This window comes from Zalophus californianus, chromosome 7, assembly GCF_009762305.2.
Source record: "Zalophus californianus isolate mZalCal1 chromosome 7, mZalCal1.pri.v2, whole genome shotgun sequence".
NCBI lineage: Eukaryota > Metazoa > Chordata > Mammalia > Carnivora > Otariidae > Zalophus > Zalophus californianus.
Window position 1 is genome coordinate 18,794,992 of NC_045601.1, and position 144,179 is coordinate 18,939,170.

Sequence of the window (144,179 nt, forward strand, 5' to 3'; positions counted from 1 at the left end):
TTTAAACAAATGACTGAAAGAAATAGTCCAGGCCTGGCTTGATGTATGTGGTGGGATTTTCAGTTTTACCAAGCAGTCCGGCAAAGATGTGCTCATTTTTACAAATTTCCTGTGACGAGAGAAACTGACTGAAATGCGATCTGACAATGGGTCTGGTTCTCATTGCTTTGAGTGCTTACTCAGGAAGGAAACAACTGAACTGAATGTTGAGGCATCAAAGATGTTCATAAGAAAGTGTTTGGATTGGTTCTTTTTCTTCCAAAGTACTTCACTAGTCAAAATATCAGGTTTAATCTGGAAAAAAGAGCATTAAAAAAATTCAAATAATGCATCTCTCCTCCATTTCTGACAAACACTAGAGCTATATTATACTAGAATTTAGGCCTAACTTTAATAATTAAAATTGAAGTGGACAGATTAACTTCCGTTTTTATAGTTTTTGAAACCTCATTTCATTGCAAATTTTAAATTTTTTTGGCAAGTAAAACTATCTGGAACATATCACAACACGTTCAGTCTCCTCCATCTTAAAAAGTAAACCTGCCTTAACACTTCTTGCCTCCTTTATTGACTTATTCCCTTCAAACCCATGCTTCTTTCAAGAAATCTTTATTTTCTCCTTCGTCTTCACTCCCCCACCAATGGCAATTTTTGGCATTTTTTGGCATGACTCCATCAAGGTCACCGATGTCTTAGCCTTGCCCAAGCCCAGAGATACTTAGATCCATTTGTCACATTGTCCACTTGCTCCTTGGAACTCCTCCATTGTCTTCTATGACACCACCCACTGCGGCTCTTCTCCCTCTCCTGGTTCTCCTCCCATTCCACTGATCACACCTCCTCCATGTTCAGTACTGACAAACTGTCCTTCTGCTCTCCCTTTAATGGTATCTGTTCACCAGAGGTTCTTGCTCAACTCTTGTCTTTTTAATGTGCACACAATCATGTTGGTGAGTTGAAATGGGTCCACAGTCTCAACTGTTGCCCAGAGCTTTTTCTTCTCTCCCATCTTCTTCACCATCCTATGTGCTTGGAACAACTTTCAAGACATAAGTCGACACAGTGTTGGACACATAATGAAACATAGTAAGTACCAACCTGATGAGTGAATGAATGAATAAATGAATGTATACATCTGATGTACAGAAGTGTTCTTAACTCTGCTGGGAGATCCAAGGGCTGGGTTCCTGAAGGAGAAGCCTGGATTACATTCAGTCTTTCAAGTGCAGTATCTCAGAACTACTCTGTGAAGTCAATATCATCATCATCATCATCATCATCCTCTTGTTTAATCTATGTATATATTGGATTGATAAATGATTCAAATTCAGGTCTTTCTGATTGTAAAATTGATGTTGTGTTCTGCTATATTATATTGGCACATACACACACACACACACACACACACACACACACACACACACACACAAGAGTGGGGAGAGAGAATCGTTCTTCTCACTTTTCAAAAGAATACCTTGCAGCTTCGTCACCTCAAGGACTCTAATGTATCAGTGGAGTGGTGAGGCTTGGCATAATCCAGCCAAAGTAATATGGCTCCAGGAAGAAGACAGCTATCAAAAGAAGGACTGGCTAAGTAAGGCTGAAGTGCTGGGTGGCCTGCAGGGGAGAGAGAAGGTAGTTCTATGTCGGTGGTATTTAGGTGACCAGAATTCCTCCCAGAGGAGGAAATCACTTCTTAACCTATTAGACAACGACTTCCTGGGGGTTCCCAAATATCACCACAGAAGGACTTGTTCAGGGGACCTAGAGTCCCACATGAGCTTGAAGCAAGATGCAGGAAGAAAGAGTTTGCCACACAAAGTTCTGCCTTTTGAAAACAGTGGCTCTCGAACAGGTCATGAAATTTATATGACTAGAAATATTGGTATAATTTTCTTGCTGTATTGAAATAAATGAATCATGTTTTAGAAGGTGATGACTCTTCTCTTTTGAGCTGAAATGTTTAATTTTGTAAGTACACTTTCCAGAATGGTGAGAGGAAACGCATCTGAAAAGCTATTAAGATTTTATCAAACGTTATCAATTCATGACACAGAAGTGTGTCACATACGTGAGTGAGAAGGATAACCTGAAATAATTACAAATAGATTTTTGCTCACAGCAAACCCACAACAAGCTCTCTTAATAAATAGTCTCCTTTTACTGTAAAGTTGAATAAGTGAAAGGGATTAATTCATGGTCTGAAAACACATCTCAGCAGTGCTCAAGGGACAGTATCTCAACAGACATCTGGAGAAGCCACTGATTAATTAATAGATTAATTAATCAGACAGCTGTACTCTTAGGAGAGAATTTAATTGTTTGGATTAATAACCCTACTAATTAATCCTAAAAATCAACAACCTTACAGTTGAGAGAATGCTGATTTTGTAAAGAACCATCTGTATGATAAATATCCTTCTCCATTACTTACTGGCTAACTAGACGGTGGCATCCAGGACACTGAGTGACATCAGGAATCCGGGTGATCTTTTGGTTGGGTCACCCCTCTCACCCCCTCACCTCCACCCCCTCACCACCACCATCACAATCCAGCCCCACCAGCCCTTAAGGCATGAATGGGAAAGTCTTCAGATGGTATTTATTTGAAACTTGAAGCATGTGGCACCAAAAAGTAAGTTATTTCCCAGAAATAAGGCTCTTAATAAATGTAAAGAAAGATCACCACCAGCTGATATGGCTGGTCTGCATGACATTTTTCAAAATGAAATAAAGGCAGACAGACCCTTCTGCCATAGGACCTAACAGATAAAGCAGAAATGTACCAATATCAGTAAATGGCATGTTTGGCAAATAAATAAAAAATTATACTTGTAAAGAAATATTATTTTATGAAATGTAAGTGACCATAGTAAATCTAAATGATGTTTATAAATCATTCTTGTAACTTTAAGGAGTTTGGGGTAGCAGCTCATTAATAATTAGGGAAAGAGAAACAATGGAGTGTTTGATAACTCATTATTCAAATAGAATTTTTAAGTGACATTCTTAGCAGCAAATAATAATTCCATTTCTCTGGAAAATTTATGTTTAGAAAATGGACATTAGTCTCCAATTACCATTTGCATACACACACAAACCAAAATTTTGCCAGTGTAGCAATTATTACCACAATTAAATACCAGAAGTTTAAAAAAATATGCAACCAGAAAAATAAGCCTTTTAATCAACTTTTTTCAAAGCATATTAGATTTAAAAACTTGAAAATATTTTAGGGGTGTATGGGTGGCTCAGTCCCAGGGTCCTGGGATCAAGCCCCGCATCAGGCTCCCTACTCAGGGGAAAGCCTGTTTCTCCCTCTCCCACTCCCCCTGCTTGTGTTTCCTCTCTCATTGTCTCTCTCTCTCTCTGTGTCAAATAAATAAATAAATCTTTAAAAAAAATAAATAAATAAAAACTTGAAAATATTTTAGAAGAAAGTTTATAGTACCAAACATATTGAGATAAAGACACAGTCATGAATCAATAAAATCCAACTATGTGATGATGTACTGTTTGACAAAGTAGAGGGGCCACTTTAAAAAAAAAACCATACTGAGAGAAAAATCAAATACATAATCCTAGCAAGAAGGAAAAAGATTAATGAAGATACAAGAAATACTAAAATAATCTGGTTCTTTGGATAACTTTTAGTTATTTTTACATGGCCTTGAGTATCTTACCTAACTGGGAATCTGGCAAACACAGAAGGGCTCATAGCTGCACACACAGTGTACACCGGATATAGTCCAAATATATTTGCCTTCAATATCCCTGGCATCAAAAGCTATACTTCCATAAGTCTGTATCACATTCATCTGTGTCATGATGATAAAATAAATAATACTGAGCTATATAAAGGGCAGTTGTCACTTTCTGGATAAGAAATCAGAGGCATGAAGAGTACGAATGCATTGCCCACAAATTAAGATTTAGTAGTGAAGCTCACCACTACTAAAGATGGGTGGGAAGTGGGGAGCACCTAGCCCAGAGCATATTTATTCTAAGAGTGTCAGAACAGCAAGGGGATAAAGGATACCCTAGAGACCTGCTTTGGGAGTCTGGACCCCCAATGGCCAACTCTCGGGAATTAAGGGTTAAATGGGGGAAATAATAGTACCTCCCTCATGTGAGCATTAAGTTGTTTCTTGCATACAAAGCTTTTTGCACTGTGCTAATAATAGTAATACTTATTATTGTCATTATGAAAAGCAGGTTTCACGGTGTGTGTAAACATTCCAAATATATTGGGAATATTTTAAGGGGCTGCTCAAGATGGAGTGAGTCTCAGAGCTAGATCAATTCTCAGGATGACATTATGCGATGGTCTTCACAGGTAGACCAAGTTCTAAGGCAGTTAATGAAAATGATTCTACCATATAAAATTAATAGCTTCATCAGGCTTTTCTTCTTTTGGCAAGCAGAATAAGTTCTGTTTCCCTGCAGGGGGTGGAGAGCCGATGTACCCAGTTGAGTGGATATTCCAATAAACAGAACTGTCCCATTTAAGGTGCAACATCACCAACTCCTAAGGAAAGCATAGCCGGATACTTACACAAAAGGACACTGAAGTTACTTCCATTTTCCTCTGAGGCTTCAGATGGTGTTTCAAGCTTGTGAATTACCTGAACAGCTTCGGACTGAACCCCAACTTACCTTGCGTGGCCAAAGTTGGGAGACGCATCAGCTGGTGACCACTTCTGATTCACCATTCACCAATTGTTAGTGGACACTGTTTACAGTTATGTGTTCAGAGATAAGGCTGTTGTTAGGATGGGCTCAGAACTCCCCCCTGCCCACATCCACCACCTAGTATCTTTCTGCTTTCACTATTAAAAAAAAAAAAACTGGTCATCATAATAACGTTACAAAATCTATTTAATTATATACCTTAAAGTGGAAATGGCTATTTATCAAAAACCTGCTTTTGTAACATACTAGATTAGATGAAAACTTGTCAAATGAACTCAGTCTCAATGATCCCTGCTGCTCAGAACTTGGCATAATTAAAGTCAGTGGCATTATTCATAAATGTCATTATAATCTCATTTTACCTTCAATCTTCTTGGCCACCAAATTTTTTATAGGAGCTGTTAATAAAAAGGAAAGAGTCTATTGCATTCTCCTCTTTCTGCTCTTACCCTAACCTCCGATGGAGACTTAATAAGCAAAAAAAATGAGCAAACATGGTCAAAAGAGGGAAGAAAAAAGAGATCAAAGTGCCGAGACAACGTACAAACGGACTAATTAAGGATAGGAAATGGAAGCGCTCATGTTTGCGCTTTCTTTTGCTCCTATTGCTTTTTACTTTCCTTTCCTGGGAATCCGTTTGCATAAAGACCAAGTAGAGCTCCTACAATCGATGCGTTCTCTTGGACTTCAGTCTTGGAGAAAGAAAGTAAATGCAAGAGATGCTTATGGAGAAGAGAGCATAGTGGGGTCCAATGCCTATGCAGGATTTTTTTTAATTTATTTTTTTTGATGTAGTGTTCCATGATTTTGCAGTTATTTTGAAATCCATGTTCAAGTCATGTCAGTGTCTGTGAAAAGCCTTTCACATACAAGTAGCCTGAAAAATGCTGCATTTAGCCCACTGTAAATGCATGCTACCCAAACACCTCTGTGCAAAGCTGGACATTAGCTCTTAGCTAATGTCAAACACATTAACTATGAAGAATATGCCACATGAATTGACCAAACATTTTATAGTACTAATATAGACACCATTAAATCATTACTTTTTGTATACAAGGACTTTTTGGTCCCTCAGTCGAAAGGAGGTTCTCACCCCTTTCTCCTTGGTCTTCCTATGCTTTTGCTTCAGTGTTGTGATCATACATTTATTTAAATATTTATTCGTGGGGCGCCTGGGTGGCTCAGATAGTTAAGCGTCTGCCTTCGGCTCAGGGGTTGTAATCTCAGGGTCCTGGGATTGAGCCCGCATCAGACTCCCTGCTCAGTGGGGAGTCTGGTTCTCCCTCTCCCTCTCCCTCTGCCTGCCACTCCCCCTGCTTGTTCCTGTCTCTCTCTCCTCTCTCTTTCTCTCTGTCAAATAAATAAATAAAATCGTTTTTTTAAAAAAAGAAGTATTTATTCATATACAGAGCTTTCAGTCTCTGTGAGGGCAGGGGAGCCAGGTCTGTTTTGTTTGCCACTATAAATCTGGATATTTTTCAGCGTGATATTGAGTAGGGGGTCAACAGCCAATAAAATGAATGAATGAGTGAGGGACGTGAATGAATGAATGGCAAATGCATGGGTGCTAAATTCCAGTCCTGGCCACTAATGTCTGACGTGACCTAGCAAAGTCGTTCTCCTCAACCACAGCTTATTTTCCCTGGCCGTGGACACCAACACAAAACACCCCCAAATCTTTACTCACCAGATAGAATCCCAGGACTCTATTACATAATTTTTTTAAAAAATCAACTGAGCAGACCACATGATATAGAAGGTCTCATCCTGCTTCAGGAGGCTTTGGTTCTACCTCTGCCTGAAAGAGGTTCAAGATCTTAACACTGGCTTGGTGTTACAAATCCTGAATACAGCATGAGAAACATCAATCATGCTAACAGCTATTACAACCACCCCCAAATGCCCACTCAGTGCAACATACCAGGTGGGTACCTGTCACACGTTCTCTCTCTTGTTCTTCAAGGAACCTTTCAATATGGGTATTATTAGCTCTGCTTTCCAAATGAGCACTCCACTCTGCTGTGCAGAAAAGTTAAGCATTTCGCCCAGTGCTTAGCAGCTAAACTCAAGTTCATCATCAACAACCACTTTGTACCCATGGTGCTGGGTATTATTAACACATGGATCCGGTCTTCCAGGAACTTCGAGTCGATTTGAAAAAGAGCACGGAAGTGGTAAGCTGTGTTTGCTCTACGCATTGTAGATTGGCAATCTTGGACCTGAGCGAGGGCGAGGACTTTATGAGTCAGAGAAGAAGAAGGCAAGACGTCGATAGGACCCCAAAGTGTTTGGAAACCAAGGGGAATGGTGATAGTCATGGAAGGTTGGATGGGGGCAGAGTAAGAAAAAGGTCTAGAAATATGGATGGGGAATGGATTGAGTGGAGGTTTAAGTATCTGGACTTCATTCTTTAAATCACCAGGAACCAATCTCCTGGTTCTGGAGGTGCCTGCAATTTAACCTGCATGCTGCCTCCCCTGGGAGCCTTCCCTGAATGCCTGAGACCATGTCAGGGGCCTCTCTTGCATTCCCATGCAAGCCTGGACCCACTCCCTTCCTATGCCTGACCCAACCCTATTGCCGATGCATCTGCATTTGTACGGGGGTGGGTGGGGAGGAAAGTATTTTGTCTTCAAACAAGAGCGAAACGCAGCAGCAACTGGAGGAGAGGACATATTTGTATTAGCCAAGGTTGGGCTTTGTTTAGGAAATATCTGGACATCTTGGACATCTCCTTGAATAGAACAGGTGAGGCTCTCCAGGACGTAAAGAAAGGAAGGCTCTACTACTTCTCAGTCCAACATCTGAATCTGCTTTTCCCAATGGCCCTAAGGCTGACCTCCACAGAGCAGGGAGAAATCACAAGGGACCTTGTAGACAGAAGACCCCCTTCTCAGAGTTCTGGAGCATGTGTTGCCCCAGGAAGAAGAGGGGACCCATAAATGTGGGTGCTAATGCTTTGTCACAGCTTGTCATTTTCCAAAAATGTCACAGCAATCCTTATAACTTTATTCTAAGTACCGTAAGCCAAATTAGTGGTGATCTCCTATTTCTAAGTTAATGAAAATCCCCATTTCAAAGGAAAACTGAGTGGCACATGGTATATGACTGAAGTCAATGTGTGCTAGAATATTGACTCTTATGTTGCAAGCCATAAAATGTAAGCTGGCACAAAGAAAAGTTGAAAACTTTGCTTAAAGTGTCACCTAATGAGGTCAAGAAAACTTTTTTTTTTAAGATTTATTTATTTGTTGGGGGGAGTGGGCAGAGGGAGAGGTGAGAGCAAATCCTCAAGCAGACAGAGCCTGACATAGGGCTCGATCCCAGGACCCCAAGATCATGACCTGAGCTAAAATCACGAGTCAGCTCAACCAACTGGGCCACCCAGGCACCCCAAGAAAACTTACTAAACTTTGTCCCTAGTAATAAGAAGTGGAAAGAAAGGAAACTGAAATCCAGCAGTGACTGACCCCCTCTGGTGGGGTGTGACCCCCCCTTCAATTCAGCAAACACTCACTAGCGCTGACAGGTGCAGGACCTACACCGGGCAATGGGAGGGTCACAGGCCCGTCTGGTCCTTCATTCCCTGAAGGAGCTTATATTCCACTGGAGTTACACTATCTTCAAGGAATGCTAAAGAAATAAACATTTCTCCCAGTTCATATGTGTAAACAGCTAGGGGCCGTTTAAGAGATAAATACAATCGCTCTCTCCTGGAAAAACCCAGCGAAATATTTAGGACCATTAAACCATCACGATTCTGGCTCTGACTTCAAATAAACAGGATAAATAAACCCTCCCTTCTCTGCATTTCTAATTTAGCAAATCCTAAGAGCAAGTTTATTTCATATTTACATCTTATTCGAAATGTGCTGGCATTTTGCTAGATGTTTTAACTGCAGTTCGGCAGCTCTGAAACCATCTATTTGCAGATATAAAGCAATATCTGCTCAGAGTGTCTAATTCTGGGCCCCTATACACATACATATGTATACACATATTTAGAATATCTATGATGCATATATTAGTGCTGGCGTTAGGCACAGATAGAAACCAGAGACGTGCCAGGCCAGTATCAAATAATATTATGAGAACTCATTTATTGAGTGCTGACTGTGTGTTAGGTCAGACACTTGCATTGATATCATGTTTATTCTCAGAGCACTAATAACAGTTACTAACACTTACTGAGCACTTTCCATGTGCCAGGCTTTCATTTATTTATATGTATGGAATTGTTGAATCACTATATTGTGCACCTGAAAACTAATATAAACATCATATGTCAACTACACTTCAGTAATAAACATTTATTTATTTATTTATTTATTAGTAATAAACATTTTTAGAAAGATATACACTATCATCACCTCAAAAATTCCCCTCCATATCCCTTCAATTCTCCACATGCCAGGCTTTTATTTGAAGAACTTTTTTATGTGTCAGGTTGTTCAAAGCACCAATGGCCGCAAGTTGTGGCCGAGCTGGGACTCACACCCAGGTGGCTGGGCATCGAAGTGCAGACTTGCAACTGCTACACTTTACTGCCTTTTTAAGAAGAGTTATTGATAGCCCAGGTAGAGATGGGGACACTGACATAGTCAGTGGAGAGGCTTACAGAGCAGCAAGTGGCCAAAGTGGATTTGGACCGGGACATCTGGCTTGAACTCCCAATCCTTTATGGCTCACGATATAGTGGCCACGCTATATTGGTGTCTGTGGCATATATGAGAAAGGAAATCTTGGTGTTTGAGAAGCAGAGGTGGGGAAAAAGTGGGAAATGTTCAAAGTATGAGGCGGGTGTTCTGACAGTCCTTCTAGATCAACTGACCATGTGGGTTACCATCCAAACTTTTCAAAGTGAAATGGGCACATTAATAATGCCAGGACACAATGAGATACCATCTCTATACCAGTTAGAATGGCAAAAATTAACAAGACAGGAAACAACAGATGTTGGCGAAGGCTGTGAAGAAAAGGGAACCCTCTTACACTGTTGGTGGGAATGCACCAGCAGCCACTCTGGAAACCAGTATGGAGGTTCCTCAAGACATTAAGAATAGAGCTACCCTATGACCCAGCAATTGCACTGCTGGGTATTTACCCCAAAGGACACAGATGTAGTGAGAAGGGGCACGTGCACCCCAATGTTCATGGCAGCAATGTCCACAATAGCCAAACTGTGGAAGGAGCTGAGATGCCCTTCAACAGATGAATGGAATAAAGAAGATGTGGTCCGGGGGGCGGAGCAAGATGGTGGAGGAGTAGAAGACCTGGATTTCATCTGGTCTCAGGAATTCAGCTGAATAGGGAGCAAACCATTCTGAAACACCTACGAACTCAACAGGAGATCGAAGAAAAGAATAGCAACAACTCTCTGAACAGAAAAGCGACCACTTTCTGGAAGGTAGGACGTGCGGAGAAGTAAATCTGAGGCGATATTTGGGAGGATAGATGGTGGGGGAGGGGGCCTCCATCGGCCACTTCTGGCAAGTGCTAGAGCCGCGGAGCTCAAAATCAGAACTTTTAGAAGTCGGCTCCGCTGAGGGACGTCGCCTCCAGTGGCTAAGTGGGGGGTGGAACCCCTCGTGGGACAGTGTGGTCTCGGGACCCTCGGGGTCACAGAAAGTCCGGGGGTGCCTGAGTATGGCAGAACTCCCAGGTATTGGAGCGGGGAAGCCGGCTGCAGAGATGGAGCCGAGGCGCGGGCTCTCAGCTCGGGGTGGCCATAAACCATGATCCACGGCCCAGTCGGGCCACTGCTCCTCCAGCAGGGACCCAACAAGTGGCAGAGCCGGGGACACTCCCCTTACTCCCCCGGGAGGGAGCGGCGCGGGAGCACACCGCAGGGATCTGCTGGGTTTGGAGACTCCACACGGGGTCGGGTGCCAGAGATAGAACCGCTCAGTCACAGGCCGGGTGAGCACGGAGTGCGGCCGGAGACCGGGGAGACGGGAGTGATTGCTTTTCTCTGGGAGCGAACTGAGGAGCGGGGCCCCGAGTTCTTGGCTCCTCCGGGCGGAGATTGGGAAGCCACCATTTTCACTCTCGTCCTCCAAAGCTGTACCGAGAGCTTGCAGGGAACAAAAGCTCCTGAGAGCAAACCCGAGCGGCTTGCTTAGCCCGGACCGACAAGGGCGGGGCAATTCTGCCTCCGGCAAAGACATTTGGGAACCACGGCAACAGGCCCCTCGCCCAGAAGGTCAGCAAGAACAGCCAACCAAGACCAAGTTTATGGATCAATGAGAACGGGAGAACTCCAGCGCTAGGGGAATACTGCACATAGAATTCATGGCTTTTTTACCATGATTCATTAGTCTTTCAAAGTTAATTTTTTAAGTGTTTTTTAATTTTTATTTTTCCCCTTTTTCAACCAACATCTTATCAATCCCCTTTTTTAAAAAAACATTTTTATTTTTCATTTTTAGAGTCATATTCTATCCCTTCATAAGTAGTTACCCTCATTTTTGGCATATATATATATATAAGTTGTTCTCTCTTTAAAATTTTGAGATACAGGGCGCCTGGGTGGCTCAGTTGGTTAAGTGATTGCCTTCGGCTCAGGTCATGATCCTGGAGTCCTGGGATCGAGTCCCGCATCGGGCTCCCCACTCAGTGGGGAGTCTGCTTCTCCCTCTGACGCTCTTCCCTCTCGTGCTCTCTATCTCTCATTCTCTCTCTCTCTCTCTCAAATAAATAAATAAAATCTTTAAAAAAAAAATTTGAGATACAGTTTCTTCTAACAGATCAAAAGATACCCTAAATCACTAGTGTATGGCTTTGTCCTAGTCTCCTGCCTGATCACATTCTCTCCTTTTTTTTTTTAAATCTTCTCTTTCTTTTTCCAAACAACTTCTTATCTTATCAATTCCTTTTATAGAATCTTTTATAATTTTCATCTTTACAGTCATATTCCATCCCTTAATTGTATCAACCCTTATTTTGTACATATATAAGTCTTTCTTTCTTTAAAATTTTAGGAGGCACTTTCTTCTAACAGACCAAAATACACCCAAAATCTAGTCTGTGGCACTGATCTATGCACTAGCCTGATCATATTTGATCATATTCTGTTTCGTTGGTTTTGTTCTGTTTTTGTTTGTTTTTATCTTTTTCTTTTTCTTTTTTTTCCCTCTTTCTTTCCCTTTCTTTTCCCCTGCTTTCAGGTCTTTTCTGTTTGTTTAGGGTATATTTTCTGGGGACGTTGTTAACCTGTTAGTATTTTGTTCTCTCATTCATCTTTTCTCCTCTGGACAAAATGACAAGATGAAAAAAATCACCTCAGCAAAAAGAACAAGAGGTAGTACCATCTGCCCTGGACCTACTCAATACGGACATTAGTATGATGTTGGACCTAGAGTTCAGAATCATGATTTTAAAGATACTAGCTGGGGCTTGAAAAAAGCGTGGAAGTTATTAGAGAAACCCTGGAGAAATTAAAGAACTAAAATCTAACCAAGTCGAAATGAAAAAGGCTATTAATGAGGTTCAATCAAAACTGGGGGCACTAACTGCAAGGATAAACAAGGCAAGAAGAGAGAATTAGTGATATAGAAGACCAAATGATGAAAAATAAAAAAGCTGAGAAAAAGAGAGATAAACAACTACTGCATCATGAGGGCAGAATTTGAGAAATAAGTGATACGATAAGACAAAACAACATTAGAATAATTGGGATCCCAGAAGAAGAAGAAAGAAGGAGAGAGGCAGAAGGTGTATTGGAGCAAATTATAGCAGAGAACTTCCCTAATGTGGGGAAGGAAACAGGTATCAAAATCCAGGAGGCATACAGAACCTCTCTCAAAATCAATAAAAATAGGTCAACACCCTGACATCTAATAGTAAAACTTATGAGTCTCAGAGACAAAGAGAAACTCTTGAAAGCAGCTTGGGAGAAGAGATACATAACCTATAATGGTAGAAACATTAGATTGGCAACAGACCTATCCACAGAGACCTGGCAGGCCAGAAAGGACTGGCATGATATCTTCAGAGCACTAAACGAGAAAAATCTGCAGCCAAGAATACTATATCCAGCTAGGCTGTCATTGAAAATACAAGGAGAGATAAAAAAGCTTCCAGGACAAACAAAAACTAAAGGAATTTGCAAACACGAAACCAGCCCCTCCAAGAAATATTGAAAGGGGTCCTCTAAGCAAAGAGAGAGCCTAAAAGCAGCATAGACCAGAAAGGAACACAGACAATATACAGTAACGGTCACCTTACAGGCAATACAGTGGCGCTAAATTCATATCTTTCAATAGTTACCCTGAATGTAAATGGGCTAAATGCCCCAATCAAAAGACACAGGCTATCAGATTGGATTAAAAAACAAGACCCATCAATATGCTGTCTGCAAGAGGACCCATTTTAGACCCAAAGACATTCCCACATTGAAAGTGAGGGAGTGGAAAACCATTTACCATGCTAATGGACCCCAAAAGAAAGCTGGGCTGGCAATCCTTATATCAGACAAATTAGATTTTAAAACAAAGACTGTAATAAGAGATGAGGAAGGACACTATATCCTACTTAAAGGGTCTATCCAACAAGAAGATCTAACAACTGTAAATATCTATGCCCTAATATGGGAGCACCCACTTATATAAGGCAATTAATAACAAAAGCAAAGAAGCACATTGACAACAATACAATAATAGTGGGGGACTTTAACACCCCCTGACTGAAATGGACAGATCATCTAAGCAAAAGATCAACAAGGAAATAAAGACTTTAAATGACACACTGGACCAAATGGACTTCACAGACATATTCAGAACATTCCATCCCAAAGCAACGGAATACACATTCTTCTCTAGTGCCCACGGAACATTCTCCAGAATAGATCACATCCTAGGTCACAAATCAGGTCTCAAACTGGTACCAAAAGATTGGGATTATTCCCTGCATATTTTCAGACCACAATGCTTTGAAACTGGAACTCAATCACAAGAGGAAAGTCAGAAAGAACTCAAATTGATGGGGGCTAACGAGCATCCTACTAAAGAATGAATGGGTCAACCAGGACATTAAAGAAGAATTTAAAAAATTCATGGAAACCAAAGAAAATGAAAACACAAACTGTCCAAAATCTTTGGGATGCAGCAAAGGTAGTTCTAAGAGGAAAGTATATAGCAATACAAGCCTTTCTCAAGAAACAAGAAAGGTCTCAACACACAACCTAACCCTACACCTAAAGGAGCTAGAGAAAAAAACAGCAAATAAAGCCTAAACCCAGCAGGAGAAGAGAAATAATAAAGATCAGAACAGAAATCAGTGAAATAGAAACTAAAGAGCAGTAGAAAAGATCAACGAAACTAGGAGCTGGTTCTTTGAAAGAATTAACAGGATTGATAAACCCGTGGCCAGACTTATCAAAAAGAAAAGAGAAATGACCCAAATCAACAATATCATGAATGAAAGAGGAGAGATCACAACCAACACTAAAGAAATACCAACAATTATAAGAACATATTATGAGCAACTCTATGCCAGCAAATTAGATAATCTGGAAGAAATGGATGCATTCGTAGAGATGTATCAACTGCCAAAACTGAACCAGGAAGAATAGAAAACCTGAACAGATCTATATCCACTAAGGAAATTGAAGCAGTCATCAAAAATCTTGCAACGAACAAAAGCCCAGGGCCAGATGGCTTCCCAGGGGAATTCTACCAAACATTTAAAGAAGAATTAATACCTATTCTCCTGAAACGGTTCAAAAAATAGGAATGGAAGGAAAACTTCCAAAACTTATTTTATGAGGCCACCATTACCTTGATCCCAAAACCAGACAAAGACCCCATCAAAAAGGAGACTTACAGACCAATATCCTTGATGAAGATGGATGCAAAAATTCTCACCAATATACTAGCCAATAGGATCCAACAGTACATTAAAAGGATTATTCACCACGACCAAGTGGGATTTATCCCTGGGCTGCAAGGTTGTTTCAACATCCGCAAATCAATCAATGTGATACACTATATTAAAAAAGAAAGAACAAAAATCATATGATCCTCTCAATAGATGCAGAAAAAGCATTTGACAAAGTACAGCATTCTATCTTGATCAAAACTCTTCAGAGTATAGGGATAGAGGGTACATACCTCAATATCATAAAAGCCATCTATGAAAAACCTACAGCGAATATCATTCTCAATGGGGAAACGCTGAGAGCTTTTCCCCTAAGGTCAGGAACGCGGCAGGGATGTCCACTGTCACCACTGCTATTCAACATAGTGTTAGAAGTCTTAGCCACAGCAATCAAACAAGAAAAAGAAACCAAAGGCATCCGAATCGGCAAAGAAGAAGTCAAACTCTCACTCTTTGCAGATGATATGATACTTTATGTGGAAAACCCAAAAGACTCCACCCCAAAACTGCTAGAACTCATACAGGAATTCAGTAAAGTGGCAAGATATAAAATCAATGCACAGAAATCAGTGGCATTCCTACACACCAACAACAAGACAGAAGAGAGACAAATCAAGGAGTCAATCCCATTTACAATTGCACCCCAAAACCATAAGATACCTAGGAATAAATCTAACCAAAGAGGCAAAGGATCTGTACTCAGAAAAACTAGAATACTCATGAAAGAAATTGAGGAAGACACAAAGAAATGGAAAAACGTTCCCATGCTCATGGATTGGAAGAACAAACATTGTGAAGATGTCAATGCTTCCTAGAGCAATCTACACATTCAATGCAATCCCCATCAAAATACCGTCCACTTTTTTCAAAGAAATGGAACAAATAATCCTAAAATTTGTATGGAACCAGAAGAGACCCCAAATAGCCAGAGGAATGTTGAAAAAGAAAAGCAAAGCTGGCGACATCACAATTCCAGACTTCCAGCTCTATTACGAAGCTGTCATCATCAAGACAGTAGGGTACTGGCACAAAGACAGACACACAGATCAATGGAACAAAATAGAGAGCCCAGAAATGGACCCTCAACTCTATGGTCAACTAATCTTTGACAAAGCAGGAAGAATGTCCAATGGAATAAAGACAGTCTCTTCAACAAATGGTGTTGGGAAAATTGGACAACCACATGCGGCAGAATGAAACTGGACATTTCCTTACACCACAGACAAAAATAGACTCCAAATGGTTGAAAGACCTAAACATGAAACAGGAGTCCATCAAAATCCTAAAGGAGAACACAGGTAGCAACCTCTTCGACCTCAGCCGCAGCAACTTCTTCCTAGAAACATAGCCAAAGGCAAGGGAAGCAAGAGCAAAAATGAACTATTGGCATTTCATCAAGATCAAAAGCTTTTGCACAGCAAAAGAAACAGTCCACAAAACCAAAAGACAACCGACAGAATGGGAGAAAATAATTTCAAATGACAAATCAGATAAGGGCTAGTATCCAATATCTATAAAGAACTTATCAAACTCAACACCCAAAGAACAAATAATCCAATCAAGAAATGGGCAGAAGACATGAACAGACATTTTTTCCAAACAAGACATCCAAATGGCCAACAGGACACACGAAAAAGTGCTCAACATCGCTCGGCATCAGGGAAATCCAAATCAAACCTCAGTGAGATACCACCTCACACCAGTCAGAATGGCTAAAATTAACAAGTCAGGAAACGGCAGACGTTGGCGGGGATGTGGAGAAAGGGGAACCCTCCTACACTGTTGGTGGGAATGCAAGCTGGTGCAACCCCTCTGGAAAATAGTATGGAGTTTCCTCAAACAGTTGAAAATAGAGCGACCGTATGATCCAGCAATTGCACTGCTGGGTATTACCACAAAGATACAAATGTAGGGATCTGAAGGGGTACGTGCACCCCAATGTTTATAGCAGCAATGTCCACAATAGCCAAACTGTGGAAAGAGCCAAGATGTCAAATGACAGATGAATGGATAAAGAAGATGTGGTATATATATATATATATACACACACACACACACATACACACATACAATGGAATATTATGCAGCCATCGAAAGGAATGCGATCTTGCCATTTGCAACGACATGGATGGAACTGGAGGGTGTTATGCTGAGTGAAATAAGTCAATCAGAGAAAGACATGTATCATATGACCTCACTGATATGAGGAATTCTTAATCTCAGGAAACAAACTGAGGGTTGCTGGAGTGGTGGGGGGTGGGAGGGATGGGGTGGCTGGGTGATAGACATTGGGGAGGGTATGTGCTATGGTGAGTGCTGTGAATGGTGCAAGATTGATGAATCACAGACCTGTACCTCTGAAACAAATAATATATAATATGTTAAAAAAAAAAGAAGTTAGTAGGAAGGGAAAAATGAAGAGGGGGAAAACAAACCATGAGAGACGATGGACTCTGAGAAACAAGCTGAGGGTTCTAGAGGGGAGGCAGGTGAGGAGAGGGGTTAGCCCAGTGATGGATATTAAAGAGGGCACGTTCTGTGTGGAGCACTGGGTGTTATGCACCAACAATGAATCATGGAACACTACATCAAAAACTAATGATGTAATGTATGGTGATTAACATAACAATAAAAAATTTAAAGAAAATAATTAAAAAAAAGAAGATGTGGTCCATATGTACAATGGAATATTACTCAGCCATCAGAAAGGAGAAATACACACCATTTGCATCAACATGGATGGGACTGGAGGGGATTATGTTAAGTGAAGTAAGTCAAGCAGAGAAAGACAATTATCTTATGGTCTCACTCATATGTGGAACATAAGCAATAGCATGGAGGACCACAGGGGAAGGGAGGGAAATCCAAAGGGGAAGAAATCAGAGAGGGAGATGAACCATGAGAGACTATGGACCCCGAGAAACAATCTGGGGGTTTCAGAGGGGTGGTGGAACAGGGTAATGCATATCGAGGAGGGCACGAGCTGTGATGAGCACTGAGTGTTATACTTAACTAATGATTCATTGAACACTACATCAAAAACTAATTATGTATTATACAGTGGCTAACTGAACATAATAATAAAAAAAATAATAATGCCAGGACAACAAGCACAGGACAGGAGGTATGGTCATGCAACAGGGCTCTGGGAAAATCATGCCTATATGTCTGTGAATTGACTTAATAGTTGAAATGAATAAAAAGACACATGGGGGAAAAATATATACCATTTTCTTTAAGTTAAATGATCCTTATCAAACGAAAGTATAATATTACCTTGAAATATTAATAATATTACCTTGAAAAAGCTAGGTTTTAGGAATCCTCCAAAATCTATTCAAATTCACATCGCAGAGCAAGAAACATTTTATTCGGGGAACTGAAATGATTGTGTGAAACCAGGCAATATTATTCATATTGTATATTTATCCAAAATGCTTGAAACAGATTCGAGACATATCTATGTTTTCAGGCTCCTACCAAGATTTGTTAATTAGTATACAGTGATTCCTCTTAAGAATAAAAATGAGGGAAATTTAAAGCAACTTTATCCTGGTCTTTGCTCCTCATCCTTCTGCCCCTAGTACCCCACGTTATTGCTTATTTCATCTTAATTTCTTTGCTTCCGTTTTGTAAACCCGTGTAAGAATAAGTATCTCTCATTGTAAGAAGTCTATCTAGGAGGTTTAAATTCGAAGAGTAGAAACAGCAGATCCACATTCGCTTTTTGAAAAATGCAAAGCTTCAAACATAGGAAGTTTCCAGGTTGTAGAATGTCCTTCGAGGAAATGAATCCTCACAATCCAGCTCTATTTGTTATTAAAAACTTAGAAATGAAACAGAGGAGGGGGGATACATTCTAGGAGCTTAAAGAACACAAAAAGTAATCGCTCCAGCAGACTGGGAAAGGCAAACTGTCAGACAGTGGAAGGGACAGCCCAGAACTGGAGAAGTCCTACCAACTCCTGAAATGCTGCAAAAGGAAAAGTATAACTTGATGGCAAATTCAGTGGCCTGCAGGTGGATCCCTGTTGGTATACTAATATATTCATTATGACGTGAGTATAGATCTCTTAAATATTTTATAAAGTATTAGATGTGTTATACTGGATGATACTTTTTCTGAATAGCAAGCCTTAAAGAGTCACTGAAAAAATATTTTTAGAATATTTTAAGAATTTTACAGTTGTTGGAGTGCCTGGGTGGCTCAGTCGGTAAGTGGCTGACTCTTGGTTTCAGCTCAGGTCATGGTCTCGGGGTCGTGGCATCGAGCCCTGCGTCATGCTCCACACTCAACACAGTCTGCTTGAGATTTTCTCCCTCTGCCCCTCCCCCTGCTTTTGCTCTCTCTCTCTCTCTCAAATAAATAAATCTTAAAAAAAAAAAGAATTTTACTGTTATTGTAAGTGCTGGGAATATAGCAGTGAAAAGGTCATGGGCCTTACCCTTTTGAAGGTCACAATCTAGCAGGGAAGACAAGGATTAAACAAGTAAACACACAAACAGACAAATACTCTAAAACTCCGTAACCAAATCTAATAGGAAAATCACACTTGTTTTATTGGCATTCACGTTACAATCAACTTTACAGGAAAGCAGCTGTTTTCTTCAAAGCTTAGAATAACATATAAAACCATAGATGAGGAGCAACAGAATTAATGTCAACATAATTTATGTACTAATAATTATTTACTGGTTCCCATAACTTGAGAATTTTTCTTACAGCATATCAGGGAAAGAGAAAGGCGAGGAGCAAGAAAAATGGAAGAATGTTAATGTATTTCTTCATTTCAGCTTTTATTTCATTAATTGGCCTTTGTTTTATTTTTGCTGCCGTAGGTTCTTTTCCACACTCCCTGTATGGTTATATTTACCTTTACATCATTTATACCTTTATTATCTTAGCTAACACTTTAATCCCCCCTTTATCACAAAGCAGGGAGGAAACAATGATTTTTATTTTTATTTTTTTAAAGATTTTATTCATTTATTTGACAGAGAGAGACACAGCGAGAGAGGGAACACAAGCAGGGGGAGAGGGAGAGGGAGAAGCAGGCTTCCCGAGGAGCAGGGAGCCCAATGAGGGGCTCAATCCCAGGACCCTGGGATCATGACCTGAGCCGAAGGCAGACGCTTAACGACTGAGCCACCCAGGTGCCTGGAAACAATGATTTTTAAAAAAGACATGGAGGCAGTGCTCAAAGAAAGACCATGGTAATGTTGATGAATTTCAATGTGGGGTTCAGGCAGAAATATTTTAATCTTTCCATTCCACAATCCCTCTGTAAACACCCACAGAGCTATTTAACATCAACATTAACACAGGTATTTCTTCTCTAGTTTGTTTGCCTTGTGGAAGGCATAAGCATTTTTATTAAATATCTGAGAGTGAAATTTCATAAAATTTGGTATTTCTGACTGTATGTACACAGGGTTTCCCCCCACCCTTTAAAAATAAGTAAAATATTTGTTTCCAAAGCTTTCCAAATACATCCTGACAAATTGGTTTGCGATGACACGAGACTAGGCAGTTTGCCCATAATTGAAGACATTTTGCCAACAAGTCAGAGGCTGCCAAGAGAAGTAGTGACAGCGCTCTGAATATAAGCGGATGATCCCTGTGTAAATAGAGCGGCTTTCTGCCCTTTCTAAAGCAATGATTCAAGCCCATATGACTGGCAGATACCTTAATTAATCATGGCGCCATGTGATGGCCATCCTTAAGGACGACCGCTATTTCGGCTCTGAGCTAATATTCACTTCCCACCCCATTCTTTGATGTGACCCATTTCTTTTTGTCATGACCACGTCATTCTGAACTGAGACACCAAGAAAATTTGATTTAAATTACAACCCTTATCTTTTTGTAGTCTTTCCAACAGGATTTATGTCAACACTGAATTTTTTACTTTTTCCCTAGCTGTTTTTAGCATTCATGGTGTGAACATATGTATATATTTTCTCTCTCAACCTGAGATGGCATTAGGATTTAAGAAAATCAAAGTTCTTTAGAAATTCATAAAGCCCCCAATAAGAATCCTTTAAATGACAAAGAAATGGCACGTTCTTAAAACTGTACGTGGGGCCGGTTCTCCCTGCAAAGATGGGAGTAAATTGCTACTCTTTTGGAATATTCTTTTCAGGCCATTAGAGAGTGATTTCTTATGCGAGAGTAGTAATTTATTAAATGAATTCCTAGTGGCCTGAGAGACTTAATGCACCCATTGAATAGGAGTACCTCGCTGCCTCCTCATTCGCAGCTCTTGCCTGTTGCATAAAGTTTCTAAGAGGCAGTGGTGAGCCCATCACAGCCCTTAAGAGCAAAATCTTATTCTCTTTGGTGAGATTAATTATTGACTTTGGGGGCATGTTTTCTGACTTAACAATCACTGGGAAAATGTTCATGCTATAACTCCATCAGCCTTCCCCCTCCCGCCTCCATTCCCTCTGATAATATTTACAGCGGCATTTGGAGTTATCTCTAGAGCTTTTCATTTGAAACCGTCAATGTTGAAAAATCCTCTACTGGCTTCCATCCCTCTCCATTAATAGGTCCTCCATCTAGTTGCCATGACATTCTCCAGATTCTTATATCACCATCAATGGTCCTCAACCTTTTGTCTACACCAGTACACCTCCCATAAATAGGCAAGGCTCGTTCAATTGGCTGGGGCATCCGAGGTTGGGGGTGAAGCATATAGAGTGAACACGGACGGGAGCAATTTGGAGAAGCTCCTAAATCCCCCAAATACTTGTAATAGAATTAGACATTTATGTATCCTTGATATATTAAAAACCACTGATGTTATAAAACCATACATTTATATATCCTTGATATATTAAAAACCACTGATTGGTTATATCTACTTTTACCAACAGCCACTTTTGTGAAATCAACAACGATTTTGTCTCAAGCGCCTTCTTTCTGTCACGTTTTCTTTCTTTTCTTTTTTTGAAGATTTGTTTATTTTAGAGAGAGAGCATGAGGGGGTGGGAGGGGCAGAGGGAGAGGAAGAGAGAGAATCTCAGACTCTCCGCTGATTTGGAACCCATCACAGCCTAATCCCCTGACCCTGAGAACCTGACCTGAGCTGAAACCCAGAGTTGATCGCTTAACTGACTGAGCAACCCAGGCGCCCCTAGGTCACGTTTTCTAATAAAGGTTTTATAGCTGATATAAAGTCTGCCAAGGAAAACACCCAAGTTACATTTTGCTAGGCACTTGCAGAGCTAATCTAATTAGTGGCCTGAAACCCTCTAAAGCAAATTATGTGTCCTCATTCACTTGTTCCAAGAGGGTATATATTACACTAAAAAAATCATGTATATAACTATAATGTATATATTAATTCATCAATGATAAGATGTTATGTAGGATCAGGGGGACGAATGCCACCCAAAGCCATGTTCCCACACTGCCTGGCCTGATCCCTGTGCCTCATTATCCAGAAATAAGCAGAAAGGATGTAGGCCAGGAATGGGCCAGATGAGAGCAGCCTTGGCTGGGCTGCAAATGCAGGTGGAGGACATGGGCTCAGGGCAGTTTTGGTCTAAGTGAGCACTGTCCAGGACTAGCGCTAGGGTCTTTGGCATCCTAAGATGAGGAACATGATGGCAGAGAATTAAAGAAACAGTAGACCAAATTAGAGCGATTAAAGAATTCCTTTATTAATATAATGCAAAGACAAAGGACAGTTCTTTGAGAAATAAAAGGAAATCCTTTGTTAAGAATGTCTGAATGATGGTTATGAACACTCCATAAATGGGTATGAGACACTTAGGGGTTTTTTTGGTGCATTGTGTTTTAGTGATCATGGAAGCAATACATCCTCAGTGCTGCTAATCATCAATAAAAGAAAAATAATAAAAATGCCCATAACCATACCAATCAGAGATTAGAAATGTTAACATACGGCCATTTGACCTTCCAGTATGTTCCTACATGTACAGACTACATATATATTTTTACTAAAATTATATACTCTTTGAAGTATTTTTGAGTAAAGACTTTTAGAAGAATATTTAAGAGACTTATTTTTCATTTGTCAAAAGAATCAAATGGGTTTTCTTCCCCCTAATATATTTATTCTAGGTAAATGAGTATTTGTGTGTGTGTGTGTGTGTGTGTGTGTGTTTTAATTCTACTTTTTAACACAATTAGCAAGTAATTCATTCTAGAGCAAGAGAACCTTCCATAAATTTCTCCTGCTCTTCCTTTTACCACTCTATGGTGCAGAATGGCAATAGGTTATGAACTAGTTTTTGAGCACTTTTTCATTTCAGTATAGGGCTGATGGTTCCTGCATAAAAATTACCTATAACCTTCTGGATCTATCTTTCAAGTAGTTATGCATATGATTTAATATGCTGGCCCAGGCATATTAGAGTCATCTAAATATATGGATTGCGTGTGTCAGCTCTTTCTCATAAATAATAATGTTGTACTTTCTCTCTCAAAACAATTGGCTGTCACGATGACAACTGATTGTAGGACAAACAAAGAGAGTTTCTTGTCATGGATCCTTAATAGGTTTTAAATAATAAAAATTAGAACGTGGTAAGCTCCAAAGCATAGCAATTACATTTCCCTTGTTGAGATTATAATCCAAATTCTCACATTAATTCCATGCCGCATGTTTAAATTTTAGTTCACCGAGGCTTGCTGATTAGACCAGAGACATCTTGCAGTATTTCTTTCAATATCTAGCTGACTATGGTATTGGATTCAGCAACTATTCCCTCAGAGCCCTGATGTGGCATCTGGAGAAGCAGCTGCTCAGTTTCATATTGGAGGAACAGTCATGCAATGAAAGGTTTATGTTTAAAACTCGATATGGATTTTATACATCCTGGTCCCATTTAATGAATGGCTATGTTACTTTAAGAAATCATTAGGTATTTTATTGTTTAGTCCTACGTTCCTTTTGCATAACAAGATTTTCTCAGGGGCCGATGCCACCCAGATCCCAACACAACACAGCCCAAAGTCCGGAAGCGAGTATGTTTTCTAGCACCTGCAAAGATTGTGTTTCAGCTGCATACGAGGGCAGGCAGGCAGGGACTGTGGACCCTTTTCGCCCAAAGAGGTGCTGCTAACACTTCGCCTCTGGATGCAGTGCTGATCTGACCTGCATCCTCACTCCCAGGGTAGGGTTTCTGCACCTTAGAAATGCAAGGAGGTGTTTTCATAGATTCTTAAAAATTAAGACCACACGCTTGCAATGTAAACTGCAGAGCAGAAAAGCCAAAATGATTACTGTGCTTGCTTCTTGCTCTTAATTTAGTCAAGAGGGACACCTAAAGCTCCTCTCCGTTCTAGAGCTTCGAAGCTTCTCTGCTGCTGGAAGTCCTGGGGGGGACAGGGCAACTTTTCCAAAGCCTGGTACCAACTTCAGAAGCACAGCTGATTTGCACTGTGACCCTTTTTATAAGCATATTTATATTAGCTCTATCCTCACATAAAGGTCAGTTTAGAAAGATGTAGGATTTTTTAGATAAAACTAGGTTTGGCAAAGCCAGCAAGGAGCACCTGTCTCTGCCACTCAGCCACCATCTGCTTAGCCCATTAATTTAACCTGCGGGCGCACTAGTCCTTTCCACCTTAAACTGAAAGGCATCCCTCCCTCTGCCCAAGGTCCATGTCTCCCCTCCACCTGTTCTTGGACCCCAACCACCCCTTCTCAGGAGCCCCATCTCTGGACGATCTCCTCACTCTCTGTGGACTCCTCAACTTGATCCAAATCTAACCTACCTTCAAAACAAAATCCACAAACCTCTCCACCTGTCTCTCGCCTTCTCCAGCTGTGGCTACTCCAGCTCCCTCCCCTCCACAGCCAACATTTCCTAAGAGGTTGACTCTACTTACTGTCTCTTTTCCTCACCGACCGCCCAGCCCTCAAAGCCACGTCACCTTTTCTCCCCAGAGTCTGTGCTTTCCATGTCACAGGGCTTAATCTACTGGATATTCTTCATTTCTTATCTTCCCTTCACCTTTCTGCCGCATGTGACACCATCCAATATTCTTCTTCATAGGATTGTCTTTTCTTCTGTTTTTGATGAATATCTTCTCTTGGGCTTTTCCTCCTTGTTCAAAGCTCCTATTCCTCACCCATCACATAAACACTGATGCGAGGGCTATGTTGTGTCGCTCATCCTTTCCTCTTTCCTCTCTGCACATCATCCCTGAACCATCTTATCCATTCCTGCGGCTTGAATTTGCACATGCCAATTACCCCCAAATATTTATCTCCAGAACAGATCATTCTCCAAAGGTGGAGACATATAGCCCACTTCTAACCACACATCTCACCATGAGGACCTCACACTCAATGTGGCCAAAATGGAGCTCATCACCTCCCTTTCCTGGCAAACAGATTCCTTCTCCTGTGTACCATTTATGAACGAACGCACCATTCACGGAGCTGACTGCCAGGTCATAGATGATCCCTCCCTCTCATTCACCCCACATCCATTAACAACCTGGAGTCAGTGATGGGGAGCCATATTACTTTTCAGGGTACACTTCTGTCTAAACAGAGCTACCTCTTCTCTCTTGCAGTTCTTATCCTCAGGCAGCCTGTTTGGAGAGAGATGGAAAAAAACTGTTCTTTTCCTTGACTAGAGAATGGCAAGAGGTAGATTAAAATAAAAAGGCCACAGTGGAGTTTTACCCCCATGATGGCATCTCTTTCCTCCCTGCTGCTATGATTAGAAAGCCATATGGAGACCAAGGGTGATCAGTTTGCCACTTTCTTGCTCCTAGATCTAGGTGAGAATTTAAAAAAATAATAATAATCATAGATTTGTTGCAAAAAAAAGCCAGATACTTTAAAAAGTACAAAAATTAAATGTAAGAATTTGTCAGATAGATGATTTCAAGGAAAAAAAGAATACAAAATTGGGTATTTTTTATGAACATTTAGATCTGTACTATTACCACTAGCTACAAAAATCTATTTAAATTGGGGTACCTGGATGGCTCAGTCAGTTAAGCATCTGCCTTCAGCTCATGATCCCAGGGTCCTGGGATTGAGCCCCGAGTCGAGCTCCCTGCTCAGCCAGGAGTCTGCTTCTCCTTCTCCTCCCCACTCGTGCTCTCTGTCATTATCTCTGACTCTCTCTCTCAAATAAATAAATAAAATCTTTAAAAACAAATCTATTTAGATTAAAATTAATTTAATTAAATGTAATTTAAAATTGCATTCTGCAGTTGCGCTAGCCACATCCCAAATGCTCAATAGTCACATACGTAGTGGTTTTGAGTGTATGGATAATCTGCTGACAAGTATACCTAAGGAGGCAGAGTGTGTATGATTGGAAATTTTATGCATTCAGCTCTTCTATCGTAACCAGACTACCATGGATTTGCATCCTGATGTGTCTTCTTGAGTGAAAGAGAAAGTAGTAGCCAGCACTAAATGGCCCACATCTATATTTCATTAGAAATGCAATCTCCATGATGGCAGGATTGAGGTCTAGTTTTTCCTAGTACTCAGAACAGTGCCTGGCACAAGTAAGGATTCTATACATATCTGTCACATGAAAATACTTTGGGCATGAGAATGCCATCAGTCCTATACCTCAAGAAAAAAAAGTTTAATAATGCCGAGCCTATAAAATTAAGTATGTCCTCAGTATAATTAAAGAATCGGAGGCCTGTTTTCAAGCTATGAGAGATGTATCTTCCCTTTTACTCACCTACTCATCATAGACTCCAGAGCCACTGGCCCATGTCCCTTCTGCCACAAAACACCATGCAATTCTATCCCTTGAGGCCTTTGCCCATGTGGCTCCCCCATCTGGGAATCCCTCCCTCCTTCAGTCCACTCCCAGCCCCCATAATCACAATCCATCCATCTTGGAAGACTGTTCACCAATGTTCTATGCATTTTCTCTTTACTTCTGCCATGAGTACTAAGGATTTGGTTGGCACTAGCATCATCGTGTTTTGATAGAGCTTGAGTTCTCTGCACATCTGTCTCCTCCTACACATGGTAAATTTTTCGTTCATTCCTCCTTGGGTGCCCTTGGAGACCAGTACGGTACCTGCAGGGCACACTACCCAATAATTTCTTCTCAAATTGGATCATTTAGAAGTTCGTTGGGCCTTGGTCCATCACATAGTCTTAATAGCATGAAATATGAAAATGCATTATGATAACAAATGCAACCATTTATTGGGCATTTACTGTATGCAAAGCACTACACAAATAGTTCATATAAGCCTCAGATAGGTGAGGTAACTTGCCCAAGTCCACATGATTTAGGTGGTAGAAAGCAATTCAAACCCATATCCAACTCTTTCCTTTCCACTGATGCACTGTGTTATCATCTGTAGTAAGTATGGACTGGTTTATTTGTTTTCATTTTGCAAACATTATTCTTGATGCTATGTATAAGATATGAATGATTATTACCCACAAATAACTTTCAATCTCTGCCATTTGTTTTCCTATGATTATTAACTCCCAAATTTTTGGAAGCATTTTTACTACAAAATGTGGGCTACAACCTATTAATATTTTATCATTTGCCATGTGTACTATAACCAATTTTACCATCTAGGGAAAGATTAAACTAGATTTTTTTCTATACCTAGATAAATGCTTCAGAATTATTTTTGAATCACGCAAAGAATAAACTCATCTTTTATTATACATTTATTCTCATATAATTTTTTTATAACTGATATGCTTTAAAAGCTCTCTCGGCCTGTCCAAGGTGAGCAAAGAGGAATATTGCCCAGAGCAAGTTACCCTCCTAACTTAAAAGCATTCTTTGGGAAACGGGGAATGGAAATGTGTACAGTATATTTGTTGCTCAGTATTATTTACTATTTATGAAGCCACATAAATTATGTATAAATAGACCCAAAACATTATGCTAACAACACAACTAAGCTGCATAGTATCAAAATAATTAAACTGGTGGGGCACCTGGGTGGCTCAGTTGGTTAAATGTCTGTTGATTTCCACTCAGGTAATGATCTCAGAGTGATGAGATCAAGCACCGCATCCGATTCCATGTAGGTGTGGAGCCTGCTTGGAATTCTCTGTCTCTCTTTGCCCCTCCCCCACCCCCTCTCACTCTCTCTCTCTCTCTTTCTTAAAAAAAAAAAAAATTAAACCTTAAGCAACTATTAACTTGAGTCAAAAGATCCAAAGGTCCCAGGGTCCTGGGATTGAACCCCACGTCAAGCTCCCTGCTCAGTGGGGGAGTCTGCCCCTCCCCCTGCACGCACGCACTTTCTTTCTCTCTGTCAAATAAATAAATAAAATCTTCAAAAGATCCAAAGGAAAGATTTTAAAAACTTGGGGTGCCTGGCTGTCTCAGTCAGTAGAGCATGAGACTCCCGATCTCAGGGTTGTAAGTTTGAGTTCCATACTGGGTATAAAGATTACTTAAAAATAAAATCTTGGGGGGGCACCTGGGTGGCTCAGTCATTAAGTGTCCACCTTCAGCTCAGGTCATGATCCCAGGGTCCTGGGATCAAGCCCCAAGTTGGGCTCCCTGCTCCTCGGGAAGCCTGCTTCTCCCTCTCTCACTCCCCCTGCTTGTGTTCCCTCTCTCGCTGTGTCTCTCTCTGTCACATAAATAAATAAAATATTTTAAAAAATAAAAAATAAAATGAAATAAAATCTTGGGGCACCTGGGTGGCTCAGTCTGTTAAGTATCTGCCTTTGGCTCAGGTCATGATCCCAGGGTCCTGGGATCGAGCCCCGCATCGGGCTCCCTGCTCAGCAGGACGTCGGCTTCTCCCTCTCCCACTCCCCCTGCTTGTGTTCCCTCTCTTGCTGTGTCTCTCTCTGTCAAATAAACAAAAATCTTTAAAAAAAATAAAATCTTATAAAGCAATAGGGTAATAAATGCCTGACAGGCATGGCTCTTTCTTGTCTTTTCTTATTCTCTTGTTTGTATATAAATTTACTCCATGGAGCAGGCTTTGTACAGTGCTTCAACTTCACCCAACTGTATGTGACATGGTCAAAGGCTTTGCCTTATTCCTAACACTGCATTTAATAGATCTATTATTCTGGTAGATTGGCCTTCTGTAATAGTGTAGTTGATGCTAGAGCATAGCCCTCGGTTCATTTTTTTCTAATTATTAGTTGAGATTACAACGTGGTTTATGATAATAAAAACACTAACCATTAGATTTACATACACATTCAGCCGTTACACTTGTTTTCTAACTCATTCATCAAAATTACATACAACCTGGCTATTTTCTTTACTGAAAATGGCTACTTTGGTTTATATCAATGCTGTCTCTGGGGATTTTAAATGTAAGTACAGATTTAATTTTTCATTCAAAAATCACTTTTGTGCCAAACCTTTCCTCACACCTCTCAAATTCAGGAAATTGCCAAGATTTTCAGAAAATATATTTAATTATTCTTGGAATGTACTTGGAAGGAGATTAAAGCATGGAAAAATAAAAGCAGATGAATAGGACTTGTGGGCTAAAAGAGATATAGTTAATTCATTTTGTTGTCAGTTCCAAGAAAAAAGAGGGGAAAAAAGGGAAGGAAGGAAGGAAGGAAGGAAGGAAGGAAGGAAGGAAGGAAGGAAGGAAGGAAGTAAAGGAGAGAGGGAGGGAGGGAGGGAGGAAGGGCTTCATAGTCTGAGGCAGCAATTCTAATGTTTCTCAAAACTCTGCCTTAATCAATTATATCCATCAAATTATTGAATGAACTTCTTTGTCTTAATACATATAAAAGTATTACCCTATTTTGTATTTAGTGAAGGCAATGTAATAATCTTCCAAAGGGAATATGTCTAATGCAGACACTGGGATTCTATTCAGATCAGACAGTTATGGTTTGTCATGTATCCAACTGGATGATTATGATTTTTAAAAGTACAGAAGATATTAGGTTGTCTCACCCAGAGGTCCACTAAAAAATATTTGGCCACTAAATTCCTTCAGTTTAGTCATCATGGAGAATATTTCCAGGCAGTAGGAAGCATTAGGCATCAGTATGAATCTGCCTACTGCTTTTTCTACTTAAAAAAAAAAAAAAAAAAAAAAACTTTTATTTTTTTCTCTTTCATTACTTGTTTTTTTTTCTTTTTTTTATTATGTTATGTTAATCACCATACATTACATCATTAGTTTTTGATGTAGTGTTCCATGAAAAAAACAAAAACAAAAACCAAACTTTTAAACATTATCATTTAAGACAAAATAGGGAGATTCAATTTGTGTAACAGATATTGATTGGGGGTGGGGAGGGGTTTCAAAAATTCTAAAATGTTAATTTTCCTCTTGGAATCTATAAGGCAATTTCAAATGGAAATTTAATACTCATTAGAGAAGAGAAGAAGAGAAAGTAATTTAAAATAAGTGTGATAAAAATTGGTTTCCATTTCCAGCACCTGATCTATGCAATATGCTATATCTATAATTGTGCTGATACCCATGGCAAGTCTACCTCTCACAATTATAAAGACACCTAGGATAACAGAGGTGAAGTCAACTTATATGGTATTTATACTTTGAGCCTTAGTTCCTTACTTGTAAAACGGAGTGGTAACAGTAACACATGAAATTTGTACAAAACTTGCTCTGACTTGTGAATGTACTTGTTTTTTTTGTTTTGTTTTGTTTTGTTTTGTTTTTACCAAGGCCACCTAGTAGTGAGGAGTATAGAGTTTCTTTCTTACTGGTCTCAAGGGCCCACCCTCTTTCCACTATACCACACATACTCTGAGCACAAGGAATGGGAACCTCAACTCCTGAAGACGTTTAGAAACTTCAAATACCTTAACAAGGATTCCAATATTTAAAGGCCAAATAATAAATTTTTAGCTGTCCCTTGGAATTCTAATTACATTATAGAGTTTCTCTTACCCTAAAGCACTAATGACAATTCCTGCTTCCAACACTGGGCAGGTATACTGGTGCTCTGTGATCAAGCATCATTATTAAAAATTAAAATACCTAACACACGCATGCATGCACGCATGTGTGAGTGCATGTGCATGCGTGCGTGCGCACACACACACACACACACACAGGAGTATTACACAGCCATAAAAATGAGATCTTGACATTTACAACAATATGGATAGACTTAGAGGGTATTATGCTAAATGAAATAAGTCATACTGAGAAAGACAAATACCATATGATTTCACTCATATATAGAATCTAAAAAACAAATGAATAAACAAATGAAAAGCAGAATCAAGCCTATAAATACAGAGAACAAACTAACGATTGCCAGAAGGAAGGGGTTAAGGGAATGGGCAAAACAGTTGGAGGAGACTGAGATATACAGGCTTCCAACTATGGAATGAATAAGTCACAGGAATAAAGGCCCAGCATAAGGAAGATAGCCAATGATATTAACGTACCACCGTACGGTGACAGAGGGTAGCTGCACTTGTGGTGAGCACTGCACACATATAGAGAAATTGAATCACTATGTTGAATCACCTGAAACTAATGTAACACCGTGTGTCAACTATACTCAAATATAATTTTTTTAAATTAAAATACCAAAATAAATTATTATCATTTGCTGGGGCAAGGGGCTAAATTCCATAAAATAATATTTAAATCATTGTTTAAAGACTCTCCACAAGCCAGGTATCTCCATGAAAGACAGAATACAGTGAGCCAAGTATTACCAATATGTAATATGTGTCTAAGGGATAAATCATGTCAGAGACCCACTGGAGGATAATGCTAGCACAAACTCACCCACAAAAAGAAACAAAACAAATGCTTATTCTGAGTCCAAGGTGGTTGGAGACAAAATCACTACTACATAATTATCAACAAAGTAGAAGGACAGAAGGTAAAATGAGATGGGTGGCCCCAACTCCCTTGTAACTTGACAGGCAAGCATATTTCATGGATTTGAATGCACACATTTTTACATCTAAACACGTGTGAAACCAGGGTGGAGAACAAGAGGTGGAGAACTATAGTTGATTTTGACTGACAGCCAGTGATGTTGTTACCATGCGTGCACGTGTGCAAATGTGGCTGCCATTATGGTGGCAAATGTGGCTGCCATTCCTGGTGGCAGGACGGCTGAGCTGCGAGCCCACAACATTGCAGCTAACAAACCACGTCACGACCATTTGAAGAAAGAATGAGTTCCTGCCTGAAAACCTGTAGACAACTTCAGGTAAGACCCGGAAAACGCCAGCATCCAAACTCACAGAATGGTTTGGATGAGATCCAGAGATGAGGAGGTGCTCTGGGACCACTGCATTAGCAGTGCTCCTGCTGGCCAGATGGTGACACCTTGGGGACCACAGGAGCAGGGATGAGAGGGACTGGAGTCAAAAGTGATTCAGAAGACTCTACCTAAAACAAATCATAGGATTACCTCACGTTTATTTAGTGTTCTTTTATTTTTATGTATGTCTGAGTGATAAACCATAAACACCTGTATATAAATACATCTAAGATGGTTCTTTCGAGAAGTTGAAAACAAGAATCCTAATTGAAAACCACGTTGTATAAGAGTTGAATTGGAAGCATTCTTCTTGCTCACTGGTGGTCTTGCCCTCTAGGGTCTCTTAGACTTGATGGAATGGAATATATTTCATGCTCTGCTGACATCTCAAACCCTCTTTTAGGACAAACCCTACCCTTGTCAATCTGCCCTCTCCTACTTCTTTTTTAAAATTTTTTATTTAATTTTTTTTACTTTTTATTTTTTTTCTTTATTAACAAATAATGTATTATTTGTTTCAGGGGTACAGGTCTGTGATTCATCAGTCTTACACAATTCACAGGGCTCACCATAGCACACACCCTCCCCAATGTCTATCACCCAGCCACCCCATCCCTCCCACCCCCCACCACTCCGGCAACCCTCAGTTTGTTTCCTGAGATTAAAAGTTTCTTATGGTTTGTCTCCCTCTCTGGTTTCATCTTGTTTCATTTTTCCCTCCCCTCCCCTATGTTCCTCTGTCTTGTTTCTCAAATTCCTCATATCAGTGAGATTATATGATACTTGTCTTTCTCTGATTGACTTATTTCACTTAGCATAATACCTTCTAGTTCCATCCACGTTGTTGCAAATGGCAAGATTTCATTTTTTGATGGCTGCGTAATATTCCATTGTATATATATACCACATCTTCCTTATCCATTCATCTGTTAATAGACATCTAGGCTCTTCCCATAATTTGGCTACTGTGGACATTGCTGCTATAAACATTGGGGTGCCTATGCCCCTTCAGATCACTACATTTGTATCTTTGGGGTAAATACTCAGTAGTGCAATTGCTGGGTCAGGGTCATAGGGTAGCTCTATTTTCAACTGTATGAGGAACCTCCATACTGTTTTCCAGAGGGGCTGCACCAGCTTGCATTCCCACCAACAGTGTAGGAGGGTTCCCCTTTCTCTACATCCCCGCCAACATCTGTCGTTCCCTGACTTGTTAATTTTAGCCATTCTGACGGGTGTGAGGTGGTATCTCATTCAGGTTTTGATTTGTATTTCCCTGATGCCGAGCGATGTTGAGCACTTTTTCATGTGCCTGTTGGCCATTTGGATGTCTTCTTCGGAAAACTGTCTGTTCACGTCTTCTGCCCATTTCGTGATTGGATCATTTGTTCTTTGGGTGTTGAGTTTCATAAATTCTTTATAGATTTTGGATACTAGCCCTTTATCTGATATGTCATTTGCAAATATTTTCTCCCATTCTTTCGGTTGTCTTTTGGCTTTGACTGTTTCCTTTGCTGTGCAAAAGCTTTTGATCTTGATGAAGTAAGTCCCAACAGTTCATTTTTGCCCTTGCTTCCCTTGCCTTTGGCAATGTTTCTAGGAAGAAGTTGCTGCGGCTGAGGTCGAAGAGGTTGCTGCCTGTGTTCTCCTCAAGGATTTTGAAGGATTCCTGTCTCACATTTTGGTCTTTCATCCATTTTGAGTCTCTTCTTGCGTGTGGTATAAGGAAATGGTCCAGTTTCATTCTGCTGCATGTGGCTGTCCAATTTTCCCAATACCATTTGTTGAAGAGACTGTCTTTTTTCCACTGGACATTCTTTCCTGCTTTGTCGAAGATTAGTTGATCATAGAGTTGAAGGTCCATTTCTGGCTCTCTATTCCGTTCCATTGATTTATGTGTCTGTTTTTGTGCCAGTACCGTACTGTCTTGATGATGACAGCTTTGTAATAGAGCTGGAAGTCCGGAATTGTGATGCCACCAGCTTTGCTTTTCTTTTTCAACATTCCTCTGGCTATTCGGGGTCTCTTCTGGTTCCATACAAATTTTAGGATTATTTGTTCCATTTCTTTGAAAAAAGTGGATGGTATTTTGATGGGGATTGCATTAAATGTGTAGATTACTCTAGGAAGCATTGACACCTTCACAGTATTTGTTCTTCCAATCCTTGAGCATGGAACATTTTTCCATTTCTTTGTGTCTTCCTCAATTTCTTTCATGAGTATTTCATAGTTTTCTGAGTACAGATTTTTGCCTCTTTGGTTGGATTTATTCCTAGGTATCTTATGGTTTTAGGTGCAATTGTAAATGGGAGCAACTCTTTAATTTCTCTTTCTTCTATCTTGTTGTTGGTGTATAGAAATGCAACTGATTTCTGGGCATTGATTTTATATCCTGCCACTTTGCTGAATTCCTGTATGAGTTCTAGCAGTTTTAGGGTGGAGTCCTTTGGGTAGTCCACATAAAGTATCATATCATCTGCAAAGAGTGAGAGTTTGACTTCTTCTTTGCCGATTTGGATGCCTTTTACTTCTTTTTGTTGTCTGATTGCTGAGGCTAGGACTTCTAGTGCCCTCTCCTACTTCTTAATTTGTGATTCTTATGTTTGGTCCCATACTGAATGTGGCCCCATAAAACGGAAATACAAGTTAAGAGAACAGGCTTGAAGCACCTGGTTGGCTCAGTGGGTTAAGCATCTGCCTTTGGCTCAGGTCCGTGACCTCAGGGTCCTGGGGTGGAATCCCACAATGGGCTCCCTGCTCAGTGGGGAGTCTGCTTCTCCCTCTCCCTTACCCCTCCCCCCACTCCTGCTCTCTCTTTCCCTCTCTCTCTCAAATAAACAAACATCTTAAAAAAAAAAAAGAAAGAGGACAGGCTTAAAGTTATACTGTTGAGATTCAAATTCCAGCTTCCCTGATTAATGGCTGCATGGCCTTGGGTCAATCAAAAAACCCATCTTCACCTCAGCTTCCTCATCTGTAGAATGGAAAGAATGATGGCCTCTCCTTCACAGGGTTGTTTTGAAGATTAAATGAGAAAAATACATGTAAAGTGTCTTAAACGGCCCCGGGCATACATTAAATGTCTTTTTAAGCATTGGCAACTCTACTTTTTGATATTGTTGTTTTGTAATACATTCAGGAAGGTCAGCTTTTTTTCTAACATATCTTGAAAACAAATCAAGCTCATGAGTCCCAAATCTGTCCCCTCTCTCCCATCTCCCCCCTTCCAACCTGCCCATATTGCCTAGCTGATACGTGGCAAGAACTCCTGTTGCTCCAACTTATATAAGACCCTCTATGGGTTATCTTACTTGTTAGTGTGTTCAACTTCCACAAGACTTCTTCGAGGGGGTGTTATCAACCTCACTTTTCTGGTGGTGAAACAGACTGGAAAGGATTTAGTAACCTGTCTAAAGTCACTCCGCCAGGTGCTGGGGGTTGGGATTTGCATTCCAGATTCTGGGAGTTTGGATAGGGAATGCATAAAGAAAGACAAGGCATGTAATCACCGCACGCTTGCCAGTTTCCTCACGTCAAGCCATCATGGCAACACCCGGCAGCCCTGTGGGATTCCATCCCGGGTCTGAACACCTTGGACAGACACTTCTTCATTTCTCCGCTCTTTTTTTGCCCTTGTTTTGGTTAGAAAGTGGAATTATTTAAGAAGAAATAAGTATTTCCAGGGACAAAATCATGGGTTCATATATTTATGTTAAAAATATCTACAAGGGAGTGTGTCTAAAATGCAATCAAAGAGAGAAGTTAATGTTTGCGTAGGGAGTGTATCCAAATATGTTTGTATTTTGTCGGGCAGCATTACCATCTGCCAGCATGTATGCCACAAATACATTAATCACCGTTTGATTAGTTTTAATTACAGGAATTGATTGCTATTTTATTAGCTTTAATTGCAGGAATAGATGATATCCCTCTCACAATTCAGATGAGGAAAATACGGCCAAAAGAAAATTGTAATTCAAATAAGTGTATCATTTTAGTATTTTCACGTGCCTTCACACATTACAACACTTAATACAATCCTGTAAAAGAAAACCTACATGAGTATGTAAACTTTTATTTTATAAATTATTTGCATTTATAATTTTATACGAAAGACAACGGAAAATTCAGAGGACCTGACTAACAACACAACCACGTCCCAAGGTGAAATTCTGATCAAGAGAAACCTGGTTGGCAGGGTTTTGAGATGAAAAGCACAAACACAAAGGCCACAGCATTCCTCCAGGTTTTCTGAAACCAGGAAATGCCCTGCTAGAACCAACTCACACAGCTTCAGGGTTCAGCTTCCTCAGGCATGTGAGAAAGTTCATTTAGTCCTTTGCTCATTCGACAATATTATAGAGTGCCTGCAATGTGCCAGAAAATGCACCAGGAAGGTGCATTTAGGAAGGACTAAGTGGGGAACCAAATGAGTGGGGGCAAACCACATGGGCTCAGGGCCTCATGTGAGTCACAGTAAAAACCAGATCATAGCACTCTGTGACTTTCTTCGGGAGAAGGTGAAGTTACTCAGATTCGGTTGCCCAAGCCTTTCCCGGGTGTGTCTAGACAATGCTGTGCACTGGTCACTTTCACAAACAGGACAGCCCCAAAGGTTTAAAAGCTCATGACCAGACAGCTACTCACCAGGAAAGCCAAGCTTGCCTTGAGGGCTTCTGATTTATAGGTCAGACTTTAGAAAAAATTAAATGTATACTAAAAAAAAAAAAAAAAAAAAAAAAATTAAATGTATCCTCTTCACTCAAAATGGCTATTTTTATAAAAGTGGTTATGTAGATTGATTTTCAAAATGAAGTTGAAGTTAAATTGATGGAGCTCAACGGATGTGAAAGAATGCATGCTGACTATATACAGTTTGCAATCGGCGCTCATTATTCAATAGGGAAACAGATGACATTATGCAGACATCCTGTTAATGGTACATAGAGATATTTTAAAGTGGAGGAGGTTGGCCAAAAAAGTGTCCATAAGTACACGAATACACTCTGTCCTCAGGGTAACTCTTAGGAGGGGGAAAAGGTAAGTTTTTCATTTAAAATTGTTCAAGAGTCCTCTTTTAAAATTAAAAAATCCTCAGTGGAGCAGCATATGGCCTGGAATGAGACTGGAAGGTATTCATTTTCCAGATTCAGATGAAAGACTTTAAAAGCTGCCTTATGTGAAGTGATTTTATTAATGATATAAACCATCCCATTCCTTATCAAACACTCCTTTCTCTACGTCATGCGTGCAACTCCCCATTTTAAAAAATACGTTTTAGTGCTGCCTGCCAATATCATTGACTTTTCTAAATATGCTTGATAGATCAAGGAAGACATCAGATCTCCGGGCTGAAAGCTGAGGTTTTCATCGTGTGCTGTGGGCTCATGCAGAGCCCCCGGGCTGCTTGGAGTTTCAGGGTATGAATCAGCCTTCTGAGGCTGTGACTCAAAAACCATGGATCTAAGTTGAAATTAAGGCCGGACTAGAAAGATGGGTCTCTTTTGAAAAATGCCACAAATCCCGTTCGGTATACCCTCTAGAATCTGAGACAAAAAGCCAGGATTTAGAGGGTCTGTCACAATCCAGCGTGTGATTGCGGGCAGGCCACAAACTCTTGGCCGCTCAGCATCTTAACTACACAATTTCTGAATCAGATGATGTTATCCCAGAGTACCTTTTTACTTCTAAAATCCTCATTTTTACATATTTCTTCCTAATACTTACATCTTTCTTGCTTTAAATTTACGTTCTGCTCACCTTGAATTCGGTGGGAGTAAAAACAGCCTTTCGTCATCACCAAACATATCATACGGGATGCCCTTTACACAGAACCCACAACATTACTACAAAACCGTTTTGAATTAACATTTGGGGGCTGCTTAGCCTGAGCTAATTATTGTGCTAAGGTCTATATTTATTCCATTTGCTCAAGGTCCAGAAGCCAGAAAGTGGTGAGGCTTTCCACCTCTTTCCAGAGGTAGATTCCAGATCTAGTGACCCCTGAGATGCCACTTATCTGTAGACAAATCATGACCACGTTTGGGTGATGGCTATTCAAGGCTGCAGGAGCCACGGCAGAAACTCCACTTGTGACCCTGCCTATCACCTAATATATCTCCCTACCCTCCCCCCCCCCGCTCTGGCGAGCAGAAACTACTGGTACAAAATTGCAGCCTATCACCCTCGGGAGAACTTTTTAGTCAGAAGTGGGATGGGCTGGGGAGGAGAAAGCCACAACATATACACATGTAACAATCACACGAGAGCATCCAAACACACATCGTAATGATTTATTTGCATTTTGCATGGAGTATGGGGAGCCTTGCCTTCTCCTTTCTTTCAAGTTGGAACTCTGATTTCCCATGTTAACCATAATGCTCCATTACTGTAAACATTTATACACCAACCATTTAAACAACACACATACTCTATGCCATTCATCGGAATGGAAAACGATCACAAAAGAGGCCAAGGCGGAACTGCTGTGAAAGCCATAACATTTATTGAAGAGCGGACATATGTTTGTAAATCACAGCACTGCATGGGCATATGATCCATGGTTCCTAATGCTGTTCCAAGTAAGCTTTTAATAGAGCCTTCTCATATAGTCCCTTTTAAAAACAATTAATGAAAGGGGGAAAAGGTGTCAGTTGCAATTACATTTACAAAAAACCAAACTGCAGCTTTTATTTAGAATCAATCTGTGCTCGGCTACTTAGATGTACACATGTTAATTATTTGGACCTATGCACACATCTCTGTAAGGCAGAACTTTTCCATTAATGATGGCTTTAGGAACCCAAAGAGTATCTCAGAATAGTCTCAAGCTTAGAGAACAGGGCAACAACTGCAATAGAATTTCTACCATTTGCCCCAATTACTATACCACTTTGCCCTCAAGATATTCCATTCAGCATTTTATTTTTGGAGTAATAAAGGAAAATTCATCAGACAAAGCGCATGATACAGAATGCTTCTATAAAAGACATTTCTCATCTTAATGTTGAAAAGTTGACTTTCTTTTGTTCCAATGGAAGAAATGTTGGCCAAATTGTCAAAAAAATACCACGCAGCAGCTCTTAATGTGGAATTTAACCTCCCATTTTCCTCTAAAAGTTATCTTGTAACAGCAACAATAAAAAAACAAAATGTCATTGCCAGGCATTTAAACAACTTAAAGGAAAATTTCTATGTTGGTAAGCAAAAAGAAAAAAAGTTATGTTATTCATTTTTCTGAACTACTGTGGGTTTTTTGTTTTGGTTTGTTTGCCTTTCACGTACATATCTAAAACAGTGATCATGGAGTAGAAATTTGATTTTATATTCTTAGAGATTAATAATATGGAGCTAAAGAGTATTTTCCAAAGAATCTAATAGTGTAAAACATATGACGTAGGAATATCTAACCGATGACCACAGAGACTGCTAAGAGTAAAATTAGAAGATTCTAAAAGAGAAAACCTAGCTGATTTGCTTTGCTCTGCACAACTTACTTTGTTTAATACAGCATCTATTATAGCTTTATTCAAAGCACAAGTTGTCAGCTGACTTCTAAGCATCCCCTGAACTTGGCCCTTGGTCTGAACAGAGAACTGGCAATTTCGTCAGATTCTTGCTCATGTCTTGTATATGTCTCTGGACACATTATTCTATTCTTTGTCCTTTATTTACTTGAAATTCAGAAATCTTCTGCCTGCCTGAACATGACATTTTGATACCTAATTTAATATTACATGTAAAAAGTTATATGAATCAAATATTTTGTCTAAAAATGTAATTCTCTTTAACCTCTCTTTTTGTTATTCTTCAATGCCCATGCAAGGAACCTGTTTACGGTGCTCGACTCTTCACAGAGAACAATCCAGATATGTTCATCTCAGTTTTCTGGCAGGTGCTTCCTAGTCACTGGTACATCTGGTTTCTCTTCACATAGAAAAGTCTGCTGATCCACCATCATCCGCTTGGTATCTTGGCTGGGTTTATCGCAGAAGAACCTATGCGGGAATGCCGACTTGCACTCCTAATTTGTAAATCACAGTCATAAAATCCGATGAAAATGCACATATACTACTCACTAATTTGTACACCAAACTTATCAATCTAAAGCTGTAAGAAAGAAGAAAGTTGAAGAAATACCTTCATATGTATCTATGCGACTATTTCCCCAGCCTTGAAAAGTGCTGGCTTTACACATTTGTTCACTGTTTTTAAAAATCACATTCCTTTCATTCAATCAATAAACATTTAGAGAACTCCTGCTGAAAGTGGCCACTGTAACCTTTCTATCCTTTCTAAAAGAAAGCAAAGGGGCTTTATTTAGTGGGTTTAAGGCAGCAATAAGGACACATCAATTTATGCTTGAGTTTTCTAGTCAGTTTTAAGGTAATCTCTTTCACGTAGGAGGAAAGAAAGAAGGTCATGGTAAAGAAGGGAAGGGAGGAAGGTGCTCAGCACCCACTATGTGTCAAGCACCAGGCCAAGAACTCTGCAGCTGTTTGATGTAGTTTGATGCAGAACTATAGTAAGTATTCATTTTCCCCATTTAATGGGCAAGGATAAAAAGCTTTTGATGAGTTCAACAACTGTTCAAGACCATTCCCCATGCTACATTATAGCTTATGTTCTAAACAGATTCACTACCTGAAGAGGCAATTGACATGATTCCAAAATTTGGACTCAGAAAGTCAGAACTCAAGGCTTACTGTTTTTGTCGTTGATTTCATACCACCAAGATGCTGTAAATTTCTCGGGACTGAGAAACTGCTTGAGTACAGCTATTCTAATTTGCTTCAGTTCCCTTGGTGGGAAGGAGCCCTTGCATTGCCTGAACCAAGAAATATTTTATGTAAAGAAAATCTTTCTTTCCTCACCCCCAAAATTTTGTTAAAAGATGAACTGAAGAAAAATTTTGCTATACTCCTCCAAATTCCTCAGTGTTATGAAGTAAAAGTCTCTACTTAATGTCTCTTGAAGTTCTAGGAAATACAAATCAAGATACTCCTCTAGTTCTGATAACATAGTTGTCCCTTAGCTACTTCCTTTACCTTCACCTATTAAGGATATTATGAATGTTAGGTAAAATTTAAAAATACTATAAAAAAATTACTCATCCTAAGAGTAACTGTCTTCAGATACAATTCATGGTAAGACTACTTCCTTTCTCTTACATTCTAAGCTCTTACCTGACCTTGATTTAATGAAAAAGAATTAAGGGGTTCCTTTAATACCTCTCTGCTTAAAGCTTTCTCTCTCTGGCTTTAGGTAAGAAGTCTTTCAAGTCCTTTGGTTTTCTCACTGTTCTAGACTGTGACTCTTAATTTAGGTAGGATATCATTATTTTCAAATTCCAATAGCAGACACCAATAAATTTAAATTCATCAAGCTAATTGAAGTTAGACATTACACAAATAGAAAATAAAACTTGAACAGAGTCCCTTTTTTTTGGTCGCAGTAGATTGCATTATAATGCCAACGGTGAAAATAATAGATTTTTCAGACATTGGGTTCTTTCTAATAACAGTTCAACAAATGCATGGAAATGCACATCTGTGAAATAAATCTGCCTCAGATGCTGCATCTGGAAATGAGGTCTTGAACAGGAAGCCATTTATTATCACAATAAATTCGATCTGTAATCTATCCAGACCCCCCACTCCTTAAGAAAAATCTAGCTTGGAAATTTGAAAGACTCTGGTTCACTTGAAAAAAAAAATGATGAAAGGTTGATTGGAGTCTAATCCTTACTTATCTGCAAGCTACATATAGTTTAAAGGAAAATTTATACATGCTCGCAAGCTTAATTTCCTTGCATTTGCATTTAAGAGTGAGACTGATTTTACAGTATCGAAATTAATCTCTAGAAGTAGATAAACTATGTAAACCTTAGATTTTTAAAGCAGTACTGTAATAAAATTGTCCTTGGAGATCTTAACTGCTCACCTAGGGACCAGCATGCACCAGGAAGAAAATGCACGTAAACTGCTTTTCCTCTGAGAGTTTCCTACTCTTGAGCATCACAATGCTGAGGCAAACTTTAGCAGATCCTGTGTACTTCCAAGTAGTGCAAGAAAGATTCTGTAACAGGACTGACGGCCCATGGGCTCTCAGAAGCTGCCTGCCCCCAAAGCCTGTGGCAGACTTGGACCTTCTTTGATAATTTCCTTTCAATTAAATGTTTGGTCCCATCAACTTGGTTGTATTTTCTAAGCAGGAAATAAAACCACCCGCAGCCAAAGGCAAGAACAGTAAGAATTAGAAAGACTCCAGATGTGTCTTGATTTCCTTCCCCCACTCGATCCTACTCTCCTTTTGGGCTGTGGTTATGTAAGGTTTGTAATGGTCGCTGCCACTGCCAACTTCCCTGCCCCCACAGGCCTGACATCAGAATCCTGGGGTGGGCGGAGGTGGGATCCGGCACAGCACTGGTCAAGACAGTCCCCAGGGAGTGAGGAAAACTAGAGATCAAGTTACATAGCAGATCTTGCTCAGTTGTCAGTGAGAGCAAGACACCCTTCCTGGTGCTAATACTACACTTCAGCCAGGTTAAATTAAACATGAGAAGTTAGAAAAATCTCTCTCCCCTTGCTGATGTTCCTCAGATTCATCAGCTTGATGATCCTACCTATATACGAAGTAACTATGAAAAGCACCTTAAAATAAGGGAATTCCATCACCAAACTATTCTATGGAGAATTATATAAAATATTTCAGCCCATAAAAACATGGTCCCATATGAAGTGAAAAAAAAAAAAAAAGATGTATGCTAAAATATTAAATTAAAGCTCCTAATTCTCAAGTTAAAGGCTCATATGGAAAGGATGCAATGATGAGCTAATGCCATAAACCTGCTTTTTGTCTTGTATTACACTTAAAATTAGTTATCACCCAAATGCCTCGGCCAACCTCATTTATTTTCATCAAGAATTCAGAGAATGGAGGGGAGGATCCCCAAAATAGGCACGAGACCTGATCTCAAAACCAGACTCAGTATTTCTTTATGTATGATGTTTCACTGCCTCGTTTCTAGCTATTATAAGTTAGTTACCCAGTGTACTAAGTTGATTATTCCAGAATTTTTCCAAGAAAAAAGTTAAGCTGATGAGTATTTCCAGGGTCATCATCCATTTCCCTTTGTGAAAGAAGGTTCTAAATATGCCCATTTCCAGTCTTCAGGCACCTCATGAGTCCTCCACGAGTTCTCAAAAATGATATCTAGCGGTTCTGTGATGACTTCGGCCAATTCATTAAGTACTCTAGGATGCCAGCCATTGGGACCTGTGGATTTGAACATATCGGGGTTATTGAGGTTCTCCTTTACCCATTCTTCCCCTAGTCCATCATGGATTCCTGCTCCTATTTTTTTTTAAGTAAACTCAACTCCTAATGTGGGGCTCGAATTCACGACCCCAAGATCAAGAGTCACATGCTCTACCAACTGCTGCTCCTATATTTAAGTCACAATTGTCCTTTTCTGGTTACCACATGGACTTCTGAAAAAAATATCTTTTTAAAGGATTTTATTTATTTGTCAGAGAGAGAGAGAGAGAGCGAACAAGCAGGGGGAGCGGCAGGCAGAGGGAGAAGCAGGCTCCCCGCTGAGGAAGGAGCCTGATGTGGGGCTCGATCCCAGGACCCTGAGATCACGACCTGAGCCGAAGGCAGACGCTTAACCGACTGAGCCACCCAGGCGCCCCTGAAAAAATACCTTTAAGTCTCTGCTATTTATTTATCCATTTTTTTTCCGTGAAGCTACTAAATGAAAAATGTATTTTATTCTTCTCCAGGCTGTCTTGTTTAAAAACGTTCTGTTTTTCCTTTTATGTTTCTTGTAAGAACAAGTAAAAAAAAAATTAATGAAAGTATATCTTGCAACAGTTTGTCTCCCTAAATCACACCACTCCCTACCATACTTGAGCATCCTTTGTAACAGAGTAATAGTTGACACACTTGGAGACATTCTACAGGCCACCCATCTGGTGCTCAGAGGGTACAGATCTATACAACTTGTATCTGCAAGTGCTAATTCAAAAAGCACTTTCTGAAATAAAAAAGATTCACAATCATCTTTAACCAGAATCATCTGTATGCACAAACAATAACTTTCTTCACATAGGCATTTAAAAAACATAGCTGTGCCTGAGCTGGAAGAGATGAAGGATTCTCTACGAAGCAGGACCCTGGTAGAATTCATCTATTGTGGTGTGGTCATCTGTGCCAATGTTCTGGGACTGCTATTACACAAATTATCGCCGAGCTCTGATAGGTGTTGACAGTTTTAACCCCTTTGTTGTCACAGTGATGCCTCCGAAACTGAAAGCCAGCCACAGATTACAGTTTCCTGCCCATACGTCGCCGTCTGCCCCAAATCCCCTGACAGATCTACAATAGACAGAGGGGAGGAAGAAAGAGAGAGACGCAAAGGAAGAAGGAGGGTCCCCGAGTCTTCTGTGTGATTTCTGATCTGACAGACCGACTGTGCCCCTTGGATTCAACTGTTGACTTGTTTTGTTTTGTTTATCAATTCGAAAAGCTTTTGGTAAAGGTTGAATCAATTTTGTTTTCTTTCATTTTGTTTTTCTCAGTCTCTATCTCTCCAGCCTTACCCCCAGTTTCATCTCTCAAAGCTGTATTAAGTAAAAAAAAAAAAAAAAAAAAATCATGTTGCACATGTCATTAAAAGTTTTAATGTTTTAAAAAATAATTCTGCACATTTCTCTAGGGTACAACAATTTGTTTTAGCACATGCCATTTTCATCCCTGCTCAAATAGCCACCTGCTGATGGCAATATGTTAACTAATGTGTCATTATTAATTAGTTTGGGTAATATCATCCAACAATTACATCTAAATGGAGAAAAAGTGTTACTATCCTTGTTCAGGAAGTTTGTTTCTCCAGGGAATCAAGCTCTCTCTGGGCCTTTTTTTTCTATATTACTAAATAATAATATCGTACCACTAATTATTAAATGCAAATAGTCCCTCAAGTAAACTCATATCTAAGCCAATGCCTCTATTAAAATTGCCTTCTGTTACAAACTGTGGAAAAGTAATGTTCAATCTGTTTTGACAAATTAACTTTTTTTGGCGGGGAAGTTTGTAGAGGAGGGAAGTCACGCTAATATAAAGAAGGCAAGACTGTTTTTTTATGATTTATTTATTTATTTATTTATTTGAGAGAAAACAGAAAGGGCATACGAGCAGGGGGAGGGGCAGAGGAAGAGGGAGAGAGAGAGAGACTCCACACTGAGTGCAGAGCCTGATGCAGGACTCGATCCCATGACCCTGAGATCATGACCTGAGCCAAAATCAAGAGTCGGAGGTTTCACCCACTGAGCCACCCAAGCGCCCCAAGACAGTTGGTTTCTAATGCTGAAACAGGTGAATGAATGAAAAGGCATTCCACCAAAAACTATACTGACTATATAGTGCAAGAGAATGCATTTCGAACTGAAAAAGCAGAAAGTGCCTCAGGTTACAGCGTTACAGGTTTCTGAGATGGCAGGAGGACCACAGCCAGGCTCAAGGAAGAGTCACAGAGGGAAGGAGGAGGCCGCATCATGAGGACAATCTTATCAGAACGGAAGATTCTCAGATGCCTGCCTATGCTAGATACAGCTCTGCAAGTCACAGAGATGGCCTCAGCTACCTTTAAAGGTCATTTTTATTCAAGGAACCTCTGAAAGTAAAGAAAATGCCTTTGGACAGGTTATCACCTGCAAGCTCACCCTCCGTATTAAAAGCCTCCAAAGATGTGGAGCACAGAATCATTCACAAATCTAGCATCAAGCTGACAGCCTCCGAAACCTCCTGTGCCTTCGGTTCAACAAAAACAAATCACATTCATTAAACAAGCCCAGCCTTGCAGTTCTGCTATTTTCCGTTCTTTGGGGGAGAAGGTAGGAGGCAGACAAACGGGATTGCCGCCGCTGAGTCATGGAGAGTTTCCCGATGCGACAGCCGTCGCGGGGAGCGGGGATTAGCCCAGCATGGGTGGCTTCATGCTCGCAAGGAAACATCGCTGAGCTCCCCATTACAAATGCGGCTTCCTGCTCTGGCAGACGACAGGCATCGTGACATCCCTGCTCCTGCTCCTGAGAGATCCCACTCCTCGTGTCAAATAGAAATGAACAGATTTGTAAAGTTCTGGTCAGCTTTAAGGAGAAAGCGGCTGTAATACATCCAGTCACTGTATCCTCTTAAGATGAGGACAGTACACAGGCATCGCCAGTCTGGCCTCATTTCACAGAGCTGCTCTCCCCTCCACCATGCTTTTTTCATATTTCCCTTCCCCCCTAAATTGTCTGGCATATGCCTACCAAGAGAGAAGCTCTTTCTTCACTCCACCAAGAAAAAGAATAATCTGCTTATATGTATCTATCGGCTTCTTTGGATACAGGGCTAGGCTGACAAAAAAATCATTCATGGCATTGTCTCAACTCTGGTCCTTTCTCGAAAATCATGAAAGCCAACCTCAGGTACAATAAATAGCAGGTTATGTTTTTGGTTCTATTAATGCTCCTGCGGTTTTGCTATTATTATGTGAAAAATGAAGGCCAGTCGTTTGTTTGTAATGTGCCAAATCATATCCCCCTATTTCTAGGGAAACACTGCTAAAACAAACCAAAAAAAAAGGTGTCTTAGTTGGCCTAATTCTCCCCCTTCCTGCCTTTGATCAAGACCAGTCTCAATCAGAGTTCTTACATTAGAGCCACATAAACCTAATTCTTGAACTGAACTGTGACTTTCTCAGTTTTATTTGTTTTAGGCTATTATGGGGAATGGGAAGGGTAGGGGAAAAGTCTTTCATTTCACAGATATTTGGCAATTGTCGTCTATGTTAGAGTTCCAACCTGAGAAACAGAGAGGGGCAGCAAAAGTTACTGAATGAATAAAGAGACTCTTGTCCTGTGGTTAACAATGAAGATTTCTGAGATTACATTTTTTTTCTCAGTTGATTATTCTGAGTTTTAACTGATTTCAAGTCTGTTACTCTTTTTAGCTTGTGATTCCCCCCCCAATTAAAGACAATCAGAGTTATATGGAAGCTACCCCATATAAAAATTATTTCTCTGTTGTGTTATTATTCTAAAGGACATAGCTCCATTGCAGATGTAGAATCAAGAGACAGAAAATCTCTACATTTGGTTGCTGGGATAAACACACACAACTACTGAGTGTACATTAATAGCCCACATAATTCCTTACAATGGGGGGGTTGGGGACAACTGTCTCATAGGGAAAAGTTAAGATTCATGGTACAAATACTACTTTCTCTCCTTCTGGATGACACAAGGGGCACAAAGCTGAATCTATGGGTGGTCCGGTAACAAGATAAAAAGGATTTTTTAGGTCATGACTTTCTCAAGCTAAGCTTACCAACATTCAGCCACATCACATTGTCTCTCATTATGGAATGGTTAGAATTTACTTTAGAGAGAGGTTAGAATTTCCTTTAGAGAGAGGGCGCTTAAATTCAGCCTCATTTTAACTGTAAACTTCTCCAAGGGCAGAAACCACATTTCATACTTCTTTGTATCTCCAGTGGGAATACACACACACACACACACACACACACACACACACAAACACACGCATGCACACACACACACACATAGTCACATACACTACTACTGCTGATTGATTGAATCATCCACAGTATAATTTTTATGTATAATTTCTCAGTAAAATAAGTTCCTATTGGAAAATAGCAGTCTAGCAAGTCTGCTGGGAGTATATTTTCCTTTGCCTATCCAACAGAGAAAAACTTTTCAATATATATCCACTCTACCAGTATGTATCTTTAACGGTCACCTTTCAGTTCCTCAAAAGGCTTCTGAGGGTCCCTTAGGGAAGGCCAAGGCTGCCTCCCAGACCCCAATAAGCCAGAGGATGCACTCTGATGTTATTAAATTAGCTGGCATCCATGTCCTTTTTCTGCTAGAGGAGTCTTACAGGGCAGATTTCCCAGAGACTTTTGTCCAAGACAAAAAAAATGTTTGACCTACTCCAGAATGATCTACGTATACTTTCTTTTTTTGACTTTAAACACAAACACCCAAATGCTATATAAACTCTTCTGTACAGTTCTATTTGTCTTCATCTGTGGTGTGTCCTTGTGAAGAACCGATTTACCATCTAGCCCCTGGAAAAAATTCAGTGGGATACAATAAACTGCACAAGCATGCTTCTCACTCCCTCCACTGACCCACATGGGTTCTAAACTTCACTCAGGACTTATCTGCAGGTTTTCAGCAAATGGAAAGTATGCCAGAGAGGCTTGAAATTTTCTTACCTGCCTATTAGTCAGCAAACTCTCAGGAACAAACTCAGAGGTTAAAACACAAAAGTGTCTTTGTTTATCCTATCCTCAGGGCATTACCGATTTTATAAATTTTCCAAGAGAACAGCTATGTAAATTCCCAATTTCTTAAAAGCACTTTGTGAGACTCATCACTGAATGTTCTGAATATGCTAAATTCCCACACACTGAGAACAACCCACAGGGTTGTGGTCTGCAGGGTGGTAGCACGCCCCTGGAGACCAGGTTCAGAGGCTCTAGACCTCCCCACTGCTTAGAGTTAGAGCCACATCTTATCTCTACGAGGAAGAAATTAACAAGATTTAACTATTGGGAGTTCTGTATTATTCTTTCAATAATTTTATAATCATTAACAGCTATCCCAACATGCAGCTGGGGTTAGGTCACTGCACTTTGAAGAGGTTGACGAGTACAGCTAAAGAAGGAGAAATGGTAGCTAGAGGGGGACTGTTTTTAAGAACAAAGAAGGAGCTTAGGCATATTTACAGACTGAGTAGAAGGATTCCGTGGAGAGAGACCAAATGCCCCAAAACAAAAGGATATTATGGATCAAAATTATTACTTGGGATAAGAGTAGATACCCAGGGGAGGGATTAGAGGGGAGAGGGGTCACTCCTCATCAGAAATAGAGGGAAAGAACAGATGGGCAAAGATGCCAGTACATTCTGATGGGAAGGACAGCAAGGGAAGGCGCTCACGTGCAGATGGACTACTAGTTCTCAGGAAGGACCAAGCCAAGGCTATCTGAGGAGCAAGGGGTTGAGGGGGCAAGGGTAGGGCTGTAAGGAGAGGGGAGAAGTCGGAGACAGCCACCAGGGGGGACTGTGACATGAGGTCAGCATGAGAGCTGCAGGAGGGCAGACTCAGCGGGATTGGACTATATATGGAATTAGAGCAAAACAGGCTTTTAGAATTTTTCTGTTTATGCTTCAAAGTCTCCAAATATCACCTCAAATAGTGATCAAGACACAGGCCTAGAAATGAGTGATACAAATCCAGAACAGAAATAAGGATAAATGCTAGAATGTGCGGAGTATCAGCATTCTGTCCTCCAGTGCAACTCTTCCAAACACATTTGGTGGGTCTTTTCTTTTGAAGACTTTATTTATTTATTTTTATTTATTTGGCAGAGAGAGAGAAAGGGAGGGAGAGAACAAGCAGGGGGAGCAGCAGGCAGAGGGAAAAGGAGAAGCAGGCTCCCGGCTGAGCAGGGAGCCTGATGCGGGGCTGGATCCCAGGACCCCGGGATCATGACCTGAGCTGAAAGCAGACGTTTAGCTGACTGAGTCACCCAGTTGCCCCTTTGGTGGGTCTCTTGATGAAAGTCCTGTTGATGACTCTTTCAGTCCGAGTGGGCCGATAGAACAGAATACCAGAGACTGGGTAGTTCATGAACAAAAGAAATTTCTCACACTTCTGGAGGCTAGAAAGTACAAGAGCAAGGCGCCCACAGATTCAGTGTCTGGTGAAGGCCCTCTTCTTGGTTCACAGACACCATCTTCTTGCCATGGCCTCACATGGCAGAAGAGGTGAGGGAGCTTTATGGGGGACCTTTTATAAAGGCACCTGTCCCATCATAGGTGCTTTACCCTCATCACCCAACCACCTCCCAAAGGACCCCACCTCCAAATACCATCATAGCGGGTATTAGGTTTCAACACAGGAATTTTGGAGAACACATCCAGTCTACAGTAATGTCTGTCTCTAACCAAACTCACGAGCTGCTCATTTAAGGGTTTTCATCTCTCTGTCTCTCTGTCTCATCTACCATATCACAGTAAAACCATCCATGATTATGTACTGATGGTCTCCGAAGACACCATTAGCTGTAATCTGCTAACCTTTTATTACAATTATCACCAATACAGTTGCCTTTAACAGTAGGTTTATAGTAAATACTATGATTATTATTATTACCTTCCTGTCCTGGCAACAGTGAGCAGCTACTAATATTTTTTAAGTGACCTTCCTCCATGCCAGGCACTGTGCTGAGAACATTAGGCATGATCTCCATTACTTCTCACCATAAGCCAATGTGATGCCTAACATGGACCCAGTTTTACAGATGAGGAATCTGAGGCTTTAAAGTATAGATAACCTGGCAGGGTCAAAGGGATCATCGGTGGCAGATGGAGTCTGTCCAACAGCAAAGCCTACCCTTATCAAAGTATGTCTGAACTCCCCATCACTTTTGATTAGGAATGTGTAATAAATGAATAGTGTTCCCCAAAGTTCAGATCACTCAGAACGTGAACTGAGAAATATGGCCTCTGCAGAAAGTTCAGGCTCATAACATAAAATCATCCTGGATTTAGGGTGGACCCTACACCCAGTCACTGTGTCCTTTTAAGATGAGAACAGTACACAGAGTGACATCAGAGGAGAAGCTCATGTGAAGACAGAGGGAGAGAACAGAGTTCTGCAGCCATAAACCAAGTCACTCCAGGAGCCACCTGAAGCCGGAAGGGGTGAAGACGGATTCTCTCCTAGAGGCTTTGCAGGGAACATGGCCCCACTAAGACCTTGATGTCATTCTTCTGGACTCCAGAACAATGAGAGAATAAATTTCTGTTGATTTAAGCCACTCTGTTTCTGGCACTTCATAGCAGCTCTCAGAAACTAATAGAGAACCCTTTCACAGAAATACATAATTTCTCAAATCTTCTCAGGAATATTCTTAATCACTTCATTGTTTTTGGCATTACATGCAAATGTGACTCCAGGCAAAAGGTATTTTTATTCAGAATATTAAACGCTGTGCAAAATGCTTACTTAAATGTTATATTTAATGTCATTCATAACATACAAGGAAAATTTTACTTCTTCATATTAAATGATGCAAAGTAAATTAATTATGTAAGAAAAATAGGACTTATAAAAAATACATTAAAAACTATACACTGTGTTTAAACATGGACTCCATATATATTAAAAAGCAGAATGAGATTTAACCATTGTTTGCTACAGCATCAAAAAGAGAAAATAATCAGAATTTGAAATGATTGCTTTCCTTTTGCTTAATGTCCAAGACTTATTATTTATCTGAATATTTATGATTTGCTTTAAATTACAGAACAAGAGAAGGTTTCAGTGGCTATTTGCAAACACTTCTCTACTAATAACACACTACGTATGTGGATATTTGTATTTCTAGTAAGTTCAAATTGAATATAATTGCCCATGTTTTTCTGTTTTGATATCAGTTATTGATGAATGAGAATTTAATGTGCAAGGTAAGCATATTTGATCTCTACGAGGTTTTCATTTAAAGGGGAAGATATTTAAATAATTTTCATCAATACATTTTTTAAAAGATTTTATTTATTTATTTGACAGAGAGAGACAGAGAGAGAGAGGGAACACAAGCAGAGAGAGCGGGAGAGGAAGAATCAGGCTTCCAGCCAAGCATGGAGCCCGATGTGGGGCTCAATCCCAGGACTCCAGGATTATGACCTGAGCCAAAGGCAGATGCTAAATGACTGAGCCACCCAGGTGCCCCTCATCAATACATTTAAAGATATGTTTCGAAACAATCACTATTCCTAACCTACAAGACTTTTGACTCCTCTTACAGCTCAGAACTCTTTAGCTGGAAAACCCTACAATATTCTATATTAGCAGTTCTCAAAACATTTGGTTCTACGATCCATCTGCAATTTAAAAAACCATTGAGGAGGAGGAGAGCAAGATGGTGGAGGAGTAGGAGACCTAAATTTCGTCTGGTCGCAAGAATTCAGCTAGATAGGGATCAAACCATTCTGAACACCTATGAACTCAACAGGAGATCAAAGAAGAGAGTAGCAGCAACTCTCTGAACGGAAAAGTGACCACTTTCTGGAAGAGTCATATTCTATCCCTTCACTGTAGTTAACCTTATTTTTGGTATATATATAAGTTGTTCTCTCTTTAAAATTTTGGGATACAGCTTCTTCTAACATACCAAAATATACCCTAAATCTCTAGGGTGTGGCTTGGTTCTAGTCTCCTGCCGGATCACATTCTCTCTTTTTTTTTTTTTAATTTCTCTTTCTTTTTTCAACCAACTTCTTATCAATTCCTTTTATAAAATCTTTTATAATTTTCATCGTTACAGCCATATTCCATCCCTTCATCATATTTACCCTTATTTTTGTACATATATAAGCTTTTCTTTCTTTAAAATTTTGGGAGGCACTTTCTTCTAACAGACCAAAATATGCCCAAAATCTCATGTGTGGCACTGATCTATTCACCCCCTGATCACATTGATCATATCCTTTTTTTCTTTTTTCTTTCATTCTTTCTTTTCCCCCAGTTTCGGGTCTCTTCTGATTTGTTTAGTATATATTTTTCTGGGGTCGTTGTTACCCTGTTAGCATTTTGTTCTCTCTTTCATCTATTCTCCTCTGGACAAAATGACAAGACAGAAAAACTCACCCCAGAAAAAAGAACAAGAGGCAGTACTAACTGCCAGGGAACTAATCAATACGGACATTAGTAAGATGTCGGAACTAGAGTTCAGAATGACGATTATAAAGACACTAGCTGGGCTTGAAAAAAGCAAGGAAGATATTAGAGAAACCCTTTCCAGAGAAATAAAAGAGCTAAAATCTAACCAAGTCGAAATCAAAAAGGCTATTAATGAGGTGCAATAAAAAAAGGAGGCTCTAACTGCTAGGATAAATGAGGCAGAAGAGAGAATTAGTGATATAGAAGACCAAATGATGGTCTTCTATAAAGAAGCTGAGAAAAAGAGAGCTAAACAACTACTGGATCACGAGGGCAGAATTCGGGAGATAAGTGATACCATAAGACGAAACAATATTAGAAACAATATTAGAAGAATTGGGATCCCAGAAGAAGAAGAAAGAGAGAGAGGGGCAGAAGGCATATTGGAGCAAATTATAGCAGAGAACTTCCCAAATTTTGGGAAGGAAACAGGCATCAAAATCCAGGAGATACAGAGAACCCCCCCTCAAAATCAATAAAAACAGGCCAACACCCTGACATCTAATAGTAAAACTTACAAGTCTCAGAGACAAAGAGAAAATCCTGAAAGCAGCTCGGGAGAAGAGATCTGTGACCTACAATGGTAGAAATATTAGACTGGCAACAGACCTATCCACAGAGACCTGACAGGCCAGAAAGGACTGGCATGATATCTTCAGAGCACTAAATGAGAAAAATATGCAGCCAAGAATACTATATCCAGCTAGGCGGTCACTGAAAATAGAAAGAGAGATAAAAAGCTTCCAGGACAAACAAAAACTAAAGGAATTTGCAAACACAAAGCCAGCCCTACCAGAAATATTGAAAGGGGTCCTCTAAGCAAAGAGAGAGCCTAAGAGTAACATAGACCAGAAAGGAAGACAGACAATATAACAGTAACAGTCACCTTACAGGCAATACAATGGCACTAAATTCATACCTTTCAATAGTTACCCTGACGGTAAATGGGCTAAATGCCCCAATCAAAAGACACAGGGTATCAGACTGGATAAAAAAACAAGACCCATCGATATGCTGTCTGCAAGAGACCCATTTTAGACCCAAAGACATCCCCACATTGAAAGTGAGGGGGTGGAAAAGGATTTACCATGCTAACGGACACCAAAAGAAAGCTGGGCTGGCAATCCTTATATCAGACAAATTAGATTTGAAACCAAAGACTGTTGAAGAGATGAGGAAGGACACTATATCCTACTTAAAGGGTCTATCCAACAAGAAGATCTAACAATTGTAAATATCTATGCCCCTAACATGGGAGCAGCCACTTATATAAGGCAATTAATAACAAAAACAAAGAAACACATTGACAACAATACAATAATAGTGGGGGACGTTAACACCTCCCTGACTGAAATGGACAGATCATCTAAGCAAAAGATCAACAAGGAAATAAAGACTTTAAATGACTGGACCAAATGGACTTCACAGATATATTCAGAACATTCCATCCCAAGGCAACAGAATACACATTCTTCTCTACTGCCCATGGAACATTCTCCAGAATAGATCACATCCTAGGTCACAAATCAGGTCTCAACTGGTACCAAAAGATTGGGATTATTCCCTGCATATTTTCAGACCACAATGCTTTGAAACTAGAACTCAGTCACAAGAGGAAAGTTGGAAAGAACTCAAATCGATGGGGGCTAACGAGCATCCTACTAAAGAATGAATGGGTCAACCAGGACATTAAAGAAGATTTTAAAAAATTCATGGAAACCAATGAGAATGAAAACACAACTGTTCAAAATCTTTGGGATGCAGCAAAGGCAGTCCTAAGAGGAAAATATATAGCAATACAAGCCTTTTTCAAGAAACAAGAAAGGTCTCCAATACACAACCTAACCCTACACCTAAAGGAGCTGCAGAAAGAAGAGCAAATAAAGCCTAAAACCAGAAGAAGAGAAATAATAAAGATCAGAGCAGAAATCAATGAAATAGAAACCAAAAGAACAGTAGATCAATGAAACTAGGAGCTGGTTCTTTGAAAGAATTAACAAGATTGATAAACCCCTGGCCAGACTTATCATAAAGAAAAGAGAAATGACCCAAATAAAAAAAATCATGAATGAAAGAGGAACCAACAGCAAAGAAATACAAACAATTATAAGAACATATTATGAGCAACAAATGCCAGCAAATTAGATATTCTGGAAGAAATGGATGCATTCCTAGAGATGTATCAACTACCAAAACTGAACCAGGAAGAAATAGAAAACCTGAACAGACCTATAGCCACTAAAGAAATTGAAGCAGTCATCAAAAATTTCCCAACAAACAAAATCCCAGGGCCAGATGGCTTCCCAGGGGAATTCTATCAGACATTTAAAGAAGAATTAATACCTATTCTCCTGAAATGGTTCCAAAAAATAGAAATGGAAGGAAAACTTCCAAACTCGTTTTATGAGGCCACCATTACCTTGATCCCCAAACCAGACAAAGACCCCATCAAAAAGGAGGATTAGAGACCAATATCCTTGATGAACATGGATGCAAAAATTCTCACCCAAATACTAGCCAATAGGATCCAACAGTACATTAAAAGGATTATTCACCATGACCAAGTGGGATTTATCCCTGGGCTGCAAGGTTGGTTCAACATCCGCAAATCAATCATTGTGATACAGTACATTAATAAAAGAAAGAACAAGAATCATATGATCCTCTCAATAGATGCAGAAAAAGCATTTGACAAAGTAGAGCACCCTTTCTTGACCAAAACTCTTCAGAGTATAGGGATAGAGGGTACATACCTCAATATCATAAAAGCCATCTATGAAAAACCTACAGCAAATATCATTCTCAATGGGGAAAAACTGAGAGCTTTCTCCCTAAGGTCAGGAACACGAACGGGATGTCCACTATCACCAGTGCTATTCAACATAGTATTAGAAGTCCTAGCCACAGCAATCAGACAACAAAAAGAAATCAAAGGCATCCAAATCAGCAAAGAAGAAGTCAAACTCTCACTCTTTGCAGATGATATGATACTTTATGTGGAAAACCCAAAAGAACCTACCCCCAAACTGCTAGAACTCATACAGGAATTCAGTAAAGTGACAGGATATAAAATCAATGCACAGAAATCAGTGGCATTCCTATACACCAACAACAAGACAGAAGAGAGACAAATTAAGGAGTTGATCCCATTTACAGTTGCACCCAAAACCATAAGATAACTAGGAATAAATCTAACCAAAGAGGCAAAGAATCTGTACTCAAAAAACTATAAAATACTCATGAAAGAAATTGAGGAAGACACAAAGAAATGGAAAAACGTTCCATGCTCAAAGATTGGAAGAACAAATATTGTGAAGGTGTCAATGCTACCTAGAGCAATCTACACATTCAATGCAATCCCTGTCAACATACCATCCACTTTTTTCAAAGAAATGGAACAAATAATCCTAAAATTTGTATGGAACCAGAAAAGACCCCAAATAGACAGAGGAATGTTGAAAAAGAAAAGCAAAGCTGGTGGCATCACAATTCCGGACTTCAAACTCTTACAAAGCTGTCATCATCAAGACAGTATGGTACTGGCACAAGAACAGACACATAGATCAGTGGAACAGAATAGAGAGACCAGAAATGGACCTTCAACTCTATGGTCAACTAATCTTCGACAAAGTAGGAAAGAATGTCCAATGGAAGAAAGTCTCTTCAACAAATGGTGTTGGGAAAATTGGACAGCCACATGCAGCAGAATGAAACTGGACCATTTCCTTATACCACACGCAAGAAGAGACTCAAAATGGATGAAAGACCAAAATGTGAGACAGGAATCCTTCAAAATCCTTGAGGAGAACACAGGCAGCAACCTCTTTGACCTCAGCCGCAGCAACTTCTTCCTAGAAACATTGCCAAAGGCAAGGGAAGCAAGGGCAAACATGAACTGTTGGGACTTCATCAAGATAAAAAGCTTTTGCACAGCAAAGGAAACAGTCAACAAAGCCAAAAGACAACCGACAGAATGGGAGAAGATATTTGCAAATGACATATCAGATAAAGGGCTAGTATCCAAAATCTATAAAGAATTTAAGAAACTCAACACCCAAAGAACAAATAATCCAATCAAGAAATGGGCAGAAGACATGAACAGACAGTTTTCCGAAGAAGACATCCAAATGGCCAACAGACACACGAAAAAGTGCTCAACATCGCTCGGCATCAGGGAAATCCAAATCAAAACCTGAATGAGATACCACCTCACACCAGCCAGAATGGCTAAAATTAACAAGTCAGGAAATGACAGACGTTGGCGGGGATGTGGAGAAAGGCGAACCCTCCTACACTGTTGGTGGGAATGCAAGCTGGTACAGCCACTCTGGAAAACAGTACGGAGGTTCCTCAAAAAGTTGAAAATAGAGCTACCCTATGACCCTGACCCAGCAATTGCACTACTGGGTATTTACCACAAAGATACAAATGTAGGGATCCGAAGGGATACATGCACCCCAATGTTTATAGCAGCAATGTCCACAATAGCCAAAGTATGGAAAGAGCCAAGATGTCCATCGACAGATGAATGGATAAAGAAGAGGTGGTATATATACACAATGGAACATTATGCAGCCATGAAAAGGAATGAAATCTTGCCATTTGCAACGACGTGGATGGAACTGGAGGGTATTATGCTGAACGAAATATGTCAATCAGAGAAAGACATGTATCCTATGATCTCACTGATATAAGGAATTCTTAATCTCAGGAAACAAACTGAGGGTTGCTGGAGTGGTGGGGGGTGGGAGGGATGGGGTGGCTGGGTGATAGACATTGGGGAGAGTATGTGTTATGGTGAGTGCTGTGAATTGCGTAAGACTGTTGAATCACAGAACTGTACCTCTGAAACAAGTAATACATTATGTTTAAAAAAAAAAGATAGTAGGAAGGGAGAAATGAAAGGGGGGAAATTGGAGGAGGAGACGAACCATGAGAGACTATGGACTCTGAGAAATAAACTGAGGCTCTAGAGGGGAGGGGGGTGGGGGGCTGGGTTAGCCTGGTGATGGGTATTAAGGAGGGTACATATTGCAGGGAGCACTGGGTGTTATACACAAACGATGAATCATGGAACACTACATCAAAAAAAATAAATTAATTAAAAAAAAAAAAACCATTCAGGATTCCAAAGAAGTTTTGCTTATGTGGGTTATATCTACTGATGTTTATTGTATTTGAGATAACTGAGAAGTGTTCAAAATATTTAATTCATTTAAAAATGAAAATAGTAAATGCATTACATGTTAACCTCCATAAGATTTTTATGAAAAATACATTCCCCTCCCTCCAAATTAATAAGAAGCATGGCATTATTTTGCATTTTGGATACTTCTTTAATGGCTGGTTTGACAGACTACTGGATTCTCACATCTTCCACATTTGATCTGTGGCTATGTTTTTTTAGGTGAAGTATCTACACAAAATCTAGCATCACACAGATGTGTCATCAGAAAAAGGAAGATTATTTTCATAGTTTTAGAAAGACAATTGTAGGTATTATTTTTGATGACATGCCAAAACTTGACAACAGATAGTTGTCAAGCAACTTCTTAAAAGTCAGTTGCAATGTGAAATCTGAAACCACATCAATGAAATTTTGGATTCTGTCTCCTACATTAACATCCTTGGTCTATTTTCTATTGACGGATCTCTTTCCACATATGATTTCCCACATCATGCGTTGGTCATTTGGAAAATGGCGGGGAACATATTTCATGTTCTATGAATAAAGCAGCCAGCTAGTCTAGCAACTCCAACAACAGCAGATGTGGTTTGCAAAGAGACAAGGTTCACGTATACTTCCATTTGCAGAAGAAGGCTTTATGGGTATGGCGGGGAGAGAAAATAAATTTACTCCTACCTTCTAGGCTCTTGGCTGAGAAACCCCCTGTAATAAAAGAGAGACTAATGAGAGAAAAACTAATTTAACTTAATTTTGTGTGTATGAAGGCCCCAAAGATATGAGACCCAAAGAAGTGACAAAAGCAGGCAGCTTTTATACCTTTTAGACAAAGAAACAAAAAACGTGTAAAGAATTGACAAGGCAAAGAAGTTTGGGCTTAGGGTAGAAACTTAGTAAAGAAGTAACAAGGTTTGTTTATAGAGTCTCTTGGCCTTGAACTCCCAATCTCTGGTGATAAGGATGGCTCTTTTCCTCCTGGCACAGAGAGGGGACCATTCACATGGAGATTTATTTTCTGCTTTCAGAGAGACAAAGGACCCTCAGAGCATCCTTTTTTTTTAAATTTTTTATTGTTATGTTAATCACCATATATTACATCATTAGTTTTTGATGTAGTGTTCCATGATTCATTGTTTGTGCATAACACCCAGTGCTCCACGCAGAATGTGCCCTCTTTAATACCCATCACCAGGCTAACCCATTCCCCCCACCCCCCTCCCCTCTAGAACCCTCAGTTTGTTTTCCAGAGTCCATCGTCTCTCATGGTTCGTCTCCCCGTCCGACTTACTCCCCTTCATTCTTCCCCTCCTGCTATCTTCTTTTTCTTTTTTCTTAACATATGTTGCATTATTTGTTTCAGAAGTACAGATCTGTGATTCAACAGTCTTGCACAATTCACAGCGTCAGAGCATCCTTCTTGCATCAGCTGTTTCTTATGGAACTTTAATTCAGAGTAATCAATATGCCAACACGGTACTATTTTGGGGCACTTTGCCATCAAACAGTTCCCCTTTTGTTACACAGAATATTTTTTTTAAATGTACTCAGAGAGTGTGATTTAATAAACTTGTTAATTTCTATGGCTTCACCAAGGATATTTTAAGGAAAAGGGGCTTTTGGGGGGTATGTATAGTCAAGGAACACAATAAACCCTAATAATACAGTTTGGTGCCCCTGCCTTGATTGGCACTAATGTGCCAGCATTTTTACTCACTATTGCTTTTGTGCTACTGGTACAAGGTGAAAAGGACAAAGATGGTCACAGTGTTGCTTTGAAATAATTATTACCTCACAGACCCCTAAAAGGGTCTCAGAGACCCCTTGGGGTCTGTGGGCCACACTTTGAGAATCACTATCCTATACCCCTTGCAGATGCAAGAGACAAGGTAGATATCACAAAATCAGCACCGGCAAATCTCTGACCAACTCAGCCGTTGGAATCAAATTCCGCCTTTTGAAATAAAAGCTCCTTCCTAATAATTGCTCCATATTTATTCTCCTGGCTCCTCACTGGCCTCAGCCCCATGAAACTGGAAAGACCGGAGCCTTCCTGCCATGAAAGCAAGTTGACTTTCCTCTCCTGTCTGGTGAGAGAGATCGCAAAGATAGCTGGCCTGAGGGGGCCGGGGGGGCGGGGGGCATCTCTAAGGGACTGTGCCTGCCAGCTTTCACCACAAGAGCTTTTGAAGTGACTAGGGTAATTGTGAATACAGCCAGCCTGCCGCATCAAAATAGCTGCGGTCTCCTGGCATCCCATCCTGGCTTCCCGAACACTGAAGCGTGCCCTCCACTGGGCCCTGACCTCACCTGCCAAATTGGAACGGGCAGGGAAGCAAGGCAATTGTCATAATCCTCTTTAGCAATTCCTTGCAAAGCATATTTGCATGTTTAGTGGCAGCCAGAATGACGGACTATCCAGGGCATCTGTGCTGTTTGCTATTGCTCTACCTCTCCTCTGGTTTTGGCAAGGGAAAAGAGGGATGCTTTCAAATGTTTCACGAAGGCCACATGCTCTGATGCCATCATTCAGAGTCTCCATGACCATCAGCTGATTGCTTTAAAGGAACAGGACTTATAAAGTCATCGGAATAATCCTCAAGATGCTGGCCTTGTCCAAATGAACTCTGAAGACACATATAAATGGGTTACCTGACACAGCAAAATATGTCAGCAGAACTGAGTTCCATCATACACTGGAGGTCTTTTACCACAACATACTTGCTATGTGAAGTGATTGTTCCAGAAGGTTTGGGAACAAAGCCCAGATCAAAGGACCTCACAGTTATAGTACAAGGTAGCCTAATGTCACTGTGTCCAGAAAGCCCAGGTGGCTGTGTGCGTGTGTGTGTGTGTGTGTGTGTGTGTGTGTGTGTGAGGTTGAAGGTTAGGGATGGGGAATGGAGAACACATGAGGGTATCCTACCTCAAACCAAACCAGCCTGCACTTCAGGTATTCCTCAGTAGCCACCTTTCCCTTTCTTCCAGGAAAGAAGTGACATCTTTTGTGGGGGTGGGGTGGGGGTGGGGGAGGGAAATAGTGCAGGACCAGAGTCAGAACCTGAAATGAAACCCCAGGTTTGCTCCTTCCTGGATGGGTGGCCTTGGGCACAGAACCTAACCACTCTGTGCTTCAGTTTCCCATCTATAAAATGGGAACAACAGTAGTACCTACAGCTCAGAGTTTTGTTTTAAGCATTAAACAAACTAATATTTTAAGATGATTTCAGAACAGTATCTGGCACAAAGTAAGCCCATATAAGTGCCTGGGTGTTTTTTCTAACACCTACCTCATAAAAGGCATGGAATTCTATTTCTCCATTTAATCACTGAGTCATATAAACCCACCCCTAAGGGGGCACAGATACTTAGGCACATCTCCAGGAAAAAAACAGAATGGATGTGTGGTGGCATTAAGTTAGTCAACCACAAATGTTATTAGAATAAATCATGAATAGTGTGTATGCTTTAAGCACTGTCTAGCCATTAACTTTTAAATATTTCATTTAGCTTTGTGAAGCATGCCCTATAGAACATAACTACCATAGTAGTAGTTCTTAGCTTGTTCAAGCATAAAGACATCTTTAATTATTTTAAAAACATAATACCCCCCCACACAAGGCATGTGAATAAAAAAAGAGTAATCTTACTGTTATATTTTTCTTACTTTCCTACTACCTTTTGATTGAGAAAAAATATTGCTCTAAAGGTGACCAAGAATTTAAGAACACCTTCAAATACATTTAAACAAAACATACTATTTATGTAGAGATCCACTGAGTATGTTTGGTACCCAAAGAGGTCCCAAGACTCTTGTATTAATTCCTCAAGGGCCTGCATTCTTTGAATCAGGAGCCACTTAGAATCATTAGAAACTAAAATCGCATTCTTGAAAAGACTCAAATATATTAGAACGAAAATTGGCTAACCAAAGGAAAGTCAAACCCCAGAAACCCAACTTCCGTGTAACACTGGGGGTCGCCACATTCTTGCCTCAGTTACCATATGCCAGGCAAGATATAGAGCAGTATTTCAAGAAGGAAAAAGGGCAACATTTTTTATGTCTTAAATCAGAGTAGCTTGCTTTCCTCTCCACACAATCTTCCACAGTTGGGCCTTACAATTTTTCATTGTTTACTCCTTCAGGCATCCAACCCACTGCAGCAAAGACGTTCAACAGAGAAACAGATAATCCCATGTAGTTTCTGCAGGAACCATGCCTGTTTCCAGAGATAATAGAAAGGACCCAAATTTCCTGGAACTAATACAGTTCCATGGAAACATCCCCAAGCAAAAACACAGGGCTCAACGGATTGGATATTTTTCAGAAAACTCAAAACCAGGATAACAGGGGTTTTTAGTACTCCCTCTCCCCCTCTGCTGATAGGAGTTTCCCCTACATGACCCGGAATGCAAGTCCAAGAGCTGAATTTTATCCCCCAGATAAAACAGTATTTAAAATAGACATACACATCTGCTGAAATCATGTTTAGGAACAGCTTCTTTTCTTATGTGCTGCTCATTCTCTTTGAGACCAAATGGAAAATAACCTTTCACATTACTGCACTTTGCTATCACTTTAAAGGAGGAGTTGTTTTTATTTTAGGACATAATGGGCAAAATCATGCTATTTAACACGACATTATATTCACAGATCATGAAAGTTAAATAAAGACACCTTGCTGATTTCTTAATATAGATTCAGCTAAGATTAGTTATGCATCTGCCACCTTCACATTCAGATTGGGGGGGAAAAAAGCCTTAGTTAAAAATCACACTTGCATTGTAAGTGCTTGGATTTTCATGGTTCATTTAAGAGCATCACAATCAAGAATTTAATTATGTCAAAAAAAAAAGAATGGTATCTTCTTAACAGGCAAGATTATATTCCCCTCCATTTCTCCCCACCCCCCAACTAAAATGGATCATTTTCCTTAACCTCTATGGACTTGTTTTCTGACCTATTTGGTTAGATGATTTTAAGATAGCCTCTGGTTCTATCAGGCTGTAATTTTAAGATTTCTAAGGAACAGGCTGATGAGAAGGCCAAGAGGAAACAGAGCCAACATGCTATGGGAAACCCAGCCAGTTTGATTCCTAAACAAGGTGATATTTCTCCTGATGCCAGACAGATGTCCCACAGGGCACCGTCAGGGGACTGAACCCAGGCTGAAGGGCAACAAGGCCCCCCGAGAACAAGAGAGACACCCAAACCTTAACTCTGTTTTACCACTTAAACATTGCCTCACGATATGCTATTCCACAAATCACCAAATCTCAAAAAAACACGGATTCCTCCCAACCAAGACCTGCATGTTACGGCACCTGGGTGGACTGAGAACTAATAACAAGAGGTTAATCTGGGGGGAGGGGAAGGTCTTATTTTTGGATCAGCAAATCTAACAATAACTTCCAGGCTGAGTAACAAAGGGTTTGTGCCTTGCAAGTTCCTATAAATGCACAGTATAACCCTTTACACTGCCGAATTACTTAAATAATTCACTCCAGTGGTGGACAGTGTTCTGACTGGTTCGATTAAATGAAGGTCTGACGGGTGAGGAGTCCTGTTCCCCCACCAAACAGAGCCTGACACAAAGGCTTGCAAGCTGGTAGTTTATTTGGGAATGTGATTCCAGAGAGTAGAAGTAAGAGCCAGGGGAAAGGGAAATAAAGGAAGGAAAGCCAACAGGAAATTTCACCACGGAGCTGTCCACTTAGGTTCAATTCTGCAATGGAAATGCATCTCAGAACCATGCATGTTGAGAAGAAAGAGGGAAACGTTCATCCCTCAGAGTTTATTGGCCATTTGTCAAGGTTTGCCTCCTGGGTGTTCATTTCCCTGCAATTTCTGTCTCCACACGTGAGTCCTGAGTCAGCTCCCTCAGCAGTGCATGACAAAACCAGAGGAGTCCCTGGACATAAAGGAAGATGCTCAGGCTTCAGCCATTGAGCCGTCAGGCTGCACCAAAGTGCTGCTAGCAGAAGCCTGGGCATAACTGTTTGCTTAGCAGTGGCTGGAATGCAAACTCAGGCCAAGATGATGGGAACTGGCACACACAAGTATCAGGCATGTGTATCAGTCAGGTGGGGCCAGTTATGCTACAATAACAAATGACCCCACAATTTCAATGGCTTACAACCACAAAGGTTTATTTTTCAGCCATGCCACAAATCCAGTGTGGGCCTGCTATGGTTCTGTACCATGTTCTTCGCTCCAGGCCCGAAAGATTATGTTTGTGAACCATGCACGGCTTTGTAAAGCTTCTGCCTGGAAGAGATCCACCTTCTACTCACCTTTCATTGACCCAAACAGGTCATATGCCTGTGCTCAGTTCAGAGGGCTGGAGTATGTAATACTCCCGCGGGGCGGGGGGTTGGGGGGGGTGCAATGCCCCGGAGGGATGATTTAAAGTAGAGTAATACGATCTCTCATACTCTGCTTTAATTTTCATGGGAGAAAAGCCAGGGGTAGGAGGAGGAAATCACTGCAGGGAACCCTATGCAAATTCTCTTACGCACCATCTTTTCTTCGAGCATATGGCCAGCCAGTATTTAGAAAGGCTAAGTCCCAATCAAAGAAAGCACATCTTTCACCAATGAGAGAGAGAGAGGGGAAAAAGAGAATGGGTGCTTCCTCAGGGGGAAGCATTAGAAATCCTCGACTTCTTATGCCATACTTTTTTTTTTCATTTCATAGAGGCTGAGATGGGTCAGCTCTCAGAAATCACAAATGAAGTGACTTCTGAGCAGGTTAATGACAGAGCTGAGACTAGGCCTCAGTTACCCATATTCCCTTTTCAGGGCAAAGTTGGTAGAAAACATTATGGCTATAACTTTATATTCAAGTTCCCTGAAAAGCATATATATTTCACAGAAAATATCTTTTTTTTTTTCAAATTTAACAACCTAGCCAAAACAATGAGACAATTTTAAATAGCTAGGTTAGCACTACACTGACAAGACAAAGTCCAGCTTACTTTATGAAGAAGTATTACTGTGAGTTCGCAGCTACAGCCAGAGCGCTTATCTACCAGCGGGTTGACCAGAGACATCAAGTTCTTGGCAGACACTCAGGAAGCATCAGAATTGTGTCAGATGAAATGACCAAGAGGGAAAAGGTTAGACGGGCCTCACTGAAATGAAGGGAGTCCATATTTGGGAAAGAAAAAAGACCCTCCAGGCCTTCCCCTAACTTGATCCGCCTCACAGGCCAATGAGGAAAGGGGGGCAAACCACTGCATTCCTGTATTTATTCAGTCCACGCTGAGTGCCCACCATGTGCACGGCCCAGTTCTAGCCACTGGGCTGGGAAATCAGAGGCCTCCAACGTCCCCCCCTCCACCCCTCACAGAGTGTGCCCTTTAGGGAGGGGTAGGGAGAGCAGAGGCTAGACAATTAGACATGCAAATAACCAAGATGATTACAAATTGCAACATGTCTGTAAATATAATAAAGCAGTGACACGGTAGTGAGGGGTGGGGTGCCAAGCTGTTAAATCATGTTCTCTCTGAGCAGGCAATATATAAGAAAATTATGAAATCATTTACCTAAAATCACAACATGGTTTTCAGAAGGAGTTAGCAGCATTATCCCATAAGGGCTATTGTTACTCTATTAAGATCCTTGAATGAATTTTACCTTCTGTGCTTTCTCTCCACTTCCCATTCCCCACCAAAGCTCTCACTTAATTAGCCATTACTCTATTTTTTTCTTGTTCTATTTATTAAATGCAATTTTATGATTATCGTTCTTAATTTAAAAATCAAGCAAATGGGCTTTTTATATGCCCATTATCTAAATTAAGTTGCTTTTTAAGTATTTTCTGTATATCACAAAGCCTTTGAAAGAAAATTCATCTTCTCTCCTCATAAACCCCAGCCACCCCCTTCCCCAGCCCACATCTAATTCTTGTTGTAGAAAGATTTCTTACCTTTCAAAACAGTAGTTGGGCAAAAATTCAGGTTCTGCTAAACAAAAATGTCCTTTCTAACCTCCCCTGGGCAAAACACATAAGAGGACACAGAATTCTAAGGACTCCGATGACCTGTGCCTTTGTCCAGTGCCCTCCCTTCCAAGTATGGGTGGACCCTGTGCATACATGGGAGGTCACTCCCAAGATGAGGTTACATTATAAGACAAAAGGCAGATGCTTCGGGTTGGCCTAATCTAATCCTAGTGTTTTTCTGGCTGGAAGACAGGAAGTCAGAGAGATTGAGAGCCCAAGAAGGCCCCGAGCCACCACTGCTGGCTTGAAGATGGAGAGGCTACCTGAGAAGAAAAGCACTTAGCCTCTCAATGCCGAGTGGTCCCAGGCTTAATGGCCAGGAAAAAAAAAAAAATGGGGACCTTGGATCTACCGCTGCAAGGAACTGAATTCTCTCAACAACTTAATTAAGCTTAGAAACAGATTCTCCCCCAAAGAGAGGGTCCCAGGCTGGCCTTATAAGATCCTGGGCAGAGAACCCAGCCCGGCTTGCAGAACTGTTGATCTACAGAACTCTGGGATAATAAAAGCGTGTTATTTTTAGCCTTTAAGTTTGTGGTCATTGGTCACATGGCAATAGGAAACTAATTTCCAGATTTATCAGCTGAAGTGTTCTACTGATAAACAGCTGTATGACTTGTCCAGCCTTCAGGATGTGTGCAGTTCATTCGACTAAAAGGAAGGGAATTCTCTGGGAGAAAAGAGGAGAAGGGTCAGTGATGGAAAACCAGAACCGAAAGCAGAACAGACCAATGGGAAACATTGTATCATTTTATCTGCCCAGTTGCCTACACCTCTGCTGGGCCACCGACTACCCTCAAGAAAGGAAAGGTATAGAGCAACAGGATAAACTAAAATGCACCAAACCACAGGTGATAGGGATTTGGATACAACCAACTGATTTTCTTTCCAATTCTTAGCACATGGGGTGGAGGAGAGAGGGGGAGATCTTGACATCGTTTACCCTGACATCTTTGTCATGCCTTTACGGCATTTTTCCAATTATAAATTCACATGATTACATGCAAAGAGTTCAAAAGCATTTACATGATGCAGCAGGGGAAATGCTGAGTGTTCACCTAATACCCTCTTATTTTCCTTTTTCTTGGCACAAAGGAAGGCTATCATGCTCAGGGTCCCCTACAAATAGGCGGGGGGCATTTGACGGCATTCTGGCCAATGGGATGGAAGTAGAGATAACAGAAGTCATCTCCAGGCCACACTTTTAAAAAAATATCGTGAGTCAGGGCGCCTGGGTGGCTCAGTCGTTAAGCGGCTGCCTTCGGCTCAGGTCATGATCCCAAGGTCCTGGGATCGAGCCCCGCATCTGGCTACCTGCTCCGTGGGGAAGCCTGCTTCTCCCTCTCTCACTCCCCCTGCTTGTGTTCCCTCTCTCGCCGTCTCTCTGTCAGGTAGATAAATAAAATCTTTAAAAATAATATATATCATGAGTCAGTATCCAGTGCTCTTGTCCTGAAGAGGCCATGTGTTGAGGTGATAGGTCAGGAGATGGAGGGAGCCTGGATCGTGGAATCACTGGATGGAAAAAAGCCTCCACCAACATACACTGGACTTTGCAGGAGCCAGAAATAAGTATTGGTTATATTCAGGTTTTGAGATTTGGGGCGGGAGAAGGAGGGCTATTTTCTTATTACGGGCATAGCTTAATAATACAGCAGTCCTTCTATCCATTATGTGGATATGGTCTCCCCCCTCTCTCATGGGACCTTATTCTACTGTGCTCACCCGTCTTGTGATGAAGTGAGATGCTAAAATGCCTGTGTGAGGAGGCGAAGTCAGGGGAATGACACAGGCACTGTGACATAGCTGTCAAGTGGCTACTGACCTCCTGAAGCTACGTCCGAAGGAGGATCATCTGCCTCCAGACTGTGGTTAACCTCGGGTAACTGAAACCGCAAAAAGCAAAGCCACAGATGAGGGGAAAAGACTACTGTCTTAACTCATCCCAAATAATACACGTATGTTTTCTCACTTGACTCGATTTAACAGGTCTAGACAGAGTCTCTTTATCTTCGACTTTTTCTTGATTTGGTACAACACTCAAGCAGTACACAAGAATGTTAACACAGGAATTTGAATATCATATTTAATTACTGTAACAGGAGATTCATATTCTGACACATCTGATATTTACACTGGATGATTTCTGTCTTACATAGAACCATAATGAGAAGCATATAAATTCTGATCTTTTGTATATATATGTGTATATTGACATAGGTGTATACACATACATAAATTTACACATTTACAAGAATTATTAAAGATAGGAATAATGGAATAACAACAGAAACAATGATGAACTCCTTGCAATGCCAAATGAAAGTGAGCTCATCCAGGGGCGCCTGGGTGGCTCAGTCGTTAAGCATCTGCCTTCAGCTCAGGTCATGGTCCCAGGATCCTAGGATCGAGCCCCGCATCGGGCTCCCTTCTCTGAGGGAGGCCTGCTTCTCCCTCTCCCTCTCCCCCTGCTTGCGTTCCCTCTCTCCCTGTTTCTCTCTCTGTCAAATGAATTAAAAAAAAAAAAAAAAAAAAAAAAGTGCGCTCATCCTGAACTACCTCATTGTCTCCTATGGCTCCCACCTCCCAATCAGGAGAGGGGCCTAGCTCTTTGATCTTTTCAGACTAATTTCAGCAATGTAAACCAAGAACAAGGACGAGTTTAAAATGAACACGAGCATTTGTTTAGCAGGGAGGAGGACTCACAATGAGAAGTAAAAATTATCTTCCTGAACATTCAGAAAAGCGTTAACTATTTATACACCAGGAAGCAGAAGTGAATACACCAGGCTGTCCAACCCAATCGCCCATTTCTCCACTTACTTGAAATGAATTTCAAAAGACCTAGGAAGTGACAAAGGGCTAATACATATTCTTTAATGTACAAGATTATAATTAACCTAACGTCTGTTTCAAATTTACTATTATCTATTAAAGAATAAATAATTTTACAGCCCTCTAATGTAGTTCTCAAGCTTTAAATCACTGACCATAACTAATAAGCAGCTTAGTAGCAAGAATACCCTAAATAGAACCACAGACCGCAATTTCACTGAGCATAAATCATCATCATTTTTAATGCAAAGGCAACAGCAAATCTCTGTAATTACTGGGTGCATTTTGAATCACTTTTATTATTACTGTACTAGCCCCATTAAAAATCCAAAACACTGAACTGAATGGAACATAAAACAGGAATTATGATACCCTACAAACTCTAATTGAAATCCATAAATTTTCTACTAGTATTCAGAATTGCCAAAGAATTTCAGCTATTCAGAATTAACTTTGAAAGCATTTGCTTTATCTAGAGCAATAAGTAAGCACATTTTATACTGCCAAATCTGGGAAGTCGGTTCTGAAGCAAAACTCTGTGGATGCTTTCTTATTCATTCAGGATTTTACATTTCTTGAGCAAATCATAATATACCAAAAAAAAAAAAAATAGAAAAATAAAATAGAAAATACCAACCACAAAAAAATATTAATTAGTGCCACACCCACCTTCAGCCAATGAAACACTCTCCCGATGGGACGACGGGGATTATAACAGACCCTGCAACATCAGCATTAATCTCCTTACTAAAAATGACAAAGGTATGTCACTAAATTCATGAAAGGGTAATAATGGCAACATTATCTGTGTGCATATGAGAAATGAACACAGGATGGACCACTAGCCATTGTGAGGGGTGAAAATACTATGCACATAACTTTCTGTGTAAGGTTAATGGCTAATGATGTAATATCTGCCTCTTTTATGTTCCATACGTATTCGAGTTCACGTGAGTATAGGTATGCAGATATTTACATCACCTGGCTGAACACACGATGTAAACATCCTATTAACAACAAATTTTCTATATATTGACTCTTACTAATTTGCCTGATGTCCACAATAGAGGTTAAAGCCCTGCAAAACCAAAAATTTCCTTATAATAAGGTTGCGTGACCATAGGGAGTCTTTCTGTAAATTATACGTCTTATAATTTTCTATTCACAGTATGCTGGCATCTTAAGGGCCTTAATCTCCTTTAAGTATCTGAATTTTATATATTCCTCTTCTATTACTTTTTAAAAAGAGAGGATTTCACTCCTTTGAACATTCCTATCCCACTCTGCATGTGTGCTTATTATTTTATACTCTGCAGGTTGCCTCCACTGTGCCTCCCCACTCGTATCTACCTCTGACTCAAATTCCACTCTTTCTGTTATAATGCCCAGATCTCCCCAATCCTAAAAAATTCATTCTCCTTATTCTAAAGATTTTTTATTTTTTAATTATCTCCACACCCAACATGGGGCTTGAACTCACAACCCCGCGATCAAGAGCCACATGCTCTACCAACTGACAGTCAGATGACGCCTCTTCTCCTTATTCTAAACTTTTCATTTAACAACCATCCTGATCCCCCGTCTTTGCTGCCTAAGCTCTCTTTTGACTTATGCATTTAATATTTCACAAATTTCTGTCTTTCCTTGTCGATTATAAGTTCATCAACAGAGACCATATCTTTGTATCAAAATATTAAAAAAAACTGTCCATAATACTAACTACTTAACACTTGCATAATTTCAGATCTAAGTATCCTTTCTCAAGTATTTAGACCTAACTATTGTGTATTCTGGTATTAGACACAATCTGGCTTCAAAGAAATCAAACACACCAACACCAGTACAAAGATTTAGAGAGTAACTTTTAAAAATTAAAATTTTCTTGCTTACATGTAAGTTCAATTAATGTCTTTAATTCAGATTGTGCTGCATTAGAACTTTCTCCAGAACAGTCTTCTCTGCCATGAGTTCTCATTTGAAACTGTAAAAATGTTTCTAGATGTTAAAATGTATGCATGTGTTAAAGCAAAGCAATGCAAGCAAGGGCAAACTATACCATTCAATGGAGAAAAATAATTTTGCAGCCAGAAGCAATGTGACTTCAAACCTTGCTTTTGTCATTCTATGATCTTGGGACACTGGTTCATTGGCTTAAAGAACCTGGATGGGAGAGCAGGGTTAGAATCAAAATTGATGATTCTCACACATGCTGGCGGGGAGAGGGGGAGTGAAACGGGGGGAGAAGGTCGTTCCTGTTGCTTGTCCTCGCCAGTCACTCAGACAAGCTCCTTCTAACTCTGTTTTCAAGGTTGAGATTCCTTGTGAGATTCTGCCTCAAAAAACATATCTACAGGAAAAACAAAAACAAAAAACAACTGAAAACTCCAGTCTTTTCACCTCTGACATGCATGTTTCTGCAAATGCTCTCATTTTACATAGCACAAAACACAGGCTGGAAAAGTAAAAGGGCTGATCTCCCTCAGGACCCAAAATTAAAGTAGCCAATGGCAGAGCAGGGACCTGACCACCATACTCTGCCTACAGTCCTTCTCCTCCATTCTGGGTGCAGCAGGCCACCTCCACAGTGTGTCAGGAGCTGAGCTGCCCCCCCCCCCAGCCCTTTGTCATGGTCTAGGCAGAGAACTTGCCCTTGGGCTTGTGATGGTTAATTCTATGTATCAACTTGGCTTGACTATGGTACCCAGGTTTTTGGTCAAAAAACTGGAGATGTTGCTGTGAAGGTATTTTTTGCATGTGGGTGGGCCTTATCCAACCAGTTGAAGGCCTGAAGAGCAAAGAATGAAGAGGGAAAAGGGAGGGATTCTGCCTCTGGACAGCATTTGGAGACAAAACTTCAATATCACCTCTTCCCTGGGCCTCCAGCTTGCTGGCCTGCCCCACAGATTTCAGACTTGCCAGCCCCCACAGTGGTGTGAGCCTATTTCTTAAAATCAGTCAATCTCTCTTTCTACATTTCTCTCTCTCTCCATGCACCCCCATCCCCACCCTACTGGTTCTGTTTCTGTAATAAGGGCCCTCCCTCCTGCTGGATTCACTGTGACTCCCTCACAGTCTTTTGCCACCACTGATGTTCCTGAGAATCCTGCTGGTCTGTCTTCCTATCTCAGTCTGCAAGCTTGTTTGGTCTCTTAAATGCTCTGTTTCCTTGATCAAAGTCAGGTCTGCCATGAAGTTGAAGCCTCAGGGCTTCTTACCTGGGCTTTTCCCAGGCCGTTTGCCTCACTGCATACTCTGTTCCTTAAACAGGGCTCCCTCAATTTATAAGCTTCATCTCCACAGGACCTGGCTCCAACGCTGGGCTCAGTGGCTTGATGTGGGCTCTCACACTGGCGTCTGAGCTATGAATGGGACAAACTTGCCTCTGGCAGTGCTGCTGGACTCCTTGCCTGCCCAAGGCCTGACCATTCCTGGGGCCAGGCTCTACTGCAGATGCATACAGCAAGGAGAATAAAATAAGACCACTCCTTTGAATTTCAGCTCAGAAGAACGAAAGTTAACCTTTATGACCCAAAATCCTAGAAGTAACTATAATAATAAGACCTCCTCAGTGGGGCACTGCTAAATATTTGAAAACTGACTTGCTGAGGGAGGGGGTATATGCACATATACATGTTCACTTATTTATAAATTTTACTGATATAAAGGGTGTGTAACACACAATTGACAAAACATATAATAAACTATAGAATACCCTTTACTGTGAAGTCCATATCTCCAACTGATTCCCACAGAGTGCTTTTGTTGATTTGGGCTGAACTCTTGTATTAGAAGCCAACCTCTGTGACAATGAGAATAGTTGTGACATGAATATTGGTTGATATGTTTGTTCACACTAATGAGCAAGATGAAAACGGACACAAGTGTCCTCTTAGTATACATTCCACTCAGCGTGACACTCATGGGGTGTCTGCCAAGTATCAGGCACAGTGTCTGGCCTTGGAACTGAAGAGATGAAGGAGACATGGGCCTGCCTTCACATCTTAAGGAACTAAGAAGACTTAAAAAAGCAATTATCCTGCTAATAATCTAAGATTATAATTACCTGCAATTTCAGGCAGAATATTATAAATGCTTGGCCAAATTCACTCCTATAATTTACATGATCATAACTGACTATTATGACTTTAGTGTAGAACTCACATGTGGACTGAACTTTATTCACATAAACAAGTATTAAAGTATTTTTCTAAGACATTAGAAAAAAATGAATTGAGCATTTTAGAGCCTAAAGATCCTCTTTGAGTTCTAAAATGGAAGGAAGGAACGGAGGAAGGAAGGAAGGAAGGAAGGAAGGAAGGAAGGAAGGAAGGAAGGAAGGAAGGAAGGAAGGAAGGAAGGAAAGAAGGAAGGAAGGAAGGAAAGAAAAGAGAGAGAGAGAGAGAGAAAGGAAAGAAAGAAAGAAAGAAAGAAAGAAAGAAAGAAAGAAAGAAAGAAAGAAAGAAGAAAGAAAAGAAAGAAAGAAAGAAAGAAAGAAAGAAAGAAAGAAAGAAAGGAAGGAAGGAAGAAAGGAAGAAAGAAAGAAAAAGAAAGGAAGGAAGGAAGGAAGAAAGAAAATTATTTTTAAATCCCTCAAAGTTTAAATGTCTGGGATAATTGAAATATATATTCTGCTTTTCTTACATAGACTTCTCAAGCCAGAAATGATCTATAGCAGGAAAAGAAAAAAGGCCTATGTGTTATAAACAGAGCACTATTTAATGTGCCGTAGTCAAGACAGTTTACAATTTTAAATAAGACTAATTCTGGATGAAAGTAGGCCAAGTTCAGAGGTTAACTTGGATTAACTTGGATCTGTGTACCATGACTTTGTAGTTCTCAGAATAACAGGTTAAGACATCACATAGCAGAAAACTGCAAAGAAGGCTGATTATGCAAAACGCCCAGGGCTCTGAGTCCAGAACCTGATGCTTCTCCCAGTGTTTGGGAACCACTGGGCTGGCCTGCATCTCACTAAGACCTCACCTCCACCCAAACACTTGGCACGCCTACTCTCTGCCTTTCAGTTGGTCCTTCTCAGCATTTACAGCAAGGCCTTTGTCTGCAAGGTTTGCATCTCACTGGCTGTTCTGCTTATTAAATTGATTACGCGATCCTCAATAATAACCACAGGGATTTTAAAACAAAACAAAAACAAAACCACAAGCCAGTTGTGGTTGAGGAGGCGGAGGCTGGGGCTCCATGGCATGTGTGGAAGATCCCAGCTAGAGGAAGGAGTTGCCTGGCGCCACAGGGCACCGTGGGCTGCTTCACTTTGTACTTCCCTGCGGAAAGGAAATGAGAGCTGACATGCCCTATCACTTAGAAAAAGCTGTCTGCACCTGCCTCCTCCTACTGCACACAAGCTCTGCTCCCAGGTAAATGCCAACAAGTCAACTGTGCATGCGTGTGTGCGTGTGTGTGAGCGCGCGTGTGCACACGGCATGGTAGTCAGTGACTGCATCGCCAACAAACATTCCTCCACTAGTATTAATGCGATTCCTATCCATGACGCCACTATGTATAATTAAAATCCTAAGGTTAATTATGACTAGAGAGAACTCTCAAAGACAAACAACAAATATTTCCCTTCCTGCAGCAAAACTTCTTAATATGCTTGATAGGTCTGTCTGTAGTTTTTTGAACAGAACCTAAATATCGGAAAAATATCTTCCCCATATATGTAAAAACTAATCCACTTCAAAGAAAAAAAGAAAGACCACAATAAGAAAAAATGCTGAAAAATCCCAACAGTATATATTTTTAAATGTCCTCTCAACACAACTCTAACTAATAAACCTTTTTTTACTAACTTTATTCCTTTAAACAGGCAAGATAAATCATATTTCAGCTACCATGTGCATTGTATAAACTGGCAAACCTTGAAAGAATTAGTTTATGACAATATGCAAACAGCCTTATATTACAACATGTTTCTAGGTGCCCAATTTGGTTTTATTGGATACTTCAAAATATTCCAAAATGAGCATTAGTACTAGCAAAATGGTAAGGAAAGCATTAATAATAAATCGCTTTATTCAAGGTAGAGATGGAGTAGGCAGAAAGCACAAAAGGTCCAATAAAATCATTACTGATGAATTTATTCAACATTTTCTACGAATGCTACCCCTTCTTTACAGGAAACTCTTGTCAGGCTTCCTAAGAGTTATCTACAGTGAAGCCATAATGGCTTCCAAACACTCTATCTTGACACAAAGAAGTTAACTTTGATACAAAGTTAACACCTCATAAGACAGTTAAAGTTTATACCATTAAGAGAGTAAAATGTTCAATTCTAGAAGATAAATCCACCTAAATTACATTTAAATTGCTATTCATCAAACTGTTGGATTAAGGCAGAGGCAAGTATTCTTGAATATTACTGGGGTGTACACAGGAATAAAAAGTACACTTTATTTGATGAGGCTATAGAATAGCTTATGATATTTTTTAAACACCTAGAATATATGATTGACAACTTGAGAAAAACTATTTCTTCAATTTGCATCAACATAACTGCCAAAGACTAATACTTTGCTATAATTCTATAGCTAACATGATTGTGAACAGATCTACCATTTTGTCTTTAATAACCAATACTGAATACACATTAGATTAGTTAACTTACTTAGTGCTTACTATGTATTATGCACTGTGGATTTTCTCATTTAATACTCAGAACAATCCTATGAGGTAGAAAGCATTATTATCTTCGATTTAAAGATAAGTGAAGAGTGGCAGAGAAGGGTTAAGCCACCTGCCCGAGGTCATACAGATCAAAAGTGATGGAGCCAGGGGCGTCTGACTGGAGAGCCTGAGATCCCATCAACCATACCTGTTTAGTTGGTTATTCTCTAGCAGATGTCATACAACTATGCTATGGATTTGTGTTCATCATTTCCAAACTTACTTCATACTAGTATAATACAGACTGCTCCTGGATTTGGTAGAGACTGGGGTTTTCAGAAGGGACCACCTTCACTAGGCAACAATCTAGTTTCATCAACTTCTGAGCAACTAGCCCCCTTAGTCTTAGATTCAAGCTCAGATTCCAACCATATGTAACCCCCACTGGCTTAAAACCCAACCTTATGACTTCCTGCCAGGTGATACAGCATGAAATTAACTCGCTGGGTCACTGTAATGGGCTGAACTGTGTCCCCTCCAAAATTAATAGGTTGAGATCCTAAGACCTGGTGCCTCAGAATGTGACTATATTGGAGACATGGCCTTAAATAGGTACTTATGGTAAAATAAGGTCATACGGGTAGGTCCTAATACAATATGTCTAGCATCCTTATAAAAAGAAGAAATTAGGAGATTAGGACACAGACCACACAGACTGAGGGGCAACCATGTGAGTACAGAGCAAGAAAATGGTCATCCATAACTGAGGAGAGAGACCTCAAGAAACCAGATCTGCTGATACCCTGATCTCAGACTTCCAGCCTGCAGAACAGTGAGAAAATAAACTTCTGTTGCTTATGCCACCTAGACTATGGTATTTTGTTATGGCTGCCCTAGCAGACTAATACAGTCAGCAAGTAAATCCACATTCAACCTTTGCAGGATACCCTCTTCCTGAGTACATGCTCTTGACCAATAAAAACTTTGATTACCACTGGAGCCACGTACCAAACTTTTATAAACCAAAGCCAGAAGATGGTGGGTTGGGTGGGACACAATAAATGGGGTATCTGTGAAAAAAAAAAGAGATTAGGAACTCCTGAGGAGAGAACGGGAAAGAATTCAAAGAACATGAAGAGTATGAAGGAGCTTGGTAAAATAAGTAGGATGAAGTAACTCTCCAGGTCAAATATATCTGACAGGTCCCAGTGAGTGGAGTAAATTCTAAACCCCTAGCACCACAGGAACATTCCTCAATAACTCAGCCCAACCCTATGCTTCACTCTACACCATATAACCACCGGCCCCCAACCTACTACCACCCACGGTGGACCACTCACCAATCCATATCATATACTTTCTTTACTCTGAGACTTGTTTATGCTGTCTCCTGCGTTCATTCATTCAACAAATACTTGCAGCAAGGTACTGAATATACAAAAGTTTATAAAAATAGACAAGATCCTTGTAGAACTCAGTCCAGTTCCCTCAGCTTCCAGTTCCTAGGCCGCACTGTGGCTCTGCCTAGTGAAACCCCACCGATCCCTCCCTTTCTAGCTGTTCTCCAAAGTTCCTCCAAACCCCCAACCAAAACAAGTGGTTTTCTCACCGGTGCTCCCATAGAATTCTGTCTGTATCTCACTTTGGCATTCACTCCATATTGAAATGTTATGTGTACTTATTTATATATTTATTATGCATGGATCTGTGAATGTATTTGTGTGTCTGCACCCACGTGGCTCGATACAGATACTGAAACTGGTAAAGATCTCCCTCCAGATTATAAATTCCATTAGGACACAATTATACTTTAGTTATCTTTGAATTCCCTATGTAATACCTAAGCTTTGTGGTCAATAAGTATTTGCTGAATGTAATTAGTAATATTAATTAAGAATAAGCAGTAATATGCTTAGGTACAGAACTAGACAAAAATATGAAACTCCCCAAATCTAAGCCTAAACACTTCTTTTTTTTTTTTTCTTGAGTTTTTATTTATTTGAGAGAGAGAGAGAACATGAATGGGGGTAGGGGCAGAGGGAGAGGGAGAAGCAGACTCCCCACTGAGCAGGGAGCCTAACTTGGGGCTCCATCCCAGGACCCCAGGATCAGGACCTGAGCCGAAGGTAGAGGCTTAACCAACTGAGCCGCCCAAGTGCCCCTAAGCCTAAACACTTCTAAGTTTACAATGTTTTCTCTGCAAAACACTTGCGCCAAGCCTTTATCATCACACTTGACCTCTGCCCTGGGAATTCCTTTCTAGCAGGCCATTTGAAGAGTGTGGTGTGTAGGTGACACAAACGAAATGTCGAAAAGCAGCCAGGTGTGGTCTCTGTGGTATATCCAAGAATAATGGCCAGAAGGTTGGACCTGTATCTGCTTGTTGGGAACTTAAGATTGGTTTAGAGATGGATGTGTTATCACCATCATAAAACCATCTAGCTTTCCAGAAGGCATGCTGGCTTTCTCCATCGTGTTTTCATCTACCTGTAGAGAAGCATATCAACAGATGGATCCCGCCAAGAAGCAGAATTTGTGGAGCACATTCAGGGACACTGACAGTCACCAGTGCTTCTCTCTAACACAGTCTGGCAGATGTTTCTGTCTTCATCAGACTGTGACACAGGGATTGGCTGATTTTTGCCTCCATAGGAACCAACCATGGTGGTTCACACCTCAAATAAAATCTTAACGGCTCTCTTTAGGAGGCCGATGGCTGTGGTTTAAGTTTGACCTTTCCACTGTGACTAACAACAATGCCAAGTCACAAATGGGAAAAAGTTAGAGTCATATCCCTTGGAACCTCTAGCTACCTGTACTTTGTATATCAACTGAGTAAGAGATCAAATACTATTTACACAGATTCAGGGGGCTTCTTTAGGGTTTTTGGTTTTTTTCCTTTTGTTTTAATGTTCCATGGACTTTAAAAGTATTCCCACTCCCAAACAGACCAAACTGATAGCCAACTTGCCTCCAACACACACTCCTTAGGGTTCAGCCACATCATCACCTCCCCCATAAAATCTTTCCTCCAGATTAGATGCCAATTCCATAGACTCCCATAACACGCTCCCACGCCTACTCATGCTGCTTATCACAGTCTGTGCATTGTAATCCCCTACTGCTTGGTCTGTCTTCACAATAACTTCCCGAGGGCACAGACTGAGTCTTATTTAAGGTAATTCCACCACTTAACACACTGTCTGACATACAAAGAGTGCTTAATAAAAAATTTTTAAAAAACACTTTTTTTTTATTTGAACTTTGAATGATTGCAGAAGTGATTCTATGCAATGGTACAAGCAAACATCAATTTTGAAGTAAAATACTAACATTCATCCAAGTTTTTTGTTCAGGTCATCCACAACGCAGGGAGCCCTGGCATCTCACTCAGCCCGCTCATACACACAGAAGCTATAAAGCAACATCCACATCATCACAGAGGGCATCATTTGAGTACTTGCCAAATTCTGGGAATTTTTCCTAAGCCCTGTAAGTGTACTATTTAATTAATGCTCTCAAAAAAATTCAACCAAGATGTAGGACTGGTATCTCATTTTATAGATAGGAAAATAAAGCACTAATAAGTGAAGCCACTTATTCGAGGTCACTTAGAGATGACAGCATTATCCGAGATTGGCAAAGTTTTTAAAATTCCATTTTAAATCATTTTGTGAAAGCCTACTATATATTTTCATAGTATGTTTTGGATGGGCTTGTTGATATAATTTGCACATGATAATTTGCTGGTTTTATCTATACAGCTCAATGAGTTTTGACAAATGTATATATTCAAGTAACCATAATCACAATCAAGATATATAACATTTACATCTCAAAAATTTTCCACCTGCCCTTCTGCAGTCAGTCCCCTCTCTCTAGCCTAGCCCATGGCAATCAACGGATCCTTTCTGTTACTATAGTTTTGTCTTTTCTAGAATATCTTGTAACTGGACTCATACCCCATGTATTCTTTTGTGTCTAGCTTCTTTCATTTTGCACAATGCTTTTGAGGTTTATCCACATTAGGTAAATATCAGTGATTTGTTCCCTTCTTTTGCTCAATAGTGTTTCATAGTATGGCAATATGACAATCTGTTTTTCCATTCACAAGTAGATGGAGGTTTGAGTCGTTTCCAGTTTGCGGCTGTTTTAAGAAGTAAAACTGTGATGTATATACACATCAAGTCTTTGTAGCGGCATCTATTTTAGTGTCTCTTGAGTAGACAGCCCATGAGTGGGGCACCTTGGTTGCCTGGTAAGTTTATGTTCACCTTTATAAGAAGGTCCCAAACTGTTTTCCAAAGTGGTCGGATCATCCTGCAACCACACTAGAAATGTGTGAGAGTTCCACTTGCTTTATATTCTTAACAGTACTTGGTTTTAACAGGCTTTTTAATTCTAGTGATTCTAATGATATCTCTTTGTGGTTTTAATTTATGTTTCTCTAATGACTAACGATGTTGAGTGTCTTGTGCACAACTGAAATCCATGAATCTTCTTTGATGAAGGTCCAAATGTTTGTCCATTTTCCTGTCGACCGGGTTTTTCTTATTAGTAAACTGTAAGAGTTCTTCATATCTTTTAATTACCAACCCTTATCAGATATGTGCTTTAGCAAATTCTTTCTCCAGGTCTCTGGCTTGACCTTTTATTTCCTTAACCATATATTTTAAATGTATCCCTTAACAATATACTTTTAAAATAAACTTTATTTTTCAAAACAGTTTTAGATTTAGTTGAAAAGATAGTACAGAGGATTCCCTTATAATCCCTCACCCAGTTTCTCCCATTATTAACATCTCACATTAGTAGGGTATACTTCTTTATAATTCATAGCCATCGTTTAAGTTTCTGTCTGGCAGTTTCAACATCCTCGCCATTCCTGGGTCTAGTTCTATCGACTGCTTTTTCTCTTGGTAGGTCAACTTTTTTTTTTTTTCCCCCTTTTTCTTTTGCATGTCTTGTAATTTTTTTATTAAATACAAAACACCATATGTAAATGGACAGCCAAGACTGAGGTAAACTGAATTTACTTCTGGAATGGGCATATCCCTTCTGCTGTCAGGCTATTTTTGCGAATGGTTGAGTCAAAATAAAAGTAGTTGAGGTAGCTTTGGATTTCGTGGTTGCTATAGTAATCTTCAGTTCAGCAAAGGCCATGAATTCATCTAGCAGTGGATACCAGCCACCTTGTGTTTCATGTGAAGCCTGGAGTGACACAGGGTTTTTCTTAGTGTTCCTCCTCCACACTTATAGCACAGAGGGGGCCTCTGCCAGTGCCCATGTCCTTCCTTCGGCTTTAGATTGTTACTCCATGCAAGTCTCATAGTTGGGTCAGAGAGGTTTTCTTTATTCTGCTGCAGCCTCTGTCTTTGATAGACCTCATGGACCTGAGCTTCAGCAGTAAGGCTTTCTCAGCATTCTTACCTCATTCAAGCATGAATGACAGCCAGTGTCTACCTAGTATTGTTGGTGGGTGTTGGGCTCAAACCCGCTCTTCCCCAGTTATGGCAGATCACTGGGTATATCAGTTCAGATCCCAGGCATAAGTGATTTCCCACCCCTCCCCTGGTACAGATGGGATTTATCTAGTGTCAGTGAAGGGTGCAAGAGCATGTTTTCTATTGTTATCCCAACAGCTGCCAACCTTTGCCTGGATCCAGGTGTCTGGGTAGGTTTCTTGCCCACCCCCTGTCTGTGACAGCCTCTGTGTCCTATAATAGAAGTTCTGGGACACTAGCAGCCTCTGTGCCTACCTCCCAAAGGTAGCTGTCATCATGAGTCAGTCTGTGCCACCGAGGGACTCTCTCTGGCTTCCTACTCCACTTCTAATCTCTTTCGTGAGCATCTAATGGAGGCCTGTGGTCAAGAGCTGACAAGTGGATACAGACCCTCTTTGTGTCTGGGGTTCCTGAAAATTTGAAATGATCATGCCAGCCCATACTTGGCTTTAAAAATTCACAGAAATTTTTAGTTGTTTTCTTTATATTTGTTTTAATGGTTGCCAACCCTCCCTCACCTGGGCTCTGCCAAAGACAAAACAATGATGTGTCCCCTTCTCTTCTTGGAATTTGGATCACCTGCCCCCTTTTAGACCTCAGGTCTTTGATGGGATGAGAAAAGGCAACATATTGTAGATTAAAGTGGGAACAATGTCTTCTTATGGCTTCCTACCCCCTATGCGAAAGGAGAATTATAGTGTTCAAGATCATTTAAAACAAGGATCCTATAGGAATTATTGATTCTACAGAACATTACAGTATAACCAAACACTTTCTCATTATTTTGAAACTCTCCTTTCCTTTCTTCCCAACACAATGAAGCCACTATTCAGCGTGTGACCTTTTTGTTCACACTCGATGATCTAAAGATATCCTAGACACAGTTCCACTAAAACCCCGCACGATGTTCATAGATGTAGCATGGGCCTCCGTCTTATTGGAACTGTACAATATGGCAACTAATTCTTCAGAACAGGGCTACTCCCCCTCTCACAATTAAGGCCTAGAAGGGAACGTGTGTCCCAGGTTTATATTTGCTAGCCACTGAATTTCAAATATTTATTCTTAATTTTAATAGCAAAATAAGACCATTCAAAGGGGATACTTATCACAAAAGGTTAAGTAGTTTTTTTAAGCAAACAAATCAAGACTTATTTGCCAAAAAAGTATCTCTAAAAGTACTTTTTGTTGGGAGACTATGCTTATTACAACAGTGAAACCACCTACATGATCAAGATATTAATGAACCACCTCCCCCTGGAAATGCCCACTTCTAAGAAAACCAGCCTTATCACTTTGTAACCATATTTTTGTTTTATTTTTATTTGCTCGTTTGGGATGTGGCACTAAAAACAGGACTACACACAAGTTATCATCTACCAAAATAACTTTCAACTGTTTCCAAATCTTACCTCAAACACCAAATATGCCATTATGGATACTGAAAAACTGCTGGAGGCTAAGGAAGCAACTCCAATTAGCTTCTAGAAGTATTCTGTGTAAGAAAATAACCACTCAGTTAAATGCCTGGTTCCCATATTATTCTCCTTTCCATCTAAAAGATAGAAAGCTTTAGATCTTAAGAAGTTATCTTAAACTAAAATTGCAAGGTATGGATTTAGCAAAGACACTAAAATGGTAAAACTCCTGAAGAGCTGAACCAAAGAGAACCAGTATTTGTTTGCACTTTGCAACACAAGCAGCAATCACACACAGTTGATGGTTGCTAATCACTTTGTCATCCTATAACAGAATACAGGACAAGACACTGGATACCCAAGTTTAACAGGAACTTTTTTCACCAAATTGGCGTGACTTAATCTACATATGACCTTCTTTCCAGTCTCCTTCTGTTGATGATTATTTGTGATACATGTTGAAAGAATGAAGGAATTCTCTTTGACTTAAATCAAATATAAAACATGGATTCATTTTAGCATAACGTCTTTGAAATCTACACTAATCGGTATGCTATTAAGTTTAAAAAATAAAATCTCAGGACATACCCACTCCCTACCCCACAGCTGTTCTTCACCAACTGAAAAGACAGCTGCCAAATCCCCAAGCAAGGTTTGAGGCAGAATGGCACAGTGATAATGATCATGGGCACCGGAAGTCAGTACACCTGGTTTCCAGATAAGATGTGCTAGCTGTGACTTTGGACAGTTACATAAGCTCTTTAGGCCTCATTTTCCGCATATGTAAATTGAAGATGCCAAAAACATGACCCACAGAGGGTTGCAATGAGGACTGAATGAAATGCTATGGTAAAGCACTCAACAAAAATAATAAATAGCGACCATGATCAGTTATTATTATTAGTCTGTGTATTTCAAAGCTGTTTCCTTATGTTCTATCTGAAAGAGTTACCAACAGCAAGAAGCTTATCCTAAGTTGGGGAAGTCTGACTGAACAAGTACGGTAGGATGGAAGATTATGTTTTGGCTTTCTAACTCCACGGGGAGAATGAGGGAGGAGGTTTAAGTAAGAGTCTCCTCCAGATGTGAAGAGTAAAATCAAAATATCCGTAACTAATGACCATATGGTTGGATTAAGAATAAATCTAATTTCACTATTATGAAATCAAAGCGCAAAGAAAAGTTTTTCAGAGTATGGACTGAATTCTCATACCTTAGGACCTCTTGCTTCTTTTCCATTTTCCTGCCTTCAGAGGAACAACATCACTCCCCCCTCTTTCCTCACAGATCATTTTTAATATAATTTAGCATGTTCTTCCCACAATACTGGGGTGTGCAAAGATGCCTGTACTTCCCATCAGAGAGAGGGACTGAGAGGGTTCAGTAGGAAAAGTTTGTTACTGTCCTCGTGTTTTAATAAATGATCAGAGACAAGATCACAGGATTCGGCTCACCACCATTTTCAAGATAAGTATATCAATATAAGGAGTCATATTAACAGAGATAATACACACTGGTACAAACTGCTGTGCCAAGGAAGTGGCAGTAAAAACTCTGATTGAAAATGACACAGCAATAAAACTCAAAGTTAATGCCACCGACCTAACTCCCAACTCTCTACCACCTCTCTGTAATGAAGCAGATCTCAATGGGAGTAAAATTACTTTGCATACCCTTTGGCACAACTCTAATCTATAATGGATGCAATACGCATTTCTTGAATTTTCTCCCACTATAGAAACCTAATCAAGCCAGAGATACAGTGGATTTGTGTGATCCCAGATAGCACCTTAATATCATCTTTTCTTGAGATGACTTATAAATGTAACGGACTAGAACACAACCTTGGATGCAATTAACTTTTCATAATTACCAGTTTTTTTCTTTCATATTTAGGTAGAGCTACTTTTCGCCTGAAAGGATACCACAGGAAGCAAGTCTTGAGATTGTGTGGCAGTTTCTTTATGTAAAATATTTTCTCTTCATAAAGATTATCTATAGCTTTATTACTTTCTGGTCATGAAAATATTGCTATTACTTAATGCAGCACTACTTTTGTCAATCAAGAATTTCCCAGAGGATCGGTTTCATCACATAGCAGTGTTCCATTCTGTGTTGCTACATGGTTACTTTAAAGTGGCTCTATCTTTATTGCGAGATTGATGGCTAGCTTGGGAAGCACTGGGTGCATCCATTTCTGCAAACCCAGCTGAATTCAGCACCTGATAGAGGTATTTTCTCCAGAAACATAACATTCCTGTACCCCACTGTTAATTCTTGCTTCAATAACCTTTTAAAAAAATCCTTCTATTTGACCTGTCAAGGAATGTTTAAATGTAAATCAAGGACTTGTTACAATATTTCTTATTGCATCTTCCATTGTATCTTTGTTACACATGGGGCTGTTGTTTCTATGCAAAGTCAAAGACTCAAATTAAAATGAATGCCTCATCAATTTCTTTTATAAGGGTTTTCACTTTAGCATGGCATCTGGCAAGCAGCCTTCATTTGTATTTTCCACTAAAAGGCCTGGTGTTGGGGGGGTGGGGCGCGCTGGGGGAGGGAGCAGGTGCCTTGTGTCGGGGTGGGGGGGGGGCGGTGAGTAGACAAGGGGGAGAACTCTTCAAAAACGGTAAAATCAATAAGGATTTGAGTTAAACCCCACCCCCCCCACCCTCCTCAGAGTCTCTACCACTGTGGTTCAAACATAAAATGTCTATGCAAACCAGAAGATGGAGTAGATCTAGTCTTCACAGCTATGTGGCTGCAACCTACTGAGCCACAAGCCTGCTCTGCTTGTCCCACGTCTCCCCACTGTGGCCGCCTCCTGTGCTTATGTAGCCAGAGACCACGACTCCCACAAAGCTACGGGCACAAAGTCAATGCAAAAATGTCATGACGATAACCGTCGGAGGGGTTACCAGACTGAAGGTAAACGTCAACCGTTGTTCATGAGAGAAAAGATATGGAATGTAAAAGAATGTCATAATACGCCGGGAGTAAGATGACATGATCCCTCCTCTCAAACTCTGGTTGCTTCGGAAGACATCGCTTCACAATTTCCTGCATCTCAGCGACGTAAGGATGGTGCACCGTTGGGCAGTCTCTTAACGCAATACTGCACCGTTAAGCCCAGGAAGAAAAGCGCTCTCAGTTAACTTTTAAGTTGTTGAAAAGATATTTACTAGAATCAGATATCCATTCCCAGTAAAAAATTCCCACAAAATTAGAAAAACGAAGGTGATTTTTTAACATCATGTGGACTATCTTAGACTGATAGCCAGTGGCAGAGTAACAGCAAAATACTTGCAGCATTTCCGTTAAATTTTAGAATAAGACAAGAACACAGAAATAGAAGCTGGGGAATTCCTGTAAAGCATATAACTGTCATGTATGATTACGTAGAGCATTAGAGCTCTACCATCTGCCAAAATAAATTTTCAGGTGGGTGAGAGAGCAAAATCCAGAAATGAAACAAACAAGAAAAGATAATGGGAGATATAGGTAAAATATGAACTGATTTTGGACTCAAGAAAGGGATTTATAAGGATAAAAGTGATCACAAAAATAGAGACTAACTCTATTTCTCTATTTAAAAAAAAAAGGAAAACCTAAAAAGCAAATGATAAATTGAGCAAAATATTCTTGATGGTGATAGCAGGCAAACAAATTACATCTGTTGTGGTGATTTCAAGAGCTTTTTGAAATTAAAAAAGAACATTTAGCCTCAACAGAATGGTAAGGATGTGAACTAACAATCTAAGATAAGATCTTCATCCTGACAAGAATGTAGTAATTATAAGGTTAAGAAGTAGGTAATATTACACTCATTTTATAGATGAGACAACTCAGGTTTAGAATGATTAAATAACTTATCAAGTAAATGGTAAAAAATAATTCAAACTCAATTCTGAGTTTGTACCTTTTTATTCCTCCAGTCTGAAAGAAATTGCTAAAATTATTGATAAGATAGATATATAAAAGTTTTAAAAATTCGGTGCATACATGGGGCACCTGCGTGGCTCAGTCGTTTAAGCGTCTGCCTTCGGCTCAGGTCATGATCCAGGGTCCTGGGATCGAGCCCCACATCGGGCTCCCTGCTCAGTGGGAAGCCTGCTTCTCCCTCTCCCACTCCGCTTGCTTGTGTTCCCTCTCTCGCTGTCCCTCTCTCTCTGTCAAATAAATAAATAAAATCTTTAAAAAATAAATAAAATTCGGTGCACACACAAAAAAACAAAACAAAATTCTAAGATTCAATCTATAAAGAGCTCTTGCAAAGCAACTGGCAGTAGACTGAGACCACAGAAAAAAACAGGCAAACATCATGAACAGGCAATACATAATTATAAATATTAAAAGCCACAAATATGAAATTATGTAAACTGGTAATCTAAGAAATCTAATTCAAAGAATGATGAAATACTATTTCTCAAACATGACATTTTCAAATGATAAAAAATTATAATAATCAATAATCATATGGGTAAAGTTTCAACCCAATAAGAAATGATTAGAAGTTAAATTGTGGTGCTAAACTAAGATAGACTATGTCTTAGTATTTTTTTTAAAGATTTTTTTTATTTATTTGAGAGAGAGAGAATGAGAGATAGAGAGCACGAGAGGGAAGACTGAAGGCAGTCACTTAACCAACTGAGCCACCCTAGGCGCCCTTGTTTTGTTTTTTAAAGATTTTATTTATTTATTTGACAGAGGGAGACACAGCGAGAGAGGGAACACAAGCAGGGGGTGTGGGAGAGGAGAAGTAGGCCTCCCAAGGAGCAAGGAGCCCAGTGCGCTTCTCCATCCGAGGACCCTGGGATCATGACCCAAGCCAAAGGCAGACGCTTAACCACTGAGCCCACCCAGGCGCCCCTAAAATCATTTTTCAAGTGATACTTGAGACTTAGGAACAGGCTTCCCCTTATTCACTAACAGTGTACTATGAGATTTGTGCACAAATATTCTTACATATAAATTATTTTTATGGGCGCCTGGGTGGCCTCAGTTGGTTAAGCGACTGCCTTCAGCTCAGGTCATGGTCCTGGAGTCCGGGATCGAGTCCCATATCGGGCTCCCTGCTCGGCAGGGAGTCTGCTTCTCCCTCTGACCCTCTTCCCTCTCGTGCTATCTTCATTCTCTCTCTCTCAAATAAATAAATAAAATCTTTAAAAATTATTTTTAAAGAAATACATTGTAGCATTAGAAATTGTAATGTAGACCATTTTCAATTTCTTCTAGATCTGCTTCAGTGTCTCCAAATTTGCTCAATTCAGTATGATTGATTTTCAGTCAGAAATATTTTCAAAGTTTTATGATAAACATAATGACTTATCCACTATCAATAAGAATACCTTAAATCTATAAAGTTGTTTTAGAACTTACGAAACCATTTGATAAATATTATCCCATTTCATTCATTCTACAACCCTGTGAGAGAGATGTCAGCACCACTTTACAGAAGAAATAGCTTCTCTTAAACTAAAATGATCGATCACATTTCTTTATGTCTTCCAGGGCAGGGCAGAGGAAATGTTTCACCCCAGTTGCAGGCAATAAAAAGGCCCCTAAAAACAAAATAAACCTTTTAATTATAAACATGCCCTACAGACAATTCTAAAGAATATGACTGGTAAAACACTCCTCCCTAAAAAAATCGTTGGTCTAAATTGTGGATGCTGTAGTTACTTACTGCTGAGTTTTAATGGTATGTGTATTCACTTCTAATTATCTTGTTATTACCTGTCCTTTTAATAAGCACTGTGTTCTGCACAAGAGTTAATTCAGAGAACTCCTGGTTATACAGCTAGCACCAACCCACAGACCTGGTTTATAAGAGTCCTTTCCTAGAATAAGTTTGTGAAAGTTGTCACATCTTTCTTGTAGTATGATAATATATTCCTAGTAAACAGTAGGTTTGAAATAAACAATGACAGAACCATGATTTTGCAAAAACAAAGAAACAAAACTTGAAGTACTTTAGTTTTATTATTCTTTTGTGACCACTTTGAGTTTTCATTTGTGTTGAAAATTCAAAACAGTGAGACAGCACAAAACTGCAAAGTATGATACTTTAGTTTGGTAACGTGCAAATTCTATTTCATAGATAAAATTGCGTTTACTAGGTTTGAATACTTTAATATAAAATGTATTCCTTATTTTCATTGTTAATTGCTTTTAAATCTAAAGAGGTAATCAAGAAAATATTTATTGTCTATTTTATCCCATGACCATTACTTAAAGAATAATTTTGTCAAATGAAGGGAGTATTACTAAATTATATACTCTGGGTGTCAAATAGAGTAGGTATACCTCTAGTCTTATTATAGAATTTATAAGATCTAGGGAAAACATCTTAAACTTGGAAGTGCTATTTGTTATGATTTGGGCAAACAAAAAATGCATACCAATTGTCATTTTTATCTTTCAAACATGTTCCAAATGAAGTAGGGTCATTTCTGTTTGTATTTATAACTTTATGGAAACCTAACAGTAAAGTTTTTGGAGTTCATCAGACCATTTATTTCAATTAGCAGCAGTAATGAAATCTCTTTAAACTATTAGATGTTCATTTAGTCTCTATGTAAGGACAGATTGTATCCTTAATACCTTATTGGCATGATCCACAGTTCTTTTAACCTTAATAGTTTTTATATTGACAGAAAATGAGAATTTCCTTCCTGTCCCCTCGCAGGCCTCCCAAGTCCGAATCGGCAGTTGATCTGAAATAACATTTTTTTCATCAGACCTTATGAAAATAACTGTTCAAAAACCATCAACTCAAGCTCAGGGCAGTAGCAGTAATAAGACAAGAACTCAATGCCACTTCTAACTCTAAACAGGCTATAACCTTGAGAGGCTATGACTATCATGGTTCCTGATGAACTTTCCCTCGCTATGGGCAATATTCTTAGGACCTGTTTCGAGGACCGGCTCTGGTCAAGTCCATGTCATCTGACTCACCTTATTCTAAGAAAATTCAATTTCAGAACATACTTCCAGTGAACTGAAAATCTGAGCAATTCTATAATCTAAAAAGCAATGGCATTTTTATCAAACCATAATTCTTCTTTGTCACAGTATACCTTAGACAATTACCCAAGAGCATACAAGGTTCATGAGGGCATTCTTAACTCTGGTATCCCTGCCTTTAGCATCCTTTTTTGCACTAAAGTGTGAGAGGGGAAATGAGGACTCCTGACTTCTGTAAGACTTGAGAAGGCAGCGTAGAGCAGAGCTTTCTAAGAACAGTAGGAGAAGCAAAGGAAAAGCTGTAAGAAACACCAGAGACACCCAAATCCAGATTAACCCATCGAGTGCTGCAGTTTACTAATACCTATGCCTGGTTTACTTAAGTCCTGCCCTATAGGACCATAAGGACCTTTACACAAATTATCTATTGGGAGAGTCCATGACTAGTGCCATGCTCTTTGCAGATGCATAGGGAATTGACTTTTGTGTTTTGTTGAGGTATTCTGCACTTATGACGTAGATACACAGTAAGAGCCTGTTTTTAAGGATTCAAAAGTAGCAAAAGAATTATAAATATCACAAAATTTAAAACCACTTTAGAAGTCATACCAAGAAAAAAAAATATTCATTTTCTTGTCAGCTTCTGTCTTCCATTTCATATTTTATTGACTGTCATTAGTCATAATTCTCAGATTTGATTCCAAATCACTTTAGGTGTTTACCCCAAACCAGATCTACCTTAGAAGAATGAAGGCTTGTCCCCACTATGTTCTAAAGAGTGTTCTGCAGGCACTAGACCTTCAGAAATGTTATGAGTAATGGAAACACTGTGATCTACCAAGTGACTGTTTTGAAGATTACAACCTATTTTGAATGTCTACATTCTAAAGTGTTTATATTTTTATTTATTTATTTATTTTTAAAAATTATTTTCATTATTGTATCCTCCGGCAAGAAATGATTGGGCATCATTTGTAAGAAAATCTGCCACTGACTGGGGCACCTGGGTTCAGGCTCTGTCGGTTAAGCGTCTGCTTTTGGCTCCGGTCCATGAACCCAGGGTTGTGGGATCCAGCCCCACATTGGGCTCCCTGCTCAGTAGGGAGCCTGCTTCTCCCCTCTCCCTCTGCCACTCCCCCTGCTTATGTGCTCTCTCTCTCTGTCAAATAAATAAAATCTAAAAAAAAAAAAATCTGCCACTGATTAATCACTAAAACCCCCTATCATCAGGAATGAAACCTGAGCGAATGGACTTTTCTATACAAAGCTGACATAAGACTCACTCTAATGGAGGCTGCACAATGTCTGAACACGATTAGGTATGGTGTAATAGGAGCTAACATAGGTGAGCACTTACCATGAGCAGGTTATACATCTGGCCAATGCTATTTCCTCGATGTCACAATATGCACCAAGCAAGGCCAGCAGCATACCTTCACTGTCCTACCTCCAGCGGGTATATCAACTCTCCAGCCTCTGTCATAGTTAGTTTGAGAGGGTTCTTGATCACCTTTCCCTTCCACTGGTTCATTACATTGACATTATGCTTCTTGGACCTAGTGAACAAGAAGTAGCAACTACGCTGGATTTAATGGTAAGAAATTTGCATGAAGGTGAGACATCTGACACAAGCTGAGGGGGCCTTCTACCTCGATGAAATTTTCAGGGGTCCTGTGGTGGGGGCCATATTGAGATACCCCTTTCTTAAGTGAGGATAAGTTGTTGAATCTGCCCCCCAACCCCAAAAAAGAGGCACAACGCCTAAATGGGCCTCTTTGGACTTTGGAGGCAACCTATCCCTCATTGGGATGTGCTACCCCAGCCCATTTACCAAGACACTAGAAAAGCTGCTAAGTTTTAAGTGGCGGCCACAGAACCAGAGAAGGCTCTGTAACAGCTATGTGGCCACAGTGGGCCATACGCCCCAGCAGACCCCCGGGGTGCTTAAAGTGGCAGGTTGCAGATACAGAGATGGCCTTTGGAAGTTTGGGTGGTCCCTACTGGTAAATCACAGTGCAGACCCTTGGGATTTTGGCGCAAGACCCTAATCAACACCTTAAGTTTCAACTTGCAGCCTCCAGAACTGTGAGAGAATACGTTTCATGTGGTTTTATATACCTACTTCGTGGTACGTGAGGACAGTAGCCCCAGGGACCCGATACAAATTATAGCCTAGAAAGTTCCCAGCTCATCTAATCTCCATAAGGACCTTATAAAGCGGTCACTAGCGTTGTCCACTTTGGGCAGAGGGGCCTGAGGTGCCCTAGCATGGAGCAGAGCTGGGACCTGCACCCCGGTTACACCCAGGTGAAGAGCCTGGGCTCTTCACCGCCGCCGCACGGGGTCGGCAGAGAGGGCTCATCCGGATGCACAGAGGAGCCCCCCGAGCTGCCATAATGCACAGAAAAGCATGCCGGCCTCGTGGGGGAGCTTGGGCCCATTTCCGCCCCACAGCACACTGCTGCTGCCCACAGGTCTGACGCGTGGCAAGGGACTGCTAGTGTGTGATCGGAGGGCTGTCGGCAATGCCTGCGAATACCTGACAGTTCATGATGATGGATTTATTGCATTAATGGCAGCTGGCCCATGAGCAGGGCCCAGACTTGCACACCCCCGACGAGGGAACACCTTCTTAAATTTTGCACCCCAGTTCTGGCATCTGTAGAAACAACATTCAACTGTTTGGTTTGTTTCAAAGGGCAGACTGCCAGGTGCAGCGCCTCATTTGCATGTGTCTGGAGTCCTGGAAGCTTGACTACCCTACCTTCTCCTACAAATGGACCTTGAGAGCTTGTTTGGAGGTTCTAGCAGGGAGTGCAAGCTTTTAGTATACCCTCAACCAAAAGAACGGTTTCTCCTTTATCTATCAGGAAAGGTCGTCCTCTTAGACCAAGTGCAGGTGGCTTTAGGAGGGACGCACACGGAGCAGTGAGGGGGGGGAGGGAACACCCGCCTCGCCAGACAGAGTGGCCGAATCAACCCTGGCGATCATGGGGGTGACATGTTGCAGCCAGATCGCCTTCACATCCTACATTCAACTTTCATATGACACTCCTCCTGTACATCAGATACTGGGTTAGGCTCTCTGCAGACACATCCATTAACTGTAAGCAGGAACCACATCTGTCTGGTTCATCTGTCTGATTTGTCTGTCTGGTGTTTTGCTGTGGTTATGCTAGGGCCCTAGCTGTTGAAGAAGGTCAGTGAGGGGAGCCAGTTGACCAAGAGCTGGTCTCCAGCCATCAGAGGCTCCTCCACCTCCTCCTCTGTCCTTGGAATGAGTATTACTCCCACTGTTCCCCACAGGCGGAGGCACTTCGAGAACGCAGCCTTGGGAGCCTAATGTGATACTGAGATTATCTGGATGACAATCGGGACTATACCTGGTTAAAAACCTCTCTATAAACCTTTAAGATTCTGGCAGGCAGGTGCAGAGAGCTCCTCACTGTGCAGCCGCCCCAGACAAGCCTCCCACATCAGTTCCCTTGCTTACCAAACCCTGCCACCTGTCAGCCTGGCCTGGTCTGCCTCTCTCTCTCTCTGGTCCTCTCTCTGCCCTCAGTGGACAGCGGCCAGTTTCCAATTTACACTGGGGACTCTGGAGACTTGTGAACCAACACGGGCCACATGGTGCTCAGTGTTCCTGAAGTAGGTGGATGGGCTAAGAGTCTGCATGTTGGAAACTCTCCAGAAAGTCAACTACAAATAGCATGAGGAAAGTCGCCTCCTTCCAGGCCCTTTCTTTCCACCATGTTCCAATCAGGGACTAAGAACAACAAAAGCCTAGAAGGATCTTCATTTGCCTAGGCTGAGGATGCTTGAGGATGATTTGATTCGGGAGAACTGAACTTTGCCAGCTTCCAGTCTGTCCCTGATAACTCCATGAAGGCAGAGGAATTCTGGGGGAGGAATATTTATTGTCATTTCAGCTCTGCCAGGACCCAAGGCAAAACTCCAAAGTTTTCTTCCCCAACTTCTGTCTTTCTAAATACTTCTTCTATATCCTCACCCTGGCACAGACATAGACGCCCTCGTGCCACCTCTGTCTCCATACTCCTTCATCCTGGGCCGTGTCTCCCAAACACCCATTCCCAGACCTATTATCACGGGAGTCTTGTGACATAATTAGATTCACGCGGAGGTGGGAATGAGGCCTAACACTCTTACAGCGTTATTAAATAAGGTTATACTAGCTCAAACAATGTTAACTGGTAATGTATGGCAAGGAGATATGTTTCAAGTGAAAAAGTTGAGAAGCCTGCCCCATCCACTACCCACCCTAAGGGCTGCTTTCTGCTTTGCCAAGTCTGCTAGTAAACAGAATACCTTTATAGCCCCCTAGCATTCCCACCTACCACACTGCATTTTCCAGCACTGCCAAACTGCACAGGATGTGACACTACCTCGTGCACAGCCTGTCACCTGTGCCCCATACATAGGAACGACAAGGGCACCGTCTCTATACGTGCACTTATGTATAATCCTATAAACACTACTGTGTGATGTTTATGTTTAGGCATAGCCATAAGCACCAGATCACAGCACCCACTATTTGTATATGAACACAACCTTCTCCATAAACCTCTAATCCCTCCACTTTACCCCCTCACTGGTATCAGATGGTCAAACAGACAAAACGAGGGCTCCTCAATGTCACCCCCCCTTCCTCTGCTCTCTCCTACTATGGAGGAGGCACCCCTCTCCCCCTCAAAGCAAAACCACCTTCTCCTTTCAGTGCTTTGGGCGCGATTCCCTCCCACCTCCTCCAAGGACCTTGACCTATGGGACGACTCCCTATCTCTGGCCCCCACCACCAACCCTCAGACATGTTTCATCTCCTCTCATCCTTAAAAAAATAAATAAATAAATAAATAACCCCACAAAACCCTTCCCTTGACTTAGTCTCCTTTCTTCTCCGTTGCCTTAGTTCTGTCTTCTCAGCCAAACTTCATTAGAAGACTGTCAGTGGTACATCCAGACAATGGAATGTTATTCAGCACTCAGAGAAATGAGCTGTCAAGCCAGAAGGAGACGTGCAGGAACCTTAAATGCACATCGCCAAGGGAAAGAAGTTAATCTGAAAGAACCGCATACTATGTGCTTCCAACTGTGGGATGTTCTAGAAAAGACAAAACTATCGAAACAGGAGAAAGATCAGTGGTTGCCAGGGGTTTGGGGGGAGTTGGAATAGGTGGAGCACAGGAGGATTTTTAAGGGAGTGAAAACGCTCTGTATGTTTATACCCGAAGGCAACATCTTTCCCCCCAAACGTGCTCTTCTTTCGGGTCTCCTACCTCGTCAGAGAACAGCATCGTAATCCTAACCCAGAAATCTGCAGGTCACCCCGAGCTCTCCCCTCGCACCCCTGGCAGCCAGAGAGTCATCAGTTACCTCCACTGCTCCTCCCCACGGTCACCACCCAGTCCCTGCCACCAGCAAATCTCCCACACTCTGCAACAACCTAATTGTTTCACCCTGTTTCTGCTCAGGATCCATCAATAGCCCCCCTTTCAAGATACACTCCAAATTCCTAAATAGGAGTTCAACGCCATCCAGAACCAGCCACTGCCTGTCTCTCCATCTCTTGCCTTTTCCTCCAAGCATTCTGTGCTCCAGCCAGACTGAATTCCTGCTCAACTTCCTGCCTTCTGGACCTTTGCACATACTGGTCTGTCTAGAACATTGTTCCCCTTAGGACCCTGCTCTTCCTCAGGCCAAACCCTTCCAACCTTTGGTTCTCTGACCAAACGCCAGTTCTGGAAAGCCTGCCCCGACCCACCTCCCTACAAATGAAGTTGGATGCACCTGTCCATGGCATTCTGCACTCCCCACCGAAGCAATCATCACGCTTTAGTATGACTGTTCGTTCCACCTTAGGTCTTCCCTGCTTCACCCCAAGTTCCTTGAGGGCAGGGCTTCTGCATCTTGCCAAGCACAGCAAACCTGGAGCCTAGAGGCTTGTAGGGAAGCCTGGTGAAGTACTGAGATCTCAGTCTAGACCTATATCTAAGTCCCATCCTATGAAAACATATCCCCCTCCCACTAAGACAGAAATCACAGCAGTCACAGAAGTACAGAACAGAAAACAGACTCATCCAATGCTCTTTGATTTCAAGTGGTGTTCTTTCCAGGCTCCTGGTTTTCCAAAGCTGCAGACTTGCTTTGAACTTACATTTTAATTACTTTCTTTGGAAAAACAAAGGGAAACTTACTTTGAACTTAGATTTTAATTACTGTCTTTGGAAAACAAAGAGAAACTTACCTTTTACTTACACTGCAACTCACCTAAGAGGAGAACGTGGCAGCAGTTGGTAAGATGAGCCCAGAACAGCACACCAAACATGAACTGTTCCTGAAGCAAATCCTACAGTCCTAAAGCCCTTTCTGATGATTCTTAGGAAAACTCCTCAATTTATTTTCCTCTATAAAGATTTGCTATTCCTGCCTTGACCATCCATGGTATAAACTCACTTTCAAGCCATCTAATATCTCACCAATATACAAAAAAAAAAAAAAAAAAATCACAGGGATCAATGATGCAAAGGACTATAAAGGAGACGTGAGGCTCACTCCAAAAGGCAGAATCCCAAATGCACATAATGAACACCTACGCATTCTGATCACGACAGAGCCAAGGAACCTGGAGATATTATAATGTGGATCACATTTTAAAGAAAGGTCCTAGCGCTATCTGCACAGAAACTAGCTGCATCAGAAGACAATTCTCAAATAATTTAAAACCCAAAACTTAAGAAGCAATGCACACATAAGCAACAAATTCAGAATCACCAACGCGATCTGGCACTATACACTTAGATGCTCCCTTTGGGATACAGTCATTATATTTCAGTTCCTATTGTGTGTTTTTCTTGTAACAAATATATAAAAATACAGGAATAGAACTTTTTCTTTACAATTTAATTTGTCATCTCTGTTTATCTGGTTCACAGGCGGAGTATCAGTGGAGGTACAAAACCACTTCTATCCCCACTCTATTCTTTTCATCACTTCAAGAACCAGAATTAAATGTGTATGGGAAGTGAATGGGGTGTATCTTTATTCTCATTGTTAGAGGATTTATGTAGAAGTTGACTGAAGTAATCATTTACACGGAAAGTAAACAGTATTACGACACAAGGTGAAATTGTCTTCTGTAAATCACACTTGCTCAAACGCACTACCATATCCCACACTGATCTAGGTCCAAAACCTACACCCACACATTTCATGTCCACACAACAATCCTTCTCAGCCTCTAAAGTTTGATATCTATGCCTGTGTTTTTAAGTATCAGAACCAAAATATGATACTTCCTGCACACCACTCTCCCCTCCAACCCGCCCTCTCCTCTACCCTCTTGTCTGGACGCAGCTCTGTGGACGCGGCTCCATTCCTGAGGGGTAAGCAAGCCCTAGGGACACACCTTATTCTCGGTAGCCCTTTCTGGCCAGACCTCGACCTTCACCCTCACTGCGTGCCCATGTGCTCACATCTTCTCAGCTCACACCCAATTCACCTCCTGGGATGTAAATTCAAGAGTCTGACCCGCCTGAACTCCTCTGACCTGCTGTCTCCAGGAATGAGCCTTTATACTAATGGTCCAGTCCGTCTATCTACACCAAACAGGACTAATGCTACCTGCCTGGAAAAAGTGTGCTTTCCTCTCTATTCCCCTGGCTGGGGCACACATCGGTAACACAGCGTGGGTAACCGAAATATGTGTTTAATTTGAGGCAAACTGTCCTTCAGACCTGCCCTATTCATTTTTATAAAACAAATTTATACTCCCAAGCACGTTCGTTATCTGAATTGCCTATCTTTCTTGCAAGATAACCTACGGACAATATTAAACCCTTCACTCCCATCTACCTATCCACTTTTTAAGAAAGTTTTCGCTTGCCCTTCCTTAAATCCAGACATTATGATCTTTACTTAAAAATATAAAGCAACTCAAGTGACTAAAATGAGCACAAAACATTTAGATAACCCATATTTCTCTGTTCAGGTGCTGTTTACAGCTGTCCCCACACCCACCCCCACCCACGGCTGCAGCTTCTTCACCACCTTTTTCCTCTGGGCTTCTCTACATGATTTCCAGCTGAGGGGCTCCTTTTCCTGGGTAACTCCAAGCAGGCTTGGGGATTACCTGTGCTGCCTACTTCTCCCTTTCAAGGCAGGACCCTCTACTTGGATGGCTCCAGAAACCTAAACTGAACACTCAACTGGAGGGACAGAACTTTACGAAAACAAGACTTTCTGTTACTTAATTATTCCGCGCCCAAGTCCATATTTCAGCTTTCCTCACAGGGTCCTTTCCATAACCTCCCAGCTCCTTCCCTGTGATTCCTTCCCCGGGATTCCTCACTGGCCACTGAAAATCTCACTTCCTTGGGCTGTGCTCTCTCCTCCCAAACAGGAGTCCACTCAGACTTTCTAGAACTCACAGTTGTACCTCCTTCGTCTCATCTGGATTAATAGTAAACTAAACTGGTGACCCAGCAAAGACCTCAGCAGTACACCCTCACTGGCCCCATTACCTCCAATGTCTTTAGCACCCATTCCCTCTCTGCACTTAAGTTGAAGAAACTCATCCCAAGGACTGACATTTAACTTTTCCCCCAGAATGGCCATGTCAGTGGTTCACTTTTCAAATGTGCAGCAGTGAAGGCATTCGACTGTATGGAACTGAGAGCAACAGGGCGTGATTTCCCACTTTAAAGAGTTAGCCAATTTCCCTTCGGAAGTTTCTCAAAAAGAGAGGGAACCCATGTGGCATTAACATTCTGGTACCCTTCAGACCTAATTACTACTACCGGGGGTATCAGGAGTTGCCCGCTGCTCCTGGAGAAGGGCCGCTCATCCAGTTCTTGACAGGAGAGCACCAGACACTAAGCGGAGACTTGGTCCTAGTTTAGAACTGACATCTGGGTGTGGGATCTCGTCTTAACCAACCGCTGGTGACACCAGGAAAGAAGGAATAAAGAGCGAATACAGAAAGAACAGAGTAGAGAATCCCAAATACCCAAAGCATCCTCGCCTCCCCGTCGTCACCGGGAACGGGCTGCAGCGGTGGGGCCGAGTCTCCTCCCGCCGCGCGGTCCGGGCGGCGCCTGCTTACCTTGCGGGAGTACGGGGGCTTGCTCAGGTGGATGCCGTCGCGGACGAGTTTATCCCTGATCATGATCTTCAGCTTCAGTCTGGGGTAGCTCACCAGCTCCCTGCTGCGGGGGGCCGTCGTCTGGCCGCGGGGGTCCCAGCGGGTGCCTGGGGCCGGGCCGCCACACGGCTCCCCCCGGCGGCCGGTGGGGACGGCGACTGCGGGCGGCGCGGGCGGCGGCTGCGGCTCGAGCGTGAAGTAGAGGCCGGCGGCGGCGGCGTCCTGCTCCCGCAGCCGGCGCACGGCCTCCAGGATGCGGCGGCGGTGCGCGGGCGCCAGCACCCCGATGGCGTCCAGGTCCGGGTCCCCGATCTGCTTGCACACCTCCAGATCATCGTAGCCGTTATCCACGAAGGACTCCGCGTACTGCGGGAGCTGCAGCGCTTTCAGCCACTCGTAAACTATGTTGGTGCACATGGTGGGACCCGAGCTCCACCAGCAAGCACAGTCCCGGCGCCCGAGCGGCACGGGCGGCACCAGTTCTGGGAACTTTTAATCCTCTCCTCCAAGGGGAAAAAGAAATAGCAGCGAAGTTTTCCGTATAGAGGAAAGGAGAGGGCCGGAGCCAGGGAGCCACCAGGAAAAGCCCTAGGAGGGAGAAGCGGAGAAGCGGCAAAGTGAATTCCCCAAGCAGCCTGGAGCTCGCAGGCACTGGCGGCTGGGCCAGCCGCTCCGCGCCGCCCCTGGATTCGCCGCCGCCGCCGCCGCCACCGCCGCCGCGGGGAGGGGCGCGCAGCGGGCGCAGGAGGGGGCGGAGGCGGGCGGGGCCGGCACAGCCCTCGGACTCGCGCGGGGTCAGCGGCGCGCGGGGCCCGCCCGGAGTTTGCTGGGCCGGGACCGGCCGGGAGCCGCGCGCCGCATCTCGGCTTCTGGCCGCCGCCGGCGTCTGAATACGCGCCCGACGCTGGGGAGGCGGCTCTTCCGCGCAGACCCGCGGCGGCCCAGGAGCGCCTCGTCTTCGCGAGTGCTAGTGTCTGCCGTCCTCCTGGTGCGCAGGGGGTGGCTTCTAAGCTGCCGGGCTCGCGCGGTGGCCTTGGATCTCTTTGTACATTTCTTTTAATCTGATTTCTCTAGCTCGTGGACATCTCTGCGCTCACTTATTCCCGAGCCTCCCCGACTTGAGCCCGCGGGCTCGCTCGCCGCCCAAGGGCACGTCCCCCCGCCCGACCTGGTCGGGCGAGGCTGCGAGGCCAAGTTTCCCTCCTCCTGGCCCAAACCGAGTTACAGCCCCTTCCTCGGAGCCGAAGCGCGGGCCGGAGCGGTCTGGCTTCTGTGGACGCCGGCCCAGAGCCCCGCGCGGTGGCACTTTAGCCTGGCGGGTGGGTGCGACCAGGGGGCCGCCCGCGTCCAGCCGGCGCTGCGTTGCCGCCCCTTCTCGCTGCAGCTGGGCGCGCCGAACGGTGGAAGAAGCTGGTGCTTCTGCCTGCCTCTCCCTTCCTAAGGCCCCAGAGTCTGCGAAAGTTTGAGATGGGTCACACTTTCCCCTCGCCTGGCGCGTTCCACCCGGCCCCCCACCCTACTATCTGCCGGGTTCTTTTACCCTAGTCTCCACTGTGCTTCCACTCCGGTCCGCCTACCGTGAATTCTGCCCGAGTTCGCCGGGCAGCTGTCCCCAGGGTCGCTTCCAGGCGCTCCGTCCCGGAGCCTGGGAAGCAGAGCTCACTCCTCCCGCCCGGGATCGCGGGAACATGGCTACGCCACCACCCAGCTCGCTTTAGAGGAGACGCTCGGACATCTCTGCCCGCGGCACTTTCTCTCTAGGGAACAGTATCAACAGAGTTTCTCCGTCTTGCCGGTGCCTGGCTGGGCAAACGCTTGGGGGTGGGGACCCGAGCGGCAGGTGGGACAGATCGAGTACATGGCCTAAATTTCCCTAATCATCTGACCTCTTCTTGGGGCCAAGAGAATTTTGGTCCAGGTATCGGTGGGGCAGGTTCACCGTCTTCTCCCTTTTCGCAGAAGGGCGATTCAACTTCGCACCTGAGGTATTTCAGGACCTAAACTGGGCGCTGTTCCTGAAGGAGTCCTGGTGGGGAGTGCCATCCGCTGGCCCGGACCTTGACGACAGACAACTGGTGATTTCAGAGTCGTTTCCAGAACCGCGCATTTGGGTTTTTTTTTTTTTTTTTTTTTTTTTTTTTTGGTTTTAGGGAGAGGCGGTCCTCTTTTCCTAAATCAGAAGAGCTTACCCCTTAAAGAACCAAACGACAGACAGCTTTGACCCTTTTGCCTAGCAAAACACCCGACGCAGGTACACCCCAAATGTTCCCTACAGTTCGGGCGGTGGCGGAGGAAGGGTGTCTGGGCTCCCAAGCTCAGGCACTAGCGGATCCCACATTAAGAACAGCGAGCCGCCAGGAGGAACTTGCCAGGAAGGAACCTGTTGCGGAGTGGGAGCGGGACGAGCGCGTACAGCTGTCGGGCTACCTGTAGACCCCCTCCGTCCTCCGCCCCCGCTGGGTCATCAAGGCCACTCCTTACGGAGCCCGAGCTGCGAGATGCGTTTCTCCTGGGCGCTGGGATGCTAGAAGCGTCCAGCCCCTTCCGCTCCGCTCTGCGGGCGCCTCTCCCACGCCAAAGCAGACTCACAGTGCCCCCTGGCGGTCGCGCAGGCGAATTTTAAGGCGTTGTCCAAGCACATTTTATTCAGCTTAAGAAAGTGAGCTGAATCAAAGCTTTATATTAGTTCCCTGCGCCCCTTTTAAATCAGAGATGTTACATCACGTCTACCTTTATTCCCCAACGGTCTTTCATCAGAACCTTTGATTTTTAGGAGGAAAATATTCCAGCAGTTTGAATTATGCTGCTGAAGACAGAAGAAGTATTTATTTGGAACTCACTATATGTCAGGCATCTATACCTGTGTCTCCATGTCTCTAAATAGTATGATAACCAGTATCTTAGAGAAGAAGAAATTGAGGAAGCAGAACACTAATTTTCCCCCCAGGATGTCACTGTTCACGATGGAGCAAGGGTTAGAACTCTGGAGGGATGAATTCAGCGCCTGTCTCCTGGTGGCTGACCTTCCCAGGCTCCAGTGCATGCTGGAGGGAAAATTGGACCATTTGTAAGAGAGGCATGCCCCCTTTTTTTTAGACTAGGAAACTTACAGCTCCAGGGTTTTATTGTTGTGGATTTTTTTCTTTCCCAAGTGGTGTGGAAAGTCCTGCACTTCTACTTAACAGTTCTCTGCTTACTTATCTACAGCCTTTTACCCCCTGGGAGCTGAGACATTCACCTTGTCTCATTAATCCTCTGTGAAGGCAGCAAGTATTTTTATTTCCATTTTATAATTAGTAAAACTGGTTTGGGGGAAGATAAATGACTGGCCCAAGGTCATACAGTAAATCAGGACAGAGAAAAGAACAAACCTGCCATGTCAAACTGTCTCCCCAACAAGAAGCAGTGATTCTCTTTTATTTATGGGCAAAGTCACCATCCAATTAGGAAATAAAGCATTCTGGTGCTCTCGTTGGAAGGGAAGCCTTTTATAAATTAATCAGTTGTTAATCAGTCATAAATAAAGCTTACTATTACCTCTAAGAAAACCTGGTATCTGGAGGCTTGTGAACTACAATGCCGTTTCTGGTCTCTTGTCTCCTACACTTGCTCACATCTCTTTTGTGTGAACCCTCAGGATTCTGTCTTTTTTTTTTTTTTTTTTTACATGGTTCTCAGCCTTGGGACTCCACACCCTGCACTTTTTTTAAAAAAATTTTATTGTTATGTTAATCACCATACATTACATCATTAGTTTTTGAAGTAGTGTTCCATGATTCATTGTTTGTGCATAACACCCAGTGCTCCATGCAGAACGTGCCCTCTTTAATACCCATCACCAGGCTAACCATCCCCCACCCCCCCTCCCCTCTAGAACCCTCAGTTTGTTTTTCAGAGTCCATCGTCTTCCCCTCCGACTTACTCCCCTCCTGCTATCCTCTTTTTTTTTTCTTAACATATATTGCATTATTTGTTTCAGAAGTACAAATCTGTGATTCAACAGTCTTGCACAATTCACAGTGCTCACCATAGCACATACCCTCCCCAGTGTCTATCACCCAGCCACCCCATCCCTCCCACCTCCCACCACTCCAGCAACCCTCAGTTTGTTTCCTGAGATTAAGAATTCCTCATATCAGTGAGGTCATATGATACATGTCTTTCTCTAATTGACTTATTTCACTCAGCTAACACCCTCCAGTTCCATCCACCTCATTGCAAATGGCAAGATCTCATTCCTTTTGATGGCTGCATAATATTCCATTGTGTATATATACCACTTCTTCTTTATCCATTCATCTGTTGATGGACATCTTGGCTCGTTCCACAATTTGGCTATTGTGGACATTGCTGCTATAAACATTGGGGTCCACGTACCCCTTCGGATCCCTACATTTGTATCTTTGGGGTAAATACCCAGTAGTGCAATTGCTGGATCATATGATAGCTCTATTTTCAACTGTTTGAGGAACCTCCATACTGTTTTCCAGAGGGGTTGCACCAGCTTGCATTCCCACCAACAGTGTAGGAGGGTTCCCCTTTCTCCGCATCCCCACCAACATCTGTCATTTCCTGACTTGTTAATTTTAGCCGTTCTGATTGGTGTGAGGTGGTATCTCATTCAGGTTTTGATTTGGATTTCCCTGATGCCAAACAATGTTGAGCACTTTTTCGTGTGTCTGTTGGCCATTTGAATGTCTTCTTTGGAAAAATGTCTGTTCATGTCTTCTGCCCATTTCATGATTGGATTATTTGTTCTTTGGGTGTTGAGTTTGATAAGTTCTTTATAGATTTTGGATACTAGCCCTTTTATCTGATATGTCATTTACAAATATTTTCTCCCATTCTGTCGGTTGTCTTTTGGTTTTGTGGACTGTTTCTTTTGCTGTGCAAAAGCTTTTTATCTTGATGAAATCCCAATAGTTCATTTTTGCCCTTGCTTCCCTTGCCTTTGGCAATGTTTCTAGGAAGAAGTTGCTGCAGCTGAGGTTGAAGAGGTTGCTGCCTGTGTTCTACTTTAGGATTTTGGTGGACTCCTGTCTCACATTTAGGTCTTTCAACCATTTGGAGTCTATTTTTGTGTGTGGTATAAGGAAATGGTCCAGTTTCATTCTTCTGCATGTGGCTGTCCAATTTTCCCAACACCATTTGTTGAAGAGACTGTCTTTCTTCCATTGGACATTCTTTCCTGCTTTGTCAAAGATGAGTTGACCATAGAGTTGAGGGTCCATTTCTGGGCTCTTGATTCTGTTCCACTGATTTATGTGTCTGTTTTTGTACCAGTACCATACTGTCTTGATGATGACAGCTTTGTAATAGAGGTGGAAGTCCGGAATTGTGATGCCACCAGCTTTGCTTTTCTTTTTCAACATTCCTCTGGCTATTCGGGGACTCTTCTGGTTCCATACAAATTTTAGTATTATTTGTTCCATTTCTTTGAAAAAAGTGGATGGTATATTGATGGGGATTGCACTGATTGTGTAGATTGCTCTAGGTAGCATTGACGTCTTCACAATGTTTGTTCTTCCAATCCTTGAGCATGGAACATTTTTCCATTTCTTTCTGTCTTCTTCAATTTCTTTCATGAGTATTTTATAGTTTTCTGAGTACAGATCCTTTGCCTCTTTGGTTAAATTTATTCCTAGGTATCTTATGCTTTTGGGTGCAATTGTAAATGGGATTGACTCCTTGATTTCTCTCTCTTCTGTCTTGTTGTTGGTGTATAGGAATGCCACTGATTTCTGTGCATTGATTTTATATCCTGCTACTTTACTGAATTCCTGTAGGAGTTTTAGCAGTTTTGGGGTGGAGTCTTTTGGGTTTTCCACATACAGTATCATATCATCTGCAAAGAGTGAGAGTTTGACTTCCTCTTTGCCGATTCGGATGCCTTTGATTTCTTTTTGTTGTCTGATTGCTGTGGCCAGGACTTCTAATACTATGTTGAATAGCAGTGGTGAGAGTGGACATCCCTGCCACGTTCCTGACCTTAGGGAAAAGCTCTCATCTTTTCCCCATTGAGAATGATATTCGCTGTAGGTTTTTCATAGATGGCTTTTATGATATTGAGGTATGTACCCTCAGTCCCTATACTCTGAAGAGTTTTGATCAAGAAGAGATGCTGTACTTTGTCAAATGCTTTTTCTGCATCTATTGAGAGGATCATATGATTCTTGTTCTTTCTTTTATTAATGTATTGTATCACATTGATTGATTTGTAGATGTTGAATCAACCTTGCAGCCCAGGGATAAATCCCACTTGGTCATGGTGAATAATCCTTTTAATGTACTGTTGGATCCTATTGGCTAGTATATTGGTGAGAATTTTTGCATCCATGTTCATCAAAGATATTGGTCTGTAATTCTCCTTTTTGATGGGGTCTTTGTCTGGTTTTGGGATCAAGGTAATGGTGGCCTCATAAAATGAGTTTGGAAGTTTTCCTTCTATTTCTATTTTTTGGAACAGTTTCAGGAGAATAGGTATTAATTCTTCTTTAAATGTTTGGTAGAGTTCCCCTGGGAAGCCATCTGGCCCCGAGGTTTTGTTTGTTGGGAGATTTTTGATGACTGCTTCAATTTCCTTAGTGGTTATAGGTCTGTTCAGGTTTTCTATTTCTTCCTGGTTCAATTTTGGTAGTTGATACATCTGTAGGAATGCACCCATTTCTTCCAGGTTATCTAATTTGCTGGCATAGAGTTGCTCATAATATGTTCTTATAATTGTTTGTATTTCTTTGGTGTTGGTTGTGATCTCTCCTCTTTCATTCATGATTTTGTGGATTTGGGTCATTTCTCTTTTCTTTTTGATAAGTCTGGCCAAGGGTTTATCAATCTTGTTCATTCTTTCAAAGAACCAGCTCCTAGTTTCGTTGATCTGTTCTCCTGTTCTTTTGGTTTCTATTTCATTGATTTCTGCTCTGATCCTTATTATTTCTCTTCTCCTGCTGGTTTTAGGCTTTATTTGCTGTTTTATCTCCAGCTCCTTTAGGTGTAGGGTTAGGTTGTGTATTTGAGACCTTTCTTGTTTCTTGAGAAAGGCTTCTATTGCTATATACTTTCCTCTCAGGACTGCCTTTGCTGTACCCCAAAGATTTTGAACAGTTGTGTTTTCATTTTCGTTGGTTTCCATGAATTTTTTTAATTCTTCTTTAATTTCCTGGGTGACCCATTCATTCCTTAGTAGGATGCTCTTTAGCCTCCATGTATTTGAGTTCTTTCCGACTTTCCTCTTGTGATTGAGTTCTAGTTTCAAAGCATTCTGGTCTGAAAATATGCAGGGAGTAATCCCAATCTTTTGGTACCAGTTGAGACCTGATTTGTGACCTAGGATGTGATCAATTCTGGAGAATGTTCCATGGGCACTAGAGAAGAATGTGTATTCCATTGCTTTGGGATGGAATGTTCTCAATATGTCTGTGAAGTCCATTTGGTCCAGTGTTTCATTTAAAGTCTTTATTTCCTTGTTGATCTTTTGCTTAGATGATCTGTCCATTTCAGTCAGGGAGGTGTTAAAGTCCCCCACTATTATTGTATTGTTGTCATTGTGTTTCTTTGCTTTTGTTATTAATTGCCTTATACAATTGGCTGCTCCCATGTTAGGGGCATAGATATTTACAATTGCTGGATCTTCTTGTCGGATAGACCCTTTTAAGTAGGATATAGTGTTCTTCTTCATCTTTTATTACAGTCTTTGTTTTAAAATCTAATTTGTCTGATATAAGGATTGCCACCCCAGCTTTCTTTTGGGGGTCCATGAGCATGGTAAATGGTTTTCCACCCCCTCACTTTCAATGTGGGAGTGTGTTTGGGTCTAAAATGAGTCTCTTGCAGACAGCATATTGATGGGTCTTGTTTTTTAATCCAATCTGATAGCCTGTGTCTTTTGATTGGGACATTTAGCCCATTTACATTCAGGGTAACTATTGAAAGGTATGAATTTAGTGCCATTGTATTGCCTGTAAGGTGACCGTTACTGTATATTGTCTGTGTTCCTTTCTGATCTATGCTGCTTTTAGGCTCTCTCTTTGCTTAGAGGACCCCTTTCAATATTTCTTGGAGGGCTGGTTTCGTGTTTGCAAATTCCTTTAGTTTTTGTTTGTCCTGGAAGCTTTTTATCTCTCCTTGTATTTTCAATGACAGCCTAGCTGGATATAGTATTCTTGGCTGCAGATTTTTCTTGTTTAGTGCTCTGAAGATATCATGCCAGTCCTTTCTGGCCTGCCAGGTCTCTGTGGATAGGTCTGTTGCCAATCTAATGTTTCTAGCATTGTAGGTTACATATCTCTTCTCCTGAGCTGCTTTCAGGATTTTCTCTTTGTCTCTGAGACTCATAAGTTTTACTCTTAGATGTCAGGGTGTTGACCTATTTTTATTGATTTTGAGAGGGGTTCTCTGTGCCTCCTGGATTTTGATGCCTGTTTCCTTCCCCACATTAGGGAAGTTCTCTGCTATAATTTGCTCCAATACACCTTCTGCCCCTCTCTCTCTTTCTTCTTCTTCTCAGATCCCAATTATTCTAATGTTGTTTCGTCTTATCGTATTGCTTATCTCTTGGATTCTGCCCTCATGATCCTGTATTTGTTTATCTCTCTTTTTCTAAGCCTCTTTATTTTCCATCATTTGGTCTTCTATATCACTGATTCTCTCTTCTGCCTCATTTATCCTAGCAGTTAGTGCCCCCATTTTTGATTGCACCTCATTAATAACCTTTTTGATTTCAACTTGGTTAGATTTTAGTTCTTTTATTTTTCCAGAAAGGGTTTCTCTAATAACTTCCACGCTTTTTTCAAGCCCAGCTAGTATCTTTAAAGTCATGATTCTGAACTCTAGGTTCGACATCGTACTAATGTCTGTATTGAGTAGGTCCCTGGCAGATGGTACTACCTCTTGTTCTCTTTGCTGAGGTGATTTTTTTCGTCTTGTCATTTTGTCCAGAGGAGAATAGATGAATGAGAGATCAAAATGCCAACAGGTTAACAACGTCCCCAGCAAATATACTCTATACAAATCAGAAAAGACCTGAAACCAGGGGAAAAGAAAGGGAAAGAAAGAAAAAAGAAAGAGAAAAGAAAAAGAAAAAGACAAAAACAAACAAAAAGAGAACAAAACAAAACAAAAAAAACAGAATATGATCAAATATGATCAGGCTAGTGCATAGATCAGTGCCACACACTAGATTTTGGGCATATTTTGGTCTGTTAGAAGAAAGTGCCTCCTAAAATTTTAAAAGGAAGAAAGACTTATATATGTACAAAATAAGGGTTGATACAATGAAAGGATGGAAGATGACTGTAAAGATGAAAATTATAAAAGATTTTATAAAGGGAATTGATAAGATAAGAAGTTGTTTGAAAAAAGAAAGAAGAAGATTTAAAAAATGAAAAGTAAAGAAAAAAAGGGAGAGAATGTGATCAGGCAGAAGACTAGAACAAAGCCATACACTAGTGATTTACGGTATATTTTGATCTGTTAGAAGAAACTGTATCTCAAAATTTTAAAGAGAGAACAACTTATATATATATATATATATATATGTATATATATATATATATATATGCCAAAAATAAGGGTAACTACTATGAAGGGATAAAATATGTCTCTAAAAATGAAAAATAAAAAATGTTTTTTTATAAAAGGGATTGATAAGATGTTGGTTGAAAAAGGGAAAAATAAAATTTAAAAAAAAGTTAAAAAAATTAACTTTGAAAAACTAATGAATCATGGTAAAAAAGCCATGACTTCTATGTGCAGGATTCCCCTAGCGCTGGAGTTCTCCCGTTCTCCTTGATCCGTAAACTTGGTCTTGGCTTGCTGGCTGTTCGTGCTGATCTTCTGGGGGAGGGGCCTGTTGCTGTGGTTGCTGAATGTCTTTGCCGGAGGCGGAATTGCCCCGCCCTTGTCAGTCCGGGCTAAGCAAGCTGCTCGGGTTTGCTCTCAGGAGCTTTTGTTCCCTGCAAGCTCTCGGTACAGCTTTGGAGGACCAGAGTGAAAATGGTGGCCTCCCAATCTCCGCCCGGAGGAGCTGAGAACTCGGGGCCCCGCTCCTCAGTGCACCCCCAGAGAAAAGCAGTCACTCCCGTCTCCCTGGTTTCGGCCGCACTCCGTGCTCACCCGGCCTGTGACCGAGCGTTTCTATCTCTGGCACCCGACCCCCTGTGGAGTCTCCAAACCCAGCAGATCCCTGCGGTGTGCTCCCGCGCCGCTCCTCCCGGGGGAGGAAGGGGAGGCTCCCCGGATCTGCCACTTGCTGGGTCCCTGCTGGAGGAGCAGTGGCCCCACTGGGCCGTGGATCACAGTTTATAGCAACCCCAAGCTGAGAGCCCACACCTCGGCTCTGTCTCTGCCCCCGGCTTCCCCACTCTGATACCTGGGAGCTCTGCCGCACTCAGGCACCCCTGGTCTTCCTGTGACCCCAAGGGTCCTGAGACCACACTGTCCCATGAGGGTTCCACCCCCCGCTTAGCCACTGGCGTGACGTCCCTCAACGGAGCCGACTTCTAAAAGTTCCGATTTTGTGCTCCGCGGCTCTAGCACTTGCCGGATGCGGCCGACGGAGGCCCCCTCCCCCACCATCTATCCTCCCAAACATCTCCTCGGATTCACTTCTCCACACGTCCTACCTTCCAGTAAGTGGTTGCTTTTCTGTTCAGAGAGTTGTTGCTATTCTTTTCTTCGATCTCCTGTTGAGTTCGTAGGTGTTCAGAATGGTTTGCTTCCTATTCAGCTGAATTCCTGAGACCAGACGAAATCCAGGTCGCCTACTCCTCCGCCATCTTGCTCCATCGCCCCCAACCCTGCTGTCTTTTTTTTTTTAAGATTTGATTTATTTCTTTGAGAGAGAGAGGGAGAGCGCAAAGTGAGAGGGAGAAGCGCACTCCCTACTGAGCAGAGAGCCCAATGTGGGACTCGACCCCAAGTCACTGAGATCATGACCAGAGCCGAAGGCAGACCCTTAACCTACTGAGCCACCCAGGCACCCAGGCTCCTGTCCTTCTACTACTTGCCTTAGCATAGTGAACCTAAACAGATTTAGTTCTAGAGGCTACTACATGTGATTTCAAACGCAGAGGTTTTTTAGCCTGAATGTGTCTCTACCTATGGCTAAAGTCCAAAGTCAAACTGGCAAGAATGATTGGCTAATTTTAATATCTCGAACTAGGGTTTGAGGGGTAGGAGGCCATTCAAGATTATCTCAGAGATCCCCATTTATATGGAGGAGGTCAAGGCTCAGGAAGGTCAAGTTACTTACCTAAGATCACACAGCTAGCCCATGACAGAACCAGGATAAGAACCAGATCTGTTTCCTCATATGCTCTTTGCAAGGTTGCTGTATTACCTCATTTTTTCTGTAAGTGCCTGGCTCCTGTCAAAATCATTCATTTACTCATCAGATGTTTATTAGGTTGGCATTCCAGTGCCAGTCACTGAAGTAAAAAGAGATGAGTTTTCTTCATTAATTGGAACTGGAGAGATTTCAGCATTTTAAATATGTAGAGGATAAATGGATAGTTTTTTAATATATTAGTTCATGAATTAGGAAGATTACAAAGGTGATATTTTCTAATATCTTTAATTAATTATCCAAATTCTATGAATCATAACATTAACCAAAATCTAAAATTAAACTATATTTCACATCCAGACAAAAATGTACTTATAAAAACAAGTGGCTATTATGCTCCTAGGCATAGTCTTAGAACAAATTAATTTACTCAACATGCACTGTCAAGTACCTACAATTTTACAAGTACTTCTGAGTGGTATTGCTTTATTAGATGTTTTTTTCCTTACATAGAAATTTATGCAACATTCATCATGCTGTTTATTATTTAATTTGTTTGGGGCCAGATATATTTATTTATTCATTTACTTATTGCAGAAAGAACTTCTCGCCTAAAGAAAATCAATGGAAAAGTAGATTGTGAAAAAAACTTTCTTTTTAGGCACCATTTTAGAATTGTTTTTGTTGGTAATAAGTCTGGGAAAATGCCTATTGATACTCTCAGTGTAATAAATTAATTATCATTATATTCAGGTTTTAAATTCTAAATATCAAGAAACAGCTTTTCCACTTTGCTCAGACTCTGTAACTTGATTTAAGGATATAGAGTAAAAAATTATGTGTTTTGAAATTTTCTTGGTGCCACGTGAGGTTTCATAGCATTTTATTTCAAAGATAAATGTTCTCATATAGGGTGTGTAAAAATTAAATTCCATTAACATCTATTAAACGTCAGTCCCTAGGGTGTGCTAGGCTTGTAAAAGTCAAGTACATATAATAATCTTAAAACGCAGAATACGTTTCGCCTCTCCCCAACTATGAGCTCAAAAGCATCCAGGAGGAACATATACCATAGGGAGAAATGAGAACAATCAGCCTGAATGATGTAACGGGCAATCTGTTCTCCAGTGGCCGGGAGTGAGGTGTTGGGTTGGCAACTACATTCAGGGCAGGCTGGGTAGAGGCGTCTGTTAAGATGTCGGAGTTGTAGACATTATACTTGTGTGTGACAACACGTACATGCAAGAAGGAGAGACAAGGAGCTGAGCTGTAGGGAATAGCAGCAGGATACCATTAGATTATTCATTTCTATTATAACAGGCCTTTCTTTCTTTAAGGAAGGAACAAAGGGTAAAAAGAAAAAATGTTCACAAAGTCAGAGACTGGGAGGTCACTCACAGAAAGAGAGCCAAGCAAGAAGCTCATAGTGATAGACAATAAAATGAGACTCGTTTTTAAAAATTCTTATCGTCTTATCTCTGGTAATCTCCACACGGTCTATTTTTTTTTTAAATGCACCCACAAAATGTCTCCTAAGGTGAAAATGATATAGGTGGAGTATTTTGGTAGATAACAATAGGCAGCTCTTAGGACTTTATTTCTTTATTTCTTCTTCTTCTTCTTTTTTTAATCTAAGTCAGCAAAATTACCTTAAAGTTAGGTTGGAGAATCTCATACAAGTGAAATGATATTGATAAAAGCTCTTTCAGACAAGTGCCAGTTATTTATGGAATCACTCCATTTATGACCAGGTGTACAAACTGAATAAATATTAGTTGGCCCCATTTAACACTTGCCTGCCATTCAGGACTTAGGACAAACAATTTGATGGAGACTACTTCCTGATATCCACTTGGTGCCAGATGACTGGGAGGTTGTAGGTCATCTCTTTGGAGGCAAAATAATTTCATGTGTGTGTGGTTTTTTTTTAATCTTTATTTCTTCTTATGTGATTTAAATTTGCTATTGGGGGACGTCTGGCTGGCTCAGTCGACAGAGCATGTGACTCTTGATCTTGGGGTTGTGAATTTGAGCCCCATGTCAAGTGTAGAGATTACTGAAAAATAAATGTTTTTTAAAAATTTTGCTATTGGAAAATATACTCTAAAACTCTTAAATTCTTGACTTACAAGAAATTGGCACATAATTAGAACCTCTTGTCACTTTTCCAGCTTTGGAGATAGGTGGTGTTCTTTGCAGTTTTGAAACTCCGACCTTTGAGATCACTTGTGATATATGTATGAAATCCCAGACTTGACCATAAAACCTGAGTGGAGCATCAGATCCTTAGAATAGCAAAGCTCCATTCCTAAAAGAATGGTTGACAAATCTAGGAATAGTAGATGTTCTAACTACATCTTTAAAACTTTTCAGTTTATCAGTTTCACCAAAGTCATGTTTCAGATTCTCTCTTGGGGTTGTTCAGCTCTCTTGTCTGAGGGAGCCCAGCCCCCCTTGGATGGTCATGGTCTTGGTAGCATGCTCTTAGTCAGGGTGTTCTGACCTCAGAGAGCTTGCTAGTGTCATGAGCAAAGAAAGGGGGTCTTCAGGGACCTGCCCAGAAAACAATATAAATGACACATTATTTATATTGTACACCAGGAGAAATTCCAAATGGATCAGAAACTTAACATAAGTATATTCCTCTATAACCCAGGCATGGGGAAAACTTTCTTAATTTTGCTTCAATTTCCAGAAGCAATGGGGAAAAACCTAATACCTTTGATTACATAAATATAAAAAAATACTTGCATGGCAAACAAAATAAAAATTAAAAAATCAACTGTCATTAGCAAAGTAAAAAGACAAATGACACCCTGTGGAAAAATATTTAGAACTTATATGACAACCAAAGACTGATATACTTAGTATAAAAAAAAATCTAAAAATAGAGAAAGAAAAAGGCAGAAGCCTATGAGAAAATGGGACAGACAATTCTGAGGAATAATGCAAACGGATATTCATTTAACCTATTCTCTACCTTCCCCCAATAAAAGAAAAGCACATTCAAACTACACTGAGAAACCATGGCTTACCTAATAGAGTAGCAAAAACCTGAAAGTTTAGGAACAAACTCTGTTGCCAAGGCTGTAGAGAAACAGACATTCTCACAGATTGAGAGTAAAAATGCAAGATGATAAACCTTCTACGTTAGTTGGACTCGGAAAAATAAAGTTCACATTATCTAATTAAAAGAGAACTGTTAACCAAGTATTGAATCTAAAAGACAAAAAGTAAACCCTGCAGTATCATTATGTAGTAACTCCAGGAAGTAGCTATTATCCCTAAAAGTTGAGGAAACCAAGGAAAGAGGTTGAGATGGTTAGAATGCAGAAACTTGGAGGGGAAACCCTGCTGAACTGGGACCCAGAATCCTAAGAAAGGCATGCTGCCTGATTGGTTAGGAGAAAGGAGAGCTGCCTGATTGGTTAGGAGAAAGGAGAGCTGCCTGATTGGTTAGGAGAAAGGAGAGCTGCCTGATTGGTTAGGAGGAAGGTGTGCTACCTGATTGGTTAGGAGGAAGGTGTGCTACCTGATTGGTTAGGGGAAAGGACTCCACAAGCTAGGATCAGACATCTGAGGAATGGGCACTGTCTGGCTGGTGCAGGTACCCCAGGAGTTCAAAAAGGCCCCACAGAGCCTAGGTTTCTAGAATGGGTTAGAGACTGGCTGGGGCGGAAACCTCAGAGAGGCTTCTAGGAGTATAGAAAGTTAGAAGATGTGTCCTATCCTTATTGGATGAAAAACTGTTTGTGGGTGACCCTGACAGGAAGAGGCTGCAAGTCTCTCCTTTTTCCTGCCTTGCAGTCTACTTATACCACAGTGTTACTAAAACTTGACAGGGTGCCGGCTGGTACAGCAGAAATGTGGTGTGCTGAGTCCCAGGGCCGGCATCTCAAAGTGGAGGATAAAATGGTGGGTGGAGAGATGAAAAAAACAAAACAAAACAAAAAAACCAGCACAACCCCAATGAAGGGGGATTTGACAATGTCCAGCAAATCTCATGTTCATTTACCCTTCAATTTAGCAATCCTACTTTTATGAATCTGACCCAAAAATAATATTAGTGAAAAAGTGTTTTTAATTAAGTATGGATAAGACTATTCATCCCAGCACTGTTTTTATTAGCTGAATTTTGGAACCAGGCCAAATGTCCATCAATAAGGGACTGATGGAATAAGCTATGGAATAAGTTAACACAGTGAAGTAGTTGGCAACTGTTAAAAGGAATGAAGGCTATCTCTACACACTAGCACAGAGTGATCTCCAGGATATATCACTAGTTGGAAAAAAAAAGAAAAAAAAGCAAGGTGGAGGAAAGTACTTATAGCATGCTACTCTTTATTTAAGCAAGAGGAGGCATGAATATATGCCCTATAATTTCAGAAATGGTTACCCAAGTAGAGATGGATGGATGGAAAGTGTAGAAGGGATAGGAATAAGACTTAGACTTTAAATAATTTTGTTTCATAGATTTGACTGTGAAAACATGAAACATAATCATAAAATTAAATTTTAAAAGGTAACCTCCCCAAATTAGAAATAAAACAAAATAAATGAAATTGTTTGTTTTGTAGTGGCATAACTACATAGACTGGAGCTATCCAGGAGTCTTTTAAAAGTAGTAATTTGACCATGCACGTCTGATGGGATGACCCTGAGGAAAAAAGAACAGCAAAGATAGTAAATTGTTTTCAGTTACGAGACTGTTGTAGTATTTGAATTATTATGCAGAGATTGTTATGTGTATAATGTGGCATAAGTCAAATGAGTAATTTCTGGTGTTGAGATCCAATATTTTTGACACAACTGAAAGGAGACAGTTATAAGATCAATAAATTAAAAAAAAAACCAAAGAACTCTGTAGTCCTAAATTTTAATCTACAATGTCAATATGAACTCATGATGTATTTTATCTTTAAAAAAAATATTTTCTTAGCTCTGTCTACAAAATGGTTTAGAAAAAAACTGACCCTATAGTAATGAGACCTCTAAAACCCAAACTATGTTTTCTAATACTGTTTCTCACTAAAGGGAACAGTGGTTCTTTAAAGAAATGCATGAAAATCAAAACAAAACAAAACAACAACAATAACAACAAAAGCCTGATTCCAGATTTGGGGAAGGAAATGATCAAGATTATTCTGGAGCATTTTGTCATATCAGAAGGCAAAGTATCTATCAAAGACTGCTAGACATGCCAAAATGACTCAGGAACCAACTGAATAAGCTCGCACTAGACAAAGATGGAATAATTTGAGCATAACCATGATTATAAGTGTAATGAATTAAAACTGATCAAATATGTTTAAATTCATAAGTTCCTATGATATTTTAATAAAACACTAATTGGTAGCCTTTAGAGGATGTTAGAGAAGCACTTCATTATTTTAAAAACGGGTACATAAAGGGAATGAATGTAGTTTCCTGCTTTTCCTATGGGATCTGTACCTCAGGAAACAAAATAATTGATGGGGGGAAATTTCTTCATAGAGCATCCCAGCTATGAAAATTTAGAATAACACTAATGTAACTGCTAATAAAATAATGTATTTACCAGTAAATCTCAAAGATTCCCTGAGACTCTTTTAGGGGCACCAAAAATTCAGTATTATTTTCATGGCAATATGAAGACATTATTGACCTTTTTCACTGTCTTAATATTTACACTGATGGTACCAAATGAAACAGGGGGCAAAACTACTGGTGCCTCAGCACCTACCTATCAAGGAAGTGGCACCAACATTACTAATAGTGATTGCATGCCCTACAATCACACACTGCAAGAAGAAAATAAGCCAGTTTCATTTAAGAATTTCCTAATGAAGCAGTAAAAATTATTAATTGTATTAAATCTTGACTTTGAGTATTTAAAAAAGTATTCCATGTAATAAAACAGGAAACATAAATAAAGCACTTAGGCTTAATACTGTCTCTGATGGTCATTGCCTTGAAAACCACTTGTATGATTGTTTGAGTTGCCAGCTGAACTAGCCACTTGCTTCATGGAACACTATTTTCACTTTAAGGAATGACAAGTCATTGTCAAGACAATGACTCTGTGGCCAGTGGTAAGATTTAAGCTTTCCAATAAAAATTTAAATTTGGGAAACTTGAATTTGCCACCATAAGTTTGGACAGCTTCCCAATACTTACAGGCTGTAAAAAAAAAAAAAAAAAAAAAAAAAATCAATGGTTATTAATGAAATTTTTTGATATCAAATAATGAAATATGTCCACATTTAGAAGATCTACATATTTCAGTGACTCTATATTTTCCAAATATTGTCACAAAATCATGCATGGTAAGAGATCTATGAAAAGAACAAGATAAATCAATGGATTTTAATATAACAGAATATGAAAAGCTCATTGACATGGTTTCAGATTTCACACTGTAACTAACCTTTAGAAAATGACCATTTGTCAAATTTTGGTATAATGTCTAAGAAGAATATCTACAATTATCTGAAAAAAGTATTAAAATAATCCTTCAACTTCCAACAACACATCTTTGTGATGTTAGATTTTTTTATGTACTTCAACTAAAGCAACATATTGCAACAGATTGAATACAGAAGCAGATAGAAGAATATTGTCTTCTATTTTATTAAACTAGACATTAAAGAGATTTGTAAAAATGTAAAACAATGCTCTCTTTCTTATGAACTTTTTATTTTGGAAAATATAGTTATTTCCCTTGACGTGATGTTATTTGTGCTAACATGTAAGGGTTTATTATTGTTATTTTAAACAAATAACTATTTTAAAGTTTTCTTAGTTTTATTCTAACACGAAATATCAGTAGATAAAATCCACATAAACAGAAGCTCTGTAATGTCAATGGCTGACAACATCACTAAAAGAGTGACATTCAGACATTATTATTCGTTCCTATTGAAAGTAGACACTATCTATGAAGTAGTCTTGCCAAAAGTGATATGGAGCCTGATTTTGATCAGAGCCTCTACATCTACCGATTTATAAGAAATGCACCACATGAAAATGTGGGAGATGCAATCAGCAAAATTCAGATTGAGGGAGACTCTGCAGAAAAAAATGACCAGTTTCCTTGAACAAAAATGGCAGCATAGGGTTGGGGTGGGGAGAGGAATTGAGAGAGAGAGAGAGAAAGAGAAAGAGAGGATTTGACACAGGAAGTAAGCAAATCAGCCAATTTTAAAATATGGAATTTTTTTTTCTGGAACCTGATTCAAGTAAGCACAATTAAATATTGTTATACGAAAATGAGAAAAATGTGAACACTGACTAAAAAATTTGTTGATATTAAGAAATTATTGATGATTTTTATGTGTGATATCGGTACTGTAGTTATGTGTGTTTTCCTTTTTTTTTTTAAATGTAGACATCCTATAGAGATGAAAATTTTAGAGATGAAATGATATTAAGCCTGGAATTTGTTTCAAAATAATCTGGAAAGGTAAGATGTGATAATACATGAAATAAGACTAACCATGAGCTCATTGTTGATGCTGGGTGATAGTACATTTGGTTCATTATATTATTTTCTTTTCTATTATGGACATTTTTTCAAATGTCCATAATAACAAGTTAAGCAAATACACAGGTGATACAAACTCCACACTGTCCTGTGGGACGACCTGCAACCCTGCAGACAGACACAAGATGACCTGTTGTAATTAAAACAAAACACTTACCATCTCTCAGAGGGTGAGATTGGCAATGACAGTGACAGAGATCAGAGATATTATGTCGAGGTCAGATTTGTTAAGGACCAGAACCAGAACTGTTGAAAGAAGCTTTATATAAGGTCCATGTTCAGTGTACCAGTAGGGCAGAGCTAGAGTTTAAAAATTAGAAAAATACCTTATGACACGATTTCGTTTGTCATTTAATATTTCTTAAATGCCTGTCATGTATCAAGCACCATTCTAAGCTTGGAGATACAGCAGTGCCTAAGAGAGACAGAGTGTCCGTCCTCACGAAGCTTGAATCAATAGCTCTATATTTCAGATGAAGATAAATAATATGAAGAAAAATATAGAAAGGAAGAAAAAATACCCTGAAATACCTGGAGGAAGGAGTGTTCAGGATAGAAGGCACCCCAAATGCAAAGGTACTGAGGCAGCGAAGTATACTGCATTTGGGGAGAAGCAAAAAGGTCTGTGTACTCGAGCAAAGTCAAAGTGGGGGAGAGTGGTGGCCGCTGGAATAGAAAGAGAGATGGGACCAAATCACCAGAAGGACATTGGAGATTGTTTCAAAGTGATGGAGAGCCACTGGAGGGTTCTGAGCAGGGGACCTTGAGCTGATTAGTGATTTAACAGACTACTCTGGCTGCTCGGTGGAGTAGAGACCACAGGGACCAAGAGCAGAGGAGGTGAGGCCATGCAAGAAGCTACTTCAAGGGGTCCAGCAAGGCCTTGGGTTAGGCCACTACCGGGGCAAACATGATCAGAAGTGTTCAGACTTTGTGATATCCTAGTAGTACTTGGTGGATGCGGACTGTGAAAGAGAGAGGAACCAAGGCTGACTCCTGAATTTTTGACATGAGCAACTAAGAGAACGAGTTGCCACATTCTGAAATGGAGAAGGCAAAGCAGTGAGTCTGGGAGTGGTGGTGGAGAGGAAGCAAGACTCTTCGTCCGGACACATGGAGTTTCAGAGACCTAACACATCTAAGTGGAGTTGTGGGGGCCGCGGGGGGCGCAGTTGTCGCTAGGGGAGAAGAGTAGGGGAGCAAAGCAAATGGGCCATTTCAGCCTGTGGTTGGTATTTAAAGTCATGAAATGAGACTGGATTAAGGAAAGTGGAGGATGAAAATCTAGGGCCCCCCCAACATGGAGAATCTGGAAGAGACTCTGAGGAGCCCCAGGAGAGAAGCCAGTGAGGTGCAGCTCTGGGAGCTGTGAATAAAGCCATTGCGAGAAAGGAATGAGCAACCATTTCCAGGGCTGCTGAGGGATCCAGAGAGGCGGGAACCAAAACCGACTCAGGTTGGGAGGCCGGTTTCTGGTTTGTTGGGAACAGTGTCAGCCAAAGTGGGCTCCAGAGAGGCTGAGGGAAGAAAGTGGAGGTGGCAAGGTAAACGGCAGCTTCAGAGGTGTAACTGTAAGGGAGCTGACAAATGGGGCTAGGGCTAGAGCAGGATACCTGGTAAAGGAAGGTCTTGTTCAGTGACAGGAGACATTGCTACAATGCGGGACTATGGAGAAAATGGTCCAGCAAGAGGGGAAGCAGCAGATGCCAGAACAGAGCCCTAGGGTGGCTGGCGGCGGGGTGGGGGGAAGGAATCCATGAGTGGAGAGTCTGGCCTTGCAGGGGAGCCCAGCTGGTTCACTTTATTCATTAGAGGTGTGAAAGCAGCACCTGTGGGGACGGACACAGGGAGGTGAGTAGATTTGGTGGTGAGGGGATGTGGAAGTTCTGATTGAGGACGGAAGGCAAGGTCATCTGATAAGAAAGGGGAGGAAGGCAGGGGAGCTAAGAAATGGTGTAGACTCAGTCATGCTAGAGTGCAGGAGTGTGACTTGACAAGAGAAATATTGCAGGGATGCCAGCAATCCTGGGGTCCTGTTTGAGGCTGATGGTCATCAATGTAACGAGAGCAGTCAGCAGGACTGTGTGTTCTCCTGCAGCTGTGTCGAGATGCTCAGGTGCAGGGGCAGAGCTGGTGGAGCATTTGCTTTGACCAAACCTGGACTTAAGAGGAGAACAAAGAGTAAAATGCAATACAGGATTCACATATAAGAAATGAGAAACTGAGACAATCAAACTTAGAAGTTGAACAGTCTGTTATCTGGTATAGAGCAAAGAAAGAATTGATCTAGTTAATCAAATGATCTGACTAATAAAAAACTTTGTAGTATAGGATTATAAAGTTTTTTTTTAAAAGATTTTATTTATTTATTTGACAGAAAGAGAGACAGCGAGAAAGGGAACACAAGCAGGGGGAGTGGGAGAGGGAGAAGCAGGCTCCCCGCTGAGCAGGGAGCCCAATGCGGGGCTCGATCCCAGGACCCTGGGATCATGACCTGAGCTGAAGGCAGACTCTTAATGACTGAGCCACCCAGGTGCCCCTACGATTATAAATTTTTAATGGATTATTATAAATAAAATACCTACCACAACCATCCTGGCAACCTTCTTGATTCAGAAGGTAATGTGGTACTTTGGGGTTATAACTATGAGCATCAGTTGCTGTATTAGTAAAAGAAGTACTAGTCTTGATGTTAGAGAGACAATGAAAAGATGATTATACTTGATAGAGTTCCAGATAACCCAACTTACATTCTATTTGAAATTCCTGAATATAACCTACCACCCTGAAAGCGCTGCAGGAAAGGAAATCACAGGACTCAAAAATCTTTTTTCCAGGGCCTGAGATGAGTGGCATAGACAAGGAAAGATGATTTACAAGTCACTGCGAGCAAAGAGGGACATAAACTTCAGGCACAAAGGAAATAAAAGAAATGAGCATCAAAGCTGCATGAAAGGAAGAGTTTCTTCTTTAAATTTTATTACATTAATTTAATTCTATACCTAGAAATAGAGAAAATGACTTAAGGTAATTTTTTTTTCTTTCCAGAAAGTTCTGAAACATTATGCTTTTGGTAGGTAGAAGGGGAATAACTTACAAAAATACCATGAAAGATTTATCAAATATAAGAGCTATAAAGTAGGCTTTTTCCAAAGACACTGAAATTTAGGATCTTTGAAAAAACTATGTTCTCCAACAAGTTCTATGAGATTAATGGAGAAAGTGTTTAAGTTTTTTTGACAAAAATCTCAGTATGCCCATTAAAAAATGGAAAGTCTATGAGGAGAACACTAGGTGATAAATAAGAATACAACAATAAATTGTGCAACCCTACACGAATTTATGCCTGCATATCTTCTAGTTCCTATGGAATTTCAGGTAAGGCAGATTTCTCTAAAGCCAGTGGTGTCAATGTTAGCCTGTGCTAGAAAATACCACTGTGCCTTTCTTCAAAACACACAGAGCCCTTACACTTCCAAAGGAACTCTTATGTGCTATTATGAAACAGGGAATTATTTGTTTTTAAAAAAGGGCCTCACAAAGTACAGAGTAATCTACAAGCCAAATATTTTAACATGACTTCTTTTAGTAAAATTCCGTTTTCCCTATAATAATATTGCATTCCAAATTTCCCTTTAATATAGCTATCTCAAGTGTTGTACAACAGTTAAGACAAAAGGAAGTTCAAAATATTCTCTGTAGGTAAGTAGGAGAAAAGGTCATAGGTTTCTTAATATTAATACAAATTAATGAGCTTTATCAAAGATACCAATGAAATACGAATTTTCAGACCCAGCAGCCCTGCTTAGTCTCATTTTGAGCCTACTGCCTGCCCTATGGGACACCGGTCCCTCCTCTCATCCCTACCTCCTGTAGCTGCGATAACACTGCACTGATTCCCTTCCCACTGGTAAGCCTGTCTTAGGAGCCTCCCCTCTCCCCAACTTGGCAGCCACCATCCTTGCCTGATTGCCAAATAAACCTGTGCTCCCTCACCCACTCAATACACTTCTATCCCACACAATTCACTGATCCTCAGCTCCATCCCCAAACTATCTCTTTTGCTTTAAATCCAAAGTTCTAGATTCCGCTGAAGGACAAGTGCACATAATGTCTCACTACCAATTAAATTGATCTTTAATTCCATCTGCTACAAATAGAATCATTTTTCTTTGCAAGTTAGTTCTTTGTCCTCTGTTCTCTGTTTATTGAGTCAACAACCTTATACTAAGTACCCCTACACAGGCGGTGGTGAAAAGCCCTAGGGACATAAAAGCCACTCACTCACTACCTTGGAGGCCCTGCTGCACAATGGTAAGCACCGAGGCCTAAACGCTGACATTAACATAATAAATAAGTGCTAAGCTGATTATAAGAATGGAGAGCTGCAGGTGCCTAGGCAGTTCCAAGCTGAGCATCTGGGCCTGCGGCCATAGGTAATGATGAGCTATCTGACTTGTGGTTTTCAGCTTGGCTATATTGACGCCAAAGTGAAGAATCAGCTAGAGAATGCCAAGTATTACCTCGCCAAGTAAGTAAAATGTCAAATTTGATACCTATACTATATATTGCTATTAATCGGTATATAGAAGCCTTCGTGCCTTGCTTGAGGGCAGGGCAGAGATTGGTTCAAACCTTCAGCAATTCTACTCCAGTGTGTGTATCCCCCAAAAACTCTCACGAGGGTCTATAAGGATGTTCCTTGCAATGTTGTTTGTGATAATAGGGCCTTGGGAGCAACCTGTTACTTGTATTGGGAAGGGGGAAAGGTAAAAACATGGTGCAACAGCATTTAATGGAGACACAAAATGAGCAAGTAGGGATGCAGCCCTCTCCAGAATGGAAGGCATACTTGAGAAGTGGCGGGGCGGGGGAGAGGCATCTCTCACACAGGCTTAGTACAGAAAGGGTGTGGAGAGGAAGCCTACTGTGCTCCCAACATACCTTCCAATTCGAATAGGATTTGTTCAGAGGTTAGGTAGAGATAAGTCTGTGGCCCAAAATTCTTCAGGTCTGAAGCTAAGAATTACTTGAGAAGGTCGAAAGGTGTCTTCCCATTACCACCAAATCTTGTCATTCCAGACTCTGCTGTCTGGGAAGCCCTTGCCCATATCCCCACCCTCCCCGTGGTGTTTTATTATGGGTCCCTGATCAGAGCATTTATCCCATAGGACTGGAATCTCTGGGGAAGTGGTACACAGAGCAGTTAGGTCTCTGAGCTTTTAGTTACATTGCCTAGTTTCATGTCCTGACCCTGAATCTCTATGGTTGCATAGCCTTGGGCAAGTTATTGAACCTCTTGAAGTCATGGGATTTCCTTTTTAAAATGAGATAATGCTTATAGTACCTATTTCATAGGGCTGCTACAGAATTAAATTAGATAAATCAGATAAAGTGCTTAGAATATCATTTGGCACATAGGAAGAGTTCCAAAAATGTTGGTGAATATTATTTTATATATATCTTTGTATACAGAGCACAAAGCCAAGGTCACTTAACATCTGTTGATGAATTTAAACTTATTTGTGTATTACCTGAATGGTATATAGAATTTATGCTTATTTTTCTCACAACATAGGTTAGGTACAGGAGGCCTTAAGAATAAGTTAAACATCAATCCCACATGCCTTCTTCCAAAGTCATCTGCTTCATTTTTTTGTACCATAAAATTTCAATGTCTTGCCCTGGAATGATAATTCCCCGTTCCTAGACATTTTTGAATGGGCATAATCTTATTATTTTATGAGTCCATAACTAGCAAAAATTTACTTATAATGTCACATTAACCACCAATTTTTAACAAATACTGGCATCAACAGTTCTCTCTATGTGAACGTGGATGATTAGGGCAGGAATTAACACACTTTTTCTGTAAAGGGCCAATAGTAAATGTTTTAGGCTTTGTGTGCTACATAAATATCCAAAAATACTCGGCTTGATGATTCCAGAGTCCATAATTTCTCCCTTTAAAAAAAAAACCTGTCAGTCTGCATACATTTATACAGTATACTTTAAACAGAGGTCTCTGATGTATATGAAGGGGCACCATGTCACAGAGTTTCCATGAGCACCATCAGCCTTCATCTGATCAGCCACAAGGGGATTTACGGGGAACCACCTTGAGAACCAGAGTCCTTGCACATTTGACATTTCTCTTTGCAAAACCCAAGACCATAGCTGCTTTTGCCTTATGATAAAGCTAACTTCATTCATTTTACAGTTGAACCATGTGGCTTGATATTCACTAAATAGAATACAGCAAAAGAGATATGACCAAGGAAGGATAGGTGACAGGCAAGATGTGACAGAGAATTCTTTTTCCTATTTGCCCCTGAGTGGTGGCAATGAAAATACCTTGAGGTATACCAGGAAGGAATTTGAAAAGGGGAGAATTAACAGGGATAAACAGAGCCAACTCTGTCAGCTGTTAGAAGCATCATCGCTAAGCCTGTTTGGAATCTTTGAAACATGAAAGTTTGTGGTTTTCCCTTCAAATCTGACAAGTTCTTTACGCACCTGAAAGATGAAAGTGGTGAGAGAATGTGGATATCCAAATGCACTGTGTAGAACTGTTCAGTCATTGGTGATTCTGAGCTCCAGTAGAGGCACTGAATGGGAAAGGTCAAGTTGGAATCCCAGCGGTTTCTTGGCAGCAAAATGAAAATAGATGTGGTAAAATCAACACTTTTCTAACAAAGAAACAAACTTTTAAATTTGCAAACTTTTAAAAAATACAGTAGGTTCAGATCTGCCATGTTTATAAAAACAGGAAAATAGGATAAAAGCATCACCAGAGACAGTAAGCGAAGTTGGATAGAAATGTTAACTTTTTGAGGCACCTGGGTGGCTCAGGCAGTTAAGCAGCCAACTCTTGACTTCAGCTTAGGTCATGATCTCAGGGTCATGAGATGGAGCCTTATGTCAGGCTCCGGGCTCAGCAGGGAGTCTGCTTCTGTCCCCCTCTCTCTCCTTCTCCCTCTGCCCCTCCCCCTGCTTGCATGTGTGAGCATGCTCTCTCTCTCTCTCAAATAAATAAATAAATCTTAAAAAAAGAAATGTTAACTTTTCTATTAAAAAGTTTGAAAATAACAATTATACCACGACTTCGATGAGAAAAGGGTAAATGTACTGAAAAGTACACCAGAAAAAAAATTTGTGTTTTAATTTTTTTGATTTATTTTTTTCTAATTATCAAAATAATCCTTAGAGGAAGGGATGGCAAAAGTGTTAACTGGTTAACCGAGATTATTTTAGGATGATGAGGTTATAAGTGAACTTTAATTTCTGTTTTATACTTTCCTGTATTTTTTCCATTTTCTACAATTATGGGCAGACACAAACAATGAATAATAAATGAATAAAAAAATTCTCCTTTCTTAATAATCATGTTATTTCTGACATTACCTTCTCCAGGAAAGCTTCCAAACGTTTAGAGGACCCTACTCCTCTAAAACTGAATTTGTAGCTATAATAAAGAGTCAGGCTCCAGTTTTGATGTTTGCCCACAGCTTTTAGGCCTCACCTCTCCTTCCTTTGTGTGCCACGTCCTGACAAGCTGGTCAGAAAGAGCAGGTGCTCCCTCCTTTGGATCCAGCGCGACATTTAAACCACACAAACCCTTTCCCTCCAGCAAGAATTCTCACAATAGCCCCACCCAACAACCACAATAAAAACCCAGAGCCAGCTTCTTTCCCTTGCTCTCTCAAGCCATTTATATGAAATTGTACAAAAGACGAAATCAATTGTACAGGGCACGTCAGTGGTGGGCTGGGGCTGGGATAGGACCAGAGCTTGACTGCAAAGGAAGAGGGAGGCACTTTTTGGGGTCAGAGTAATGTTCTACATCTTAATCATGGTGCAGGTTTAAGGATGGTACATGTATAATGAAATTCATAGAACCAGACAATTCTGGTGAGTGAATGTCATTGGATATAAATTATACCTGATTAAAGCTAAGTTTAAAAATTTAAACAGAAAGAAAACCCTTCCAATATATAAAGCAAAATAGCAAATGTTGGCCTAAATGATACTACTTATCACAATAAATGATCCTATATTTTCTCTCTAAAAGCAGAAAATTAGATTGAGCTAAGAAGTTTAAATCATTAACCAAATACATAAAATGGTTAATAAAAAACATAAAGGAACTAATCAATAATACAATAATAGTAGGGGACAATAACACCCTACTCACATCAATGGATAGATCATCTAAACAGAAGATCAACAAGGAAATAATGGCTTTGAATGACACACTGAACTAGAAGGACTTGACAGATATATTCAGAACATTTTCATCCTAAAACAGCAAAATGCACATTCAAGTGCACATGGAACATTCTCCAGAATAAATCGCATGTTAAGCCACAAAACAAGCCTCAACAAATTCAGTAACAGTGAAGTCATACTCTGCATCTTTTCAGACCACAAGGCTATGAAACCAGAAAACAACCACAAGAAAAAATCTGGAACCTCCAGATACCTGGAGGTTAAATAACACACTGCTGAACAATGAATGGGTCAACCAGGAAATCAAAGAAGAAATTAAAAAGTACATGGACATAAATGACAATGAACATACAATGGTCTCAAAACTCTGGGATGCAGTAAAAGCTGTTCTAAGAGCAAAATTTATAGCAACACAGGCCCACCTCATGAAGCAAGAAAAATCTCAAAACCAACCTAGCCTTACACCTAGAGGAGCTAGAAGAAGAACAACAAACAAAACCTAAAGCCAGCAGGAGGAAGGAAATAATAATTTCTTAGAGCAGAAATAAATTATATAGAAACTAAAAAAAAAAAAAAAGAAGCATAGAATGGATCAATGAAACCAGGAGCTGCTTCTTTGAAAAATAATCAATAAAATTGATAAACTTCTAGCCAGACTTATCAAGAAAAAAAGAGAAAAGATTCAAATAAATAAAATCACAGAAATACAAACAATTATACAAGATTATGAAAATATATGCCAACAAGTTGGACAACCAAGAAGAAATGGATAAATTCCTAGAAACATAGAAACCACCAAAACTGAAGCAAGAAGAAATAGAAAATTTGAACAGACCAATAACCAATAAGGAAATTGAATCAGTAATCAAAAAACTCCTAACAAACAAAAATCCAGGACCAGATGACTTCACAGGTGAATTCTACCAAACATTAAAAGAAGAATTAATACCTATTCTTCTCTAACAATTCCAAAAATAGAAAAGGAAGGAAAGCTTGCAAATTCATTCTATGAGGTTAGCATTACCCTAATACCAAACCAATATAGATACTACAAACACACACCCCCCCCAAAAAAAAGAGAGAGAGAGAGAGAGAGAACTACAGGCCAATATCCCTGATGAACATAAATTCAAAAATCCTCAGCAAAATACTAGCAAACCAAATCTAATATTCACCACAATCAAGTGGGATTTATTCCTGGGTTACAAGGGTCGTTCAACATTGCAAATCAATCAATGTGATGCATCACATAGAGAAAAGAAAGGATAAGAACCCTATGGTCATTTCAATAGACTCAGGAAAAACATTTGACAGAGTACAAAATCCATTCATGATAGAAACCCTTAAGGGGTGCCTGGGTGGCTCTGTCAGTTAAGCGTCTGCCTTCAGCTCAGGTCATGCATGATACCAGGGTACTGGGATCGAGCCGTGCACCAGCACAGCATCGGGCTCCCTGCTTCTCCCTCTCCCTCTGCCACTCCCCCTGCTTGTGCACACACACTCAGGCTTTCTCTCTCAAATAAATAAATAAAATAAAAAAATTAAATCCTCAACAAGGTAGATTTAGAAAGAACATATCTAAACAAAATAAAGGCCATATATAAAAAACCCACAGCAAACATCATACTCAATGGTAAAAAAAACTGAGAGGTTTTCCCCTAAGGTCAGACAAGACAAAGATGTCCACTCAGCACTTTCATTCAACAAGGTACTGGAAGTCCTAGCCACAACAATCAGACAACAAAAAGGAAAAAAAATCATATAAATTGGTAAGGAAAAAGTAAAACTTTCACTATTCGTAGATGACATGATGCTACATATAGAAAACTCAAAAGACTCCACCAAAATACTGGTGGAACTGATAAATGAATTCAGTAAAGTTGCAGGATACAAAATCAATGTACAGAAATCTGTTGTATTTCTATACACTAATAAGGAAGCAGCAGAGAAAGAAATTAAGAAAACAATCCCATTTGCAACTGCACCAAAATTGCTAAGATACCTAGAAATAAACCTAACCAAAGAGGTGAAAACCTGTACTCTGAAAACTGTAAAACATTAATGAAAGAAATGGAGGAAGACACAAAGAAATGGAAAGACATTCTATGCTCATGGATTGGAAGAACAGATATTGTTAAAACGTCTATACTCCCCAAAGCAATCTACACAATTAACACAATCCCTACCAAAATACCAATGGCATTTTTCACAGAACTACAACAAACAATCCTAAAATTTATATGGAACCACAAAAAGACCCCAAATAGCCAAAACACTCTTGAAAAATAAAAGCAAACCTGGAGGTATCATATCTGGACTTTAAGTTATATTACAAGCTGTAATAATCAAAACAGTATGATACTGGCAAAAAAAAAAAAGTAGACACATAGATCAATGGAACAGACTAGAAAACCCAGAAATAAACCCACAAGTATATGGTCAGCTAGTCTTTAACAAAGCAGGAAATAATATTCAGTGGGGAAAAGACAGTCTCTTTAACAAATGGTGTTGGGAAAACTGAACAGCCACATGCAGAAGAATGAAACTGGACCACTTTCTTATACTCTACACAGAAATAAATGCAAAATGGATTAAAGACTTAATGTGAGACCTGAAACCATTAAAAGCCTAGAAGAGAGCACAGGCCGTAACTTTTCCAACATTGGCTGTAGCATGTTTTTTTCTAGATAGGTCCCCTGAGGCAAGGGAAACAAAAGCAAAAATAAACTCTTGGGACTAGTCAAAATAAAAATCTTTTGCATAGTGAAGGAAACAGTCAACAAAACTAGAAGGCAGCCTACAGAATAGGAGAAGATATTTGCAAATGACATAACAGATAAAGGGTCAGTATCCAAAATATATAAAGAACTGATACAACTCAATACCCAAAAACAAATAATCCAATTAAAAATGGACAGAAGACATGAACAGACATTTCTCCAGAGAAGACATACAGATGGCCAGTAGACACATGAAAAGATGCTCAGCATCACCCACCATCAGGGAAATGCAAATCAAAACTACAATGAGATATCACCTCACATCTGTCAGAATGGCTAAAATCAAAAACACAAGAAACAACAGGTGTTGACGAGGATGGGGGGAAGGGGGGGAGGCTGGTGGAGAAAGGAACACTTATGCAACATTGGTGGACCACGGTGGAAAACCAGTATGGAGGTTCCTCAAAAAGTTAAAAATAGAGCTACCCTATGATCCAGCAATCACACTACTGGGTATTTACCCAAAGAATACAAAATCACTAATCCAAAGGGATACATGTACCCCTGTGTTTATAGCAGCATTATTTACAATAGCCAAGACATGGGAGCAGCTCTAGTGTCCATCCACTGATGAATGGAGAAAGAAGTGGCATATATATAGATATTCAGCCATAAAAAGAATGGAATCTTGCCATTTGCAATGACATGGATGGAGCTAGAGAATATAATGCTAAGCGAAATAAGTCAGAAAAAGATAAATACCATATGATTTCACTCATATGTGGAACTTAAGAAACAAACAAAAAAATGAGTGAAGGGAAAAAAAGAGAGTCAAACCCAGAAACAGACTTTTAACTCTAGAGAACAAACTGCTGGTGACCAGCAGGAAGGTGGGGTGGGGGGAAGGGGGAAACAGGTGATGGGGATTAAGGAGCACGCTTGTGATGAGCACCAGGTGATGTATGGAAGTGTTGAGTCACTATGTAAAGATAAGCACATTCTTGCCACAAGTAAAAAAAAAAAAAAAAAAAAGGAATTGAAGTAATTTATTTTTCCTTATTCATTAAACAATTATTTGTAACAAGGTTTATTGAAAATTAAAAAATTAATTGCTGACCAAGAAGATAAGCCTTCTCCCTCCCACACACTGTTTGCTCCTTTTCCGGCTTTAATTTTTCTCCCTAGAACTTCCTATCATCACACGTAAGATTTAATGTCGATCCAATGAGAGCAGAGATGGGGCAGGGACTGTTTTTCATACTGCTCATTGCCTAGACTGCTTGGCACGTGGTGGGTGTTTAATAAGTATTTTGGGAATGAATGAAGAAATGATAAACAGTGGGAGATGTTCTTAAAAAGATCAGTAAGACAGGCTTGTTGGAAAAAATCCACAAGGCACTTCTAGACCTAGCAAACTTTTCTTCAAGAGTCTGCATCATTTCTGTCAATTTTTGGTAAAGAAAATCTTTTCATTATGTGCATCACTGGAACGATATACATTTCTCCAGTTATTTGGAAACACACACACAGTGGAATTCAAAGACACTTATTAGGATTTTTAAAGGCCTCTATTTAAGTTATCTGGCTCCCTTGGGTTGTTCCTCTGGGTTATTTTATTCTGAAACATTCAGTGTCTACCGTGTTTGCAGATCTATAGTAGAATGATTATAGCAGCCTCAAAGAACTTTGCAATAAAATGAAAATTGGTCTTATCCATACTTGCTCTTCCATACACTTTGCTAATTTATCTCTGTCCTTCCATTGTTTGAAGTCTCGTGGGCTACATCGCACACTCCTCTGCGTAGAACAGTGCCTGTACCCTATAGATAAACTGGGAAAGAATGGGGTACTAACGTGTGGGCTCCAGAGCATGGTAGCATTTAGGTTTTTGCATAAACTTAGAATATTAACAAAGAGAAAATAGCAGATTCAATTATAGATGTGGAAAGCCTCAGAGACACTAGGAGGAAAAGGAAGACAAAGTCAGAAACATTAGAGTCTTAAAATAGTAATACTGTTAGTATTTCACTGTACAAAGCACACTGAGAACTTTATCTTTTGTGTACCTCATTCACTACGAGCCTTGAAATGATTTTTTTTAATCGCTTTAAGGATGTGGAAACCGGGGCTTGGAGAGGCTGTGGGTCATTTATAGTCAATAACTATTAAGTGACAGACAAAGGATTATCATCCCCACGTCTCACAGCTCTAAATTATGTTTTTCTTCACCACATCAGGTGAACATATTAACTGGTCCTTGATCAAAAATTATCAGAGCACCTGAAATAAATGGATTTAAAAAACATCCCTGAGGCACCTGTATCAAAGAAATGGCATAAGACTTTGCCTAGATTCAGTCTTCCATAATCATTTTAATTAAAGAAAGAGGTTGAGATGCAGAAAGTAAATCAGCGGTCAGTATACATCAAAAGAAATGTCAAGGGGCGCCTGGGTGGCTCAGTCGGTTAAGCGTGGGACTCGGTTTTGGCTCAGATCGTGATCACAGGGTCATGAGATCAAGCCCAGTGCTCAGCACGGAGCCTGCTTGGAGTTTCTCTCTCCCTCTGCTCCTCCCCACCAGCCTCTCTTTCTTACCTCTCTCTCTCTCTCATGTAATAAATAAATCTTAAAAAGAAAAAGGAAATGTCAAAATAAAAATCAAAGTATAAATGTCAATGTCAAAATGTAAAATATAAAAACTGGAGGTACTGGCTAATGGTCCCTCCATGTACTGTGAGTGTTTGTGGGGAGCTATTGGGAACAGGCAAGCTGCTGGGATGAAGAACCTCCCGACTGCTCACAATTGATTGTGAGGCATAAGAAAGAGCTTTCAGTTCAGGGAGACCCTCACAAGGTTGGTTGTGAAGCAGGCTTAATAATGTCACAATCTATTGTGCTATTTCTTTATACAGTCTTACAAAATATTTCAGATGCTTTTTAACATTAGAAAGATTTTTGCTTCACTTTTGGCTATCATACTTGAAACCAAGGCTCAGAAAAGTAATGGACGCATGTTATAAGTTGGGACATAACCAGATTTTTAAAAATAAAACCAGTGCCTTGAAGATGTGAAAATATTTCATTCATGAACTGATGTCATGTGAATTTTTAAAAATACAAGAAAATAAATATATTATAAAACATAAAGTAGCAGATCCTGCTGTTGTAGTCAGTTATATACCCAATATAACATCTTTCTTCTTTAACATTTCAGGAAAAAAAACAGTTGTTCTAGGAGATAATAATGAAAATTAAATTAAATATAAAATCGTTGTGTTGTTTGTGAAAGCATTTATAATAGAAAAAGGTTTTTGAGATATATGTAGGCTTCTTTCAAAATTTACAAAGCAGAGAATATCATAAATTAATTATATACAAGGATAAATTGGACATTTGTATTCTATGCATCTATTTTGTCATCTGCTTGACTAGATTCTAATTATGAATTTTTAAGTTGGACAACCTGTGTAAGGTAGAATTATTACACTTAAGATATAAAAAGAAGTATCCTTAAACATTTGGCTTACACATTTAACTTACCACGAGGAATCTTATTTGATCATAATTCATACACCTAATGCAAGTTTTGTAAAGGTGCATAAATTCACTTGATTGAATTGTGTATTCATATGTAATGCTTGCAGGTCTAGCAGAGAGGTAATCAGTTCCTTTTTTAAAAAAAATAAATATGGCCTGTAAATTTTATTTTCAAATTTTTTAAATTATATACTAGGTCTGAGAATAAATATTCTTGTCTTAAAATGGTGAATCTAAAAAATAGAAAATCTTATAGACAGATTTTTTTGGCTATACTGTGCTTTCAACCACAAATAAGAATATCCTTTTCCTTAATCAAACTATATTTAGGAGATAATTATCATGAGAAATAGCATCTTCACATGTTTGATGGGGCTTTTGACACATTCACCTACCTAAAGAAATGTTTTTTCTTAAATTTATTTTAAGAGAAATATATACTCACATTGAAAATTTAGAAAATTAGATAATGAAGAAGAAAATAATACTTATAATCTCGTCAACTGTGGATAACAGCTGTTAACACTGACACATTTCCTTCCCACTTTTATATGTACATATAAAATTTTTTTCACTAGTATTAACAGCCATACAATGAACATTTTTATACCTTCCTCTATGTTCACCTTTTCTTAGGTTAAGTTCCAGGAAGAGGCAATCCATTACCAAAGTGGTTGGTATGTACTGCTGTAATTACTTTCCATTAAGATTCTACCAACTTCCCCTTCACCAAAGGTATATGTGTCTTACCAAGTTCTAAGTCATATAAAGATTTTTTCCCTATTTTGACAACTGAAATTAGCATATCAATATTATTTATATTTTCATCTCTTTACTAAAGTTTTATATTTTCAGATATTTCATAATAATTTGTGTTTTTTCATGGTAAACTATCTTTTCATATACTTGGTTATTTACCTATTGGGGCTTAGTATTTTCTTACTGATTTTAATGAGTATTTTGTTTATAATAGTGTTTCTCCATTTGTCTTTTATTTTTGTTTCTAATTTTTTTAAACAGAAAATTAATATTTTATGTTCTCAAATCTTTCATTCTCCTTCTTTGCTTTAAGATTACTAATTTACTAATCAAAGATGAGCTAATCAGGTAAAGACTCTCTTCTAGTTTTTATATGGTTTGATTTTTTTATTTATTTATAATTCATTTTTAATTTATTTAGAGTATATTATTAAGCGGGAATATGAATTTCAAAAGAAATAACTAGCCAGTTTCTAAGCTCTCATATTGAATGATCCTTCCTTCTCCACTAGTTTGTGATGCCAACACTTCCAAATCTGGGGGTCCATTTCAGTTTATTTCTTCTTACGCCAATACGACACCAACTTAATTTTCATAATCTTTCAAGATGTTTAGAATCTGGCTTCTTTTTTTGAATAAAAATTTTAACCAAGCCTATCTATTCTTCCCAATGCATTTTAGAATCATTTTGTGAAATTCCTTTCAAAACTAGGATTTCTGAATATGATTGCCTGAAATCAATCTTGTAATTCAGGAAGAGAATATGTCTATCTCACTTTTTCTTTTAGTCACTTTCAGTAACATTTTAATATACTTTTTCATATGGATCCCTAAAATTTCTGGAATGAGTTGATCTTACCATCTTGCCATTTTTCTCTGTGGTCAACAAAACTGACCTCCGTAAGATAGTAACCCTCAAACACTGTTTAATTTATCTTACTATGTTCTCTCAAATTCATTCATTTCTTTGCCCCTAATCATTTGCATATAGAAAAGGAGTTCTTGTCAATTATAGTAACCAATTACTTATTTAGTATTATATAATATTAATCTATGATAATACACTAATCTATAATAATACATTAACCTATAATGATATATTAATCTATAATAATATATTAATCTATAATAATATATTAATCTATAATAATATATTAATCTATAATAATATATTAATCTATAATTATATAAATTAATTCGTCCTTCTTAAGTAGTAGCTGCTTTTTCTCTTATAAGCCTCAAGTTCTAAAGCTTAGACTAGTGTAGGTGTCTTCCTTGCTTCCATTAATTCCTTGTGAAAATAGAAAAATCAGCTGAGAACCTCCTCATATAACAAAATGTACCCAACTACCTCACTGCCCTTCTAGTTCAGTGGGAGAAGTAGTCATGCCTGTAACTCCACCCACCTTTTCACGGGAGCAATGGCATCCCTGTCCTCCACTTTCTCCATGATTTAATCCTGCAACTGTCCCCCTCTCCCTCCTGTATCAGTCTCCCCATCACCACAGGATTGTTCTCATCCGCACACACACCTCTCTGTTATTTCCCTTCTTAAGAACACTTCTTTGACCCATGGCCCTCTCCAAGTACCTCACTATTTCCTATTATTCTTTATAGCAAACTTACCGGTTTATCTTTACACATGGTCTCCACTTCATCTTTCCTCAGCTTCTTGCAGTCAAACATCTTTTCTCTCCACATTTTTGAATGGTCACTGGTGACTTTCACTGTCAAATCCAAAGGATTAAGAAAATCACAAGGAAGAGAAAATACATGTACAGCAGTGTTCCATATTTATTGAAAAAAATCTGCATAAAGTGGACCCGCAGTAGTTCAAGGGTCAACTATACTTTCTTTTCTTGGTTTCTGCATCACTAAACCATTCTGGGAAATATACAGTAGAATGTACACTGTGCTTTCCAAATCTGAGCAAAGAGGGATACAATTTAAGAAATGTCCATGTCCCTTCCCTTCAAGTGATCACAGTGTGCAGGAACAGAGTACATCAACATGAAGTAGGTCAGAAGCCCTCCTATATCTCATCCTCAAATTTTGAAGGTTGTGCCAGTTCTTGAGTAGCTCAGTGAACCAGGTATGGCCCTGCCAGCAACAACAAGGTGTCCTCAAGGCCTACAGTGGTGGGCGTGTTGGAGAAAGGACAGGAAAATGGGTAAATCATTTTCCTTCCAGAGCCCCTTATATTTGTTGAGAACAGACAGTCTCTGCCAAAACCACATTGGAAAAAAAGAACTTTCAAACTTTTACTTTTGTCAAAGGACTCATTGCCACCTCAACATGGCGAAATGGGTCTTTTAAGGCTTTATATATGGGTGACAGTCTTACAAATGTAGGGTAGAGTCATAGACTTCGTCCAGGATGTCCTTTGGGCATTGGCCATAATTTAGCTTCAAAGTCTTTAACTGACACTTCGTAGCATTAGACCATCATGTTAAACTATATTAGACACTGTGATTGCACTAATATATCCTAGAAGCAAACTAATTAAATGCCTTTTGATTTGAGCAAAGTGAGAACCGTTGAAGAAGCTAAATTCTAATTTGCTTTTAAAGTTAATGGAGTCTAAGACTGGTAGGAAACAAAGGTGTTGAAGGAGAAGCTTAGCAGGGACAGAGAACAAAGACTCCCACCCTCCCCCAAATTACTTTCTTTGTCAGAGAGGAACACTTGTTAATTATGAAATACTCATAAATCTGCCTCAACTTAAGTGCCCAAGAGCCAAGGATAATGGAAAGAAAAACAATTTAAATCACATTATGTAGCAGGCAACTGAATAATGTATTTTTGTACTATCTCAGTGCATTTCATTACTTTAAGGCCACAGATTTGCTCCTGCAACTTCAAATAGCAGAAGGAAAACACACTTTTGGGTTATGTTGCTCTCTGTGATTCATGGGTTCTCAGCCATAAACAGAGTGTTTGCTGCTTCAGAGGATTTTTCCTTTTCAATGCCTGCTGCCGATTATGGTTTGTTTTCTTGAAAGGCTTTGAAAATATTGAATCTGCTAAAAATACAGTTATCCCTGAATTTTATCAGAAATTTAAAAAAAAATTTTAAAGAAAATCCAAACGGTATCTTAAAAACAAAACAAAAACACATCAACAAAATTAGTAGTAGTTTTGAAATACCTTACTTTCAAGGGTACAACATTGTTATTTTACCTTTTCTGGGTACTATTAAAATCCATGTGAAGAAAAATAACAAATTTTACTTTGATACATTTTGTCTGACTCTTATGATAGTTTAAAGTGGAATTTTGATAGTAATCAATCAGGTATACCAGCCCCACTAGAAGACCTCCCACCATCTGAGAGAAAATAAATAAGCCACTCAGGTCAAAGAAAAACTATACTTTTGAGTAGAACTATCTCATCCTCGCTGATATAAAAGAACTCCCTGAATATGATTAATAACTATCGAAGTTCCTGTACAATTAGGAATTATTGAACATGAGAGTCATGGACATTTATAGCTGAAAGGGTCCATAAAAATAATTTAGTCCAATCTCCTCATTTTTCATAAATGGAGTCCCTAAAGTACAGAGAAAATGAAAGGCTTACCAAAGGTCATGTTGCTAGAACCAGGATCAAATTCCACACCTTCTAACTTCAGTTGGAGTGAAATTAAAAAGATGTTAATTAGGGGTGCCTGGGTGGCTCAGTCGGTTGGGTGTCTGCCTTCAGCTCGGGTCACGATCCCGGAGTCCTGGGATCGAGCCCCGCATCGGGCTCCCTGCTCGGTGGGAGGCCTGCTTCTCCCTCTCCCACTCCCCTTGCTTGTACTCTCTGTCAAATAAATAAATAAAATCTTTAAATAAAAAAAAAAGACGTTAATTAGTTTCCATTGCAAGCAATATTGCTGATTAAATGTTCAGAAGAAAGGAAAATTGTTGTATAACTCTGTTTGAAATATTTTATAATGCATGGTTGAGCTGGCAGAAAAGTACAAATAACAAGGGGCAAAAATGGTAAGAAAGTACACATTTTAAAGTGGCATGTAAATTCAATGTAAATTCTGGAGTGGTGTTTGTCCACGGTATTTGCCATCCACGGGGGCTAAGAATTTGTGATTTAAAGATCCACATACAAAATCTGAAGCTAGAGCAGAGTGGGGATTTGGACAGTTGACCCCCATATAAATGGCAGCTTACAAAGGATGATGACCTCAGTGATAGGATTAAATAGAAAATTATCCGCACGTGAAGGGAGAGTTAGCCAATTTATCTCAAATTTGGCTGAGTGACAGAGAAAACACAGGTGTCCCCCAGAAGATTCCTAACATTCAGGTAGGTTGGAACAGGAATGTGTACTTCTTGTGTGGTAAAACTCTGCCTGAAAATTCAATTCCAAATGATCATGGGACCTGGCAGAAGCAAACCCACATGCCCTCTGACCACCTCCAATCTAAGCTTTACACCACTGAATTCAAAGAACTAAGCAAAGGAAGAAAGAAATCTTCATGAGAGAGACACAGAAGAGAATAAGATGAGAAAACATAACCTGGAGGCTTCAGGTATTGAAATAATCAGATACAGAGTAAGTTCTATATCTGATGGTTCTGGATCTGGTCATTTTTTGTGTTAAAAAATATATTACACACCTGTCAGAATGGCAAAAACAACAACACAAGAAACAACAGGTGTTGCCGAGGATGTGGAGAAAAAGGAAGAGTCGTACACTGTTGATGGGAATGCAAACTGGTATAGCCACCGTGGAAAACAGTGTGGAGGTTCCTCAAAAAGTTAAAAATAGAACTACTTTATTATCCAATAACCACACTACTGGGTATTTACCAAAAGAATTCAAAAATACTAATTCACAGGGATACATGTACCCCTGTGTTTATTGAAGCATTATTTACAATAGCTAGGATATGGAAGAAGCCCAGTGTCCACTGATTGATGAATGGAGAAAGAAGTGGTATCTGTATACAATGGAACATGATTCAGCCATAAAAAGTAATGAAATCTTGCTTTTTGCAACATGGATGCAGCTAGAGAGTATAATGCTAAGTGAAATAAGTTAGAGAAAGGCAAATACCATATGATTTCACTCATATTGTAGAATTTAAGAAAGAAAACAAATGAGCAATGGGGGGGGAAAAGAGAGAGAAATCAAGAAACAGACTCTTACCTATAGAGAAAAAACTGGTAGTTACCAGAGGGGAGGTGGGTGGGGTGGGGGGATGGGTGAAATAGATGATGGGGGCTAAGGAGCACACTTGTGATGAGCACCAAGTGATGTATGGAAGTGTTGAATCACTATATTGTACCCCTGAACCTAATATAACACTGTATGTTAACCAACTGGAATTACAGTTAAAAAATTAAAAGATATATATATATATATTAAATCATGAATAGCTAGGCCAATATGAAAAAAGACACAACAGGACTTCTAGGAATTAAAAATAGAGTGCTTGAAGTTAAAATTCAATGGATGCAAAGAAACAATGCAAAAATGAAATTAAAAAAAATCACATTTGCAATAGCGAAAGAAAAAGGACTTAGTAATAAATTTAAATCTTTTTTTAAATATTTTATTTATTTATTTGACAGAAAGAGAGGAGAGAAGCAGCGGGAGTGGGAGAGGGAGAAGCAGGCTTCCCGCTGAGCAGGGAGCGCAATGTGGGGCTCAATCCCAGGACCCTGGGATCATGACCTGAGCCGAAGGCAGACGCTTAATGACTGAGCCACCCAAGCGCCCCAGTAATAAATTTAATAGAAGAAGTGTAAAACTTTTACTCTGAAAACTATAAAAGATTGCTTAAAAAAAGTTAAAGAAGACCTAAATAAATGGAAAGACATCCCATGTGCATGGTTCAGAAGACAACGTTAAGATGGCAATATTCCCCAAACTGATCTACAGACTCAACACAATTACAATTACGGCTGGCTTCTTTGCAGGAAGTAACAAGATGATCCTAAAATTGGTAGGCACATTCGAGGAACCTAGAATAGGCTGGAAAAAAAATCGAGAAAGAACAACATTGGACAAGTCTCATTTTCTGATTTCAAAACTTATTACAAAGCTGCATTAATAAAGATGGTGGGACTGACATAAGGACGGACACAGAGATCAATGGACTAGACTTAAGGGTCCAAAAATAAATCCTCGCATTTACATTTAGCAAGGATGCCAAAGGTTTTCAGAAAGTAGGGGAAAGAACAGTCCTTTCAACAAATAGTGCTGGGACAATTGACTATCCAATGCTAAGGAATGAAATTAGACCCTGCTTTATACCACCTACAAAAATTAACATTGTCTAAAGACCTTAATGTAAAAGCTAAAACTATACAATTCTTAGAATGAAACATAGGTGTAAATGCTTCATGACCTCAGTTTTGGTAACAGTTTCTTTACATATGACATTAAAAGTATAACTAACGAAAGAAAACAATAAATAAGTTGGATAAGTTGGAAAAAATAGATATGTTCATCAAAATTAATTTTTTGTGCTTCAAAGGATACCACAAAAATGAAAAGACAACCTAAAAAATGGGAAAAATATATTTGCTAATCACTTATCTGATAAGGGACTTGTATTTAGAATATATAAAAATAGTCACAACTTGGTAATAAAAAGACAAATGACATTGGGCAAAAGATTTAAATAGGCATTTCTTCAAAAAAAAAAGTGTATGACAACCAATAAGCATGTGAAAAGATCCTACATAAAAAATATTAGCCATCAAGGGAATGGAAATCCAACAATGGTATGCAACTTCATATCCAATATGATGGCTACATATTTTTTAAAAAGGTAGATAATAACAAGTGTTGCTGAGAATGTGGAGAAATCCAAACACTTATACAGTGCCGATGAGATTGCAAAATAATGCACTTGCTTTGGAAATGAGTTTGGAAGTTCCTTAAAATATTAACATGCAGTTATCATACAACCTAACAGTTCTACTCATTGGTACATAACCCAGAAAAATGAAAACATGTTCACACCAAAAATTTTACAAGAAGGTTCATAGCAGCTTTATTCATAAGAGCCAATAAGTGGACACCCAAATGTCCATCAGCGATGAAGGAAAGAATAAAATGGGTTATATCCATACAATGGAAAATTACGCAGCACTGAGAGGATGGTGTACTTCTACCTGCTGTGACATGGATGACTTTTGAAAAACATTATGCTAATCGAAGGAAGCCAATAACAGAAGACCATATTATATGATTCCATTTATGAAATGTTCAGAATAGAAAAACTGACAGATACAGAACCTAGATTAGTCATTGCCTAGGACCAGGGATGGAGAGATTGGAGGAAATAGGAAATGATTGCTAATGGGTATGGGTTTACTTTGGGGGATGATAAAAATATTTTAAAATCGATGGTGTGGTGGTTGCAAACTCTGAATATACAAAAACCATTGGACTGTACATTTTAGCTAGGTGAATTTTACAGTATGCAACTTATTTATTGATAAAGTTGTTTTAAAAATCCAATGGCTGTGGAAAGGCAAAGAAGATCCAGCTCCAGGCAAGATGAAGGAAGTGAATGCCACTAAAACGACTGGACAAATGCATGAAGAATCTATGTAAGGACTCCAAAAAATAAAGAGTGCCAGGTGGGTTGGAGAAAAACACAGAATTCAAGGTATTGCCAAACTGACAGTTTATAACTTTTTTCCCTCTGGTACCTTCCAGCCTGGATGCAATGCAGCATGAAACCCAGAATTGGGAACTGAGGCTCAGATGGAGAACTCCAGGGGAAACCTTCTACTTCTGTCTCCGGGAGCAGAAGGAGTACGGTCGTGTTTATTTCTTTTTCTTTACTTCATTCAGTCATGTTCACATCCCAAACTGACAATGAGGTGGCATATATCTAGGATTGATGTGAATAGAACTGCAAGAGCTTGGAAGATAGAGCTGACATTGGAACCTACCCCTCAGGAAGCAGATTGGACCTTGTCCCCTGAACCTAACCGGGTCAACTACCTACTACAACAAAAATGTCCACATTCTCCATAGGATTTAAATGAGACCCAAAGTCTCATAAGATAATATTAGAATGTCCAGGGCACAGCCTAAAATTGCTCAGTATATGAAGAACCAGGACAATTTCAACTTTCCCAGGAAAGGAGAATCAACAGATGCCAATGGTGGGATGACACAGATGTTGGAAGGATGTGACAAGGACTTGAGCAGCTAATAAGCCAATATTCCAGCCAGGAATTATGAACATTCTGGAAACAAATGGAAACATAGAAAGCCTTGGCAAAGAGACAAGATATAAAGAAGAACCAGGCTGAAATTTTTAAACTGAAAAAATAACTAAGATCAGGAACAAGGCAAGGATGTCCACTCTTATCATTCCTATTGACCATGGTACTGGAAGTCTACCAGTGCAGTGAGACAAGATAAGGAGGGATGGTAGAATACTGATTAGAAATGAAGAAATAAAACCTCCCTAATTGCAGAAAGCATGATTACCTACATAGAAAAAACCCCAATGAATGTACAAAAACGCTTCTAATACTAACAAATATGGGAGATTGGCAAGTCACAGGATAGGATACAAGGTCAACACACACAACTGAATCATATTTCTGTGTAGTAGCAATGTGTTGAAAACTTTTTTAAAGTACCATTTATGGGACGCCTGGGTGGCTCAGTCATTAAGCGTTTGCTTTCAGCTCAGGTCACGATCCCAGAGTCTTGGGATCCAGTCCCACGTCGGGCTCCCTGCTCAGTGAGGAGCCTGCTTCTCTCTCTGTCTGCCGCTCCTCCTACCTGTGCTCGATCTCTCTCTCTCTCTCTGTGTCTCTCTGACAAATAAGTAAATAAAACCTTTAAAAAAAAAATAAAGTACCCTTTACAATAGCCCCAAAAAACAAAAAAAGAAAACTTTAGCTGTAGATCTAGCAAAACTGACACAGACTCTTACTTGCTGAACACCACAAAACACTGGATAAACATGACTTCATCATAGAAAAGATACAAATGGTAAATTGGTACATAAAAACCTATTCAACCTCATTAGTGATTAGGGACATGCAAATTAAAATAAAAAGGAGGTAGCATCATACACCTACTAGAATGGCTATAATTCAAGATAACTGACAACTCCAAGTGCTGACAAGGGTAGGAAACACCTGGAACTCTCTCTACATTGCTGAGAACAATGCCAAATTTTACAGCCACTTTGGAAAACAAGTGGGTAGGTTTTTTAAAACATTCAACATACACTTATTATATAACCCAGCAATGCCAAGTGAAATGTCAGAAAGCACTGTTCTAGACGACCTACACAAATAGGCAATCAAACAGCCAGATGCTCCCTAGTAAGGACAGGTAACCAAGAAGGGCTTCAGTCTCAGCTGTGTGGGACGGACCTGTAGGCTGACTTCCTAACTCATTTTCATTGAGTCATTTTCTTCCCAGAGATGATTCTATGCTACAATGATGACCTGAACATTGGGAATTTTTTATTATAGTGCTTTTTGTAAATTATCCCATCATGTTTCCAGTTTACCACTCCATTTCTTGTCATTTACCTGAACACATCTAGGTGAATAGATTAAGCCATTTCTAAGCATGAAAATTTGAGGACTAGTCTACAAGGACTGGGCCGCCAGGTATACTGTATTAACCCACTGGTCTCCAAGTTCACCTTGAATACCAGAGCTCTTTAGTCCATTGTATCTGGGGCCAATGAACTTTTCTCGATGCCATGTAATGTTTGTGATTGTTTTAAAAAGAGGGAGACTTCATATTTTGAAGCAGATGAGATTGGGGGGGAGACCTCCTTGCACAAGCGCCTAGGGCCCACAGAGATTTAAAAACAACAGAAACCACTGATTCGTTGTTTTGTTTGGAACTGTGAATAATATTGAGAAGGACTTCTCTTTAATCCCCTATTCCCCCTGGGCTTCAGCTTCCTTATCTGCCTTTTGGGTTCGAACTATAATCCCACTGAGGTCTGCCCAATTCTAGTGAGTTTAATGGATGGGCAAACATCCCAGGCACCTTTCTCAGAAGTTGGGAACCTCAGTGCCATGAATTCCCAGCTTGAGGAGAATGCTGGGGGCTGCTGCATGTATGGGGTGGGGGCTGGGTTCCTTCCCCAGTGCTTCTCAGACTTTCACCTGCCAATCCCCCAGGTCCGTGTTTACAGTGCAGATTCCACAGCTGCTCTGTCAAGATATTTTGATTTTGTAAGTCTTGAATTGAGCCCAAGAATTACACTTTAAACAAACATTCCAGGTCATTCTGATGCAGCTGAACTGCTTGAAATACACTAAACTATCAAGGTTAATAAAACCACAGACTGACTGTATTAATGTACTGCTGACGAGGCACTGTACCACGTCACTGTGTCCTTTGGAGAAAATGAAACAGACCAAACTTTAAATCTAAAAGGAGTTTCAGGGGAAGAGGTTGGGTAAGTAAAAGGTGTTCTTTCTAAATAGATTTTCCCTACCTTGTTTTGTTTTGTTTTGTTTTGTTTAGGTTTATTTACTTTTTTGAGAGAGAATGAGAGAGCATGAGCAGGAGGCACAGAAGAAGAGGGAAAATCTCAAGCAGACTCCCCACTGAGCACAGATCCTGTGCGGGGCTCGGTCCCCTAAGGATCCCATAACCCTGAGATCAGGACCGGAGCCTAAACAAAGAGTCCGAAGCTCAACCCACTGTGCCACACAGGCTCCCCTCCCCTCCCCTGTTTAATCTTCGATAAGGGCTTCCCCAAACTAGAAGATGTGCATCCTAGGCTCAGCCCACTGCTCTGTTTGATAAGATCCAGATGTAACTCCTTCATGTTGTTGTGGAGATGAGATGAAAAGCAGGAGTACGGCATGAAAATATCAGAAAAAAAATGAAATGATTCAAAGGAAAGAGGAGACAGAGGAATTAGAGAGAAGATAGTAGGTTTAATTTGTGCCTAATCTGGAAATTAGAGAGATTTCCACTGTTCGAGTCAAGTGGATCGGCTCATTCTGAATTCAGGGGCTGTAATTTTTCTTGAGATGGGAAATGTCAGGAGGCAATGGTGATGTCATGGCAGTGGAATGGGTACAGATCCACTCTGTGTAAGTCTACCTCGGGCATTTGCAGACTCTGTCGTCTGGGGCAAATTCCCCGACCTGTCTGAGCTTCGTTTTTCTCAGTCCTGAAATGGCGTAAAAGTGACTCATATTGTGGGTTTGTTGTAAAAATTAAGTGAGATAACACATACAAATGCCCATTGTAAAACTGAAAGCTTATCAAAATTAAGAAATCATTATTTATATGAAGTAATTTGCGGTTGACCCCAGATGAAATAATCAGATTATATTTCCTTATATGAAACTTTGAAATCACAAGTTCTGGAACCTATGAGGAGAATGGTTTTGCTCCACGTAAACCTGAGATTGTAGGCAGCAAACAAGAGAATAAATAAAATGGGACCCTCAAGAAAGGGGCTTTTGTTGTTGTTGGGGAAAAATACTTGAAAATTTCTCTTGGAAGCAATAGAAAGGCATCCAAAAAAAAAAAAAAAAATCATGCTTATTATATTACTAAGTGAGTGCAAAGAGTTTCTGAAAAGCAATCCAACAAAGCCACGCATTCACAGTCCACTGAGCCGAAGAGGCTTGGGTTTAATTTAATGAGTTTAATGGATGGTCCTACATCCCAGTCACCTTTCTCAGAAAGCCTGAATCTCAGTGCAGAGATCTCTAAGTGCTTATTCTGAAGAACACAATTTCTGTTTGACCTCAGGATGTCTTCATTTTATGAAGCTTTTTATAGCTATCACTGAATATATTGTCCAACCAACATTTTTATTATTGAGAGAAAAGCTTTTGGTCTATGATTCATTCAGACAACTCTTGACAATTCAGCCATAGAGTT

The 144,179-nt window shown here is 40.3% G+C and overlaps 1 protein-coding gene across 1 annotated transcript; it reads right to left on the reverse strand.

Annotated features, from left to right (window-relative positions):
- Positions 1 to 38,259: 38,259 nt before the first annotated feature.
- On the reverse strand, positions 38,260 to 98,929 carry SAMD5 (sterile alpha motif domain containing 5). The gene is made up of 2 exons (XM_027602087.2): positions 98,231 to 98,929; positions 38,260 to 43,043 (listed from the first exon to the last, which is right to left on the reverse strand). The coding sequence occupies exons 1-2, from the start codon at positions 98,684 to 98,686 to the stop codon at positions 42,981 to 42,983; spliced, it is 519 nt and encodes a 172-aa protein (XP_027457888.1). The 5' UTR covers positions 98,687 to 98,929; the 3' UTR covers positions 38,260 to 42,980.
- Between the last annotated feature and the right edge of the window lie 45,250 nt (positions 98,930 to 144,179).

Coding starts and splice junctions, on each gene's coding strand:
- SAMD5 (XM_027602087.2), bottom strand. CDS start 98,686: ATGTGCACCAACATAGTTTACGAGTGGCTGAAAGCGCTGCAGCTCCCG. Junction 43,044..98,230: donor AGCCCCCGTACTCCCGCAAG/GTAAGCAGGCGC, acceptor TCAAATCCACAG/GTCCCAATGGCTGGCATCCT.